The sequence below is a fragment of the Danio aesculapii genome, chromosome 15 (genome assembly GCF_903798145.1).
Source record: "Danio aesculapii chromosome 15, fDanAes4.1, whole genome shotgun sequence".
In the NCBI taxonomy this organism is placed as follows: Eukaryota; Metazoa; Chordata; class Actinopteri; order Cypriniformes; family Danionidae; genus Danio; species Danio aesculapii.
The window spans coordinates 33,076,242-33,220,420 of NC_079449.1; the positions used below are offsets into that span (position 1 = coordinate 33,076,242).

The 144,179-nt window shown below is 36.4% G+C and overlaps 6 protein-coding genes across 7 annotated transcripts; 2 read left to right on the forward strand and 4 right to left on the reverse strand.

The window, feature by feature from the left end:
* Window positions 1-871: 871 nt before the first annotated feature.
* Window positions 872-94,619, reverse strand: nectin3a (nectin cell adhesion molecule 3a). Its single transcript, XM_056473825.1, has 6 exons — window positions 94,214-94,619; window positions 34,456-34,803; window positions 22,375-22,674; window positions 12,671-12,788; window positions 9,668-9,819; window positions 872-1,720 (listed from the first exon to the last, which is right to left on the reverse strand). The coding sequence occupies exons 1-6, from the start codon at window positions 94,302-94,304 to the stop codon at window positions 1,077-1,079; spliced, it is 1,653 nt and encodes a 550-aa protein (XP_056329800.1). The 5' UTR covers window positions 94,305-94,619; the 3' UTR covers window positions 872-1,076.
* Window positions 94,620-98,187: 3,568 nt separating this feature from the next.
* diabloa (diablo, IAP-binding mitochondrial protein a) lies at window positions 98,188-101,167 on the reverse strand. 2 transcript variants are annotated; one of them, XM_056473576.1, is made up of 6 exons: window positions 100,939-101,167; window positions 100,719-100,851; window positions 99,632-99,754; window positions 99,431-99,541; window positions 99,169-99,265; window positions 98,188-98,763 (listed from the first exon to the last, which is right to left on the reverse strand). In XM_056473576.1, exons 1-6 carry the CDS (start codon window positions 101,064-101,066, stop codon window positions 98,558-98,560), a joined length of 798 nt encoding a protein of 265 aa, XP_056329551.1. In that variant the 5' UTR covers window positions 101,067-101,167; the 3' UTR covers window positions 98,188-98,557. The 2 variants fall into 2 exon arrangements, with proteins under 2 accessions (XP_056329551.1, XP_056329550.1); XM_056473575.1 differs by having other exon boundaries at window positions 98,192-98,763; window positions 99,632-99,757.
* Window positions 101,168-104,380: 3,213 nt separating this feature from the next.
* Window positions 104,381-105,328, reverse strand: LOC130241300 (odorant receptor 131-2). The gene has a single exon (XM_056472998.1). The coding sequence runs from the start codon at window positions 105,326-105,328 to the stop codon at window positions 104,381-104,383; it is 948 nt and encodes a 315-aa protein (XP_056328973.1).
* A 4,334-nt stretch (window positions 105,329-109,662) lies between these two features.
* Window positions 109,663-112,135, forward strand: LOC130242166 (piggyBac transposable element-derived protein 3-like). The gene is made up of 3 exons (XM_056474186.1): window positions 109,663-109,837; window positions 110,126-110,239; window positions 110,433-112,135. Exons 1-3 carry the CDS (start codon window positions 109,810-109,812, stop codon window positions 112,133-112,135), a joined length of 1,845 nt encoding a protein of 614 aa, XP_056330161.1. The 5' UTR covers window positions 109,663-109,809.
* Window positions 112,136-118,320: 6,185 nt separating this feature from the next.
* or94a1 (odorant receptor, family 94, subfamily A, member 1) lies at window positions 118,321-119,293 on the reverse strand. Its single transcript, XM_056474473.1, has one exon. It carries the CDS (start codon window positions 119,291-119,293, stop codon window positions 118,337-118,339), a length of 957 nt encoding a protein of 318 aa, XP_056330448.1. The 3' UTR covers window positions 118,321-118,336.
* A 19,267-nt stretch (window positions 119,294-138,560) lies between these two features.
* or95a1 (odorant receptor, family 95, subfamily A, member 1) lies at window positions 138,561-139,508 on the forward strand. The gene has a single exon (XM_056473234.1). The coding sequence runs from the start codon at window positions 138,561-138,563 to the stop codon at window positions 139,506-139,508; it is 948 nt and encodes a 315-aa protein (XP_056329209.1).
* The last annotated feature ends 4,671 nt before the right edge of the window (window positions 139,509-144,179 follow it).

Sequence of the window (144,179 nt, forward strand, 5' to 3'; positions counted from 1 at the left end):
ATTTTAAAGATATGTATAGAATTTATTTGATTACAGAGTAAACATCTTATAATGTTATAATTTTTCTTCTAGAAAATGAGACCAAAATACTGATGAGAAAAAAAAAATCAATACTTTCAAACTACAGCATGTTTTGCTCCGAGCCTGGAGAACTATATATATAAATATCCATATACTTAATAATAAAAAAGTAGTGAGAGAGGAAAAAAAACAAGACTGTGCTGCACCTGGTTTGAAAGCTAACAGTCATGTGTGGTGTGGCAACTGCTACGGGTTACGCACACAGTGCAGCTTAATTTTAGCAGCCTTGTTTTCTTTGTGTATATCCACCCTGTGATCATAAACCATGTAAACCTCTCCCTTTACATCCCCAAGAACAGATCTGCAGCGAATTACAGCCATTTTGCTAGGCATAAAACGTAAACGGAGCTCTGAGAGTACATAAAATACATACAACTAGTGCTGTCAAATGATTAATCGTGATTAGTTGCATTAATCAAAACAAAACATTTTATTTATTTAATACGTGTGCAAATTGTGTATACTTATTATGTATATAAACACACACATACATAAATTGCGTAAACAAAAATATTTACATTATATATATATATATATATATATATATATATATATATATATATATATATATATATATATATATATATATATATATATATATATATATATATATATATATATATATATACAGGAATTAGTTATCGCACTAAAGTATGAATATTCTTGTCTTGATGTTTTATTTAACATTGGTCAGGAAATAGACACAAACATTTATGCTTTAAAGACTTTGAGCTGAAACATTTGTGTCTCTTTACTGATGAATGTAAAATAAAACATCAAAACAAGAATATTCAACATATGAGTGCGGATCACTACTTCCTGTATTAGCAATTTAACTGATCAATGCACCAAGTGAAAGAAATCGCGATTAATTGTTTGACTGCACTACTCACCACTCATACAACACACACACCGTCTCGCCTGTCCACCCAATTTAAATAACATTTTCTCCACTGTACTTAAATTACTGTTCGGCTGTTTAATAAAAGTCCTTCTCAAACGTACCATTCTCTGCGCGAAATCACGGAACCGTCGACGTGCGACACGTAATCGCTGTCTGTGGCGTTATCGAAGCACTCGTCCCGCAGGTAGGGGGAGCCGTTGTGCAGCGGCGGTCCGCTGGGGTTCACATTATGATGATTGTGGTGGTCAGAATAATAACTGGCTTCCCTCTGAAGGCTGAGATTGTCGCTCCAGCCCTCCATGTCTTTGTGGTCGTTGGGATAGTCAGGATAAATGATGTCTCCTTCAGGCTTGGGTTTCAAATCCTGGCTGCCGTTGCCTGAATCGTCTCCGTAAACGTCCTGAAGCTCGTGCGGCTCAAGTACATCCAGTTGCGACTCTTTCTGCATGTCCGATGGGCCGATGTACTGTTTGGTGTAATAGTCCCCTCTGAATGTCCGACGCCGTCGCATGTAGAAAGCCCCAGCTAGAGCCAACAGCAGCACCAGGATGAGGATCCCACCGACGACGCCACCTATGAGAGTTGACAAATCGGCGTCCCGCGGAGGGGAACGGGTCGGGGAGCTAAAGTGGGCCCGCTGGTTGATTGGAGCCGTGATGGTCAAACTGGTGTCGGGATGGAGGGACTTGGAGGAGGTGGTGGTGGTGGTAGGGGCTGCAGTGGTGGGTGGAGGATCTGTGAGGGAAATATTATAACAGAGACAAAGAAATACAGGATTAGAGATGACTGTCTGGTTTTCAATATTACAGTTTGGTGTAGAAATTCTTTGTAAAACCCTAACTAAGAGGTAAAATTACCATAACACTGGGGCGTAGATTTAGGGTGGATGGAGGGGACGCATCCCCATCAATATCCTCCAACAATTAAAATGTCCCCTCCAATAATTTAATTCACTTTAAAAAAAAATGTGTTGTCAATATTAAACTAGACATGCAGTAAGGGTTAAATCACTCCTCGGGTCACACCGCCCCCCAAACACATATGATCATTGTTTGATCACTAATTATCATAGTAGAACATTTTCTCAAGCAGTTTGTGATGCGTTTTGGACTCAACAGTGTCCAAACACTTTGAGGCCTTTAAAAGGTATAAAAAGGTATCATTTAATATTTAGAAATTGCGTAACGAATTAAATCAGTGACAAAAGTTTAGCACTGTCGCCTCATAGCAAGAAGGTTGCTGGTTCGAGTCCCGGCTAGGCCAGTTGGCGGTTTCCTCCACAGTCCAAAGACATGTGCTATAGGTGATTTGAATAAGCTAAATTGGCCATGGTGTATGTGTGTGAATGTGAGAGTGTTTAGGTGTTTCCCAGTACTGGGTTGCAGCTGGAAAGGCATCCGCTGTGTAAAACATATGCTGGATAAGTTGGGGGTTCATTCCCCTGTGGCAACCCCTGATAGATAAAGGACTTAGCTGAAAGAAAATGAATGCATTTTTTGTTTGTTTTTTAACACTAGAACTATGAGAACTAGTAATTCTATAACTACATGAACTACAATACAAATTTTAAAAATTAATAATGACTTAATAACATGACTTTAAAATGCTCCGGTTTTATTGAAAAAAAAATCATGAGCAACCTCCACTGGAATCAAAACCCATACTTAAATGGTTCTGTTATGTAATGGATATGCAATAAAAATATAAATCAGGATACAAAATTTAAATTGTATTAGTTCACAAATGACCACCGAGCCTGCGATTATAATTAATTACAGGATCAAATATAAATATACTGTTTGTTTCTTTGATTAATAAAAGCTAATCATAGAAGATAAAAACGAACAAAATCACCAATATGCATTTCAATGCACGATAAAAACATTTATGAACACTTATGACAAAAAGTAGCCTACGCTGAAATAATATGCCATTTATAATGTATATGGTCAATTTGACCATTATGGCCACTTGAGTTATTTTGATAAATAGCAATGTAAGTATCATTATACACATATTTAAGAAGAATATCGGTAATAAAGATATATGAGTTTGGTTCTCACAAAATTATTCCATTACAAAATTTAAAAACCTCCTTGGTAGTTCTAGTTTAATCTTTTACAGCACCAAATATGGCCTAATATTTATTAAACAGGGTGTCCGCGGGGTTGTAAATGGTAGTAAAGTGTAGTAAATGAAATTAGCCAAAATTAAGGGCATTAAAAAAGTGTTAAAAAGAAATAACGTCATCTGACAAGGTATTACATTTTCAAGCGCAATTATTTTATATAAATTTTCAATTTGTGGTAAGTGCAGGCCTTTATTCTAAAGTTTGTGTGGATGAATTTATATATTGAGAGTAGGACCTGAGCGATATCATGTGAGGTGGTGTTTGTTCGCGCGTCCTGTAAAAAACTGGGTACCTGTTTATAGGCGAGCTCGCTTTCGTTCATTAATTAAATTAAAACATGAGGAAATGCAAGTTTTCGGACCAGTGGCTGAAGGACTCAAGATTTAAAGACTGGCTTAGGGCTGTAGTTGGCAACAGACGTGAGGCTTATTGCCACGTCTTCAAGAAGAAAATTAATATAACCTCGCTTGCATGCGCATCACACAACGGCTGCAGTTAAACTCACAGCGATTTATTATGACACTTTTATCGATCATTTTTTTCCCACAATTGACAGAATTGAAAGAATTTAAAATGCCAAATGGGACAAATTTATATCCCATTTCGAAAGTAAAATATACTCTATTAGGTAGTGCAGTGTGTGGGTGAGAGGGGGGCAGTGTTTCGATGTGATCCGGTTATGTTGTGGCTCTGTGACTGCTAGTGTTGGTTTCTGTAAGGTTAACAATTATGACAGTTAAAGTAACTAGGTTAATTTGGATTTAAATACATTTTAATTAAATTAAATATTAATCTATTATTTTGGGTGTTTTTTGTGCCTTTGGGTGGGTTTTGGACAGCTTTTGGGCTAGAAAAAGTTTGCTATATCAGGCAACACTGGTGGTAGCTTGGCAACAGAGATGCAACGTCAACACTATCAGCACAGTTCAGCACTGTTGTCTAACCGTGCCGAAAATTCTGGGCCCAGAGCGGTTTGTAATTGAGCTGTGCCGTTCCATGCTCAGTGGAGAAACAACTGTAACCGTATCAAACTGTTCTTCGGGGAGCGGTGACATTTATTAAAAACTATGGATAAAGACCCATTGTGACATCTTGATTACAGTTTTTCTCAGTCACTTTGGTGCATTTCTCACAACACTATTTACATTTGCACAACAGTTAATGCATTTCTCAAAACAATTAGTACAAACTGCAAAACCTAGTTGATAACCTGCAAAAGCGTGTCACTTGCTCAAAATGGATAGCTCGTTCCTCAAAAGCAAGTATTCATGGCAATGAAAGTGTCAGTGTCATCAAGATGAAAAGTCCTGACACCATTGTTAATGAACAAGATAGTCAGATGGCTTGTTCATAAACAACTGCCATAATGAAAACATGACAAAGATAGTCAAATGGCTTTGTCATGTTTTAATCAAGACAGTTTACTCTGTTAATTTTTTCCAATGCAAAAAAAGTCCGGTTTTGGTGACACTTCCTGAAAATGCTCAATACAACACTATATACTATTTGCACAGCCATTTGAAAACTACGGTAAAGTTAAATATCACTGCATTTAGTGAGGTATCTGAGTACAAGACACTGAATATGTACAGTATGTTTCACATTTTTACTGCATTTGCTCTTTGCATTTCTAATTCATTCACAGCATTGTGCAAAAGACTAAACACACTCCTATTCACAACAAACATAAACTTCCTTTGGGTAGAGCTGTGCTCAACTGTAAACAATATTGCAGTACATATTGGAACTGAACCAACATACACAGGTCTGTAAATCATTGATGAAATTGTCAAATTAGAAGACATTTTCAGGAAAAAAAAAGGGTAACACTTTATAATATCTACACACTATAAATCATTAATAAGCATTAGCATCTAGTGAATTCATTATCTGTCAAGCATTAACTCTACATTAATAAACGTTAGTAAGCAGTTTATAACTGCAGCTACAAATGCTGTATTCTTGACTTATAACCACATTTATAATGTGCTTAATAATTGTAACTTCATACTTTGTGACTGGTTGAGTTTTCATTATTAAATATAGTATTGCATTATTTACTAAACATTTGTATTTAAGAGTAGTTGGCGGTTTTTAAAATCGTTCTAAATGAGTTAGTAAAGGATTAATAAACTATTGAAATTAACGTTTATATATCTTATTATTCAGGCATATAGTAATGGTTACTTTGTATGTTTATAAATGCTTTATTAACTCAACTTCATTCAGTTTTGTGACCTAATCTAAAGTGAGGACTATTTATGCTTTATAAATCCCTTTATGCTTTATAAAAATTACAATTAAAGGCTTGGTATCATATGAACAATTATCTTTACAATCTTATCTAAAAAGTAAAATTACTGTAAAGTTTAACCATTGCTGAATAACAGGAGTGTCAAAATACAGCATAAAATTGGATCAAACAACAACAATGTAATAATTTAACAATATAATAAGATGCAATATTTAAACTGTAAAGTAATCTTATTTTAGTTAAGGTTGCAAGAGTAGAGCATTTGTATCTGCAGTTATAAACTGCTTACTAACATTTATCAATGTAGAGTTAATGCTTAACAAATAATGAATTCACTATTTACTAATGCTTAATAAATAGTTCATAAAGTGTAGTTATTATAAAGTGTTACCCTTTTTTTCCTGAAAATGTCAAATAAAATTAGCTTGACAGAATTTGACAACTAGTTTAACATTTTTGTATGTAATGACTCAAGTAATGAAATAAGGACTATTAGTTTTATATGGAATGACTATTCAGCATTCACACGTTTAGTTAATTTTGACTGGCATGACACAAGCAAATGATAATGTTATAAAACAGCAGAGAGTTGTATGAAAGCAATTGATACATGTCCAAAAATCATTGGCAATTTGTTGAAAGGAATGTGAAACTGCTACTATGATGAGCACAAATGACTAATTGTTTTGAGAATTAACTGTTGTGCAAATGTAAATAGTGTCGTAAGTAAAACACCAAACGACTGGGAAAAACTGTAATCCCTCTGCTTTACTTGAATGTATATGTTATCTGTAATATGTTCTTCCATTTGGAAAGATAATTAATTTACGCCACTACAGTTGCAGCTCTACGTCTTGCTGGTATAAATTTTTTTTTAAGGTATTAAAAAAGTTAGTAAAAGGTATTAAATTCAACTTAAGAAGTTCTTTATATACCCTGTTAAAGTTTGCATGTTTCTTTAGATGTTATAGTTGTTCAGATTTCACACACATATTAAAGGAAAAATGCATTTAGCTGATAGGTAAAAATGACCTTTAAAACTTATTTTATTTGAGCAAGATTAGTGAGATGCTAATGGTCTAATCCGATTAAATGATCTATGCTAAGCTAAGCTAAAAGTGTTCCTGCCAGACCCAGATTTCGGCGGAATGGATTAAAAAATGTTAAAACTCAACTTTTTTACTCTAGGGGAGTTGTAAAAATGAGTTTTAAAAATGTCAACAAAGAAAAGTGGAGTGTTCTTTTAAGAATTCATCTAGTATTCTATCATATTGTAAGACTTTGTAAAACCCAAAGGTAAATCAATAATGACAAACATATACAAATAGGGAAATAAAAGGAAAACAAAACTCTAATAACCCTGACAATATTTATTCAACAATTTTTGTGCATCCCAAAACCTATATGTAGACCTTCAGGAAAGTTTTTCCAAAGCAGATTCTGTGAGAGCAAAGGAAAAGTGCTGTTTGGAGTAAAGGTGTATCTCTCAAGATAAAAGGACAGGACTGATAATGACAAAGAGGAAAACAGAATCTTGCTGATGTAACAGCAGCTTCAGGCTCCAAAGGGCACAATTATATAAATGCAGAGGTTTGTGAAGACTGTAAGAAAGGAGAAGATCTTCTCATGGGACAAAAGACAAGATGTTAAAACTATTGCTCTTTTGGTTAGTATAAATGTGGAACTATTTGGTGCATCCATTTCCTTAAAAAGGACTTTCATTTTAAGAAAGTCACTCTAAACTTTTCCATAGACCAAGAAGCCAGCTCCTGATTTTTTCTATGTCCTACGCTATTTGTGTTCTTCTAAAATGCAAAAAATGCTGCAATATCCTTGTGTTTTTCTGCCTGAGGAAAGCCAGATATGTGGTAAAAATCACACAGTGGCAAAGACTTGATTGAATTTAAACTACTACAAGTTTGATCCAACTATATTTACGTCACTGTATAAACCACACAGGTCAAGTGTGAAGCGTTTGGCATGTTCAACATTTAGAAAAAAAAGTTTCTGTTAACGGTATTTTCAACAAGACATTCAGGAATTGACATATTTAGTAACAGGAAATACTCTCAATACACATTATAACAACAACACAATGTCAAAACATCCTGCGAGTTTTGTCAGGTTTTCCCAGGCTGTTCTAAACTTAACCCGAATGGACAACAGGTTTTGTAATCTAAAAATGTATTTAAAAAAACAACAACATGTAAAATTAGCATCATTCTTGTCCATTCAACAAAACCTCGTACAATTTTTTTTTCCTTTTCCACTATGATTATTGTAGGAATTTACTGGAAAATAATATAGTAAAACTGCAAAATAAAATTAGTAACCAACAAAATTGATGATTCTTATATATATATATATATATATATATATATATATATATATATATATATATATATATATATATATATATTCTTACATATTACTCTTTTGTTTTATTTTGTAGTGTTCTGTGAGGTCCACTTATAATGTTATTATGACTTACAATAAAAAGGCATCTTAATTTAAATGTTCTGTCCTGATTTATACTCTCCTCATCTGAACAAACAGTTTGAATAGGTGTGGCACACTATAAATAAGATGTAAACACCTACTGTTATGTTTGGCTAAGACTTTTGTTTATTTAAAAATGTTTTTGCCCACTGTTTGTAAACTTCTGCATGTATTTTTGACAGTCTAAATCCTTCATAGACTGTCTGTTGTGATTTAGGTTAAAAAATGCGTAAATACTCATATGAAATATCAAATTATCTCTAATTATTTGAAAAAGTAATAGTTAAAATGTAATAAAAGACTCACTTTGCTATGACGTTACTGTCAGATCCAATATAGTCTGTTATAGTCAATAAAGTTTCTGTGTTGAATTGTGCCTTGTTTGTAAATTGCGGGTTTTATCATGAAAAAAATGACACCCCTGTCAAATTTAACATCTCTTCTTTGAAATCGCTGCCTAATCCAAGTCAGTTCTCAAATAATAACCCTACCGCACAATAATGCACATAATAATCCTTAATCCTATCAGAGATGCTTTTTTTTGGCAGTGCACAAGATTTCTAGCATGACCGTCACTTAACAAACTAAATGTGGGACAATGCTAAGTATGTGTGGGACAGCATTACCAACAATAAAACATAACCTGAAACTGCAACTAACTGAGCAAAAACATTTGTATTCTGCCTGTTAGATCCTATATGTTCTTTGGACCCTTCCAGAAAACACATTGCAGCATAATGTCTTTATTTTACATGTCATTTACATTCAGAGAATCACCTGCTCCACATTTAGACATATGTTTGTCAGATAGGTGACACAAAATATAATAAAGAATAAAAAGAATACTAGAATAAAGAGCACACATAAAAGGCAAAAGAAGGCATGCTTATTTGACAGTTTATAAACTAAATATAATTAAGATATATAACTAAATATAAATATGTAACTATATCATTTTTAAACTTATTAGAGGTGAAAAATGTTTAATATTCAATACTAAATCAAGCAAAAATAAATTGTAGTTAAGATAAATCTTGAATGCAGGTCTTCTTGCATTCATTCCAATGGGTTGTTTTCCCTATTTGCATAAATGGAATAACCAAGTAAATTACGTAATAAAGTAGCACATCCCTTTGGACAGTTTTTAGTTTTAGACTAACCAGTTTTTAGACAAACCAATTTTTAGACTAACCAGATAGTTCTGAGCTTTTACAAGATTTTTTTAAGTAAAATGACCTTTAATATGTCTAAAGATCAAGGAAATTTTCCATTTATCAGTTCATGACCTCCTTAAAAATGACACAAAGTATTACTGACGTGTTTTGTGTAATAGAATAAAACTTGAAAATACCTTGAGCATTTGTTTTTTACGCAACCCAATAACACCATAACTGCCTTTTTAAACTTTTTCCATAGTTTATTAGAAAAAAGAAAATTATTAAAATATAATGCAAGTTAAAGGGATAAAAAACACACTGACTTTGGTCAGTGATGAACCCTAAAAATGCTAAATGCTTGATTCTAAATATCTGAGCATTCTAAAATTCAATTAAAAAAATAAAGGCTTTATTTTTAGTATGTCTGATTCCATTATTACTTCACTGCGCTTTGGTATCTAACTCCTCATCTTATTCATGCCTCAGTGCCTCACTTGAGTAACTATGAATGCGTATATTTCAACAGGGTGTCATGAGATAATCTATCAAACCTAAACCCCCCACTAACCTGAACTAAACACACTGGACTAAACATCATCAGCGGTATGTGTGGACATAAAAGGTTACAGGAAACTTCTCACCTAGTACCAAGAAGCGCACGTCATGAAAGTTCTGGCCAACATCGTTCTGAACTTCACACCTGTATTGTCCAGAGTCGCTCGCCTCTAAAGGACGAGTAAACACTAGACTGCCATTATGTGTGTCCACACCTGCAGGCATTAGTGCGTCCAGCCTGAAGGGTGACAAAAGACAGGATTATCAGTTTAGAGCCAGTTTTTCAGGAGGAAGCCACCCTGAAGAAAGCTTGAATTCATCTTATACAGCAAGGCCGTAACCACATCTTGAACTCTGTATCTTAGTCTGTCTGTCTGATTGTGTGTGTGTTTGTGTGTGTGTGTGTGTACTGGCTTTGGTGGTTTAAGAGGACACCAGTTTGTATAATTACTTTGGTATGATCCAGGTATTACAATTTTAGTATTAAAAACAATGAATTATGAGGACATGTCTTGTGTCCTCATAATTCAAAAGTGTTTTCACGTTCAAAATGTGCTACAGGTTCCCTATCAGGGTTGGGTTTAGGTGTAGTGATTTATTGCCATTTATTACACCCCTGTCTGGAATACTTGATTCTGATTGGTCAGTCACAACATTAAAAAGTATGTTATTCTGAGATAACAACCGCCGAATAACGCAGGTTGATCCGGGTATTTTGAGTCATTTTGACTGTCAGTGAATACATTTACATCCATTTATATTCTCGTCTGTCTCTTCCTATGTTTTGTTTTTTGTTTGGTGCCATTTTGTCGTTAAATAATGCATAGATTATTGTATGCTCCATCAGCTCTGTTCAGCTGTTTTAGTTTTTTTTTTTACCTTTTTTTTTTAAGAATTAATAAAATATTACGGCTTAGAACAATGTTTTGTGTCTACTATTGTGGAAAGTGGCCTTGTAAAAAGTGAGACAAAATACACCCAGGTGTTTTTTTTTTGCAGATTTAAGACCTTCAGCCACATACAACAGCCTTCCAAGGTTGTCGCCATCTTGTGACTAAATAATACAAAAGTTAGTGTGAACTCCATTCAGCCAATTACGCTTTTGTTAGCTCGGAAGAATAAATAAACGATTACAGCTTAGAACAAATGTTTTGTATCCAATTTTTACGTTTTGAGGCAAGTAGCCATGTATTAAGCGGCATAACGTAAATCCAGATGGTTGGTTTTGTTTTTTATATGGTTACATATTTGTGCTCTGTTTGTGTTTTTTTTTCTTTCTCTCTCTCTCTCTTGCTCTGTTCTCCCGTATCAGCTTTCATTATTCTCATGTTCCGTTCATTGGTTTATTCAGCTGTCCATCATTTTCTTACCCGGTTTCGTCATTCATACGTCACATCCAATAATCAAAGACCACCCGTCATAAAAGCGCGCGCCAGACCACTCACCGGCCCCTTCTCTTTTCTTTTTCCTCTTGTTTGTGTTTATTGCGTTGCGTTACGAAAGAACCCTGTCTAACTGTGTATTTTGTTCTTGCTCGTTTCTGTGTGCACGTTATCCGTCTGTTATTTGTATATGATTGCATTTCTCAGTTCACGTTGTTTATGAGGCTTGGACAAAGCGGACAGGTAAGAAGGTCACATGACATACATTTTGCAACACATAGGACTACTCTTCTGTATAGTACATTACGTTAGGGGCGAGCGCCACCCCTTGTACTTTTTACATAGATAGGACTCGGAAGACTCCTCGCGTGTTAATTATTTTGTTTTCACATAGTTAGTTAGTTGTATATATATATATATATATATATATATATATATATATATATATATATATATATATATATATATATATATATATATATATATATATATTATTACTCATTTATGAATAGAAATTTTTTTTTTTATATAGACTTTTTTTATGATTCAAATTTTCTGCATAGGAAGATGATCGGAACTCCACACAATTTACGAACTACTCTCCATTGGAAATGAATGATTTCCAGTCTGTCGCTTGTCATTTGTCGCGTGCAGTGGAAAGGGTTGGAAAATCTGAACTTCAGTGGACTTTCGCGGCGTGTTAATCAGGAACTTGCTCTTGTAGGGGCGTGATTATGACGTAGTGCCTGTTGTTGGTGTCCTGAGCAGAAATCCTCTTGCCGACACCGGACAACAGCTCATCAAACTGAGCTCGGCTCTGTCGGAAGCAACGCTGAAAGCTTCCATCATCCAGGTATAGTTTCTGGAAGAGTTGATGAACTCACAGAGCTGGTTGCACCTCTGAAATTAGGATCTAGTTGACACGGTGCTGAACAAATCTAAGCAGTTTTTCAGCCTTCCTAAAGCACATAAAGCACAGCTACTCTCTCAATAAAATCCATGTTAGCCATTTAGCAATGAAGCTACAGTCACCGGGCAAACAAAAGAATCTGCGTCTATTGTGAAGTGAATTTGACGCGCGAATGACGCGAATTTGATGTGCAAATGAAGCGAGTAAACTCAAAATGTTCACGCATCTATTTACAATATAATAGCATATATCTATAATAGCATGATTTATTCATGTGCCACGGTGTGAACACAGTATAGCGCTTCACGTCAAGCTGCAGAAAAACCTGTTTGGCTTTATTCTGCTATAACAACCTCATGGATATACTTTATCTCTAATGTAAAGCTTTTTTCAATGTGTTAGATACATTACACCTATTCCACCACATAAACCACCAACATGTGTGTGAATGTGTGTGTGTGTACTGTTTTTGGTGGTTTACAAGGACAGTAATTTCTACAATGACATGGGTGTGACATAGGTATTACAACACTGATGTGACATGTCCTTGTAATTCAAAATGCTTAAAAATCATACTTAACACAGTCTTTTGACATTCAAAATGATCCACATGTTTCTTGTGAGGGTTAGGACCATATAATAAGCATGTTTTTACAGTATAAAATACATTACACCTATTAACAGTCCTTGTAAACCACCAGTACCAACACATGCGTGTGTCTATCTGTGTGTCTACAGTGATTATACCATTGAACTGACATGTCTAATAAAGATAGCAAATGTTAGTGTAAACAGACCTGGTCCAGAGGTAAAACAGGGCTGGTGGATTCGCATTGGCTTTACAGTCCAGATGGACGTTTTTTTGTCCCACGTACCACACATTCTTCTCGCCTATCACCACAACATCAGGAACAACTGTAACATAATTCAAATCATTGTTGCATGAAATTAAAAGCCAGAACATGAGCATCACCTTGCTATAAAATTATATAGTGCAGAGCAAAACTAAAACCCATTTTCTTTCTTCCAGTGAACACAACAGAGGATATTTTGTAGGGTTTAATGCATAGTGTACTTCACAAATCAATGGGGTTTTTAGTTTATACTGTAAATCACAAAACAACACAATTTTGATTACATTTATTCATTTATCCAAGTAGAAATAAAAGCAATGAAACCAAAAACAACAATTTGTCACAGCTCTATATACATTCTTGACAGATTCATCCCAACCTACAACAAATAAGACAACACTAACAACTTAAGCAAACATATAACGGATTTGTAAAATGTAAATATTCAACAAAATCTTTCTCTCTAAATATGTAATGTTTAATATTTCTCTCTAAAGATCTCTAAACTGTCAAGCTGTGGACATTGAATGACATTCTGAGGTCAATCTAATGTTCCAGGAGTTTACAAGCTGTTTTGCTGATGTCTTTTTGTGCTTAAACAATGACTGCATTACACAGGACACGATACATTTCAGTAAGTTTACTGTTGGACTCTTTCAGGATGATCTTCATTCATTTTTATTTCGAGCTATAACTAGTGTTCACAAGGAAAGATGAGTTGTTCATGTGCTATTTGAACAGAGGCTACCACAGCAGTGAGGCATGCCACATTTTAGAGCATCAAAATTACTCTCACTGTTCAATAAAACTGGCAGAATAGAAAGCTGAGACTTTGTTTTATATCAATATTAACAAAGCATAAAGTAAAACAAAGAGAGAAAAGTAGAAAAGTATGGGTGTATTTACCGTATATTGTAAAATGTTTAACTTTCTTGGAAAACTGTCAGTTTAATGTCAATTTCTTTTTCTGAGCAATTAAAAGTCAAGTCAATTAAATGAGACATTCAAGCTGAGCATGACACCATTCTCACACTCTAGATGCGAGAGATCTGATTGGCTAACTCAATTACACACAAACCTCAGGATACTGAAGCTTATGGGGCTGAGAAAATAAACGGCTGTGTGAAATGGAGAGCAGACTCAGGACTGAAACAGAGAGCCTTGAGATTCAACCCCAGCAGTTGATATGAAAACAACAACACGATCATATTCGTATCAGCATGGAGAGTGTTCTGCTCTCTTACTCAACAATGCAAACCACAACTGCTCATTATTGAGGGTTACATTAAAGTGACACTTCACCCCAAAAATGAAAAAGTACTCCTCCTCCAATTGTTACGCTGTAAAACGTTTCACTTGGTTAAACTTACAAAATCAAGTTTACCAGCTTGAGTTGATTCATCTTGAAAATGTGAGTCAACTCAACTAAGAGAGATTCTTTGTTTCAATTTAAGATGTTGAGTTTTAGTTATATATTTTGAAACTAAACATCTAAAGTTGAAACAAAGAATCTCTCTCAGTTGAGTTGACTTACATTTTCAAGGCAGCTGGTGAACTTAAGCTTTTAAGTTTAACCAATGTGAAACATTTACAGTGCACATATCTGTTTGAGATTCTTTCTAGCTATAAAAACACAAAAGAAGATGTTTTGAAGAAAGCTGGAACCCAGTAACTACTGAGATCCATAGTATTTTAAAATATTTTATTTTACTTTTTTTCATAGTATTTTCAACTATGTATGTCAATGGCTACCAATTTCCAGCATTCTTCAAACTATATTCTTTTGTATTCACCCATACACCCATACACACTCACCCATGCACCCATAGACACTCATTCACACAGACACTCATACAGTACGCACAATTTAGTTTATCAATTCACCTATAGCGCATGTCTTTGGACTGTGGGGGAAACCAGAGCACCTCTAGGAAACCACGTGAACATGTGCTAACCACTAAACCACCGTGCCACCCTGTTTTATGTTCCATCAAAGTCAATGTTTACACTGAAATCTATTAAATATATTTATATAAAAATGTAGAATTTAATTCCCTTTATTTCACATTAGTTTCTAATTCATTGATACCATTTGACATGTTCACATTAACCACATATAAACAAAAATTTTACATTAAATGTATGATTGGGCACTATGACAATGATTTCACTAAATAAATAATTTCATATCTGTAATTATATAGAATTTCTGTAAATTCAGTGTATTAATAGTTTATAAATGTTTGGCCACACTAAAAAAACATTTCTTTTCTTTACATTTTAAAGTACATACTCAGAAATGTACAAGTTTGTATGAGATCACATTTCAGGAAAAATATGTGTTTATACATTTAACAAATTAATATATTTAAAACAAATATAAAATAAATATTAATAACAAATAAAAAACTTTTTCAAAAAATAATAATTACAGATCCAACGTAAAAAAAAAAAAAAAAAAAAAAAAAAAAAAATATATATATATATATATATATATATATATATATATATATATATATATATATATATATATATATATATAAATTCTGCATTTTATTTAGCTATATATATATATATATATATATACTGTATATATATATATATATATATATATATATATATATATATATATATATATATATATATATATATATATATATATATATATATATATATATATAGCTAAATAAAATGCAGAATTTAAACATTGTACTTTCAAAAGTGACTAACCACTAAGCTGCCGTTACTGTAATTTTTTTACAGCTAACTTTTTTGGTATAATTTAACTTACTTAAAATTCAAATGACTTCTCAAATGACAGTTTTGACTTGGTTGAAACACAACATTTTAATGTAATCAGAATATTTATTATACCCAAAGGAAAAAAAAACTACATTTACTCAAAGGTATAATATTGTTTTTAACTATGAATGGTGACACTTTATTTTGATGGTCCATTTGAGTATGAGTAGACTGCTTAATATTAATTGAATAAGTTTAGTTCAACTTAAATATTTATTTAGGGGAAAATGCTTTTGCTATTGAGGTAAACTGCTGGTGCTGTCAGTATGGCTATAAATGTCATGCAAAAAGGTCATCAAATGCACATTATAAATATTATAAAAAATTTAATATAAATAAAAAATATTTCATAAATAGTCGGATAACATGAAAACTGCTAGTAAAAATATTACTTTGAGAAAAACGAATGCTTTTCATTTTTCCTATGGGGTTAGTTTTTTCCTTTAGGGCAAATTGAATACATTAATTCACTCATTCATTAATTTTCCTTCCACTTAGTCCCTTTTTTATCAGGAGTCGCCACAACGGAATGAACCGCCAACTATTCCAGCATATGTTTTATGCAGCGGATACCCTTCAGCTGCAACCCTGTACACCCATACACTCTAGCATTCACACACACTTATACACTGTGGCCAATTTAGTTAATCAAATTCACCTATACTGCATGTCTTTGTACTGTGGGGGAAACCAGAGCACCCGGAGGAAACCCACACAAACAATTTGTTTCCCAATTGAATAAAACAGGTTATTAAAAACTGAAACCATAATTTTTCAGCTTTTTTTCAGTGTAAGCTTTCCCTTTAAGAAAATGCCTCATAAATTTTATGTAATATTATCTAAAAACTTTCCTTCAAGTAAATACATTCTGTTTTTAAGACGTTTAGATATTTTCTTACTGGAACTCATGACAGATATACTGCTTATTGAAGCGTTTGCATGGTCGGCTGCACGGTCTATGATTAAACCATTAGTATTTATACCCGCTCAAAATTGCTTTTCTCACTTTTACACACTTAATCTGTGATTTATTGAGTACCAAAGCCTCCCTTTGTCAGCTTGAACTCTCCCACTTGTATTTCCGCTCCTGTTGCTGCCCTCGCTGTGCTCAGATCAATATTTCATAAAGCATCTCCATTAAGCAGCACAGCATTCAAACAGACGGCTCAAGATGTCAAAGGAAAGCACATCACGTTAAAATTACTCCTAAATTGACATATTGTCGGTATCTATCTTTTTTTTCCCTACACTTCACGATGCTTTTCGAGAATTATGGAAGTAAATTGTGTACAATCAGTGAAGTGTTTTAACAAACTGGGCTCAATGAGGTATCAGTGTTGCAACCCAGGGTCATTGCGGATATGTACCTACCCAGGTCTATCTTTTGGAACAGGAATCTGCTCGCTGAGGGTGCTGTGTACGCTTTTTGATGATATCAAATTTCTCTCGCACATCCTCTTCTCACATAAATCCACCAGAGGATGCAATATACGCTTCAGCCGACCAGGCCAGCTTGATGTTGACTGACTGAGACTGACCGACTGGTTTTACCTGGTTTCTGGAAAAGTTCTTTGAAAGACTCGAACCCTGCCACCACTGTCAACTTCCCTCTGATTCCAAGTCCACTGATGTACATGGCGAGCCACTGGGTAAACACCAGAAAATTCATCCACATGGAGGTAAGTGGTGGGCGGCAGCGTGAAAAGGAACAAAAGCCGTCGGCGGCATCATACAAGCCCCATAGCGTTTATTTTAAAGACGAAATGCAGCCAGAAGTCCCTCTGGTGACATAATTCATGCTTTCCAGAAATGTAGACAGGGGTAAGTATTCACAATGAGCCTGTGTTGCATTATTCTCCTCACAGTTCATCAATCCAATATTAAAAGACAACTTATTAGATTTAACAAATTACTTTCAGCAGACATTTTGAATTTTACTCTACTGGAGGGAATATACAGTACATCCTGAAAGTATTCATAGCGCTTCACTTTTTCCACAATATTTTATGTTACAGCCCTGTTCCAAAATGGATTAAATTCAGTTATTTCCTCAAAATTCTACACACAATACCCCATAATGACAATGTGAAAAAAGATTTTTGGAAATTGTTGCCAATTTATTAAAATCAGAAAACCTGAAAAATTACATGTTCAGAAGTATTCACAGCCTTTGCCGTGAAGCTCTAAATTGAGCTCAGGTACATTCTGTTTCCACTGATCATTCTTGAGATGTTTAAGCAGCTTAACTGGACTTCACCTGTGATAAATTCAGTTGATTGGACATGATTTGAAAAGGCATATACCTGTCTATATAAGGTCCCAGGGTTGACAGTGCATGTCAAAGCACAAACCAAGCATAAAGACAAAGGAACTGTCTGTATACCTCAGAGACAGGATTGTCTCAAGGCACAAGGCTGGGGAAGGGCCTTAGTCAGGGAGGTGATCAATAACCTGATGGACACTCTGTCTAAGCTCCAGTGTTCTTTTGTGGAGAGAGGAGAATCTTACAGAAGGACAACCATCTGTGCAGCAATCCACCAATCAGGTCTGTATGGTAGAGTGACCAGATGGAAGCCACTCCCCGCCTGGAATTTGCCAAAAGGCATCTGAAGGACTCTCAGACCATAAGAACAAAATTCCCTGGTCTGATGAAACTAAAATTAAACTCTGGAGTGAATGCCAGGCGTTACGTTTGGAGAAAACCAGGCAGCGCTCATCACCAGGCTAATACCATCTCTACAGTAAAGCATGGTGTTGGCAGCATCATGCTGTAGGGATGTTTTTCAGCAGCAGGAACTGGAAGAGTAATTAGGATAGAGGGAAAGATGAATGCAGCAATGTACAGAGACATCCTGAATGAAAATCTGCTTCAGAGTGCTCTTCAACCTCAAATTGGGGCAACGGTTCATCTTCCACCAGCACAATGACCCAACGCACACCGCCAAAATATCAATGGTGTGGTTTCACCACAACTTGGTGAATGTCCTTGAGTGGCCCAGCCAGAGCCCAGACCTAAATCCTATTGAACATCTCTGGAGAGATCTGAAAATGGCTGTACACCGTCCCATCCAACCTGATAGAGCTTGAGAGGTACTGCAAAGAGGAATGGGCAAAACTTCCCAAAGACAGGTGTGCCAAGCTTGTGGCATCATATTCAAAAAGACTTGAGGCTGTAATTTCTGCCAAAAGTACATCAACAAAGTATTGAGCAAAGGCTGTGAATACTTATGTACATGTGATTTTTCAGGTTTTTTATTTTTTTATAAATTTGCAACTATTTCAATAGATATTCTTTCACGTTGTCATTATGGAGTATTGTGTTTAGAATTTTTAGGAAATAAATGAATTTAATATATTTTGGAATAAGACTGTAGCATTAAAAAATACATTCAAAAAGTGAAGCGTTATGAATACCGATTATTTGTATATTGATTATTTTTTTCAGTTGTTTTGAAATTATGTTCTCCAAACTGGAAGTGCAACCCATCATTTAAAATGCAATTTCATTCATGTGAAAAAAGTCAAATGAAATCAGCTTTTAACTATAATATTTAATGCAAAACAAGGTTCAATGTGTTCCATAGTTAAAATTAGGGCTGCTCAATACTATTTATTGTTTCAGCATTGATATCGCAATATGCGCATCTGCAATAGTCACATCGCAGCATGTGCAATGCTGAGTTGGAATTATAGTTAACCAGAACCACATTCCAGAACACATGAGATTTGTGGAATCACTGCAGAGTTCAAGAGCAGTGTGAAAGTTTGTCGTTTACATGTGTTTTTAAGGCCTGTGGTAGTGTGTGAGTTTCAAGAGAGTTTAAAGGGGTGGTGCACAGTGTATTTTTAAGGCTTGATTGTGTTTATAAGATGCAAAGCAATGTGTGCTCATGCTTCAGTTGTAGAAAATCACGTTATTTTTTCATATATCTTACTTTGATTATATGCTGCTATACTCGGCTAACATGAAAACGATTTCCTAGTTTCTTTGAAAGGCTCGCCCTCAAAGGGCTCTGATTGGTCAGCTAACATAATGTGCTGTGATTCATGGATTGGCTGCACGTAAACCATGTCACACCCCTATAAGTATGAGCTTTTGCACTGTGTAACAGCCGTATCAGTTTGCCTGAATCAGACAGAAAAATGAAGAGCACACAGCTGAACCTCACGCCTGCTTTCTAAAATAACATCTGACAAGCTTTTCACATTTATTCGGAATAAGCATGTGTAAGTAGATGATGTATAATGCAAGGAAAGAAGCTGCATAGAGAGACACTAAAAGTCACTGCATAGAGAGTAGAAATGCGTGGATGTCAGTTATATCCATGGGCAATGCGGATAATCTGCGGGTAATAAAAAATACATTATGATTAATTGCCGGTGGATGTAGCAGGACATGGCAGTGGACCAGTGAAAAAGCAGAGAGTGGGCTTTGCAGAATGGGAAGATGAGACGCCCAAAATAATGGATGAAGTGCAAGAGTACTGTTCAAACTTTCAGTTGGAGAAGTCATCAGAGGAAAATCTGCTATCGTTCTGAGAGAAACAAGATCGCTTATTTCCGTGACTGCATAGCCTTGCGAGGAGAATCTTGTTCATTCCTACAACAAGCGATGAACGCGAACGCTTATTCAGTGCGGATGGCCGCGTTTTGGAAGCGAGGCAAAATTGCCCGAATTTAGGCACAATAAATGCTATTCTGTTTTTGCACAGTACAAATGTTGTCCAAAGACATGTCCAAAGTATTCATTTAAAAACATTTACGATTAACTAAGTATTATTTTACTATCACAGATGCACAGATTAGCTTACTGAATTTGCTGTTTAATAGCCTAAAGCAAAGAATTAGAATTATTAAAGTGACGATAGGGTGCGGGTCGGGTGTGGATATATATATATATATATATATATATATATATATATATATATATATATATATATATATATATATATATATATATATATATATATATATATATATATATATATCAGATAAAAGTATATGTGCGGGCGGGTGGATGATTAGTATGAAGCTGCGGATCTGGGTTTCATTTCAGCTGATCTGCGCATCTCTAATAGAGAGACACTGCATGTGCTGTTAAAGATTGAGGATGTTTACAGCGGTTTGACAGATAAATATAAATTTGAAGCTAAATTGTTAGCGGTGCTAAACAGCATTTCTCATTGTTTACATCCTTGTTTATGTCCTCTCTACAACATACCGTTAATGCTAGAAACTGTGCAAAGAAGCTGTCCTTTGTTAAATGCTAGCTATATATTTTTTTTGAATTCTGTGAACATAATTATAAAATTATAAACTCTGAACATAACAAAATTAAACTGTAAGCACTTCCGTCTTTGTGTCCGTTGGAAGCCCAAATACAGAAACAGAATACGCTGTGTGGAAATAGCAGCGTTTGGACGGCATTTTAGCTTTCTCTGCTATAACATTACAGTGAAACATTATATATATATATATATATATATATATATATATATATATATATATATATATATATATATATATATATATATATATATATATATATATATATATATATATATATATATATATTTTTATATATATATATATATATATATATATATATATATATATATATATATATATATATATATATATATATATATATATATATATATATATATTCAAGAGCTACTCAAGTCATCTGGTAAAGTTTTATTCATCTCGCCAGGGATGGGCAAAAATACATTGAAATGTATTTTAAAATATAATACAAAAATACCTCAAATTTATGTGTATCAAAATAAGCTACAAAATACAGCAGCCACAAATGTGTCCAAATAAAATACTGTATTTTGTATTTTGAAAATACTGCAAAATACTTTTACAAGGGAGCGTGACATTTCTTCACAAACCTTCTATTAACAGGCTTATTTGATCAATCCTTTTACTATTAAACTGACTTAGTGAAGAAAACAATATTTGACAGCAACAGCATTTCTCAGAGCAGGTTTAAGTCAGCTTTTCTGCCACCTCATTCACCTCTATTGTACATGAATTGGTATTCATAAAACTTTGTTTTTCTCTGACTTTAGTATAAATTTTGTACAAATTTCATACATAAAGTCCTGTCTTGAAGATGATCTCCGGATGAACAGTAAAAAAAAAATCACTGTAAAAACCATCTAATGCAGATAATGAGTTGGAACATAGTACTATATCTCTTCATTGTGTTTTCATCCATTGCGTGGCCAGTAAAATTGACATCATCTCTTAACAGTCTTATATTTTAAAAGGGTGATATATGATGAGGCTATTTTTAATTTTGATTCATTTTTTTGGCTTAGTCCCTTATTTATGAGGGGTTGCCACAGCAGAATTAACTATCAGAATTAACTAATCCCTGCATATCACAATATACAGTTGAAGTCAGAATTATTAGCCCTCCTGAATTATTAGCCCCCTATTTATTTTTTCCACAATTTCTGTTTAACGGAAAGAAGATTTTTTGGACACATTTCTAAACATAATAGTTTTAATAACTCATTTATAATAACCGATTTCTTTTTATTTTTGCCATGATGACAGTAAATAATACTTCACTAATAAGACTTTCTCCAAAAGAAAAAATATTATAAGAAACACTGCGAAAAATTTCTTGCTCTGTTAAACATCATTTGGGAAAGATTTGAAAAAGAAAAAAGGAGCAGGGCTAATAATTTTGACTTCAACTGAACTGTATACAGAAAAAAAAAATGTATATGTATATATATACATATATGCACTAGATATAGATATATATAGATATATGCACCATATCAGATATGCATGCTAAGTTAAAATACTGATGAATGCACACTTACAAAACACATTGAGGCGGTAGGGGATTCGGAAGTCTCTGGAAAGGGCCGGGTGACGAACAACACAGCTGAGGGAGCGGCCATGTGAGGCTCGTGTAGGGGCCAAAACGTAATGCACTAGAGTAGTGGTGGTCCCCTCTGGCTCCGGCTGTGTGACGACTGCTGTTTGACCCGGCAGATCTGATTCCCAAAACACCTCGGCCGCGGGACGGCCCCGTTCAGCTGTACATGTCGCCACCAGAGTTTCACCATCATCCGCCGTCAGAGACAAGGAGCCCGGAGACACATAGACCTTTGGCTCCACTAAAAAGAGAGAGAGAGAAAAAATGAGAAATGAGAGATGAAACAAAATTGATGACACTTTAGTTTATCTATCAATTCTCATTGTTATTATCTAGTGGCTTATTACCTGCCTATTATTAGGATAATGGCTGTTTATTAGTACTTTTAAAGCACAAATTCTGCATGATTTTATTCTACATCTCTAATCCTATTCAATATTTAAACCCAACTGCTACATAATAAAATCTATTATTAAACAGAAAATGAGGAGTTTATTGAGTCAAACTTTACAGTTAATGGTTTATTAATAGCAAGAAATGTAATTTCAAATATAATGTGACCTCAAATATATACAAATATATATATAGAATTTCTCAAATATATATAATTCCACCAAATAGAATCCTTTAATAAGATGCTTTTCAGATTTGTTTATTTATTTATTGTGGATTGTACTGGTGAAGGAATTTGTGACTAAAAAAAACTTTTGGTAGTTTTTCTGGGTTTAAGATTTATATAGATTTTTTTAAAAATGTATACATCTATTTTGTTATACTGTAAAATTAAATTAAATTAAATTAAATTAAATTAAATTAAATTAAATTAAATTAAATTAAATTAAATTAAATTAAATTAAATTAAATTAAATTAAATTAAATTAAATTAAATTAAAGCATATGTTTTATTCAGCAGATGCCCTTTCAGCTGCAACCCAGTACTGGGAAATTTGAACTTTATTTGAAATTTGAAATTTAATTTAATTTAATTTAATTTAATTTAATTTAATTTAATTTAATTTAATTTAATTTAATTTAATTTAATTTAATTTAATTTAATTTAATCATTTTCTTTTCGGCTTTGTCCCTTTATTAATCAGGGGTTGCCACAGCGGAGGAAATCCATGCGAATACGGGGAGAGCGAGCAAACTTGACACAACAATTCAAACTGACCTAACTGGTGCTCGAACCAGCGACCTTCTTGCTGTGAGGCGATCGTGCTAGCCATTGTGCCACCGTGATGCCTTATTTAATCATTCATTCATTTTCTTTTCCGCTTAGTCCCTTTATTAATCGGGGGTCGCCACAGCGGAATGAACCGCCAAATTATCCAGCACATGTTTTACGCAGCGGATGCCCTTCCAGCCCATCCCTGGGAAACATTCATGCGCACTCACTCATACACTACAGACAATTTAGCCTTCCCAATTCACCTTTAGGGCATGTCTTTGGACTGTGGGGGAAACCAGAGCACCCGGAGGAAACCCACGCGAACACAGGGAGAACATGCAAACTCCACACAGAAACGCCAAGGCTCGAACCTGCCGAGGCTCGAACCAGTGACCTTATTTATTTATTTATTTATTTTATATTATTTAATTTGATTACATTTAATTCTACTGCATAAAAAACCCATAAAACAGACTGTTGATATTCATTTTTAGACAACAAAATATCAAAGTTTCAGAACAGTTTTATCTTTGCTTTTCAATCACAACAAAACATTTGTTATTGTTATAAATGACAATATTTTTATTGAAAATTAGAAAGAAATGTTATCTGACCATTAAAGAATAACTTCTTATTACATTTTACTCAAACCCAAACCTAATAAATACAGATGAAATGCATTTAAATGTTTGGGTAGGATAAAATTTTTCTAAAAATAAATTAATACTTTTATTTATAGATGCAATACATTAGTTAAAAGTTTTCTTTGCAAGTTTGCATAAGAAGAAATCACAAGAATAAATCACATTTTAAAATGTATTAAAAATACATTAATAAAAACAGCTTTATTTAATAGTAATAACAGTTCACTATTTGTAGAGTATTTTTGATTAAATAAAAAATATTTGTAAAAAAATAATATAAGATGTAATAATTTAAAATACAAGAGTTACATAAAAAAAATCTAATGAAATCAGCGTTTAACTACAATATAAAATGTAAAACAAGGTTCAACGTGTTCCATAGTTAAAATTAGGGCTACACAATATATCGTTTCAGCATCGATATCGCAATATGCGTATCTGCAATACAAGATTATACAAAATGTGCCTCCCAAAAAAAAAATAAATGAATATGGAAGAGTCTGGAAGAACTCTTTGAAATGAGTTATTGATATTGGACCTACAGGATGATATGCAACAAGATGAATAAATAAGCAATGTAAAGAGTGGAAGCTGTACTCTCAGAATTGATTGATCGCCACGACCCAACAAATTCCCATTAAAAATGGATGATGTCAAATTACTGAGTGCTGAGGCAGGAATACAACAACATTCCTGAGTGCGTCTGAGTGACCGTCTGCAAAGAAAAGTGCCATATTAGTGTCTTAATATCATAGAGAGTCCATACAGATGAAGAGAACAAGAGGAAAGTCACAGCTCCATTACAGATAAATTAATCATTCTGAGATGTTTTGCCGCCCTAGGCACAAACCACTGACTGAATTTCAACTGTTGCTTTTATTTGTGAAACAGCAATAACTCAGAGAAAACACACATCAAGGGTCACATTCACACTACGAGCAACACTGAAAATATTCTCCCTGTCTTAATTTTTTTAGTGAAATCAAATGAACTTTTCTAGTCAGCTCAACTTGAATCAGTCAAACTGACTAAAATATCTTGTTAATCTTTGCACAGATCTAAAAAAAAAATTGTTGAAACCTGATTATCTGATTAAAGTAAGTTAAAGTAACATAAAAAATCTGTTGTCTTGACTTTTCGAAATGCATTTTTTTACAGTGCAGTTTACAGTATTTTTGTGAGTATATTTACTTGACATTAATAATGTGGCCCACATCACTGGTTTTGTTTACATGCAGAATGCTGGACTCTCATGTGCTCGTCATATTATAAAATAAATAACATATGTTTGATATCATATTTTAATATATGATCTGATTTTAATGAGTATATTACAACAATTAAAATGATTAGAATATTTTGCTACTATAGTTTCTACTTCATTCTACTAGTACAACACTGACTAATAAAATTACTACTACTACTTTGCTACTAGCACTACAATAACTTACTACAACTACTACTACCCAATCTTTTGCTTCTTGTAATACTACTACTACTACTACTTCTACTACTACTACTACTACAACTACTATTACTAAAACAACTAAAATGACTTCCACTACTAATACTATTACTAGTAATATTATAGCCTCTACCTCTACTACTACAACTGTTACTTTAGCTCCTAACTCTAGTACTACTACTACTACTACTACTACTACTACTGTTACTATAGCTTCTACCTCTTTTACTACTACAACTACTACTACTGTTACTGAAGCTTCTACATCTTATACTACTACTACAGCTTCTACCTCTTTTACTACTACTATTGTTACTAAAGCATGTACATCTACTACTACTACTACTACTACTACTACTACTACTACTACTACTACTGTTACTACAGCTTCTACCTCTTTTACTACTACAACAACAACTACTACTACTGTTACTAAAGCTTCTGTATCTTATACTACTACTACTATTACTACTGTTACTAAAGCTTCTACATCATCTACTACTACTACTCCAACTTCTATTTTTATAATTAATACTTCTACTATGACTTCTACTACTAATACTGCTAGTAATATGACAATGTCTTCTTCAACTACTACTACCACTAGAACTACTACTACTAGTAGTAATACTACATTCTACATTCGAGCTTCTACCTGTATTACCATTTTAACTTCTATCTCTACAATTGCTACTACCTCTACTACTACTATTACTACTGTAGTACTAGTACTACCACCACCACCACCACTACCACTACCATTACAAAAGCTTCTAACTTTACTCATATTACTAAAACTTCTATCCCTACAATTACTATTTATACCATGACTTCTAATATCACTACTACTACTACACGTATTAATACTACTACTGCTACTACTACAATACTATAGTTTCTACCTGTGTTACTGTTATAAATTATCTCTACAATTACTATTGCTATGACTACAACTTCTACTTCTACTATTAAGACTAAAACTTCTACCTCTACAAATATCTTCTTCTACTACCACCAGTACTACTACTACTATTATCATTACTAATTCTTCTACCTTTACTACTACAACAGCTTCTATCTCTCCAATTACTATTTATAGCATGACTTCTAGAACAACTACTAGTCAAATTACTATTCAATTCAATTCAATTCAATTCACCTTTATTTGTATAGCGCTTTTACAATGTAGATTGTGTCAAAGCAGCTTCACATAAAAGGTCATAGTAAATTGGAACAGTGTAGTTCAGTTTTTAGTGTTTAAGTTCGGTTCAGTATAGCTCAGTTCAGTGTGGTTTAATAATCACTAGTAAGAGTCCAAACACTGAAGAGCAAATCCAACGATGCATAGCTCTACAGATCCCGAACCATACAAGCCAGTGGCGACAGCGGAGAGGGAAAAAAACTTCACTAATTGGCGAAAGTGAAGAAAAAAAACCTTGAGAGAAACCAGACTCAGCTGGGCACGGCCATTTTAACTTCTCCGCTGGCCAAACGTCTTGTGCAGAGCTGCAGTCTCAGCGGCAGAGGCTGAAAGCTGGCCTCAGCGAAGATTCGTCTGTCCCTGGAGCGTCACAGGAATCAAACTACTACCTCTTCTACTTTTATTACCATACAACTTCTCTGTTACTCTGTCATTCTACTACTACTGTCAAAACTACTACATCTGCTGCTTTTATTTCTACAACTTCTACTTCTACTGGTATTACTACTACTAATCTTACTATAGCTTCTACCTCTCCTTCTACTACTGCAACTTCTATCTCTACAATTACTAGTGTTGTGAAAAAGGAATTTATTTTTGATCACTTTTGTTTCTTTTACTTTTAATGAAACATTTGTATTACCACTACCACTACTACTACAAGTATTAATACTACTACTGCATTATTAAAGCTTCTACCTGTATTACTACTATAAGTTCTATCTCTAAAATTACTACTTCTAATATGACTTCTACAACTATTACTGCTACTACTACAACTTATACTTTTCCTATTAATACTACAATTTTTCTACAAGTATGACTTCTACTGCAACTATTATCACCATACTACTTCTCTATCACTACTACTACTACTGACACTACTACTACTTCTTCTGCTATTACTTCTACTTTTACCTTTACTTCTACTGTTGCTACTACTACTACTACTACTACTACTACTACTACAATGACTTCAACTACATTTTGTTATTACTACCAGTGTTTAACACAGCTGTCTTTATAGAAACCATGATACAGTACATCTTTACAGGGTTTTCAATGAACAGAAAAACATTATTAAAATAATAAAGTGGCCTTTAATCAATTTAATACATCCTTGCTGGATTAAAGTATTAATTTGTAGTGAAATACCTAAAGTCCTGAAGTCTTTGAATCAGTAAAAAGTCAAAATTGATTATATCCCTAATGTGAGATTTGCAGATCACGCTGAAATTCAATACAGAGATCTAAGATTGAAACCATACATGGCCTGACGCAACCATAATCCGACCTATCAATGGTACTTTCATATGTCCTTTCCCCTCTTTCGTTTCTCCATCCCTCTCTCTAGAGAGTCGCAGCAGCTGCGCTCTGAAGAAACAGTTTTGCCATGTGCGCCAGGAACTCAAACTTAATCCTCAACGCGAGGCCGTCTGCTCCACACACCTGTTCGACTCCGTTTACACGCCCCGTCCTGTAAAACCAGAAATCGAAATAACCCCACGGGACCCCTAATGCTAAAAATAGCCCTGCGGCACCTGAACGCAGGGGAACCACAGTGCATCACTGAGCGCTGACATCCGAAAGCCAAGACCAGAGTCCCACCCTGCATTCATCTGAACCCTGCGTGTGCCATCTGCATCCCGCTGCAGATCTGCTGACTCAGCGCCCGCTGGAGCTTCTTGGCAACTCATTCACACTCCAGCCTCCTGATAAAAGTGCTAAAGGAGAGCCAGCTAATCTGTCGGCATGGGCAGGTTGCGGGTGGGCGAATGCCCTGGAGAGGGTCATGGTATTGATTTAGCATCAGACGGGGCAGGATTTGGGTCTGGGTCACAGTCGCCCACACACACCCAGACCTAATACATTACTGCTCCATTCCTTCCTTCTCGCTTCTGTTCTTATAATGGAGTTGAAATGAAAGCAGAGTCATTTGCTGGTACAAATTATATAGCACTATATAACACTATAAAAACTGAGATATCTGATCCATATTTCATGATTCACAGGGTTTTCATCAAGTGACTTTTATTCACATTTTAGTAGTTTGAACTCATATATTGTATAAGAAAAAGAAGAACAAAAATGATCTGTGTGCTAGCAGTTTATTAACAGGTTTTTGTACTCTAATTACACCCAATACAGGAAATATATCACTTCAAACTATTAAAATAAAAGTCATGTAAATAAAAGTCACTTTTTTAATATCAAATGTTGTTGGAGGAAAAATCAAGGTGTCATAATGCAATTCAAAAGCAAAAATGAATGAATAAATAAAAATAAAAACTCAAGAATTACAAAATATGTAAAACAGTGTAGCTTTGTGTCATGATCACCAACAATCTAGCTCTTACAGATCGCTGGAGAACCCTTCCTGTCATTCACCCAAACTACACATCTGCCATTGTACTGAACTACATATCCCATCATGCACTGCACTCACACACCAGTTCCAGATCACCCCTTGATTATACACACACATAGCACTAACTCGTGAAGGCTGATTACTTGGACTATATACATACCACACACACACACACACACGCACAAAAATGCATGTTATGGGCATGCCAAACCACCAGATGGCGATAATGACTCTTTTTTCCTGAGTTTACATCAAACAGGGAATTAAGTATATTTCGTGAGTAAATTGCATTCTAGTCAATGCAAACATGAGTACAGAAGCGCATTACCGTCCTGCGGTTGAACAATGCGGAATACGTAATTCATTTGCTGCGAATGTGCAGAATTTGCCTCATTTGGGCAATTAGAGAGGAGAAAACAGCGTGTACGCTAACAGCATGAGGCTAAAACTCTGGTTTTAGCATCCACACCACCACACTGTACCCTGAGTTTTGGAAAACTTCACCCTGCCCATAATTTTCAGAAAGTTGCAGTTTCAGTCACCTGACACTGCGTTTTCATGTGGAAAAACAGCCAAACCTTGTAGAAAAAAGTGCAGTTTTGAAAATACCCCTGTTCGTGTGGACAGGGCTTGTCATCTGTAGTGATATTTCAGAAGCATTTTCCCTGTTGTTCCTAGCCCTATTTTTGACCCTGGTTTGTTTGTTTTGCTGTTTATGTTATTTTTGCTGCCTGCCTCGACCTTTTGCCTGTTACACTGACCACTCTTTTGGATTATCTGCATGCTACAGTCTGTGTCTGTTTGAACCTTGTCTGCCAGACGACATACATGTTCAGGAAAAGTCTGGGGAAAGAAGCATATTCATATTGCTATGATTATTTGTTACATTCAAATATAAAATGACTTATGTCTATATTCATTTACAAATGAGTTATTTAAAAATAAATAAGAATTTTAGTGTTTTCGATTTCATGCTCAAAGTGAAAATGAGAAATGTAAGAAACAGCTACAGCACCACCTTTATATATACAGTAAACTTGGTTTGACCCAGATGCAGCTGTGAAACAAGGTTGCTAAGTCTGCGTAACAATACCCCACCCAACTGCTGATCAATATTTAGATAATCATTCACTTAATGATGATTACCACTGGTCAAACCACTGCATAATATCGACCAATCAGAAAGCACTGGGCCAGCTGGCAAATTAGAGCATTCTGGGCTTTTCAGAAGGGGGGAAATCAATCAGAACATTTCATACAGACTGAGAACAGAGGTACTGCAAATATTAATATTTTTTACATTAATATTATTAACCTAGGGTGACACAGTGGCTCAGAGGTAAGCACTGTCACCTCACAGCAAAAAGGTTGTTGGTTTGATTCCCATTTTTTGTGGAGTTTGCATGTTCTCCCCGTGTTCGCGTGGGTTTCCTCCAGGTGCTGCGGTTTACAAAGTCCAAAGACATGTGGAATAGGTGGATTGGGTAAACTAAATTGTCTGTAGTGTATGAGAGTGAATGAGTGTGAATGGATGTTTCCCAGTGATGGGTTGCAGCTGGAAGGGCATCCGCTCTATAAAACATATGCTAGATAAGTTGGTGATTTATTCTGCTGTGGCGACCCCAGATTAATAAAGCGACTAAGCTGAAAAGAAAATGAATGAATTAATGAATTAATGAATTAATAACCAATTCAAGTGCACCCCAAAAAACTAAATTGTGACCTTTAAAATAACATGAAATATCCTCTTTAAAGAGAAGATTACTTATCTGCATCGTACTATGGAAAAATACTATGGAAATTATTGGCAGAAACGATCAGTTTCCGACATTCTTTAAAATATCTCTTTTTCACAAAACACTGGTTGTTTAGCCCAACATTGGGCAAAATAAGGTTAAATCCAATTAGGTTAAAAAGTGTCATTTTAATGTAATTTAATTGCATTTTAAAGTGTTAAAATCTAATCAAAACTGCCAAACACATTTAACATCATATTTTCTGTCATTTAATACACAGATCTGCTCTGGGTTGCAGAACAGGGCTGTCACCAAAACCGCTGTTCCTCAAACAATTTCTGTATTCATAATAGACTTCAAGTGAGAGCAAAGTAATTACATTTAAAAATGAAGAGAATGAACTGTGGGTACAAATTATACCGCTTAGCTTGCGTGCCGCATCTGATGTATTTTATTGTAAAAATTCACACGGCCATTGAGAATTTCCGCAATGATTCATCACTGTTAAATTTACAGGAATAGGGATTTTGGCTTTGAGTTTGCATGAAAAAAAAACAACTCTCAAATTTAAAGCAGCAGACCGGCCACTGACTTTTATAGTTTTAGGGGGTTTAGCAACTTTCTCACTTATTTTCTGAAAAATAGTGCTTGTGCTTTAACGTTTGAATCAATTGTAATAAGAAAAAAGATTACTAGTAAGATTATGGCTGTGAAAAAACACAGGAAATAAACAAGGGGGAAAAATGGCGCCCCGCAAAACAAAATAGCAGAAGGAATGTACTATCATGCCAGTGTGTGACAGATATTTTTGTCATTTCTTTTTTTTCTAAAGCATTTGACAACTCTTCATTTGTCTCCAGCAGAAAAAAGGGGCTGTGAGAAGGGTGTTTCCATCCCTTTCTATAATTACAATCCTCTAAAATAAGCCTTTCCAACACAAGTTTCTCAATCGCGACTTCCCTATAATTCCAGTCTTGTTGTCAACAGAACATTTTTGGAATGTTATCAAATCATTTTTATGCATCTTGCGTAAATAAATGCATAAACACGTGCATTAATACTATATATAATGATTTATACAAAATATAATGCATTAATATAGCTAGTTATAGTATTAAAAAGTTAATAAACAAAGAAATAAACAGGAAGCTAAATAGACAGAGGAGGATAAATAGATAAAACAGACAGAAAGATATAAAGTTAATGCATTCATCCAGTTTTCTTCAGCTTAGTCCCTTTATTTATCAGTGTTCGCCACAGCATAATGAACCGCCAACTTATCCAGCATATGTTTTATGCAGCGGATGCCCTTCCAGATGCAACCCAGCACTGAGAAACATCCATACACATAAACTACGGACAATTAAGCTTATTCAATTCACCTATAGCACATGTCTTTGGACTGTGGGGGAAACCGGAGCACCCAGCCCAGCCGGGGCTCAAACCAGCAACCTTCTTGCTGTGAGACAACAGTGTGAACCACTGAGCCACCCTGCCGCTCACAATTACAGTCACTTTGGTGCATTTCTCACATCACTATTTACATTTGCACAACAGTTAATGCATTTTTCAAAACAATTAGTACAAACTGCAAAAAGTAGTTGATAACCTGCAAAAGTGTGTCACTTGCTCAAAATGGATAGCTCATTCCTCAGAAGCAAGTATTCATGTCAATGAAAGTGTCAGTGTCATCAAGATGAAAAGTCCTGACACCATTGTTTATGAACAAGATTTGTCTTGTTTTAATCATGACAGTTTATTTTTTCCAATGCAAAAAAAGTCCGGTTTTGGTGACACTTCCTGAAAATGCTCAATACAGCACTATATACTATTTGCACAGCCATTTGAAAACAGTAAAGTTAGACATCGCTGCATTTAGTGAGGTATCTGAGTACAAGACACTGAATATGTACAGTATGTTTCACATTTTTACTGCATTTGCTCTTTGCAATTCAAATTTATTCACAGCATTGTGCAAAAGAATAAACACACTCCTATTTACAACAAACATAAACTTCCTTTGGGTAGAGCTGTGCTCAACTGTAAACAATATTGCAGTACATATTGGAACTGAACCAACATACACAGGTCTGTAAATCATTCATGAAATTGTTCAATTAGAAGACAATTTCAGGAATTTTTATTTATTTTTGACATTTTTTATCAAATTTGCTTGACAGATTTTGACAGCTAGTTTAACATTTTTGTGTGTAATGACTCAAGTAATGAAATAAGGACTATTCGTTTTATATGCAATGACTTTTCAGCATTCCCAAGTTTAGTTAATTTTGACTGACATGACATAAGCAAATGAAATTGTTATAAACAGCAGAGTTGTATGAAAGCAATTGATACATGTCCAAAAACATTGGCAATTTTTAGGAAGGAATGAGAAATTGCTACTATGAGCTGCACAAATGACTAATTGTTTTGAGAAATGCATTAACTGTTGTGCAAATGTAAATTGTGTTGTGAGAAAAACACCAAAGCCTCTGAGAAAAACTGCAAATGCATACTTATATAAATGCATAAAATGCATAAATAAATTAATAAAAACACAAATAGACAAAAAAAACTGTGAAATAAAGAAACCTGTTTATCTATTTTTGATGTTATCACAATAAAACAGGGAACAACAAATAAATGCATACATTAATGCATTAATGAATGAAATGCATAGATGCATATATAGATGAAGGAATGATTAAAATCAACAAATAGAGAGACAGGAAGACAGATATACAAACAGATAGATAGATGATAATTAAAAAAAATTACAAATGAAAAAATATAAATAAATGAATAAAACAAATGCAGTGTTTAGAAAAGTTTAGAAAACTGTGAAAAATAAATGAGTACATAAACGCATAGTATAGATGAATACTGTCTAGGCAACAAGATAGATTTTTCAAATGCCTTTTTCAGAAATATTTAATAGGCATTTTTGGCTTAGTTTCAGTGGCTGTCATTTCCCTAAAACACACTGACCATGCATAATCTTTCTTATCTCTCTTTTTTATGTAAGCATATACATCCATCTTGGATGGATGGATGGATGAAAAAAGTGTGTGGGAAGATAGATAGATAAAGGCTCCAAAATCCCTTTTGACCCCAGAGGGTTAAATGATAGATAGATAGACGGATAGACAGATAGACGGATAGACGGATAGACGGATAAACAGATAGACAGATAGATAGATAGATAGATAGATAGATAGATAGATAGATAGATAGATAGATAGATAGATAGATAGATAGATAGATAGATAGATAGATAGATAGATAGATAGATAGATAGATAGATAGATAGACAGACAGACCGACAATTCAGTTCAAAAGAGCATCGACTGCTACATCACAATCCTACCCAGACAGACACAGACAGACAGACAATTCAGTTCATTGGTGCACCGACTGTTACATCACAATCCTGTACTCACCCATAACGTCAACATTTGTAGACGCCTGCATGTTTCCGAGTTCAAAGGTGACCATTTTACAGGTGTACATCCCAATGTCAGCAAAGCCCACTCCCCGCAGGACAATGGACACATCGTGTACCGAGGGCTTGAGGAAGTGCACCCGTCTGCTGTACTCATCAGCAACAGATGTCCCATACACAGGGTTGAAGACGGCCAGAGTGACGATGCCGGAGGGCAAGTGACGCTCCCAGGAGCTTTGGGTCAGGCTGAGGTTCGAGCTCACCTCCATCCGGCAGCTCAGAGTCACGTTCTTCCCCAAAACTGCAGTGACCTGTGCCGGAACCACCACCTGGTTTGACCACACACCTGCACAGATACACATCCACACAACAATTCACATACAGAACTCATATCTCAGATCAGACAAGCTTAAGATCAAAATGTGTGGTTCCTGCAAATGATAATTATAGGATGCATTTAGACACAGCCTTTTTACAGCTGAACTTTAGTGCAAACATGCTATTTTTAGACTTGTCTGGAAACATTTATGATTTAAAAAAAGATCTTTTATGCTCATGCTACATGACAGAATCACACATGCACCACTGTCCATATGTTGCTTTTAGTATTAAAAAATGCATTAAAATTAAGTTGACTGTTTACAAAGAGAATAAAAACACCTTCTTGAATGGGAAACTTGTGCAAATGTGAATGTCTTTTGACTAAAAACTGATTTTTGTTCACTTTTTGGGTGTTCATTAACAAAAATAAAACATAGTTTTTTGGGGGGTCTGGAAATGCAGACATTTAAAAATAGGTTTATAACAGTCCAAGTTGCATTGCCATTATTTACTCATCATTTATGTGTTCCAAACGTCTTTGGGTTAAAAACAAACATAAAAAGGAATAATGATGGAGAAAAAAATAGTCAATGACCTCCATGTTATCATAGGTGGAGCATGTGTAAGGCTGGGGAAGGCTTAGGGGAAGGCTACCTGCACCACGGCGTCACCAATATAAATGTAATTTAATGTTAATGATTAACAGAACACTTTAGTTATTGTAAGTTTGTCAATCAAATTAAAAGTCCCCCTCGGCACAAAAATGGAACTGTCCAACTTTGCACTGATGAGCGCTGTTTTTGACTGTTCGCAGCTGCTCTGAAAACAAAACAGAGAGTGCTGGCCAGCAGACTTTTCTGATTTGCTTGTCAAGGACGTAAGAAATAAAATGACAAATGAGTATTACGGGAGAGGTATAATAACATATTATTCTGGTTTAACTTGTTTTCAGTAGTAAATGAAATGCCAAAAATATTTTGGTTGTTTCATTGTAACGTAGTAACCTAGTGTAGTAATCTTGTTTTGCATTTTAATTCTGCTGTGTTTTCTACAGGGGTGATGGGAAGTCAAGATTTTAAATTATGTTTAAATTTGTATTTTGAATAATATGAATCTAGTTTAAACAAACAATTACTCACGCTAGCTAATGGCTACTGGATCACCTTTACTCTGCAATGGTTGCCTCTAATTTATTAGAACCTATAAGTTTACCACAGCCCGTGATAATGTGAATAAACAGTTAGTTTATGTTGTCATATTTTCATTGTCTTTTTTTGTTGTTTCTAGCTTAATAAAGAAAAATAAGTTCTTTATCATAATCACAGTTTAAAATGCTTATTTTTATATATTTATTGCTGAATTACAAGTTCAGTTTTCGATTGCCCTCGTGGCAAAGTGAATGATTTCGGATTCTTGACACATTTTGCAATTTATTTATTTTTGCAAAAGGGATGGATATTCAAAAATGCCACTTGTTAAATCAATTAGTATATTACCAGAGATCATAAATATAAGAAACGTCCTGGTTACGTACGTAACCCACGTTCCCCGAATAGGGAACGGAGACGTGTGTCTGTTATTAAACAGACTTTTGGGAGTGCTTTAGACGACCAATCACATCTGAAGATAAGAAAACGGGCCAATGAAATGCCAATTGAATTGGCGGAGCTTAGCTCCACAGCTGAAACTGATGAGCCAATTAGGGCTATATCAGTCAGCTGCTGGAGCCAGCTCATCAGAATTTGCCTGCTGAAGAGCCGATCGCTCAGCTCCCAGCTGGAGACTCAGGTGCTGTGGCAGTGGAGACACACGTCTCCGTTCCCTATTCGGGGAACGTGGGTTACGTACGTAACCAGGACGTTCCCCTTCATATGGGAACTTCAACGTGTGTCTGTTATTAAACAGACTTTTGGGAGACTGTATGGAAAGCGCCACAGCAGCTAAGCCTGTCGCGTCTCTGATGTGTAGTTTGCCAAGCCAAAGCGTGAGCGCACTGACATCACCAAGAGCGCAACCTTCCAACGTCCCCTAGGCCCAACATATTACCATTACATGGGAATAAAAGTTTTAAATCAGGGGTCGTAAGTGTGCTTTTACCTAGCTAATATAGACTAGGGATTTTGGAAATACGACAGTACGTTGGGAAAGCGTGCCAGTCCCCGAAGGGGGAGGACGCAGCGGAGACCACCTGCTACCCTAAAGGGGAGACCTGATGGTAAGGAGACATATGGACTAGCCCTAATGAGGGGGAGTGCTACATATGATAAGCTGGTTAGCGGTTTAGGGAAGACACGGGACCGCCTAATAAGGGGGAACACACCGTGGTAATAATGCATATGACATCACCAAATGGGGATGCACATAGCTGGCACCGATCCTCAATATGCGTGTAGACCTAATGGGCATACCAACCGCACATTGAGCCATGCACTCGACTCCTCCGCTGAGTCGATGCTGGGGGCCTCGGAGGAATTCTCTAGGGTTCGCCTGGGAAGGGAAACTTACTAGTAGAATAGGAAAAGCGCACGCATCTCCGGTTTAGGGAGCCTGGCGCAGCAGCGTTTGTGACACCGAGCTTAATTCTCCCCCGATTGATTGGGATTTCCCAATAACCGGGAGAAAACTGCTCCCTCGGAGGTTATAAACCTCGCAAATGTGTTAGGTGTCGCCCAACCCGCAGCTCTGCAGATATCTGTGAGAGAGGCGCCGCGTGCTAACGCCAATGAGGAAGCGACAACCTCTAGTGGAGTGCGCTCATCCACGTTAGGGAGGGCGCGGCTCGCCCTGGCATTGATAAGCGAGGGCGATGGCATCAACTAACCAGTGGGCCAACCTCTGTTTTGACACGGCACTTCCCTTCTGCCGGCCACCATAACAGATAAAGAGCTGTTCACATGATCTACATTTTGCGTTTGTTCCACGTAAAGGCGCAAGGCGCGAACGGGACAAAGCAGTGAGTTTGGGCTGAGCCTGCCTCCTCCGCAGGCAGCGCTTGCAGGTTCACCACCTGATCTATAAATGGGGTGGTAGGAACCTTGGGCACATAGCCAGGTCGGGGTCTCAGGACAACGTGAGAGTAACCCGGCCCGAATTCAAGGCACGATTCGCTGACCGAAAATGCCTCCAGATCCCCAACTCTCTTGAATGGCGCCAATGCGATCAGCAGAGCTGTCATAATGACAGAATACAGAATCGAGTGGCTAAAACAGATCTCTCTGCAGCCACCAGGACTATTGAGAGATCCAAGAGGGCATGAGAGGGGGGCGGGATGATTTAATCGCCGCGCGCCTCTGAGGAATCGGATGATTAGATCATGCTTCCCGAGCGTGTTGCCATCCACCGCGTCATGATGAGCGGAGATGCAGCCACGTAAACCTTCAGTGTGGAGGGTGACAGCCTACGCTCCAGCTTATCCTGAAGGAAGGATAACACAATGCTAATCCGGCAAGTTCGGGGGTCTTCTCGGGGAGAAGCGCACCACTCAGAGAATAGACTCCACTTCAGGGCGTAGGCATGCCTCGTAGAGGGTGCTCTAGCCTGAGTGATGGTGTTAAGTACCGCGGGCGGTAAGTCACCAAAGTCCTCCGCGCTCCGTCTATGGACCACACGTGGAGGTTCCAGAGATCTGGGCGTGGGTGCCAGATGGTGCCCCGTCCCTGAGAGAGGAGGTCCTCCCTTAGGGGAATGCGCCAAGGAGGGGCCCGCCGCGAGGAGTGTGAGCTCCGAAACCCAGGTCCGGTTGGGCCAGAGGGGCGCAACAAACAAGACCTGCTCCTCGTCCTCCCTGACTTTGCACAAAGTTTTGTGCGATTAGGCTCACTGGGGGAAACGCATATTTGCGCGTGCCCGATGGCCAGCTGTGAGCCAGTGCATCCGTGCCGAGGGGGGCCTCGGTCAGGGAATAAAACAGCTGGCAATGTGCGTTCTCGGTGGAAGCAACAGATCGATCTGGGGCTTCCCAAAGCGCGCCCATATCAGCTGGACCGAATCGGGGTGGAGTCTCCACTCTCCTCGGGACACTAGCTGCCGTGAGAGCGCATCGGCTGCACGGTTGAGCTCGCCCGGGATGTGAATGGCACACAGTGATTTCAGCCGCGTGTGACTCCAAAGGAGCAGACGGCGAGCGAGCTGAGGCATGCGGCGAGAGCGCATACCCTCCATATGGTTGATATAAGCCACCGCCGCCATGCTGTCCGTCCTGACCAGCATGTGTTTCTGCTCCAACACCGGAAAAAAGCGGCGGAGAGCCAGATACACTGCCAACAGCTCCAGGCAGTTGATATGCCAATGCAGGCGGGGTCCGGACCACGAACCCGCGGCTGCATGCTCGTTGCACACGGCCCCCCAGCCCGTGCTGGAGGCATGTGTCATTACGACAACATGCCTGGATACTAGCCCTAGGGGCACTCCGGCCCGTAGAAAAGCCAGATCCGTCCAGGGGCTGAGGGTGCGGAGATACAGCAGAGTGATGTTCACCCGGTGCGTACCCGCGCGCCATGCCCGTCTGGGGACTCGATCGCGAAGCCAATGCTGAAGTGGTCTCATATGAAGCAAACCGAGCGGCGAGACCGCGGCTGCGGATGCCATATGCCCCAGGAGCCTCTGAAAACATTTCAGTGGGACCACTATTTTCCTGTGGAGCTCGTTACACAGGAAAGCATTAGCCTGGCGCGCTCCTCGGAGAGGCGCGCAACCATAGCAACCGAATCCAGCTCCAGCCCGAGGTAAGAGATCCTCTGCACAGGGCAAAGTTTGCTCTTCTCTCGGTTGACCTGAAACCCCAACTGGTCGAGGTGCCGAAGCACTTTGACTCTGTGCATAATCAACTGATCGCGAGAGGAGGCTAAAATGAGCCAGTCATCGAGATAGTTGAGTGTGCGGATGCCCGCAAGCCGCAGTGGCGCAGAGCACCCTCCGCGAGCTTGGTGAAAACCCGCGGAGACAGAGAGAGCCCGAAGGGGAGGACTTTGTACTGCCACGCTCGTCCTTCGAACGCAAACCGGAGAAAAGGGCGGTGGCGTGGAAGAATAGAGACATGAAAATACGCGTCCTTCAGGTCTATGGCTGCAGACCAATCCTGAGGACGGACGCTCTGAAGCAAGCGTTTCTGCGTGAGCATTCTGAAAGCATTTAGTGTAAATGACAGTTCAGTCTGCGCAGATCTAGGATTGGTCTTAACCCCCCGCTCTTTTTTGGGCACGATGAAATACGGGCTGTAGAACCCGGACTCCATCTCGGCTGGAGGGACCTGCTCGATTGCGTCCTTCGCCAGGAGGACCGCAATCTCCTCTCGCAAGACAGGGGCGCTCACGGGGATCACCCTCGTGAAAAGGACACCCGTGAACTTGGGAGGGCGAATAGCGAACTGAATCGCATAGCCGAGTCTGACCGTCCGTATGAGCCCACCGCGATGCGCTGGGCAGCGCTAACCAGGCTGGCAGAGCGCGCGCTAATGGCACCATCGGAGCGATCACTGACGTGCCAGCGGAGGGGCAGCTCGGGATGGGAGTGCTCATCCCGGGAAGCGGTGCGTCCCGGGGAAGAGCTGAAAATAAGAGAATTTCTCTTACCTTCCTCCCTGGATCCCGCGGTGAGGCCAGAGTGAGAGAAAGGAGTCCGTCCTGCTGCACTCTGAGGGCCTGAGGCGAAGGGTCCCGGTGCTGCGAGCTGAAAGGCGGAGCGTCCCAGACTGGCAGTACTCGGGCTCGCGCATCCGGAGAGAGAGGAAACTGCTCTTTTGGAAATTTGGTTGCCGCCAGCCCAGGGGCCGGCAGCGAGGAGTTTAAAGTCGTTGTGGACTGATTTAATAATCCTCGGCCCCCCACCGAGGAAAGAGCAGGTCCCCTCTTTTCCGAATGGCCCGTCCCAGGAACGCTTCGCGGTCCGTTTACTGGACTTAGCGGCGCCCTGGGGCGGGGGGCGTTGCAGTCCCGCGGGAGGCTCGGCATTGCCGCCTGGCCGGAGCGGGCAGCGAAAGCGGAGCAGATGAAGCCGCGGGTGGACGCCCTCGGCGAAGAGCAACCGCAGCGGAAGGGGCAGCGGGAGGAGCAGTTTTTGAGCCCGCTGATAGATGACCTCACCCCTCGCCTTGGACTGCTTTTCACCGCGGAGAATTCCTGGGTGAACTCCCCGACGGTGTCGCCGAAAAGGCCAGCCTGGGATACGGGAGCGTTAAGAAAGCAAGCTTTGTCAACGTCTCTCATATAGCCAAGCTCAGCCAGGGGTGGCATTCCTGGACCACTAATGTGGCCATCGTCTTCCCCAGGGCACGAGCAGCCGATTTAATAGTCATGAGAGCATAATCGGTTGCCGTGCGGAGCTCATGCAGCAAGCCTGGGGGAGAACCGCCCTCCTGCATCTTGGCCAGCTTCTCGGCTTGGTAGCGTTGATAGGTGGCCATAGCGTGCAGAGCGGAGGTGCCTGGCCCGCAGCAGTGCAGGCTCTGGCCGTGAGAGACTCAGATAACCTGCACGCTTTGGAAGGGGAGTGAGGGCGGACCTCTCCGAGTGGAGCAGCTCTGCGGACAGAGCACGCTCCGCCTGGGGAATCGCCTCATAACCCCTGGCCGCTCCGTCATCGAGGGAGGTGAGAGCGGGAGCGCACGAGGACCGGGCAGAAAAAGGTGCCCTCCATGCCTGCGTGAGCTCTCTGTGTACCTCCGGGAAGAAGGGGACGGGGGGTCTAAAAGGCTTCGCCTTCTTCACCCCCACGTAACACCCATCTAAGCGGTCCGGCCGCGGTTCTGGGGGACAAGCCATCTCCAGTCCCACGGCCGAAGCAGCCCGGAATAACACGGCTAACATGTCCGACTCCAGATCCGAAACCTCACTGATAACCCCGGAGGGTGGCAGGGGGGTCCGGATCTTCATCAGAGCATGTCAGCCCGCCCTCCGATGCAGCGATGGACATCACGTCCCCCGGTGTCATCTAATGAGAGCGCGGCCAACCCAGAGGATGGACCAGCGCTAACACTCGAAGCAGAAACAGAGCGCACTGACGAGGAGCGAGGGGTCCGCGGGCCCGAAGGCGACGGAATTAGCCCCCACTGTAACCCTCAGGCCTGCCCGAGTGCTAACCGCTTGGCGGGGAGCAGCAGGGGTGACTTGCCCTAATAAAGAGCTCGCCGCGACCTCAGTTGCGCAACAGTCAAGCCATCGCAATGCGGGCAAGAACTGTCCGCGAGCACCGCATCAACATGTTGGACCCCCAAGCATGTGACGCAGTACTCGTGCCTGTCATCCGGGGAGAGGAAACCACCGCATCCAGAAACGCACGGTCGAAACGACATCTTTAAAAAGACGCGCTGCACGACCGTGTGCTCTCTTAGGGAATTCTGCTCTTTTAACAAACTGCTCTTTCAGGTCACCAGCGAAACGCCAAGGGGACGGGAAACCCAGCTCGACCGCCGCTAGAACGTCTTCCCTCGCACTGGTGAGAATAATGCTTTCTTCAATGTTGGAAGTCAGCTCAGCAGAAGGGTTCTTCAGTCTCAGATCGGGTCTGAAGCAACAATTCTGATGAGCTGGCTCCAGCAGCTGACTGATATAGCCCTAATTGGCTCATCAGTTTCAGCTGTGGAGCTAAGCTCCGCCAATTCAATTGGCATTTCATTGGCCCGTTTTCTTATCTTCAGATGTGATTGGTCGTCTAAAGCACTCCCAAAAGTCTGTTTAATAACAGACACACGTTGAAGTTCCCATATGAAGGGGAACAAGCTATTATACACTTAGTTTAAGAATTCACCCTATTTAGGTCCACTCATTTTAAAACTTTTGGCCCCTGGCTGCATATCGAAAGTGACTATAATAATTAAATGAATCTAATAAAATAATTTAATGTGCGTGTTGAATTTAAGACGCTTGTTGATAGGCGGTGCTTTTGTGAAAATCTCTTCTTGGTCGGTCGTAAATCTTTTTAAATGCATTAAAGGGCAGCGCATATCTTAGCCTTACCCTGGAGTTTGTTCACCCTCCGACTATGCATGTTATATATATTGTACTGTTCTGTGCTCAACAGTAAAAGTTTAAAACCACTTGAGAGCATGTAAATGAGAATATTTTTATTTCTGAGTGAACTATCCCTTTAATTAAGCATGTATCTTTAACTAAGCCCAGGCAAGAACATTAGTTCACCTCAGATATTTTTTTGTTCCAGCATTTTACTTTTGTTTCCACTATAAACTAAAAACAGTGCCACCATTTTAGTTTTTATGCAAAAAAGATGCTATTTAAAAGGATAAAATCCCCAACATCAATAATTTTGTAAGCTAGCAAAAGGACTTATATGGACGTTTGCATGCAAATCCTGTGTGTAACTTTTGAATTCAGCATTAAATTTTTCTAATTTTTTGCTCTGCAAATGCAAATACAAACAATACCAAGGCAAAAACATAGTACTGGTGCTTCATTTGTGAATGAATCAGTGTTTTGACTGAATAAATTGAATTCCTCCTAAAAGTCAATAGCTTACTTGCCACCTACAAGCATAAGAACACAACACACACTAATGTAAATGCAAAACCAATGCAAAGACTAGTAGTATATCAACACTCAACAGCCAAAACGACATCAATTGGCTACATAAATAATGCAAAACATTCAAGTGCAACCTCTCAAACAAGACTCTCTGCACTAAACCATTTCCATCTGTCTGATCTTGCTGACATCATCACCTCCATCAGGAGCACCACTGAAGGCTCCTAACAGAAGTGCAGTAGTGGGAGATCCAGTAAGGCAGATAATGAGGACTCGTGTTTTCCCCAGCCTTCATTACGGCTCATGCGGGAGGCCTTCCTCTTCATCTGCGCCACACATTCATAATGAGCCCCATACAGACCCCTGCATCACACTGCGGGACGTCCCACTGTCCTCTCCCTTCACCCGTCTGAGCACCTTGTCTAGTAAATGCCGCTGGAACAAGATGAAAAACACCAACAGCCAATTTGGGAGATTTTCTTACTGTTTAATAGGCCTCTATAAACGCCGTCTGTGCCCTTTGCATGTTTATTCGTTCGAGCACAATGGAGTTATTTGCTGATACATCTAAACATATTCTGGTGATCTGGTGGTAAAAGATATAATGGAAAAGTTAACCTTTTTAAAATAGCAGTTTTCTAATCGAGGGTATTTTAAAATGTACTTCCTTCATATGATTCACAGCTGTATTTTCAGCATCATGAGACTCCAGTCTCTACATAATCCTTCAGGAATCACTGTAATACACATGTTTTTCTGCTGAGGAAACTAATGATAGTTTTCGAAACATATAAAATGCTGTCATATTCTTATAGTGTCCATTTTAAGCAGAAAAATCATCTACTCATTGATATTACATTAAGTACCACAGAGGGTTATAAAAAGTTGTGCTGTTTATTATTTTTTTGGAAAACTGTGATTTGTTTTCTAAAACATTTACAGGCAATTTTATTTAAGAGACTTTTTTGGTTCCAATATTAAGGTTTTTATTTTCAGTCATTTAATGTGTCTGTGCTGAATAATGTTATTTTATTTATCTATTACTTGTTTTTTGAAAGGTAGTGTACACATACTACTACTACTATTACTACTACTACTACTACTAATAATAATAATAATTTTAAAAGTTTGAGCACGACAGCCTTATTAATGTATTAAATATGACACAGATGCACACACTATTAATTTTTAGTAGAACATTATTATTTCAGATTTACAGGGTTGAAAAACACAGTAGCATAATGTAAACTAATTTTTACCTGACTTGCCAATTTTCATGACAGAGCACTTCTGAACAAATGTTCTGGTAATAGAAATATAACTTAAACTCTGTTGACCACAGAGAATAACTCTGACTCATCACTGAGTTTGCAAAAGGAAAAGGAAATGGAAAATGCTTCAATTGTAATGAAACTGACTGTGACTGAGTTAACTGGAGGTTATAATTGATGCTGTTAAGCCATTAAAATTAATTGTTTGTTAAAAAGTCATAGCTTTAATTATAAATGACTTGGGTAAACTTCTGGTTCACCATTTTACTTTTATTGAATGCATTAAAACAGATACACAAGTAAAGGGTGACAAGTAAAAACAGACTTTCAAAAATTGTTCTTTTATCTCAAAAGATTATGAGCACAAATCTTAATAGTATTGGATATGTGTATGAGGCGAGAATCATAAAGAGGGCTATGCCCATTTTAGCAGAGAAGAACCACCTACTTTATTCAAAGTTTTGCCTCCTGCCATCAGGCAGAAGGTATACTTATTCTAGTCGGGCAAGGTCCAACAGATATTTGTATTTAATTGTTCCAACTGCAGTTGGGTTACTTAACAAGTCAAGTTAAGTTTTTTTTTTTTTATTAATTAATTATGATTTATTTGATTGTCTACTGTTACTTTTATGTGTCGAGTGTGACCTGTTGCTGTTAACTGTCGGCTACTGCTGTAATCCTAATTGCCCTTCAGGGACAATATAGACATTCCGATTCCAATTCCAAAGCAAATGCTCTACCCTGATATCATAAATATCACAAAACAGGATATTTTGTAGAATGTTTTACCAATAGAATGAAAACAAAAAAAAAATATTTTTTGTGCTACTTTCATAGTTAAAGTAAGGGTCAGTAAATTAAGATACACTGCAAAAAATCTGTACAATTTATGGTAAAAAACAAAACAACAAAATACAATATGAGGTTGCCAGAATTTTTTTGTTAAATATACAGTACAAACCATAAAAAAGATCATCCAATTTTTTACAGTAAACAACCGTATTTCATTGATTTATAGTGTTTATACTAAGTTCTAACATCTACACATTATATACTTTGTTACAAGGACAAAAACAAAAGCATAAGGATATTGTGATGAAAAAGTCATATGATCTCAACCAATGCTCCTTACAAATAACTTTTCCCACAAGCAGAGGAACATACTAATATATAGAAGGAGCTGACTGCTAAACACCCTTATGGTAATGCACATAACATTTAAGTAATGCAATAAACATTATTTTATCAACATTAGATATATACTGTAAAGAATGTTGGGTTTCATGCAATCGATTTGGGTTGAGACAACATGAAGGAATTAAGTTAGCTTATTCGTTTTTATAAATTTAAGTAGACTGAATTTAAAATAATTCAGTTCTTCCTAAAAATTCTCAAACATTTTATTGTTTCAGCTCATTTTACATAAGTAGTTTGAACAAACAGCAAATGTAATGTTTTCAGTGTACATAAAACTCTAATGTACAAAACCTAAAAAGAAACTAGTTATGTCAACAAAAAGCATTAAACTGAAGTGTCATGCAGTAATTTTGGGAAAGTCAATTTATGATTATTCACCGAAAAGTGTATATTAAGGAAACTTACTGTTAACCAGGTTACAGATTTTTCCTGTAGTGTTTTTACATTTATTTATTTTTTTGCCCAGTGAAAACCCTACCTTTTTTACAGTGCAGAATAAGCAAGCTATCCCTTTAAATATGGAGCCAGATCAGTCTCAAAATTAATATATTTACAAAATAAAAGTCATACATGAACAGCACAATTTACATTTCCAAATTCCAATTTGTAAATTAAAACACAATTCATAAATACAACACACAATTCATGAATTCACAAGTAAAAATCATAAATATTGATGCCAGATGAATTGGGTTGGTTTATTTATGAATCGTGTTTTGAATTAGCAAATTGGATAAGTGTATTATGAATCGGGTTTTGAATTGGCGAATTGGATTAGTGTATTATGAATCGGGTTTTGAATTTGTGAATTGGATTTGTGCATTTATAAATTGAGTTTTAAACTTACGAATTGGATTTGTGTATTAATGAAATGTGTTTTGACCTTACGAATTGGATTTGGGTATTTATGACTCGTGTTTTGAACTTACAAATTGAATTTGTGTATTTTTTAATAATTTTTTGAACTTACGAATTGGATTTGTTTTGAATTTACCAATTGCATTTGTGTATTTATAAATCATGTTTTGAACTTACAAAATAGATTTGTGTATTTATGAATCGTGTTTTGGACTTACAAAATAGATTTGTGTATTTATGAATCGTGTTTTGGACTTACAAAATAGATTTGTGTATTTATGAATCGTGTTTTGAACTTACAAAATAGATTTGTATATTAATGAATCTTTTTGAATTTACGAACTGGATTTGTGTATTTATGAATAGCGTTTTGAACTTACAAAATAGATTTGTGTATTTATGAATCTTTTTGAATTCACAAATTTGATTTGTGTATTTATGAATCGTGTTTTGAACTTACAAAATAGATTTGTGTATTTATCAATCGTGTTTTGAACTTACAAAATAGATTTGTATATTAATGAATCTTTTTGAATTTACGAACTGGATTTGTGTATTTATGAATAGTGTTTTGAACTTACAAAATAGATTTGTATATTTATGAATCTTTTTGAATTTACGAACTGGATTTGTGTATTTATGAATAGTGTTTTGAACTTACAAAATAGATTTGTATATTTATGAATCTTTTTGAATTTAGGAATTGGATTTGTGTATTTATGAATCGTGTTTTGAACTTACAAAATAGATTTGTGTATTTATCAATCGTGTTTTGAACTTACAAAATAGATTTGTATATTAATGAATCTTTTTGAATTTACGAACTGGATTTGTGTATTTATGAATAGTGTTTTGAACTTACAAAATAGATTTGTATATTTATGAATCTTTTTGAATTTACGAACTGGATTTGTGTATTTATGAATAGTGTTTTGAACTTACAAAATAGATTTGTATATTTATGAATCTTTTTGAATTTACGAACTGGATTTGTACATTTATGAATAGTGTTTTGAACTTACAAAATAGATTTGTGTATTTATGAATCTTGTTGAATTTACGAATTGGATTTGTGCATTTATGAATCGTGTTTTGAACTTATGAATTGAATTTGTGTATTTATGAATCGTGGTCTGAACTTACAAAATAGATTTAGTATTTATGAATCTTGTTGAATTTACGAATTGGATTTGTGCATTTATGAATCGTGTTTTGAACTTATGAATTGAATTTGTGTATTTATGAATCGTGGTCTGAACTTACAAAATAGATTTGTGTATTTATGAATCTTTTTGAATTTAGGAATTGGATTTGTGTATTTATGAATCGTGTTTTGAACTTACGAATTAGATTTGTGTATTTTTGAATAGTGTTTGAATTTACGAATGGGATTTGTGTATTTTTGAACAGTGTTTTGAATTTACGAATGGGATGTGTGTATTTTTGAACAGTGTTTTGAACTTACGAATTGGATTTGTGTATTAATAAATTGTGTTTTGTATTTAGGATTTAGACTTGTGTATTTACGAATTGTGTTTTGAATTTATGAAGTGTATTTGTGTATTTACCAATCGCGTTCTGACCTTTTGAACTGGATTTTGTAAATGTGAATTGCGTTGTGGATATATGAATTATATTTTGTAAATGTATTATTTTTGTGACTGATCTGGCTCCATATTTAAAAGTCAAGTTTAGTTAGTGAATACCAGCAAAATCATCTCAGCGTAACGCAAGAAATCACAGTGCTCTGAAAGCAAAACATGAGAACACGTTTCCATGAAGATCACTGGAAAACACTGAAAAAATTACAGGCTACAGAACGAGAGTGGTGCAAAAAAAAAACATATTCCGAGAGAAACAGCGCAGTGAAAATAAAAATCTCCTCAGTCATTAAAGCCCACAAATTACCGCATTTCGTATGGAAAAACCGTTAATCGAGACACTAAGCTTTCCTCACTTTAAAAAGACGTCAGTTCAAGCTGCGTGTACAAATGACTCCGCTAACAACTATTCATACCATCAAAACACGCACAAGGTAAAAGCCGTGCTATTTAAAATACATAGACTGCTTATACGAGACCATATCATAAAAAGTGGGTCTATGGAGGGACTAAATAGTGGCTGATATTTTGAAACCTTGGCAGCTGCATACTAGTGGTAAACCTCTGCTATTATATCTTGCCTGTATGGGTGCAGGCTCTCCCTCTGCCTGTTCCCCTGCCCACCCTGTAATTGCAGGAATACCACCACACACACACATATGCACGACAGAGAGAGAGGGAGGGAGGGTGCGTGTGTGTCTTTGAGAAATACACTGCAGTCTGGCTGACTGCTTGAATCCCAAATTTGCTGAGAGCAGAGGATCCCCCATTTCAATTCACACCAAGATCGTTAAAAAGTCATTAACGTCAATCAGCACAACGGAGTGTTGGGTGGAGCAGTTCACCTGTGAGAGTCATCCGTTAAAGGAATTGTTTACCCAGAAATGAGTAATCTGTCTTCGTTTGCTCATTAATGAAAATAAATTTTAAACTAATGCCAATGAGATGCAAAGATGTTTTGGATTGGACCACTGTGACTTTTATTATGCAGTTAAAAGTGTTCTGTAAATTAGATTTTTGTGTTTTTGAAAGGTCACACAGGTTTTGGGATGAAATGGAGAGAGATTTAACAAAGACACTTTTCTATATTTATAGACATCCAAGTAAGACGAAAGTCACAAAATCGACATGTGTATAATGGTGAAAAAATCTGTCTGCGGAACCATGCAAGATGTCACAACAAGATGTTGTTGGCAAGATGGCGGAAATTCTTACTAGAGAATGTTTTCATCAAATGTTTCCATGAGTTTTCTTCAAATTTATCAACAACCTCATTATTTGCTACATTATTATATTAATTCATTTAGCAACTCCACTAGCTGACTTCTTCGTCTGTTTTGTCATGACAGTTAGCTTCCTTGGCATTGCACCCTGTGGTTGCAAATAACAGTACAATGGCGAGCATGTCAAGTATGAAAGCCTCCGCAACTAGTGGCTGTACGTTAATAACCGTCAAGGTTGGGTTAAGGTTGGAGAATGTATAGACGTTAATAAATGTAATGGTTGGGTTAAGGGTTGGGGTAGGTGTAGATGTTAATAACTATGATGGCTGGGTTAAGAGTTGGGGTAGGTGTAAACGTTAATAACTGTGATCGTTGGATTAAGGGTTGGGGTAGGGATACACATTAATAACTGTGATGGTCGGTATTAGGGATGGAGAAGGTATAGACGTTAATAATAACTGTGATGGTTGGGTTTAGGTTTGGGGAAGGCGTAGACCAGGGGTGCTCAACCCTGTTCCTGAAGATCTACCTTCCTGCAGATTGCAGTTGCAAAGCTCACCAAACACACCTGCCAGTAATTATCAAGTGCTGTTCAGTTGTAATTGATTGGTTCAGGTGTGTTTGATGAGGGTTGGAGCTGAACTCTGTAGGAAGGTAGATCTCTAAGAACAGGGTTGAGCACCCCTGGCGTAGACGTTAATAACTGTGATGGTTGGGTTTAGGTTTAGGGAAGGTGTAGACGTTAATAACTGCGATGGTTGGGTTTACGTTTGGGGAAGGTGTAGACGTTAATAACTGTGATGGTTGGGATTATGTTTGGGGAAGGTGTAGATGTTAATAACTGTGATGGTTGGGATTATGTTTGGGGAAGGTGTAGATGTTAATAACTGTGATGGTTGGGTTTAGGTTTGGGGAAGGTGTAGATGTTAATAACTGTGATGGTTAGGATTATGTTTGGGGAAGGTGTAGATGTTAATAACTGTGATGGTTGGGTTTAGGTTTGGGGAAGGTGTAGACGTTAATAACTGTGATGGTTGGGATTATGTTTGGGGTAGGTGTAGATGTTAATAACTGTGATGGTTGGGTTTAGGTTTGGGGAAGGTGTAGATGTTAATAACTGTGATGGTTAGGATTATGTTTGGGGAAGGTGTAGATGTTAATAACTGTGATGGTTGGGTTTAGGTTTGGGGAAGGTGTAGACGTTAATAACTGTGATGGTTGGGATTATGTTTGGGGTAGGTGTAGATGTTAATAACTGTGATGGTTGGGTTTAGGGTTGTGGTGGGTATAGACATTAATAACTATGATGGTTTGGTTTAGGGTTGTGGTGGCTGTAGACATTAATAACTGTGATGGTTGGGTTTAGGTGTGGAGTAGGTGTAGATGTTAATAACTGTGATGGTTGGGTTTAGGTGTGGAATAGGTGTAGACATTAGTACCTGTCATGGTTGGGTTTAGGTGTGGAGTAGGTGTAGACGTTAATAATGATGATGCAAAGTTCAAGCTTGGTGAACTCTGGCCTGTGAAATCACATCATGTGACTGCGTGAGACCAATCAAAGATCAAAACATGAGCTCTTGGACAGAAATGTAAAATATGGACCAATCGCTAACTTTTAAAAATATCTAATCATATTTCATATAATTGTTTAATCCCGCCCCTTTTCGATGCACCATTCATTCATTTATTTTCTTTTCGGCTTAGTCCCTTTATTAATCTGGCGTCGCCACAGCGGATTGAACCGCCAACTTATCCAGCATATGTTTTACACAGCGGATGCCCTTCCAGCCGCAACCCATCACTGGGAAACCCATACACACTCATTCGCACACATACATACACTATGGACAATTTAGCCAACCCAATTCACATGTACTGCATGTCTTTGGACTGTGAGGGGAAACCGGAGCACCCAGAGGAAACCTACGCAAACGCAGGGAGAACATGCAAACTCCACACAGAAACACCAACTGACCTAGCCAAGGCTCGAATCAGCAACCTTCTTGCTGTGAGGCGACAGCACTACCTACTGCGCCACTGCGTTCTTTTCAATGCACTGTACAGCAGAATTTCGTAACCTCAAACTCTAGAGTGAACACGACAATAGTTTGCTTCTGTGGTTAGTCAATGATTCAGCTGATTACGTTCACCTATGCCTGGTTTAGTTGGGTAGAGTTAGTTGCTCAAACTCTAGTCTGACCGTGACAATAGTTTGCTTCTGTGGTTTTTCAATGATTCAGCTGATTGCGTTCACCTGTGCCTGGTTTAGCTACCCATCCTTTTGTGTTTATATGCCTTGTCTAGTGTTTATATAGTTCATTGTCCAGTATTGTCAGTATTAGGAATATTTTTGTAAATAGTTGCAACTGTTTCCAATTTAACCTATCGACTTTAACTATATAAAAATTATCAAACTCTAATCTAAACTTAAAATATATTGTAACTTCTGAAAACACATACATTTAAGGGTTAGTTCACCCAAAATTGACATTTGTGTCAATGTTTACTCTTCCCGCTCTTGTCACAAAGGAGATATTTTGAAAATGTTCTAAAGCAGCAGCGACTGACTTTCATACTATGCATGTCTGTGGTTACTGGTTTTGAGCATTCCTCAAAATATCTTATTTTGTGTTAAACAGAGAAAATAAACTCAACCACTAAACACAATCACTTGAGGGTAAATAATAAGTAAATTTTTAATTGTGAGTGAACTATCCCTTTAAGCATACACTGAATTCTCATAGTTTTGTTAAATGTTGTTAACATTTTAATACAAAGTTAAAATTTTCACATAATTACAGGAGATCTTTGAGCTCAAATGTTTTCGACCTACTGAAGTATAGTCTGTATAGCTATATATACTTACTTCTATTTTTTTTTTTTAAATATATTTATTATCTGTTTTTTGCCCTGTCTCTGTAATCCTGTTGCACTGTAGAAGCTCTGTCACGAAAACAAATTCCTAGTATGTGTGAACATACCTGGCAATAAAGCTCTTTCTGATTCTGATTTCTGATTCTGATTCTATAATATAAAAAACTATAATGTTCAATGATAAGAAAGCTGAAATCAGAAAAAAACTATGTTTCTAGCTATTTAAGGGCCAAACGCTTTCTACATATTAAGAAATATACGTGAACAGACAAAGTGAGTTTCTCCTGAATCGGAGGCGGTTCATTAAGGAACTGTTTAACCCAGAGTTATAATGAGCAGTTATGATGAATGGAGCTTAAAACTGTGCTCAACTGTCAACAAAACTTAAGATCAGGTGAACTTCAGATGTGGTCTGATGTTTGATGTCGGGCTGCCACATCAAAACGCAGGTGAACGCAAGGGGATTTGGAGTTCTCAGGAAGCAAGGCAACATAATTCTAACGCTTGGTCCCCATTTAACTTCAATAGCTATGTTTCCATCCTAAGATGCAAATGTAACTTGGGTGTTGAATAAATAGTTTGCAAATTAAGTTAAGTTTCCATTTATTATTTTCAAGAGAGCAAATTCATCACTCTATGGTAACTAGTACAAGTGGTCAATAATAAAAATGGAAGAAATTGATGATTGTGTTCCCTCGTGCTCTGCTGGCTTCTATATAGCTAAGCTATACATTTACTTTTTCAATGTCCTGGTAAAATAAACCGTATCTAAAGATGTGATATGTGTTAATACATGTGCTTCCAGCAAAGTTTATTTGCATGTGATTTGAACAATTGTCTTATGAGTCTTGGATGGGTCGATCAGTTAAGTAGATTAGAGTTTGTGTTACATCTATTGCTAGTAAATAATGTTTATTTCCTTCTTCTACATATTAATACGGTTATTTTTATTAATAACAGTATTTAAATTCAAATTTTATTTGTCACATACAGAGTCATACATGATATGCAGTGAAATGCTTACACAACCACTCGTGACATTAAAAACAATAACAAAAAATAATAATTATGACAATAAGAATCTAAATTTGGAGAAATAGAAGTTAAGTAATATAAAATAAAAGCAAATGTAAACTATTTACAGACTTATGATATAGAGTATGTGGCTGTAGAAAAAAGTACAAGGGGTAAAATGACAAAAGAGCTATCTGTACAAACAGAAACATAGAACTGTTCCTAACAAAGTGCCTGGTGCATACGAGAGGAAGGAGTGTATCCTATAGGTGGTTGTGAAATGTAATTTAAGACTTTCTCATCACTGTCTACTTTTGGTGCTTGTCTATGTATTACAAATGTAAGATTTAGAAGTTATTACTTCAAAACATTGGTTTATTTACATTGTATAAGTTAATGGAATACAGTAGTTTACCGTAGATTTAGAAATATATCTGTATTAAAAACTGTATTTTACCTGTACAGTTCTGGCAATCACAGCTGCCAGTTTTCACTATAAATTATTATTATTTTATTTATAGTGCAAACATTGACAGCAGTAAACTACACACTTCACGAATGCGTTCAATCAGATGATTATGATTTCAACTATTACCTTAGGAAAACCTAGGTCAAGCGGAATATCATATACAAATGTCTTTGCTGTTGTTGTATTTTCCCAGTATGTTTGTATTGATATTTTTACTGAAAAACATAACAAATTTTACATACATAATAGCATCCATCACTCATATCTTGCCCCACTCACACAAATAAAAAATTAAGCAAAAATAAATTAAATCAAAATACTAAATAGTGTAATTATTAAATACTAAAGTAGATTTTATATTTTTTTACAGGCAGACAGATCAACTTTTAGCTTTTAGAAAGCTTTTAGCAACTTTTAGAAGGTTTGTTCTTCAAAACTGTGGAGAAAGCCTCAATACAGGCTATATGTATCCATTGATTTAAACTATGGGCTCCTTCATTAATCCAACTTACAAGAAAACATTGATGCATGCATATTAAGCAAAGCTAAAATATGGCAACAATTAAGGGCTGCTTGATTTGGAGAATAAAATCTAATAGTGATTTGTCTGATCAAAATTGTGATTTAAAATGTGATTTACTACCATTTCATAAAAGAGCCAAAGGTCTGATGCGGTGGTTTTAACAGTACCAAAGAAAGACCAAGCATAATCACAAAGTACGCTACACTGTGCTACTGTTTATTTAAAACCTCTTAAACATTGTTGTCATTTTTTCAACATAGGCTTATTCTGAAAACATAGCCCTATATACATTTCTGGAGATCATAAATTATGTAGCCAGAAATATGCATGGCTGCATTTCATTTTTTAAATGAACGTTACGGGGAGGTTTGACGCCATTCCTTTTCTCGCTTACTAGCTAGTGGACGGCTTTCCCGCTGTTACCAGTTTGTCCAGTTAGCTCACCATGTATATTGATGGACTTGAGACGCAGAGAAAAAACGGTTCCAGAAGCAGGTAAGACAAAAACAGAAGCCAAAAAATAAAACAAGTAAACAAGTAAATAACAGAGTGAGAATGTGGGAAAAATCAGACGAGGGATTTTCTTTTTCTGAATTGCTTTTTAAATTTGTCGGTGCTTTTTAAAATACTATTGGTGGGTTTAGGGAAGGAGGTGGGTGGGTCAGTCAGTCATCCAGTCAGTCATCCAGTCAGTCGACAGCGGCCTCTGGTGGATTTACGAGAGAACAGCAGGTGCGAATGACACTCGCGAGAGAAATTTGATAACCGAAAAAGCGTACACAGCAACTTCTGGTGGATTGGCAAAAACAAAAACTGCAAAAAAACTGCATTCTCGTTTTCAGAATGAGCCTGGGTTGCATTTTTTCCAATAAAGTCATCAGTTGTCATGACAAATTAAGACAATAAGTACACTATTTTACATTTTATGAAATTAATTATATATAAAATATTATATATAAAGATATATAAAACCTTTACATTTAGATTGTGTTACATTTTTCACATTGTTCAGGATAATGTGCTTACGAACTACCAGAACTTCAAAAAACTATATGCTTGTTGCAACCCAGGCTCATTCTGAAAACGTACCCTTATATACACTTCTGGAGTGGCAAATACATCCCAAGAGGCAGTTTTTGTTTTTGCGAATCCACCAGAGGCTGCTGTCAACTGACTGACTGACCGACCGATCGACTAACTGACACTCCTTTCCTAAACCCAACCAATACTGTTTTCAAAAGCACAGATTGACCTGATCACCCACTTCCCTTAACACAAACAAGAAAAAGAAAGACCCTGATTTTTACCATGTTTTCAGATTTTACCACATTCTCACCTTGTTATTCAGTTGTTTATTTAATTTTTTAGCTTTTGTTTTTGTCTTAACTGCTTTCTGGAACCGTTCTTCATTGGACTCGAACCCCATCATTGTGGTCAACTCCACTCCATGTCACAAGTCCACCGACATACGCGGTGCCATTGGAAAAACTGGTAACAGCAGAAAAGCCGTCCATACAGAGGTAAGCAGTCAGCTGGTAACCGAGAAAAGGAACGCCTTCATTCCGCCCCATAGGGTTAGTTAGTTTTAAAGATGAAATGCAGCCATATGTACCTCTAGCTACATAATTCGCGATCTCCAGAAATGTATATAGGGGTATGAGCCTATGTTGGCTTGTTGTTACCATATTTGATAGCACTTCGAAATAATTGCAGCTTTTCATCATCTAGACTCAGTAAGCAAGTCCCAAGATTTAAGAAGTCACAGAACTGCTGGATAAGAGAGCAACTACAATGATATACAATGATAAAAGTCCCAATGTCAGATTTACATTTGACACACAGCTCAGACAGACCTAGATTCATTTTATGTCCAACCCAAACGGCAACCTCCTGCTTTCCCTCATGATGCAAATATGGGAGTCACTATAACTGCAATTCATTGAAATTCCGCTAATCCTGGCTCCAAAATAGAGCAGATTTCTATTGACCCCACTGTTAAAATGGCCAACTTTACAGCAGAAAAAAAGATGTTTACAGCCTGGTACAAAGAACGATTTTGGTTCATATAGCTAATATTACCCTTCATGACAACTGTGAGGGGGTGGATTTTTTTTATAACTCATCCATTTCGTTTATATTAAGCTATATTAAGTCTGCATAATTAAGGGAATGGCCACTTGAGTGACAGCTAGGTCTCGCTGGTCGCCGTCACTGCACCTCAGGTGATTCTGACTGATTAGCCACTGAACTCGGCATATACATCGTATTTTTGTTTTGTTTTATGTAACTTTACACAGTCAATTGCCTTTTGGAATTATTTCCTACAATTATCAGATAATATGGCATGCTTATATACTTATACCATATCTATAAATGTATTTATTTTATTTAAGATTATTTATCATTTATATTTTTCTTTAGAACTTGAATACACTGCAGAATCTGACAGATTGATTAGCTGTAGGCTCTAGAACAGTCATCTAAAATGTTGTCATACAATTTTATGCCTGGATTTCATCAATAGCTTTGCATTTACTAGCACAGACTATATTTAAAGTATTTGCAAGTAATTCACGTTTTCCTCCTGTAGAAAACATCATAAGAACAATGTTTAGTGGCTCAATGTTTTACAACAGTGTTTTTAAAAGTCTAAACACTTAATATGGTATACAACCAAGCACATGTGGTCAAAACACAAACGCAGGCAGTGACGTATTAAGCATTTCTCCCAAAGAAAAATTTGTCAAAGCAAAATGCTAGCAGACATCTGTAGCTCCGCTCAAGCTCCACCTCTTTGCCCTTGTTTGGTATCCCCCGGTTGGTGCGATGACGCACGAACAAAATGGCGATGGTGCCTACTTTTAGCTTCTTTTGCGCTCTTCAGAAACCTATGGGTGATGTCACGGATACTACGTCCATATCTTTTACAGCTTGCGGTCTAACCTCAAGAGTAATGAAAAAAATATTTGTTGAATTTTAAATTGTCTCTACCTAACAAAATTTTAGGTTAAAACACCAAGGGGCATGCTACATAACTCCAACCAGGTTTCAATTCCAATGACAGTACACTGCTCACATCATGAGCTTAACTTTTACACTTAAAAATATCCAGGTTATCAGTTTTAAGATCACAAAGTATGTTATAGACACAAATTGTCTGCTTGTCAATAGCCAGTAGAGATAGTAAATTGTGCTGTTGTTTGTGCTGGATGTTTACGGTTGCCCTGTGCGTGTTTGTTGTGTTTAGGGCAGGACAACACACCGTCTGTGCTGTCTCCACTTCTCTGCGGTGTGAGCTGTACGAGCAGCTGTCACCTGTCCACCGCTGACCTCGCCACCCCGTCACGCACACACACACATACATCCCACAAACACATCCAACCGTGCTCGTCAGGGAGGATGACCAACACACACTGACAAAAATATCAGCCCGCGGTCGCCTGTGAAAACAAGTCCAAAACCCTACACGCACCACCGTGATGAAATACGTGGTATGCTACACAGTTTGGACATTTGCAAATGGCAAGTGATCCGTCTCGGTCTGTCTAGAATCTCAGGCAACGTTTACAGCTGGTATCAAGATTCATTTTTTGCTAATCCGATCTCAAGTGGCTGATGCTAAATACAGGTGTAAAATGTTTTGAGCCTGTCCACTTTTGACCATTTCCAGTGGTAGCTACCTAAAGACTAGTTAGTAGAATAAAGAGGTAGTCAGGCAAAATTTGATTTGATTGATTTGGTAGTGTAAACACTCATGTGGTCGAATAAGACCATCTCACGTCAATTCATAACTATTTGATTCAGAGGCTGATTCATATGAATTTGTATGATCTCATTTGTACTGTTTAATATGATTTGCTTATTAGCAATGACAGTTGGGTTTAGGGGTGGGTTTGGTGAGCCACTGGGTGTTATCAGTGGATATCAGCTGATAGATATGGGCCAGTAAGGGCATTCTAGTAGTTATAGATCACATACGGCTGTGGTAGATAGTTAACACGAATTATTTATATTATTTATTAAATTTCCCATTTATAGTATTTTTTTATTAACGTCTACCCAAACTCTAAACCCAAGTGTCACAGTAATGTAAAAACAGATCTGAATTTGAAGTCTTCTCAATTAGCATAGCTAATTAACCATGTGGATGGAGTTGGCACCAATAGCTTAGTGGTTAGTGCATCAACACATAGCACCCAGGTGCTCATGGCGACCTGAGTTCGATTCCCGGGTCGAGGTCATTTAATATGATTTGCTCATCCCCCAATGACAATTGGTGGGTTTTGGTGCAAAATTATACATTTTTGTATGACTGAACTTGTAAGAATTCATACGAATTAAGCCACTAAACTGACAAAGCGTAAAATAGTTATGTTTCCTTGTGAGATCAGGCTGGGTCCAATACATAGTGGATGCGTATGAGTGAGCGGCTGTGGCTAGAAATGAGTATTATTTGTATTAATTATTAAATCTATACAACACTTTTAGAGCAATGAAGGAATAAAGGGGACTTCATGTTGTTTAGCTATATCACATTGATCCTCCCGAGTGAATGGGTTGAAACAACACTTTATTTGTTTGCTTGGTTCACATTTTTAAATCTTTTTTTCGCTTATTCTTCCAAACTGAAGCTATGAAGAACTAATATTATTATGAAAAATTTACTCACTATTTACATTCAGGGTATCTTCCATCCATTCCATATCCATTTTCAAACAAAAAAAAAGAAAACCAAGTAAACAAGATTTGGCTTGATTTTTGTTTTTTAGTTTAGGGTAGGTAAATAGATAAACAACTTTAAAATTCATTATACACATGTAGGTGGTTAATATATAATTAAAACAGACTAAAAAACTATAAAAAGACTATAAAAAAACACTAATTAAACAATATAAATTTTTATTATTAGCCTATTATTATTATTATTATTATTATTATTATTATTATTATTATTATTATTAGCTACAGTAGCTCTGAAACAATCATGCAAAGCAGATTCTGCACGGAAATGGCTCTCTTTGCTCAGCATCAGGTGCACAGCAGCAAGACGTTTTTCAGCAAACTATGACCTTATTTTAATGACAAATAATACTGTTAATTTAGGTTTTTATTTAATTTAAGAATACGCAATGAATGTAAGCCTGCTAACTGATCAAATGATAGAATATGTAAACTTACTTTCTATATATATATGTAAACTTACTTTCTATATATATATATATATATATATATATAATATATATATATATATATATATATATATATATATATATATATATATATATATATTTAATTAAGTAATAATAATTAAAAACCTGGCCGCTGATTCGCAGAGGACTTTTATTTGAGGGCGATGTCACAAGCTCAGATTTGGTTGACCAATCAGAAGAAAAAGGTTGTTTCAGCATCACTTACATATATACAATGAATTTTAAAGTCGTTTTTCCGTTTTCTAGTTTAAACCAAAAAATGAAAATCGAGCCAAAATCTCAGATTTCTGTTTTTTTGTGAGCAAAAGAAAAACCGAAAAAGACTTGTTTTCTTAGTTTTCCTTTTTTTGTTTGAAAATGGATATGGAATGGACAGAAGATACCCTGATTATTTACTTATCCTGAAGTGGTTTCAAACCTTTGTGAGTTTCTTTTTTCTGTTGAACACAAAAGAAGATATTTTAAGAATGTTGGAAAGTGGTAGCCATTGACAACCATAGTTGGAAAAAACAAATTTGGAAATCAACGTGTAACTGGTTTTCCAACATTTCTCTAAATACCTTCTTTTTTCTCTTTAATTGAAGAAAAAACACTCAAACAAGTTTAGGACAAATGGAAATGAGTAAATGATGACAGAACTCATCCATTCATTTTGCTCTGGCTTAGTCCCTTATTTATTAGGGGTCACCACAGCGAAATGAACCACCAACTATTTCGGCATATGTTTTACGCAGCGGATGCCCCTCCAGCCACAACCCAGTACTGGGAAATTGCGGTGAACTATCACTTTAATTCTGAATATTCCTTCATGAGAAGGTCTTTAAGCGCAGACTTGGGTTCAGCAACAGTACAGCTATAGGAGTCCTGCTTGTTCAGTAGAGATGAACAGATGGCCTCAGCCTCAGATACCTGAATCCAGGCCAGACAGATTTCCCTTCATTGCATTTGTTGTAAACATGTAAAATGACAGAAATAATGAAAACAGCCTTTGATCTCAAACTGAAGTTATTGAAAGGAAGTATTACAATTTAATGGCTACAATTACCATCGTCCCTTTACAAACACACAAACTTTGCTCAAGGATATCATCATAATCTGAAGAGCTCAATCATTACATCAATCCAGACCTGGCCTACCAATACATAAAACATAAATGCAGGCCCTCGATGAGATTTTAAAGACTCGAAGTAGGAAATGAGAGGTATTGTGTGACTGCATCACAGAAAAAAAAAAAAAACTGGCGAAGGCAACGAGGAACAAATTGAAAGGTCACCCAACGGAAAGGCGAGGATGAGTGAGAACATGAAGGAAATGAGGGGAAACAAATCAGAAATGAATTAATGAAAGGGATATGCTGGTCTTTGAAGCGCTGGCCCATGTTTGTTTTTCTCTCTCCTGACATCACTAACTGCTACAAGCTGTTCGAGGGGTCTAACTGTATATTCGAGCCTTCACTATGCATTCCAGTCCTCGTCTCTCGCGCCAAGTGCCCCAGCGTGAACCGAGAACCGAACCTGACCTCACCCTGGCTTGTGAAACATCTTAACTTGATTTCGGTGTGGGGTTCTTGTCCCAAAGCCCCTGGTCTTTCTGTCAGGTCACTGGGAGGGGAAAACCGGCTGATGCGTCCTATGCGTTCTGATTCTGCTCAGCACCCCCCCAAAAAAAGCAGGAAACATATCAAACCAAACTCCTCTCTTGCACGCAAACAGCTCATTCTGGGATTAGAGTTGTTTTTAAAGACTAGAGGGATGTGGCAGGACAAGACCGACGAGAGGATTTTAAATGAATGCTTTGTTAGCGTCATAATAGTAGTGGAGAGGTGAAGAACGTCAGCAGAAGTGCACTGTAAAAGATATAAGGAGCTTTATGAGAAATCAACCTGAGCCACGGGAGTGATTTGATGAAAATGTCGAAGTTTTGCTTAAAATGACCTCCTTATAATAGTTCAGTGACAAAATTAAAAGTTTGACATTTGTTATTTCTTTTCAAAACTGTATGACTTATTGTCTGTGAGAAACTATACAAAAACACTGATATAAATATAGAACAAATAATAACTTGACTTCTTTTTGATCATTTGGTATCAAAAGTGGCTTATATGAAAGGCAAGGGCCTCTAGATTACGACTTATTATTAAAGTGATCTGGAATAGCAAAGAAAGCATTCTTGCAGGACTTACATTCTTGCAGGAGTTCAAGATTCTTTGGATTCATCTTCAATGCCTCCTCCTTCATCTTACCCCAGACATGCTTAATAATGTTTATCTCTGGTGACTGGCCTGGCCAATCCTGGATCACCTTGACCTTCATTGCTTTCAGGAACTTTGATGTGGAGGCTTAAGTAGGACAAGGAGCACTAGAAGGAGCATTCTCCTGCTGAAGAATTTGCCATTTGGGTTCCAATAGGTCTTCTGCATTTGTGATGATTGGGATGCAGTTCAACAGATGATTCATCTGAAAAATCTATCTTCTGCCACTTTTCCAAATGATCAACTTTTCTATCTATCTATCTATCTATCTATCTATCTATCTATCTATCTATCTATCTATCTATCTATCTATCTATCTATCTATCTATCTATCTATCTATATATATATATATATATATATATATATATATATATAATTAAATTATTATTATATTGAAATAATAGATTTATCAAAGTGGACAACAAAATTATTAAAAATAAAAAATAATAATAAATCAGTTTCAAAATATAAATAAAACTTATTTTAAATGAAACACGTTTGAAGGGATAATCCCCCCCAAAATGAAATTTTACTCTCCCTTAAGTTTTTTTACTGTAAACAAACAAAAAGATATTTTGAAGAACGTTGGAAACCGTTAAACATCCATAGTAGGAAAAACAAATACTATGGAAGTCAATGGTTACCGGTTTCCAGCATTCTTCAAAATATCTTCTTTTGTGTTTAACAGAAGAAATTGAAAAAAGTAGATGAGGAATATTTTTTTTCTTCATATAAGCTGAAGTGCTAAACTTACTAAGACTAAAATGGGAATAAAACAACTTACAAATATATTTATATATACAGTAGAAGTCGAAATTATTATCCCCCTGTTTATTTTTTCCCCAATTTCTGTTTAACGGAGAGAAGATTTTTTCAACACATTTCTGAACATAATAGTTTTAATAACTCATTTCTAAAAACAGATTTATTTTATCTTTGCCATGATGACAGTAAATAATATTCTACTAGATATGTTTCAGGACACTTCTATACAGCTTAAAGTGACATTTAAAGGCTTAAATAGGTTAATTGGGTTAGCTAGGCAGCTAACAAAAAATATATAGCTTAAAGGGGCTAATAATTTTGACCTTAAAATGGTTTTTAAAAATGTAAAACTGCTTTTATTCTAGCCGAAATATAACAAATAAGACTTTCTCCAGAAGAAAAAAAATTATCAAACATACTGTGAAAATTTCCTTGTTAAACATCATGTGGGAAATATTTAAAAAAGTTAAAAAGTTAAAAAATTAAAAAATTCAAAAAGGGCTAATAATCCTGACACTTTAACTATATATATATATATATATATATATATATATATATATATATATATATATATATATATATATATATATATATATATATATATATATATATATATATATATATATACACACACACATAAATAAATAAAAGCTAATTCCAAATCTAAACACTACAGCAGTATAAATAATGTTAAAGCATCACTATTACAGATTTTCCACATTTACATTTTTTTTAACTACCCCTTAAAACTCTACTTTGTTCCCTCTCATTATCCAAACAGAAGGGGGAAAATGCTGACGTGACAAGAACCAACAAAATAAAAAATGAAGTCTGACCACTAATGTGCAAGGCAAAACCCCCCAAAGAAGCAGTAGTGGTCAAACAACTCTGATTCCGTGACTGTTGCTAAAGCTGCTAAATACAGATTAACAAAAAGACACACACACATACACACAAACAGTTTGAGTCTTCATGAGGTGTGAGCTTGAGTGAGAGGACAGTGTGACTTCAGCTTTGGTCAATCTGCTAATGAATGTCAGAGGCTAAAGAGACGTGACCTGCAACAGCTGCACTTGACATGCTAATGCTAATTAGCAGAGCTGTTCACTAACCATGTGCAATGCTCATTAAGTTTAGTGGGAGAAACAGTTGTGTTAGAGCCCGACTCCTCATAAACCACCAAAAGAGGGTCAGTTTTCATAGTTCATGACCTCTAAAAGACCCGACTGCAGGACATTACCAGAAATCACACACTCAAGGCTTGTACAAATGTTGAATGCATTAAGGACGATTATAATGGGTTCCAAGAGGAAATCATAAATATTTAAATGTCTTTGTGGGTTAAATCCCCCAAAGAAAACGCTCTGTCCCCAGAATCAATCTGTGAGAGAGTTAAAACCACCGACTAACCGACTGACTGAAGGGCATTCCTGAAAGTGGCTTTGCTCAAGAACGAAATGTTGACATTATGTTAAATAAGAATATGTTTAGTCTACTGAACCTGCAGTTCATTATTGTTTTAGTCTGACATCAACAGAATGTGTGTTTGTAAAATTTTCATTGTGGAAGTATAACTCTGTAGCAATCATAAGATTTATATGCATTTATTGAATCGAATTACTTTTAATTACACTGTAAAACCCAATAAGTTAAGGTAAATCAAACCATTTGAGGAAACCGATTGCAACAAACCATTTAAGTTTAAAAAATGAATCCTAATGAGTACTGTGAACTTAGTCCATTTAAGTAAATGAAGCAATTTGAGCACAGTAAAACCTGATAAATAAGAGAACTCAAACCAACTGAGTACTTTAAAACCCAATAGTTAAGTTAAGGCGACTCAAACTGTTTGAGGAAACCAATTGCTACAAACCATTTGAATTAAAAAACTAATCCATACGAGTTCTGTGAACTTACTCCATTTAAGTTGAAGTAATGAGGTATTTAATTAACTCATTACCTTCAACACTGAGTTCAAAACTCTTTTCAAATGAGTAGAATTAACTTTTAGTATATTTAGAGTTAACTACACTCATTTTATTTGATAAAGTTGACTGTTGGGTTCTACAGTGTAGTGTTGTGTGCAATGTGATGATATACAGTATATCGTATGGACAAAATAAAATACCTCCACTGTAAAAAAATATTACTGCCTTAATTTTTTTAGTTGAATCAAATTAACTTTTGTAATTATCTCAACTTGCATCAATCAAACTGACTAAAAATATAAAGTTAAACTTTGTGTAACTTAAAAAATTGCGCATTGAATTGAAACCTGATTAACTTACAAAAAATAAGTTAAAGCAACATAAAAATATTTGTCATCTTTTTGTCATTAGATTTTTTACAGTGTATAATTTCAGATTATGCTGGGTTGTTTATATTGTGCAGTCAGAAATTTAAATTTTTATGGTTATACATTTTCATCATTTATATGAGCGTAATATTAAGGGTTGTTATTACGGGATGCAGACAGAAATGTGAACAACAGCATTGTGACAATTTTGAAAGTACAATGTTTACATTCTGCATTTTATTTAGCTATATTTTTATTTTTAGGTTATATCTGTAATCGTTAGTTAAAAAAAAACTTTATATATTTTATTACTTTTTACTTTATATTTATTTTAAATATATAATTTTTTTTACATTTTTTAATCTGTTCTGAAGTTTTAAATAAAGTAAGAAATGTGATCTCATACAAATTTGTAAACAATTTCTTTAAAATAAAAAGAAAAGAAATGGTCCTTTAGTGTGGTCCAAATATATAAACTATTCATAAGCTTAGAATTTACAGAAATTCTATACTTTTACGGATATGAAATTACTTTATATTGTGATGTGAGACTTTTGTCATATCATCCAGCCCTGCTTTTAATGTTTTATATTTTACACTTTTAATGTAAAGTATTTGTTTAAATGTGGACAATGTAAACATGTCGAATTGATTTCAATGAATTAGAAACTAATGTGATATAAAGGAAACTAAATTAAATTCTCTATATTTTTATAAATATATTTCATAGATTTCAAAGTGTTAACATTGACTTTAAAATATACACTGTAAACAATGCAGAGTTCCACTTAATTCATTCATGTTGTCCCAACACAGATTGACTAAGTTAAAGATATTTAACAAACTTAAGTTAAGTTGTGCCAAAAAAATCTCAAGAATGCTGTTATTTTCAAAAATCCATTTTTGAGTGTACACTGTACACAATGTAGGGTTTCACATAATTGATTTGTGTTGAGACAACATAAAGAAATTAAGTAAACTTATTAGTTTTTACAAATTTAAGTGGACTGAACATAAAATTGATTGCATGTTCTCCCTGCGTTCGCGTGGGTTTCCTCAGGGTGCTCCGATTTCCCCCACAGTCCAAAGACATGCGGTACAGGTGAAATGGGAAGGCTAAATTGTCTGTAGTGTATGAGTGTGAGAGTGTGTATGGATGTTTCCCAGAGATGGGTTGCGGCTGGAAGGGCATCCGCTGCATAAAACATGTGCTGGATAAGTTGGCGGTTCATTCCGCTGTGGCGACCCCAGATTAATAAAGGGACTAAGCCGAAAAGAAAATGAATGAATGAATGAATGAACATAAAACCAGTCAACATTTGCATCAAATCAAATCAAATCCAGTCAACATTTGCATCTTAACACCATACATAAACAGGGTATAAGTTTGTAATTATTATTTTGGTAACACTTTAGGTATCAATTCTCAGTATTAAATAGTTATATTATTAAAGCACATATTTTGTATGATCTTATTCTACATTGCTAATACCTAAACCCAACTACTACCATAATAATAATAACTATTAATAAACAGCAAATTAGGAGTTGATTAAGGTTAAAGTCAATATAGTCGTAGTGAATGGTTTATTAATAATAATAATTGTACCTTAAAATAAAGTGTGACCATTATTTTGAACCAATAGTACTAAAGTACCTTAGGCTCAAAGGAAGACCTGAAGACTCAATTTTAATCTAGGCAATTTAACAATTGAGATTAATGAACCAAGTTGATGTATATAATTATAATTGAACAAATCAATATTTCAAGGCCATTTGACCATTCATTTATTCATTTTCCTTCGGCTTCCATTTGACTATTGTTATACGGTAATAATCATAATGTTATTATTCATCAAACAGACAGCAGACAGCTGTACTTGCTTGGAAACAATGAAGCGATTCTCAGGGTGCCAAGAAAGCCTCCAAATCATTTAAAGAAAACACAAACACACCTTCCTCGGACAGACTCCCGAACCTTTCCTTCTTCCTGAGACCAATGCTTCCTCTTACTCTCTATTGCCAGTATTTTTTTCTATCTAATTAAAGACCAGCGCTTAAAGCAAAAAAGAAATCAATAATGTTAGAGTTAAAGGTGTGTGGTGAACAAGATAATTCTGGGGTGTTTCTGTTTTATAAGGGGGCCTGACCCTGACTACGCTGGTGGAGAAGGGTTTGCCGTATTTCATTTGGACCATGGTGGGCTAAAACAAACAAATGTACAACATCATCAGATAAGACTGTTGAGACAACTGCCAGACACCTCTTAAAGGGCTACAAGAAGATCCCAGTACCAAGCACTGGAATGGACAGAACTTCTGCCAAAATACATCACTCTGCCATTGACTTTTAACCACTTGCACTTTGTTCCTTTATCTTTAGTGGTATTACTTTAGTTGTCGATTGATTGTGATCTTTTGGTTAATAAAGTTGTATTTATTACTTCTTTATTACTTTGCTGTGATGGTAAATATGCTACACTGTTAACCATTTCCTGTAGAATCTACAGTAATTTACTGGCAGCAGTTCACTAGTGACACTGTAAATCAATTACAGCAAAAATACTGTATTTACAGTTACAGGACCATTTAGTTTGCTCTCTCTCTCTCTCTCTCTCTCTCTCTCTCTCTCTCTCTCTCTCTCTCTCTCTCTCTCTCTCTCTCTATATATATATATATATATATATATATATATATATATATATATATATATATATATATATATATTTAGAGTATTGTAAATGTCACAATGTAATTTTAAAATACAGTAGCATACTGCATAACTGCCCTATATTAAAATTCTGTGCATGTTACAGTTAAATACTATAATTTACAAAAATCGTTAACAGTTTAAGGTTAAACTCAAGGCACCAATCTACACTGTCAAAATGCTGGGCTCCATAAAATTACTTGATGTTGTCACAAGACAAATCCATTAAGTTACATTGAATTGTTTTGACAAATTTAAGTAAATTAAACATAAAACAATGAAGTTGTCCCTAAAGAAACTTTAAGAATTGTGTTGTTTCAACTTATTTTAAATAAGTAGTTTAAACAAGCAGCAAAAGTCTTTTTTTGAGTGTACTCACAACAAAGGAATTTTCCTTTCTTCAAATTTTCTTCGTTTATGATCATTTTCACTTTGATTTTAACCTTTAAGCTGTATGTTTGTGAATTGTTAATTGTTTTGTTTTTCACAACAAATATGTTCTGGTCACTTGAGGTGGTTTCTGGACTGTGCAAAACATAGTGAGGTACCGAACGCGCTTTTATGCTTCAAAAATGCAAGGCGCACCACACTGCCTTTTTTGTTGACAAGAAAAAAAGGCTATGGCTATGACTGAATCCAACACAGGCTCAGTCTGAAAACGTAACTCTATATACATTTCTGGAGATCGCGAATAGCCAGAACTACATATGTCAACATTTCATCTTTAAAACGATCACTACGGGGCGATATGACACCGTTCCTTTTCACGCTTACCAGCTGACCGATTACCTCTGTATGGACGGCTTTTCTGCTGTTACCAGTTTGTCCAGTAGCTTGACATGTACGTCAGCGGACTTGAGATGCTGAACGCGTCAACAGCAGGGTTCAAGTCTGGTGTAGAACAGTTCCAGAAAGCAGGTAAGACAAAAACAAAAGCTAAAAAATAAAATAAACAAGTAAATAACAGAGTGATAATGTGCTAAAATCTGAAAACATGGTAAAAATCAAGACGAGGGCTTTTCTCTTTCTGAATTGCATTCTAAAACACTGTGGTTGAGTATAGGGAAGGGGGTGGGCGGGTCAATCTGTGCTTTTTAAAACACTATTGGTTGGGTTTAGGGAAGGGGGAGGGTGGGTCAGTCAGTCATTCAGTCAGTAGACAGACGGATGGATAGTATCTAGACAAGTCAGTCGACAGGTCAGTCATTCAGTTGGTAGACAGTCAATCGACAGCAGCCTCTGAGGATTTACGTGAGAACAGGCGAATGGCACTGGTGAGAGAAATTTGAGATGTAAAAAAGTGTACACAGCGGCCTCAGCGTAGCTCCTGGGACATATTTTGCTCTCTCCAGAAATGTATATAGAGGTACATTATCAGAATGAGCCTAGGATGACTGAATCAGCTGTGTATTGTGCAAGAGTGTTGCTGTTGATATTGTTATAATTATTTATTATTAATATTGTGGGCGCGACGCAGTGGTGCAGTAGGTAGTGCTGTCGCCTCACAGCAAGAAGGTCGCTGGTTCGAGCCTCGGCTGGGTCAGTTGGCGTTTCTGTGTGGAGTTTGCATGTTCTCCCTGCGTGGGTTTCCTCTGGGTGCTCCAGTTTCCCCCACAGTCCAAAGACATGTGGTACAGGTGAATTGGGTAGGCTAAATTGTCCGTAGTGTATGTGTGTGAATGAGTGTGTATGGATGTTTCCCAGAGATGGGTTGCAGCTGGAAGGGCATCCGCTGCATAAAATATGTTCTGGATAAGTTGGCGGTTCATTCCGCTGTGGCGACCCCGGGTTAATAAAGGGACTAAGCCAAAAAAAGAAAATGAATGAATGATTATTAATATCGTTATTGTCAAGATTTGTAAAGTCATACAACTCTGAATAACTTGAAACAGTGACCACTAGTCTCTCCTCTATCTTTAAAAGTGTCCGTAGTCGTCTTACTAACACAAACACTGCTGACAACTCAACGGAAATCCCGCCTCTGCTTTCATTTAATTGGATTCGCGAAAACAAAAACTGCAAAAAAAACCTAGCTCTTTGGAAGTTTTTGGCGCTCTCCAGAAATGTATATAGAGGTACGTTTTCAGAATGAGCCTGGGTTGTTTTATTTTGAAGTAAGAATGTATTTAGCAGGTTCCCTAATAAAACACCTGACCCTCTCAAACTCAGCATAGTTCACCCAAAAGTCATTTACTCATCCTTCACTGCTTTTAAACCCGTTTGAGTTTCTTTCTTCTGATGTACACAAAACAAGATAATTAAAATTTTCTTTATAAGTTCAATTTTTCAAAAACAGCCATTTATTTCCATAATATTTTTTGTTCATACTACGCTGTTCCAACATTCTTCAGAATATCTTGTTTTGTGTTCAACAGAAGAAAGAAATTCATAAAATCTTAGAGCTCAGTGTAGAAAATGTTCATTTTTGGATGAACTATACCTTTAAAAGGCATGTGACCAAAACCCCTCCAACCCATAAAGATGTTGTGAAAGCATTGCCTCACTTTCACACTAAAGTCTCTTTACTGAGACTCATTTGTCAACAAAAAGCACAAGCAAACCACTTGTCATCTTGACTTTTTGACATTTTTTTTTAAAACCAAACAAAGGATGCTTTCCACGAGACGTCATGAACATTATTAGAGGGGGTCAAAGGCAAACAATGTAAGTCTGAACTGCTTATTAGTGGTGGAAAATTCCTCCGTGCTTGTGTTATTCATCCTTCTGTGTGAATGAACAGTGAGTAATTTAAGAGCTGGGTAACAGAGGTTAGAAAAAGGGCCCCTGCTCTGCTCCACTGGACCAAAAGACTGCTTCTATGTTGTGTGCCGGTGACTCCATTTAGTTAGCAAGTGTCACTTTCAATTTATGCATATGGAGAAACATGCTTCTGTGTGTATATATATTTATGTGCACAGACAAGTGTCCCATTCAGCATTCACTTGGCTGCTGAAATGGTTGTAGCTGAGACAGTGAGTTAGAGTTAATTATTAGCAACTGCTAAGACTGTTTTTGGTAAGACTTTATTTTGATGGTGCCTATTGCACATTTTGTTGACTAAAAGTTGCATTGCAACAACATGTCAATAGGCGATATACACACAGACTTTTAATTTTTAGCCAGGCAGCCCAAGGGCTTCTGGTGAACTGTCTTTCCATTACAAAACTGTCATGTTTAAGATCTGATGTCTTTAAAAATCAGTGATCTTCATTGCCTGTTAGATATACGACATGAAGTGGGTCTCAGATTGGACAAGAAACACTGCATTAAAGTCCATTTCCTCTCACCATGTCTTTAAAATATGATTGTTTATTTTACCCCAGTATTTTCAAAGGAATTTCTGTGCTAGCCTGCTAGTACTGATGGCGCTAGTGGTTACAACGGTCTTTCATCTCGTTTTACGCTTGAACAACGAACTGAATGCTTAAGTCTATTTAACTGAATGTATTGTAACTACATTACAACATCGACGCTGTAAAACATCATTGTGAAACTGAAAATAGTCACATTAAGCTTTTACCGGAAGTTTATCGTTGGCTACTTCTACTTAAACTAAACTTATACTACTTCTCATTTGAGTATTAGTAGACTATCTGTTTAATATCTGCTGATACTGCACCTTCAACAGACATTTAGCTGACTATAAGAAACTTTGCAAGTACATGTCAACTTACACTAACCCTAACCCTTACCCCAACCTAACAGTCTACTTATAATCTATTGAGAAGTAGTTGGCATGTAGATGCAATGTAACTTAAATTCAAACAAAAAGTGTTAAAGGGACTCTCAAGTTATACCCTATTTTTTATATCAAGTTTTATTGATGTGACAAAATGGATATAGGTGTGAACCTGGACCACAAATCTAGAATGACCTTTGCTGTTTGTTCAAACTGCTTTTTTAAAATGAGCTGAAACAACACATTTATAGAGGGGGTTTTTTTGCGACAACTTAATTGTTTTGTGTTAAATCCACTTAAATTAATAAAAACATATGAGTCAACTTAATTCCTTCATGTTGTTTTAACACAAATCCATTGTGTGGAACCCAGCATTTTTTACAATGTACAGTAAAATTATCACAATGTAATTATTGATGAGTAATCTGCACTGCTAAAAACTTAACTTGAAAAACTTTAATCTTTTATCTAGATGTTTTTGAAACCTCAAATTCCAGATATTCAAATGGTTATTTATTTATTCTGCTTTCAGATGATGTATAAATCTAAATGTGAATGTATATCAATCTTTTCAATAGGGATTTTTGCATTTTTTTAGCAAAACTTTACATTAATGAAGACTTTTTTCAACCAATCAGGTCCATTAATACCATAATTGAGCTGTCTATAATAATTAAAATTAGGGGCGTAATGGATCACAACCCACAGTTCGGAACGCATGTGACCCGCCGATTAATAACTTTTTTGAACTTATAGGTTAAGCAGTCAGCTGGTAAGCACGAAAAGGAATGGCATCACACCACCCTGTAGCGTTCATTTTAAAGATGAAATGCAGCCATACATACTTCTGGCTACATAATTTGTGAGCTCCAGAAATGTATATAGGGGTACATTTTCACAATGAGCCTATGTTGCGATCTGAATAATAGATTATTTTGTAATTTCGTTCCAAAACTGTATTTTGTTTCATTTTATTTAGCTTTACTTTTGTTCAATTTAACCCATCATTGCTTTAAAGAAATAATCTTTTTAACACTAAGGTAATAGCACACTTTGTTTTACTTCTAGGTGACAGTGAGCAAAATTAACACAGCAAGCAAAAATGAACTTGGGTACAATTTTCCACTTCTAATTTAGCACCTTCCTGACCCAAGAGACTTTCTTTTCCCAAGAGGTGCTACTCTATTCCTTTGAGTCGACAATTTCCTTAAAAAATGTTGTTCAGAAAAGCTCCTAATGTGAAATCCAAGTTGAAATCCCATTTTAAATGCACTACATTCAAACCTAGCCTGATTAAAATGTAAGTTTCCAAACAAGGTGACTAAGGTATGGAATGTGAGTCGTTAATGAAGCTTCACAGAACAGCACGCTATCTGAACACACAAGGGCTGAAGGGCTGGGCTTTTGACTTCCTTCCCAAAATCATGGAGAACTGTTTTCCTTCCCTTCTGAGTCTCAGTGTTCAGGCATACACAAACAGGAAGCAGAGCTCAATTGATAGGGCTATTCAAACAAAATCAGTGTGATAATCTGCGCGCATTCTATGGATCAAGACACACAATGACGCATGCAAAAAACACTACTAGAAATGATCTATTACAATGGAGATCAAAATAAGTCAATTATTTCTAAATATTATTGTATTTTTCTCTAAATAACCAAGGCACTTTAACTAAAATCCAAAAGAAACTGTCATTAAAATTACTTTATAACTTTAAAAGGGATTCATCATTACTTTTTTAAAGGATTCAACTACTGTTACTCAAAACACCACCAAACCATGACTTCTGCACACACTTCAAATTCAGTCTTTCCACAATCTGAAGATGAACATACTGTTTACCACCAGATCCAAGTAGATTAAACTTGCTTTCATCACTAAAGTGGACTTTGGAGCAGTTCTCTGTCCACACAACCTGCTCCTCAAAGGTTTGTCTGGGCTTTTGATTACTCCTGCTGATGAAGGTTTGGTTTCTGCAAGGCTTTTCAGTCCAAATTCTCTCATCTTCAGCACACACTGTTTGATAAAACAGATCTTAGATCTAAACTTGTGATCAAGTCTGCTGATCCTCGGGATTCTGTACATTATCCTTTCTTCCTAACTTTTGTGGACGGCTTAAATGATTTAAAGACATTGTACAGGGCAGATTCCATTGTCCTACTTGTCCATTGTTTTACTAAACACACTTGATGGACGTGCGTGACTGTTAAAGGTCCACTGAATGTGCATTTTTGACGTAATCTCAGCCAAAACATAAAGAGAGGGTGGGACATAGTGTAGTCCTTTCCTTTAAAAAAGCTTCATCCCAGCTGTTCCAGTGAGAGTGATTGAGCTCAAACGCATCTAATGTAAAGCAAATGAGGAGTATCTTGAATTTATGAATAAAGTGTGTGTAATATAATGTTCTCAGTGCCACTATGCTCAACAAGACACTATGCCCAAAGGACATATTGTGGCGACATTAAGGCTAGTAACGTTAATGAGATGACTAGAACATAAAACATGCTTTCGTTTTTTTTCCTCAGCTGAAAACACCAGCGCTCTTACAAAAACACTCGGGTTTCTGCAGCTGCATTTATCTAAAGACTATAGAATACACATGTCACTCGTATAGCTTTGGATGGGGAAAAGTGTAACGGTCAATATGGTGAATGAAGCCTCGCCTTCTAGTACAGAAGCCAATAATCAATCGCTATAAACTGAAAATTCTCCGGGAAAGTGGCTCATACAAAACGGGAGTTTTTCTTTTGTGTGATTCGAGCATTTAGAAATTAAACTTAAAGAGACAGTTGTGGTTTAATTTTATTTTATTGATGATTCCTAATATAAAATTTAATCGCAGTTTTAGAGAATATGATGTTTCCCTGTTCACACAGAATGCCCGAGCATACTGCCCAAGAGACATTTCAAAGATGGCTGCTGAGTGATATGACTTGCCTTTGGTTTAGAGGTCTGCAGGACCCGACCAGATTTCTTGCTGCGCGGGAATGCATTTCAGAATAAAACGCGGTAGAGGTCAGTCACTTTGGTGTAATTTGAATGGGAGCAGGCAGTCTAACAATAAAGCGTTCCCAAGTGGCAATGTTAATTTCAGAACAGCATTTCTGTGATTTTCTCATTCTTATTGAGCACCGGTACAGCCAGTGCTCACGACTGTTACACATGCTGAACGCATGACCAGTGCTTTCTGCATGTGTTTTTCTTCGCACAGTCTGTGCACGCATCATCTGCATAACGCGTCGTCAGAGCAGGCTTTACCAATATTGCAAAGCAAAGTGAAGATGTGCTGTCCTTCAGCTTGCATTGGTAAACAGTCAGTTTACTGTTAGGAAACCCACATCAGACAAGTTTGATGTATGGTAGTCTTTTTCATGCATCATAAATGCAAAAATTACCCTTCGCGTGATGTGATAATACTTCAAAGTTTAACCCTTTATCAGTCACAAGACTGCAACCTCAGGTTTAAGGCGGCACTCATGTCTCATCACAAACAGGCAAACAAAACTGACATTTAGCCTACAATCCTAGCACATCCTACAGTTTTATCTGTTATCTCTCTCTTTTGGTTATACCCAATTTAAACATGAGATTCTGGAAACCAAAACTAAACTTAGTAGGAACGATCGGGTCGGTAGAAAATTATTCTAAGCGGGCAGTGGGTGAACAAAGGCTCAATATACAGCGGGAGCAATCAGGTGTGGAATAAAACATCACGGGCGAGAGCTGGACAAAAAAAGTCAGTCCCACGCAGACTTATACTTTAGTTTAACTCATTCTCCAACTGTCTGTGCATTTTTTAAAAATGCTAAGTAGTGAAACAGATGCTCAGCAGCTCATCATTCTAAAAAATGATAAAAAAATATGCTTACTAAGTAATTAAGAAAGGGAAAAGGTTTCAGTCACAGCTAAAATGATTAGGCAGAAAGTTAAAAAAAAAAAAAACATCATGCTTTATGATATAAGTTTTACTAAATTACTACACTACTCTCCTGCCTACTTGAATTGCTGGGAAGTTCCAACATTTTTAAATACCTCTAATTTCTTTGACTTCTATCTTTTTCTTTTTTTGTTCTTCATCTATATAAAGCTGCTTTGACACAATCTGCATTGTAAAAAGCACAATAGAAATAAAGATTAATTAAAATGTATTAAATTTCATAAACTAAAAAAATGGGCAATGGAACCATAAAATTTGTGAACAGATACACTCCTAACTGTACATAATTCGTGAAATAAAAAATGTCTTTTACTCTGGTTAGATTCACGTAAAACAGGGCCAGGCAGTGACCTTGACATTTGGGAAAAAAAAATATTCTTCTCTAATTTTGTCCTCTAAAACATGCCCTGCAAAGAGGTGCCAAAATCCAAAGATGAGATGTTGTTCCTCAAGGCTTTCAGGGGGTTGAAATGTTGCCAACAAAGACACAGGACACTCCAAATGTCACAAAGGGAAGGACACACAAACAAGACTGAATTAGAGAGCAGTTCGGTCAACACGAAACACAATAGGCCTAGTTTACTTTCTCGGCACACTCCCCTTTTCTTCTTCACCCCGTCCACAAAATGGCACACTAAAACACTAATCAGTATTGATAAGCAATACCACCCACCTTCAGCGTTTTGTCCTTAGGTTTGTTTGGGTGTCAAATTCCTTCGATTTTATACCATCTCTAACATTAGCTATAGTATAAAGTCAACACGAAACATTAGCACAGGTGGGAAATGTTTAGTGGCATTGTAGTGTCACTTAACATAAACAATCAATTGCTTAAGTTATGTTTGATATAGAAGATGAAGCTTCAAAACCAAAACACTCCAATTAAATGGAGATATTATGTAGTATTTTGTATATTCATCAGAACTGGAGATCAATGATCTAATGATTGTTTACCATCTATTCATTTAGAAAATACATTCATTCATTCATTCATTCATTCATTCATTCATTCATTCATTCATTCATCCATTTTCCTTCAGCTTAGTCTCTTATTTGTGAGGGGTCACCACTGTGGAATGAATTGCCAACTATTCTGTCATATGTTTTACACAGCGGATGGCCATCCACCCACAACCTATTACTGGGAAACATCCATACATTTTCACATTCACACACACTTATACAGTTCAGGTCAATGTAGTTCATCCAAGTCACTTGTAGCGCATGTCTGGACTTTGAGGGAAACTGGAGCACCCAGAGGAAACCTACGTAAAAATGGGGAGAACATGCAAACTATACACAGAAATGCTAAGTGGCCCAGACAGGACTCAAACCAGTGACCTTCTTGCAGTGAGGTGACAGTGCTAACCACTGAGCCACCGTGCCACCCTGTGTAAAACATACTTCAATAATCTTTTTATTAATACATATTATACCTTTGAAAAATCATTTAAGTGACTTCTTTAGTGATAAGCATATTTTTATTTTCTGGATTAATATTAATGTTGGTATTTTTTAAAGTATAAAGTAATAAAGATATATTGTTGCCATAAAGAAGAAAAAAGCAAAAGGGTACCAAAAGGCGGAGCCAGACGCGCAGCTGAACGCTATTGGTTTACAGAGAAGCGCGTGAACACAAGCAGAAGAATGAAAACAAAGAAACCGCCATTTTTAAAAACACAGCCAAGACATTACATCGTAATGCTAAATACATATAATAACAAGCCATGGTTGACCCGAGCTCAAACAAACCTTGTCGTTGTCTTGATGTACAGTCACAAAGCCAAGAAGAACCAAATCTGCCGTGTCCTGTTTTTGTTTTACGAGGCCGTCTAAAAGTGCGAGCAGTTTCACTTTCTCCAGGGAGCTCACGATCGCTCGCGTGAACGTCTATATTTAAAATAACAAACTTCTTGAGATGATGATAATTAAGTGCACGTGATTATTAAAGTGCTTCTGCCATTCTATCCTTTCAGAAACAGACAAACGCGAGTTAAGCGCGAAAAAACAAATGAGAAGCTGGAAACAACAAAGGAGTAAATGATTTTTTCACCAACCTGAACCATGAACAAACGGCATGTTTATCATCACCTTTTGAACTATTATGCGAGCAACCGAGAATGACGTCGACTTAAACTTTCTGTCGTACACCATGCCCACCAAAAGGGTACCAAGGGTAGGCAGTGGAAACACAAGCCTGATAAAGGTGACCCGTACTGACCTGTACCGTACCATACTGTCCCAGTCAGTGGAAACGGGCCAATATATCCTCATAAATGTGCGTGTAGGTCGTTAGATAAAAAAAAGAATGTTGTATTAAAATTACTTCATTAAAATGCTCATTTATTCATTCTCATGTCATTAGAAATCTTGTAAGACATTAGTTCATCTTGAAACAACAAATCAAATCTCTCCTTCCCTCCATTGAAATTCTTTTCACCCAAACACTGTGAAATTTATTGGCTCTCACGCATCAACATTCTTGAGCTTCTGTGACCAATCTGATCAGAGGAAATACAGGACTCATAATTCCTGACTCAAGTCTCGAAAGGTTTACCCACCAAATCTTGTCCCCTTCAAAATGTCAACACAGTTCAACAAGACATCCTTATAATGCTGCTGAACAATCATTACAAGCTCTATAGCAGGGGTTCTCAAACTCGGTCCTGGAGGTCCGTTGTCCTGCAGATTTTAGCTCCAACCCCAATCAGACACACCTGGCCTAGCTAAGCAAGCTCTTACTAGGCTTTCTAGAAACATCTTTGCTGGTGTGTTGAGGCAAATTGGAGCTAAAATCTGCAGGACACCGGCCCTCCAGGACCAACTGTATTTTTCCATAGGGCAGTTATGCTACTGTATTTTAAAGTTACATTGTGAAATTATTTTTCAGTAAACATATACATACAATACTGTAAATGCATATACAGCAAGATAAATGGTGCTTTAACTATAAATACAGTATTTTTGCTGTAATTTACTTACAGTAAGTTACTGTAGATTCTGCAGAAAATTGTACAATAACAGTGTACAATACAAACTGCCCTGTCATGCAAAACCATACACTGGTGCTCTCATGAGGTATCGTGTGTTTATATTTAAATTACAATAGAAATATAATGTAGCAAAAAGCAGCTTCCTGTAGCTGCAGGACCATAAGGACCCCACAGTCTCCACGTCCCAGTGATTACAGTCTCATAGATCAGCAGCTAAAGAGAGCACATCAACATCACAGCCCATGCGCTGTGCTTCTGCTGGGTAGCCCTCGTTAAAAACTTCCACAGCGACTAACAATTACAAAGACAGCATGGAAGATCATTGCACATAAAATGCTCTCTTTGTTCCAGTGCCCAGACAGAGAAGGCTCTCTCTCAGTGCAGGGAGAACAGATGGATTTGGTTCTGTGAGGAAACTAGAGGACGTTCAGGACCGGTCACATAAAAGAAGGAAGGGAAGGCATCGGAGATCTTCAGAATATGGTCAATGCGTGTATGCAAAAACTCTGAAAACTGGACAGATACAGTTTCTATTTACTAGAACTTCTATGTTAAGCTGCTTTGACACAATCTACATTGTAAAAGCGCTATAGAAATTAACATGAATTGAATTGAATTTAATTAAAAACTTGAGACCAGGTAAATGGCAATCCCAAGTCTCCTTTTCTGATTGACAATCTTCATGTGTATAAAACTGTTATTTAAGAATAAATAATTTAAATCAATAAAAAATAAAAACATGCAACATACTGAAGTATTTGTATATGAACTAAGGTTGTAATATGTAGTTTAATCATTAACACTAAAACTACCAGAATTCTATAACTACTAGAATTACCATATGGTCATTCTGCTAGTTCTCATATAAGACGTCATATTGTCACGTCACATATACATTCAAAGCTTCTTTAGAGATATTAAAATTAAGCTTTGAATGTCTGTCGTCATATTTAATTAGGTCATCAACCTAAAATTTGATCTTTTTGGTAAATACAGCATAAATGTATAGTTAGGTTACTGGATCACCAGCGAATGTCCACGCATCACTTTCATTTTCACTTTCACAAGCAGAGGAGAAGCTTTTTCACAGCACTAAATATGCTGTTTTGAAAGACATATATGAAGTAAAGTTATGTTTTTGCTGACAGAAAGTTATGTTTTTGTTAGCAGGAAGTTGCTAGGCAACAGAGGCATGCATATTTAAAGTCACAGGAAAAGTAGCATTTAGGTGCATCCCAAAACGCATACTTATACTATTTATGCTACAAAGTGGCGTAGAATAGTGCATACGTAGTGCATTCATACTGAAATATTCTTTTTATTCTAAAAAAAAAAACAAGTGTACTTTAAATACACGGAGGATGCACTTACTTAACCACTGACAAAAGAAATGTGGAATGTTGGACACTTTACGCACTCAATGGCCAGTTTTGCTCAAGTAGCAGAAGGGCGGAGCCTATAGGGCACTGAAATATACTTTATTTATTTTTGGATTGTAAAAGCAAAAGTCTCCTACTTGTAGTACATAGTGCATAAGTGCATAGGGTATAGTGTGCCATTTGGGATGCAGCTATTGAAATGCATGCGGTCATTTTGACCACTATGGTAATTCTAGGTAGAAATACTCAGCTCTTTTGTGTTTTGTAATTTTAATAAAATAACTATTCATTCATTCATTCATATTCTTTTCGGCTTAGTCCCTTTATTAATCCAGGGTCGCCACAGCGGAATGAACCGCCAACTTACCCAGCATTTGTTTTACGCTGTGGATGCCCTTCCAGCTGCAACCCATCTCTGGGAAACTTCCATACACACTTATTGACACTCATACACTACGGACAATTTAGCCTATTCAATTCACCTGTACCACATGCCTTGGACTTGTGGGGGAAACTGGAGCACCCGGAGGAAAGCCACGCCAACACGGGGAGAACATGCAAACTCCACACAGAAACGCCAACTGACTCAGCAGAGGCTTGAACCAGCGACCTTCTTGCTGTGAGGTGACAGCACTACCTACTGCGCCACCGCGTCGCCTAAAATATCTATGTTAGAAAGAAATATACACATATTTATGAAAAGTCAAGATATAAATAAATGAATTAATAAAATAAAGAAAACAAAGAAATGTAAAATTTCTAAAGTCTGCATGTAATGTAAGTTGCTGAGACTTTTATTCTTTTATTTAGTGTTGATATTGACCTTAATCCTCAATGCGGAAGTGCGCTCTTTTTGCGATTGTTTTAGAACTTCCGATTCAGCTGCCTATGGGAGAAATGACTAGGGATAATAAACCGCAGAAAACAGTCAAACTGCTAGCTCTACGATGAAGTGTTTGCGTGATTATACAAACAAAGCAGAATCATATAATAATATAATGTCAGTTTGCAACATCAACCAGCATGACGAGCCGTTTTTAACATCTAAAAATAAATGGAAGTGAATAAGACTTAAGTCTTGAGCCAAAAAGATTCAATTGGCTGCGCTTGCTCATACCCAAAGAATATGGTGAATACTTCCAGCTGAAACAGAATATTGAGAAGGGACCGGGGCTGTCTTTTTGTGCATCATTTGCTCATAGCAAACTAACAATATGAAGGGCGTGGTTAAACATATTGTTCCTGAGACTTCAAACTGATGTCAACAGAGAAGAACCACCACTCCAAACGTTAAAGCTAATGGTCAGACTTTGACTAAAGATTACTTAAACAATTTATTTTTTGCAGTGGATTAACTTGCATGGATTATTTGTTCACCTAAAGAATCACAATGTGCTCTAGCAAAATAAACTCACACAGACTTAAGAAATAAAAATGTTATTCTAAAAATATATTTAAAAATAAAACTTCACTAAAAATGATATATTTATTATTAATTCATAAATTAAAAATAAAAAGATTATTTGCCAAAACATATAACTATTATTTTTATGCTGCATATTGAAGAGTGCTATTACAAAAAAACATTATTTATGGAAATGACTAGAAACTGAGTTGTCTGTTATTGTTTTGTTTGTTTGTTTCAACTCATATTTGTGCCAACTAGTGTTGTCACAATACTGGAATTCAGTACCAATGGACACTGAAATTTAAAAAACGTCCATTTCCTGCTAACAGGAAATGGACATTGAGACATTGAGTTCACATGTTCAAAAGAAATGATTGGCCGTGTGGGTCATTACCGAACTCCCAGTTGTTTATTGAGTGTAACCACAGATACAGGGACACTGGAGTTTTTTAAAGCTTTTTAAAGTCACGATTCATCAGCGGATCGGTCGTATGTCAGCTTCTAGACAAACCAGTTGATCGACGTGACTTTAAAATCCTCCAGTGTCTCTTGTATCTGTGGTTACACTCAGTAAACAACTGGGAGTTCGGTGAAATGATGACCTTCAAGACCAATCACAGTCATTTCTGTTGAGCATGTGAACACAATGCACTGTTATCAAATGGTACTGAATTCCAGTAACGTGATAACCCTAGTGCCAACATTAAGCCAACTCCAACCATATGGTTAAAAATGTATTGAAACTAGCTGAAAAAAATGACCAAACAGTAGGGTTTAAACACATTGAACCACATTTTAGGCTGAAATTTCCAAAGGTGTAGAATTTGGCATGGATGGAGGGCACATGTCCCCACCAATATCCACCAACTACTGAAATGTCCCTACCAATAATATAATTGACTTCAAAATAAAATAGTGCTCCGTCAACCTACAGTAACCTACACGTGCACAAAGTCAAGTTCGAGTTCACTGTGATACTATTAACCAAGGCTGTGCAATTAATCAAAATTTGGTTTAGATTTTGGCCTCCATGATTAAGAAAAACAATAATCAAGATAAAACTGCTAAATTGCGTCACACACCTCTCTAAATTTCTCAAAATTCTTACCTCCTCAAAGCCCGACTGCAGTAAAATCATGTAACTTGACTTTTGCAGCAGGGGACAGTATTGCTATTTGTATTATGAAGTGTTTATTTTATATTATAAATACTTTATTCATGTTTTTCAAAGCATGTAACAGAATTTGTGCTGTTCAATGCATGTGCTCTAGGGATGTATGTACCCACCAACGTCAAGAGTGAATCTACGTCCTTGGAAATATCTCACAATATTTAGAGTGCATTTCTGGAAAATAAGTATGAGGTCAAAGACCAAAATAATAACAAATGCTATAATTTCAGCTGGTTAACCAACGGATGTGAGCTAGTCAAGAAACCAGACACAAAGACCAGAATCCAAACACAACATACGCTGGTTTTCAGCCATCTTGGATCCTCCAACAAAGCAAATACCCTCATAACAAGGAACAGCACTTTTCCCAGGGCTGAAGGTTACTGCATTACATTGTTTAATGGAGAGCAGCCCAGTTACAGAGCCTCTGATTATCACATCCTCCAGGACTGAAGTAAAGCGCTTCTCTGAGCTCATCCATGCTGCCTCAGCTCACGGTAAAGCCTAATAGTCATTTCCTGATGGAGCTCCTTCAAAAGAATCTTTTAATGTGATTGTCAGATTTCAGCCTGCAGTTGTAGCTTAGGCTAAGTGAGATTAAAACGAAGCACAAAGACGCGCCGGATGATGCGCCGCACATGATAAATAAATTGGCCTGTGGAAGGAAAGCCGGCTTTCTGGATCACTATTGACAAACATTGGTCATTTCTATTCTCTATGCAAAGCAGACAACCTTGAAGAGCCCCTATTATGCTTTTTTGCATATTACCTATTTGGTAGTGTGCATTATGTAAAGCGGTGGCCAAAATGATTAGAATACTTAGCATATTTAAGAGGTTTCAGTTGTTTTTGGGGAACAGTTCATTACAATATCCATAAAGCAAATATTTACAAAAATATTATATGCTTTGTAAATAGGGATGTTCCTTTTCCCCTTCTTGATATCAAGTCTGACACCTGAGCTCAGAGAATCAGCCGATACAGAGTACTGAACCGATATCTGTAGAAATAGTTGTGTATACTACTAGCCCTGTTTAATTTAACAGAATTAATTTACGGTGTAATAAATAATTAACAAAATGGGTGACGCAGTGGGTAGCGCTGTCACCTCACAGCAAGAAGGTCACTGGTTCGAGCCTCGGCTGGGTCAGTTGGCATTTCTGTGTGGAGTTTGCATGTTCACCCTGTGTTCGCATAGGTTTTCCTCGGGTGCCCCCACAAGTCCAAAGACATGTGCTATAGGTGAATTGGGTAAGCTAAATTGTCCGTAGTGTGTGTGTGTGTGTGTGTGTGTGTGTGTGTGTGTGTGTGTGTGTGCGTGTGTGCGTGTGTGTGTGTGTGTGTGTGTGTGTGTGTGTGTGTGTGTGTGTGTGTGTGTGTGTGTGTGTGTGTGTGTGTGCGTGTGCGTGTGTGTGTGAATAAATGTGTATGGATGTTTCCCAGTGATGGGTTGCAACTGGAAGGGCATCCGCTGTGTAAAACAAATGCTGGATAATTTGACGGTTTATTCCGCTGTGGCGACCCCAGATTAATAAAGGGACTAAGCTAAAAAGAAAATGAATTAGTTAATAAAACATGAACAAAATACATGCAGTGAACTAGAGGCATGTAAAACATCTCTAACACCCCTGGAATCATTATTCAAGAGAGCACTAAAAATCCATGATAAAAAAACTCGACTGTACCATCACTGTAATATCTTAAAAATAATAAGATAGCCTTTTAAGTTTTGATAATATGATTAAATATTCCAACATTTGTTTTGTTTTTAAAATTCTTCAAAATATTGCTGCTGCTACGTTAAAAAAATGTATAACTCTTACATCAGAGAAAACATCTCGAACGATACGCTCCATGGTAAGAGGAGAGTGTATTGTCCCTAGACATAAAACCTCTTTTGGCCAATTGTCTTTTTCTTATAGAGCCACAAGTCTATGGAATACTCCTCTAACAGAATAAATCACATGCACAAACTACAAGATGTTTACACGCCTGACCAAGAGGTGGTTTTTGTCAAACCAAATTTGTACACACTGAGTGTTGTGTTTGATTTTGGGTTTAGTCTGTATGCGATTGAGCCTGTATGTTTTAAATTGGCATTTTCATTTTATTATTATTCTTTCTTTTCTTTGATTGTTTCTAAGATTTACCTGTCTAGGGAGTGCAGGTGGAAAATAGCAATCATGCTAAAATCTGGCACAACGCATCTTTCCTTTTCGAGATTAATGTATTTTTGTGCATGTCCCTGTTAAATAATTGAAATAAATTCAAAATTCAAATTCAGAGTATTTTATTATCAGACATTCAAAAGTAATTTTAATCACTGTACTTTACTGAAGCAAGTTCAGCCATAAATCAAAACATGTAAACTGAAAAAAAGTTTTACAGTATTACTGCATAAAAATCTGTGCACAAAATAAAGGAATGTAATATATATATATATATATATATATATATATATATATATATATATATATATATATATATATATATATGTATATATATATATATATATATATATATATATATATATTCTTATATATATATATATATATATATATATATATATATATATATATATATATATATATATATATATATATATATATATATATATTTATTTATTTATATATATATATATATATATATATATTCTTTTTTAATAACTTCTTTGAAACTTAAAATAAAAAAACAAAAAAAAAAAATGTGTGTGTGTGTTACCCTCTTAAAATAGTCTTTAAACCACATAAAAAAATAAAAATGAATAAGTTTATATACCTTAGGAATGGAAAATGTTTGTGGTTTTAAAACCTTAACGCAAGGTAAATGGTAAACCAACCAGTTATCATCCCATGCCTAGATGTAAGCGACCACATTTTTCTACTAGCGTTCAGAAATTTGGGTTGTCTCTGGGACAAAAGCAGCCACATGAATACAAGAAGTTTGGAATAAATATGAACCATCACCAAAAAAAAAAATCAAATACAAGCTCAGCCGTTTAGAGGTCATTTCTGGTTAATATTGTCAAAATTTGCCAATGTAATATCACAGCAACTTTTTTTTATTTAGTGGCTAACCATATTAATTTGTATGACTTGTGCATTTTTAATACAATCTGCTCATCACCCAATAAGGGGTAGGGTTAGGGGTGTACATTTTCCATGAAATCCTACAAATTGGTTTGAATTAGCCCCTTTTATGACACTACATAAAATAGTTACGTTTCCTCGTTAGATGGGGCTGGAATTTACTTTTTTTTTTTGGAATGGATGGGTGAATTTTCTGGAAAAAATAAACAACTTTTTAATTTACTGGAAAAAGCTTTCTGGTCATTTTAGATATTTACCAGAATTACTGTGTTATAGAGGCTAATGTCACACAATAAGTTCCTTCACAGAAGAAACCCAAAATTACTTGTTTTATAAATTATGTAACATTAGAGAAATGTGATGCTGTAATTGCTGCAAAAGGTGGACATACATCACCAAATATTAAAGTAAAAAATGGATAAAAACAGCATATACAATATGACCTGTGCCTATATAATACCCTGTGTGCCTATATAATACTCTGTGTGCCTATATAATACTCTGATGCTGCTTAATGCTGAATATTCCTTTTGTTAATTGCGCTGATTATTATATTGTAAAATGATAAAGAATTAATATAAAAAAGAAAACAGTATGACTCACTTTATCTGATACAAGTAGTGAGGAAGAGCTGAAATTTAGTTAAAGAGCCCCAATTATGGGTTTTTGAAAATGGCCTATGCAGTTTGTAACACAGCACTAAGAGAATGAAAACATCCAGCTGAGGTTTAAATCTGAAAGTGCTGAGAGTCGAACAAATGAATCGTGTTGGGTTTGGATCTTTTACTTGAACGCGTCACATCACCAAATATGAAGTGCCGGTTCTGGTCAAACGTGACCACACCTTTCCCTGCAGACACTAGCGGAGCGAGGGGGATCATGGGGCTGATCATGACACGAAAATGGCAATCACTGACAGATGAAGATTTGGTTGTGGGGAAAGAAGAGTTTATTTTCACAATAATTTCACAGTATGGCCAACCTAGTGCTGTATTTGGTCCTGTCATTTTTCAGATTTTTAAACAATAACCTATGCTGCTTTTTTTCCGGCCGTTTGCTATTAGAGGATGGAGCAGCAGAGACTATTATGTATGGGACTTTTTCAGACTTTGACAAGGACTTTGTCAGTTACGGGTTCATATGGACCAGTTTCTTCATCCTTCAGATCATAACATGTAAGTGTACTCAAAATTGTTGAATCTTTTTCTGTAGTTTGCAAAATATGTTTAATTGTGTTGTAACTTGTAATTGCTTAACACGGCTTGTAATCACATATCTTTCATAGATCAGTGCTTGTACTGTATATCTCAGGTTAAATCTTTATGGGCTATTCACATATTGCATCCAAAACCACATTAAAAACACAATGTTTGCTTCTTCCTTTAGCGATTTAAATGCGTTTCTGAACTCGCAATCCTCTGCTATGTTTAATTTTGCTATGGCCACCATCAGCTGTTACTCACACATACGGCGCGGTCAATTTTCAAAATAGTTCAACTTTTGCCACTGTGTGGATTAATACTGAATGTGTGTCATTGTTATTACTTGGAGTTAGGGTTAAGAGTAGAGCAATGTGCTGGTGTTTAACTGCATTGCTTGAATGCATTCCTGCATTGGGCTCTTACATATACTCTGTGCTCTGAGGGTTTTTTCTCTGTCTCTTGCTGAACCCAGTCAACCAATCACAACAGACTGGGTCATCGGACCAATCAGCACAGATTAGCTTCGTGCTAAGGATGGGTTTGGGAACCAATTAATTGCTAGACGAATCATTTGGGAGTTGTTGGGATAATTAGGTAAAAATAAATGCATATTATAAGACAACGAAAGTGTTTTTTGACCATGCATGCTTATCAGCCTGTTGTTTGAGACCCTCCAAACCAAAATATGACCTTTTATGATGCAAAATATGGGCTCTTTATGGTAAAGAGCATTTTTTTGGCTTCTCTGACATGCTGTAAGCGGTAGGCCAGTCACAACAGACTATTTCAATCATTTGACCAATCAATCAGAGCAGAGCAGTCTCTCAGAGAGGCGGGGTTTAGACTTTTAAACCGAACTCTTAAACCAACCATTTCACACACTATAAGAAAAGAGCTGACACTGCAGTGTATATAAGGAGAAAATGAAAGTGTTTTTTGACCTTGGATGGGTGTAAACCAATTGTAGGAAACCTCCAAAGCAAAATTAGGAACTTTTAAATAGCCTAATGGGGCACTTTAAGTAAAAGCCAACAAAAGACAGCCTAATCCACGTTCTGGCTTGTCCATTTAGCATGCAGCAATGAACCTCCACCACAGGCTAACCTATATTTTGGTGATGCATTACCTGCGTGATGAAGGAGCTGAGCCTGCATTGCTTTCACCTTGGTCTAATTTGCCCGGGCGGACGGGGTGACACTTGCTGACTGAATTTCCATAACATAGATCTGAGTCGATGTACAGCAGCGAGTCTATCATAGACACCCATGCGTGTGTGTTTGTATGTCTTCTGTCCTTACATGACCCTGGATTAGCCTGCATGTCATCTGCCGATAGCGACCGCAAGAGAACGGCCTGTCTGCTAAATGTATACTTGAAATGACCCTGTGCAATCACTCTGCACAATACAGAAAAACACATGAGGTCAACTGCTGATTTGGCGAAGCCTCAAATCTCATTCTCTCTTCAAATTACATGCACGTCAGATTTACGATATATGCATGAAAAGACATTATGCGGCTAAAAGGATTCATATACCTCAGACTGCAATGCAGATGTATGATTAATACAATTTGATGGCAAATAATATTCAATTATATACAGTTGAAAGCAGTTAAAATTATTAGTCCCCCTTTGAATTTTTTTCTTTTTTAAATATTTCCCAAATGATGTTGAACAGAGAAAGGAAATTTTCACAGTATGTCTGATAATATGTTTTCTTCTGGAGAAAGTCTTATTTGTATTATTGTATTATTTTGGCTAGAATAAAAGCAGTTTTTTAATTGTTTTAAAACCATTTTAAGGTCAAAATTATTAGCTCCTTTAAGCTATATTTCTTTCAATAGTCTACAGAACAAACCATTGTTATACAATAACTTGCCTAATTACCCTAACCTGCCTAGTTAACCTAATTAACCTATTTAAGCCTGTAAATGTCCCTTTAAGCTGTATAGAAGTGTCTTGAAAAATATCTAGTAAAATATTTACTGTCATGGCAAAGTTAAAAAAATCGGTTATTAGAAATGAGTTATTAAAACTATTATGTTTATAAATGAGCTGAAAAAAATCTTCTCTCTGTTAAACAAAAATTGGGGGAAAAAATAAACAGAGGTGTTAATAATTCAGGGGGCTAATAATTCTGACTAATGCTTCTAATTATTATTGATATATTTTAAATCATAAAATACAAGAATTATAATAATAATAATGATTATTATTTTATAGTATTATAGTAGGGTTATGAAACTATAGGATTATAGTATATTAGACTTACATATTATACTTGTTTAATTTGATTTAAATTGTAAATTATTATTATATAAATTATATTTACAGTGCTCAGTACACACCATTTTGGTCCATTTGAACAAAACATTTATTAATCATATGTTTATTAAAATAATATTTAAGTCACCAAACATCTTTGGAAAATGGAAAGAGAATACATTTAAATTATCGAAATATTGCAAAAAACAATTACACACTACAAAATGTCAACAAAATGTTTTTTTTTTTTTTTTTTTTTTTTCTTGATTTTTCCTCTTTTTAATTTTTTTATTTAACATTTTTCCCTAACATACAAATTCATTCATTCATTTTCTTTTTTGCTTAGTCCCTTTATTAATCTGGGGTCGCCATAGTGGAATGAACCACCATCTTATCCAGCATATGTTTTACACAGCAGATTCTAACATACAAATTTGAACTACTAGTTTTTGGACTGTTTTCGTAAATTAATTTGTTAGATTAGCTCCAGATTTGGTAGGACTGACTAATCTAATGTACATTCTTGTAAAGCATCCTAAAGAAAATATTAATTTAAAAGAGATTTGTGAGGGGTTTATTGAAAGAATACCTTTTGTAACATTATTTAACGAAAGATTACCAACAAATAATTTTTAATGCGAAAATCAGTTTCATAAGGGTGTGCGGCAACATTGTATGAATATAACCAGCTTCTAATGGTAAAAATTTATTCATTTTATTTTTATATTCACACACTTAATAAAAACAGTCAGCAGAAACACTTTGATTGACATTCTCCCTTTGTACATATCATCAGGGCGAAAGCCCCGCAGATTAGTGACGATCTCTCCCTCATTAGTATAAAGAGCCAGTAATACCGTTCCTAAGGTATGTGTAAGATTTTTTTCATTCGTTTTTTAGGATAACAGTATCTCCGGCAGAAAATATAACCAAATATTCCGCTTTAAATGGTAAAGAAATCAGTGTTTTTGAAATTAATGAAGACAGCAGAAGCCAATGATTCATTTGAACTATTTAGCCTGACATGTTTACTGCTCCAAAATATTTTAAATCTTTCAAAAAAATTCAATATATTTTTTTCAAAGGGGAAAAATTTTACCCAGACATTTAAAAAGAATGTATTTTAGAGCAGTAATCATCTGTGATACCGTGAAAACATGATATATATATACAGCTTTATCATACTATCAGAATCTTATACCGGTCCATGCCTACTGCTAAGATGACGTACGTAAATAATAAGTTATATAATATCATCTGTGCAATATTAGACATCGCCCGTGAGAACAGCCAAGTTCGTTATCTCAGTTTATCTCATTCATGCCAAGCAGTGCGTGTTTGTTAGTTTTGATTAGTGTTGATTTTAAATGCAATAAATTGATTACTATAAAACTTGTAGTAACTGTGCTCATAATTTTTGGTGGGTGCGCCTAAATTTTGGCTAGTGCACCAACATGTTTAAAGTTAGGAGCACCAGTGCTACCAAACAAAAAGGTTAATTTCGAGCCCTGTTTGATAAATAATCTGATGAGCTGAAACTTTTCAAAAAGACACAAAAGACTTTTCTTTAATCTTGAAAAAGGGGTAAAATAGGTAACCTTTACATTCCACTGATTTACACTTTTTAAATATACACAACTTTTAAATATACAAGTACAATTACTATAATAAATCTTTATTTTAAAACTGAACCAAAATTGTCCAAATATCATCCAGCCTATAAACTGCTCTTTCGCTATTAAGACACACACAAATATGTTCAGAATCCCTTGAAATCATCAACACAACACGCGTCATGCATAAATAATTATAAATCATTTTAATCCAGCCATTTAGTCTGCCACCAAGTCTGGTTAAAGTCTCCGCACAGTCTGTTTAGGGCAACATCCAGTTACGTTCCTCATGACTTTAGTCAGCACTTCTCCTGTCTGACCTGCAGAAAGCCAACATTAAGCAGCAGCTCTGTCGAACGTGAAGCACGGTGACCCATGACCTAACCCTACCATTTGCAAAAAGCTTTATTTATGCTTAAAGTTGCTTGCTGCATCCATTTCTCCACCCTTCCCATCGCTCTACAAACTACATGATTATAGTCATTGCGTTTAACATACCACTTCCTCTTGCAGTGTTTTTCTAAGCGGAAGGTGGAGGACTTTCTCCTATTTTAACCTAATATTTAAGGCAACAAAAGTGGAAGGTGCTGCTGGCAAAGAGCCCAATAGCAGGTCAATACTTCCAGACTCTGCGGCTTCAGTCCTCTTCCTCTCCGGCACTGAATAACACCCTCCACCCCCTTCCCAAACAAACCAGCCCTTTCACTTGTTCATTTACACAAACACTTTACAACTATTCCTTTCTGGTTCATCACTCAACATAACTTACACGCAGTATCCCAAATGACCTATACAATGTACGGTTGTTAAATTAATTTGTTGTAGTATTGAAGTCTTAACTACCCTACATGGGCTGCAAGAAGCGTTTAATCGGGCTGGGCGATTTGGCCTAAAATCAAAGTCTTGGTTAATTGAACATTTTAACTCGATTACGAAAAATGAACAATTATTTTATTTATGTATTTAATTTTTTGCCCTAATAGTTCACTTACAAGTTTTGTACAGTAAATATGTTCACATACTACCTACCAGTGAGAGATTTGTGAATGAAGGGTGCATTAATTGATTTTAAAATAATTGATTAGAAACACACACTAGATGATTATTTATTGAACATCAACGCTGAACAACTGAAATTAATCCACGCTGCCCACGCTCATCACTGATATCAAATGGACTAATCAGAAAGCCTGCGCTATGCGTTGTTGCAACTTGTAGTCACAAGACTGTCCCACACCATACGCGTGCACTCGACGCAGAAGTCGAGAAAAGACTTAAAGTCTTAAAAGAGCGGGGTCACATGACTCCACACGCGGTAGGGAAAGTAATTGAATAAATCGACCTGGAAAATTTGGATTGATTATAGGTTATGAATGTCAATTACGATTAATTTTCGATTAATTGCCCAGCCCCAGCTTTAATATTGAACATTTTAGTTGAATAAGTACATTACCCTAGTATGCTAAGTGATTTTTTATTATTATTATTTTGGATGTTCATACTGTGCTTGAAGTGGCCGACTTGAACTATTTATACAAAAGATTGGCATAGGAGAGGGCATTAAAAATAAACTACGGTACACAAATATAGTCCAAATTTACACTAATTGTAATAGATGCCCAACCACTTTTTCCTAAAAATTGTATATTATATGACGGGTACTGATTTTATAACTTCACGCTTGCGCTTTTTTCGCTGTATGTTTAATTTCGGTAACAGCCGCAAAGCCTTAAGGCTGATTTATACTTCTGCGTCAAGTGCACAGCCCTCACCATGGCCGTCGCCAACGCTGACTGAGAGCCGCGTGAACCAGTTGGAGTGAGTGTTTACAAGTGTCGAGTCCTGTGAAAGCTGTTACCTTATGATTAAAGTTGCTGCATGTCCACTGGTTCCCATCTCAAAATGAGCGAGTTTGAGCTACTTCTACATTAAAGGCCCGTTCATACCGGGACGCTTTTTGCGTGCATTTTCTGTCGACGTTTATTGCCTTGTGACTAAATAAAGGACGCCAATGTGATCGTGCACACCAACGTGCAAAACAGCAGGCATGAAAGCGACATTTTTAAAGAAACGCCTCATGCTCGTTTTTTTGTTTTGATGCACCGCGTCAAAACCTTTTCCACCAGTCAGATTGCCACTTTTGTTCACGTGCACGGAGCTGCTGAAGTAACAGTAAACAGCACTTGGAGGAACTCAAGCGCAAAACTGTCAATGCGCTCACACTGTGAATAAGATGCCCAAAGGCGATATGAACATGGAGCTGCTTATTGCACTGATGAACAATAATCATTTCTCCATCGCTAGAGCTGCTACTTGAACCATCCATGCTTGTTCAAATCGCCAGTAACTTTAACAACAAGCGTGTCAACTTTTTCTCTTCTTCTTCTGTGTCACAAGTGGGTGTCAGAAGCTGTGTAGTGCCACCCTGTGCACCAGGGTCTTTCTGTTTTTCATTAAGCACCATCTAACATCAAGGAGGGATTTTGCATACTTTTCTGCTTGATGCCAGTGAAAAACGTTTGGGTTCGAAAAACATCTCGAAAAACGCTGACGATAAATGCAAATGAAAAGCATCCCAGTGTGTACGAGTCTTAAAGTAGCGTTCAGTAAAACGAAACACCAGTGAAGATACAGAGACTGTATGGAGAATCGTTTTGAGTCACCCCCCCCCCCCCCCCCTTTAATGTGGACTTTGGCAAATATCATAATTATGGTCAAATAATTAAGTTCTACAGAAAATGGCATTACGACTTAAAAGTGTGCACTATGAGGAAAACTTCAATAAAAAACTACGAATATTTGGGGCTTTATACTGACACCTACAGGCCTGGATGCATTTTCATTCATTCATTCATTCATTCATTCATTTTCTTTTCGGCTTAGTCCATTTATTAATCAGGGGTCGCCAGAGTGGAATGAACCGCCAACTTATCCAGCATATGTTTTACGCAGCGGATGCCCTTCCAGCTGCAACCCAGCACTGGGAAACACCCATACACTCTTGCATTCACACCCAAACATACACTACGGCCAATTTAGCTTATTCAATTCACCCGGAGGAAATCCACGCAAAAACGGGGAGAACATGCAAACTCCTCACAGAAATGCCAACTGACCCAGCCAGATCTCAAACCAGCGACCTTCTTGCTGTGAGGCAACAACGTTACCCACTGCGCCACCATGTCGCCACTCAATAAAATGCTACCACTTATTTTGTGCTTTATACTGACACCTACTGGCCTGGATGCATTCCATTTTTGTTCTTTGACTGCAGCCACTTGCTACCATTTTATGATATTTATATTATGGCACATTTTTGTTTTAATGCTGTTCTTTTAGCATTTTGCAATCAGATGCTATCAATTAAAAGGCTATTAATGCATAGATGTTACATTTAGTCATATCTCTTTTGAAGTATTTGCAATAGAAATGTATTAAAACTATATTTCTCTATCTATCTATCTATCTATCACTAACTGTTTTATTATAGGATTCTACTAAACATATTAGGCTATAGTATTTTTACTCTTGGAAACATGTCACTTTCTACCCTTTGTTGAATGAAGAACACAAAAACAAATATTATTGTTTTTTAAAGTATTATTAATATAAATATTAAATATTGTCAAATATTATTTCCTTTTATAACAGTAAATATTTTCTGTGTGAATCATAATGTTTCCAAGCTTATATTTCAATAGTGTATGCAATGCACGTGTAATAAACTTAGCCTACTAATATGTTTCGCTTCAATAACCCGACCATCTTAGCGTAAAAAAGTCCCATAGCTCATAATGTAAGTTCATTTAAACTTTAACAGCTAACGGTGCACTTTTACACACAGACATGCCATCACAGACGTGCCATCCCGCAAACTTCTAGACAAACTCGCATGTTAACTTCAAGGTAAATCCAGTTCAAGACGGCTCGTTATCATCCTGAAAAAGATGAAGTATACCCACCATCACAGGCGCTGAACAGAAGCCCGAGTAGAGGTAGAAGCCGACGGAAAAGCGTGATATTCCCAAAGAGGTGTCTTACTTCCTCTGCCATGGTTTCTGACTGCAGAATTCAGCTCGTCCTGGCTGAATCAACTCGGGGTTTGAGGATCCACAGCAGCAGCAGCTGAGCCCGACCGCGTGTGGGCGGAACCTCCTGTCCGGCAGCGGTTTCGGACTAAAAATAAACCGTCAACAATGCGGTGTCGCGATGCGGTCCGCGTTTACTCCCGGCGTTCAGACACGACGGAGCTTTTCGTGAATTAAGAAAACGAGGCTGCACACCGAGTCAAAAACCAAAAGACTCGCAGGATATTTGTAAGGGAGTTGAAGCTCTTTAATATTCACTCGTCTCACGGACTGCGGGTTAATCTCGTCAGCCATAGGCTATATGTTTCTTCAACTTTATTTGGTCGTGCTGGAAATGACCAGGCTGTAACATAACAAAACTAGATATATTGGGATGGCTTTGACTCGATGGGGTGCTGGGAGATGTCGCCAGGTTCAGTCAGATTAAAGAGTGAGCCATGCTGGGCACGCTTTCCATGATCCTAGTGTTTTATTTATGTCTTCCAAGAGTTATAAATCCCCAGCTGAGTGGTGCCATTTACACCGATCAATCATGTTTATTGGTCCTTTTCTGAATGTATGAAACTCTTTTCTGGAACTTGATGCACAGCACACACACAAATATTTATATGGAGAGGAGAAAGTTTTCTTAATTCTACTAGTTCCTAATGGCATCTGATAACTTCATTCATTTCTTTTCGGCTCTTTTTTAATCTGGGGTCGTCCCAGCAGAATGAACCGACAATTTATCCAGCACATGTTTTACGAAGCAGATGCCCTTCCAGCTGCAAATCTGATAACTTGTTAAAATAATTTATCCTATTCCTGCATAATTTATGTTCTTGGTAGTAATTCAAAGAAAATCATTGCTTTTCTTCATTTTGGCAACTCACCTGTAAAGTTTTAGAAACTCTTTGAATTGTTTGGTATTTGTTTGACACAATCGGTGTTAGCACCCGGACATCCCTTTCAGACAGCTTACTATATGTTTGTAAACATTCAGAATGCGCACGCAGCAAGGTTGCAGAAAAAACCCGGGAGCACTAGCATTTACAGCGAGGGAATGACATTCGATGCGGTACAGAGTTTGTTGTTATCTTAGAAATAAGTTATATATATTATATTTATTATTTACGTAATGCTCTCAGCGTATTATAACAGCTTTTCACCCAATGATAAGCACAGTTATTTGGCAAAATTAACGTTAACATGAGCGGTGTTCATCGGACAGGTCCATCTGCGATAGCACCGTCCCAATGGATATTGGATAAGACGAAATGGCCAAGCATCCAGCCCGAAATACATCTCTCATCCATGAAACTCCAAGTGATTATACAAGAGAGAGTCCTACAAGTCTTTAGATGCCAACAATTTTGTTCTGTGTGGTCATGTGCAAGAAATAATGTTCAAGATTACCAGAGTCAAAACTTTGTACAGTGCTAAAAACCGAGGTTATCCCTAGACAAAGAAAAAAGCAACCGAGAACCCTTGTGACGTCATGTGTGCTGTAGGTTGGTAATTCGTCTATTGCGTCCATAGTTACTCCTGTTGGATGTGGTTCTTCTTCTTGGTGGTTTGCTGACATTACTGTGGATACCGTGGCTCTTCATACATTACGAAGAATTGCTGTCTTAGTCACAGATGTGCCAGCGAGACGCACACCAACAGTTTATCCTCTTTTTAGCTCTGATATGTCAGCATATGACATAATGTTGTGTGCATTGCAATATTTTAAGCAAAATTGTGCTATTACTCTGCTAATTAAACCTTCACCCTCTGTTATTACTGGTGGAATGTGCGATCAATGAAAACTGGCCACCAGCTGCTCAAATTTAGCCATGAAACCTCCAACACTAAGTTGGCCAGTGTTTCAGTGTCATTGTCCAACCCCTGCACTTTCGCAGTCCTTATCAATTGTGTTTTAAATCTCATTTCCACCACATGCTGTCTTTTCCACCACAGGGGGCAGTGATGTGGAAATGACATTTCTACAGTTTATTGTGAAAACATTAAAGATAGCTTCACTGATTAGCTTTGAATTGATACTAGTATTTCATGTATATAAAATACTCTTATTTACCTTAATTTTGTTTGGTTTTTAAAAACACCTTTGAAGGTACAGCATGTTTAGAAATGACGTAGAATATATGTATTACTTTATCAAGCAATATTTACCAAGATTTCTCTTAATGTGCTGTTGATGAAAATTTAAATTCTCTCCATCTTGAACATGTGGTCTGATGTCACTATTAATTTTCTTAGAAAGCACCTAAACAATCTTTCACACAAACTTTTTAAAGCGAAATTAGTGTTGTGGTGGAAATGACACTGATACTGTGCGACAGCTATATTTTGTATAAAAATTTATATTGATAATAGTCTCACATTAATACCTATAAAATGTTTAAATTATTTTACTTGTGCTTATTTTACTTTACTTGTGCTGTAATTAAGATGCATTAATAGTTACCAGATAAATAATATTTTAAAATGTTATTTTCATTGTTGAAGTTTAAAACTCTGGGTGTCTGACAAGGTGAAAACAGTGATTTTGACACCTTAAAGGAGGTTGAATAATATGAAAAAATATATATAATAGAAATGTAGTACATTTTTAAAAGTAAGTTTTATTATTAGTTTGACAAAGAAATGGGAATTTGAAAAAAATATATATTTTTGGATAAATAGGCCACCCATAAATAGGCAACCTTAAGCCTCAATGAACAATGAATACATTGGACAGCATCTGCTGGAATGTAATAAGTATTGCTGCATATAGTTTTATTTTACCTTTAGTTTATTAAATATAATTTATAACAAATACATATTTTCAACTTTCATCTGTTTAATCTGTGTGCAAAAGTACACATTAAGCAAAAAGACAGATGTAGTTATCATTGATTTTATAGTAAAAAGTTCAGCAATAGTACTGTAATTGGTGACTGAGGCTTGTTATAAAATAATTTTAAAAAGCCAGTTTCAAATAACTAAGGGTTAGATATAGAAATTATGCGTATGCATTGTACTTTGTGGAAAAATGCACTTATTTTAGTCGAAACCGTATCATGCTTCCAAATTGTTTTCCTTAGAAGGCATGACATTGCCCTCTGTTGGTGAAAACACTAAACTTTTACATAAAGGTTTTCAACCGTGAGCAGCTTTAAATGGAGTTTATGAATATTTTGTAAATAAAAATCATGCAATTTAATCTTTAATTAAAAATATGCATGAATGAAAACTTTTATAATGCACAAGAAAAAGATTTTACACTGCAAATATTTAATATATCAATAATAAATACATAACTGAAAAGCATTAATATATAAATCAGTTAGGGCTGCATGGTGGCACAGTGGGTAGCACGTTCACCTCACAGAAAGAACGTCGCTGGTTTGAGCCTTGACTGGGTCAGTTGGCATTTCTGTGTGGAGTTTGTATGTTCGCTCCATGTTCGCGTGGGTTTCCTCCGGGTGCTCCAGTTTCCCCCACAAGTCCAAAGACATGTGGTATAGTTGAGTTGGGTAGGCTAAACGGTCTGTAGCGTATGCGTGTGAATGAGTGTGTATGGATGTTTCCCAGTAATGGGTTGCAGCTGGAAAGGCATCCGCTACAAAAAACATATGTTGGATAAGTTGGCAGTTCATTCCGCTGTGGCAACCCCAAATTAATAAAGGGACTAAGCCGAAAAGAAAATGAATAAATCAGTTCGATATCAAACAGCCCAGGCATCATAATTCATGCATCCGTTAATTTTCCTTTAGCTTAGTCTCTTATTTTTCAGGGGTCGCCACAGAGGAATGAACCACCAACTATTCCAGCATGTAATTACTTTACACACTTTGCAAAAACGTCTTAATAAAATTGCATTTATTAACATAATAAATAACAGTCTTTTACAAATATAAAACAGATTGATTGCATCTTTGTGAAAGTACACTGCAATATCACGACAGCCGGTGATATTTAATAGACATTAAAATATATATATACATATATACAAATATACATCAATATTATTTCCAAAGCAACTTACAGGCAGCATTAAATCACTGAATACAAGTTATTTCAAATAAATTACTTAGTTGTTCTATGTCATGAACACTTTTTCCATTACTTTTCATAATCTATACTGATGGTAAATTCAAGTCAAGGTGCATTCTGGATTCATTGAAACTCATTGCTGATTCGCTGCTCACTACAGAAATGGCAAACTAAAGAAAGTCTGTGCATTTCGTTTTTCTAGTCTTCACGGAGGTAGGCCTCTGGAACGTCTTCCAGATCGTGGATGTCAATGCTGGAGGCGTACTCGGCCATTCTCTGGATTTCTTCAGCTTTTGTTTCTGCCAGTTTTTTCTCTGCTTCTTTTGAGATCTTCCTAATCTCTTCCACTTTAGATTGAGCCACTTGCAGATTAGTCTTCGTTGCAGTGCATGCATGCTCGGCTCCTGTACAAAAAAGATTAGGATTGAATCAATTAACAGACCACATCACAATCATATGTACAGTTTATTTGTTTATTAAAGGAATTGTTCACCCATAAATTAACATTTCCTAATCCTCAAGTGGTTCTAAACTTATGAATTTATTTATTCTCTTGATCACAAAACAGGACATTTCGAAGAAAGCTGGAAAAAGTAGTCATTGACATCAATAGTAGGGAGTAATAATACTAATAAGTCAATGGTTGTTTGTTTTTCCAGCATTCTTCAATATATCTTAATTTGTTTTCAATATAAAAAGCTCAAACTAGTTTGGAACAAGTGGAGGATAAACAAATGATTTTCATTTTTGGGTGAACTATCCCTTTAAAAGATATACGTTTATCAATTAAGCGTAATTCATCAACATACCTGAATTGTAGGCTGCTTCTGCTGACAACTCGCAGATGTTGATGGCGTTCATCCAGTTTGACTCGAAGCGTTTACATTCTTCCAATCGATCGCTAACCTGGAAAGAGAGAGACGGACACTGTCAATGCTGTGAACTTAGATAACAAGTACGAAATCAACAAGGTCTGTTAATCAGTCCAACTAATCAAGATCAATCTGGTTGCATTAGGTCAACAGCACTTAGAACCTTGTTCTATAAAAAGTAAATAAACAGAGCACTTACCTCCACCCGCTGGCCAATGATGACCTGCCAAATGCTGTCCTCTTCAGCAGGGCTCAGTTTCCCTATTGAGGTGATGTATCGCTTCTGAAGGCTGATGAGTGTATGTAGTGCCTATGGGGGAAGAGCAGTTAGTAAAGTCAGTTAATTTGATAATTCACTCATAAATCGTCATGATCAATAAATAATGTTTATAAGTGTTACCTTGGCGTACTGTGTGAGGGCGTCCACAAGGGCTAGTGTTGTCTGAGAGAGATAAGTGTTGGCGCTGTCTGTGACCAGACATGATGCTCGACGTATCAGGGATTCATGCGAGAGGTTTTCAACCTGCTGGAGAAAGAAAAAAAGAAAATTTTTATTGTAGACGTCAAAATAGTGATATGTAATATTATATAGTGATTGATTCGAAAAAGAATGATGTAATGAGCTGATTCATTTTTGTGAATTAACACTGTGTTCAGACTTGTAGTTTGATTTAATTGCTTTTTGTTCACTCTGAACCAATAGAAAACAATGGATTTATTTTTAAGATGGAAGGATACGAAATGGCAACAACAACAACAACAAAAAAAGGCATTTATGGTGTACATTTTGCTAATTTGAAAAAAGATTATAATAAAAATGCTGTGTGCCACGCTAAATGTGGTGATTATGGTAATTTTTATCACTTTAGAACCTGTGTAAATAAGTCAAAACAGTGCCAGAAATTCTTCTGTGATACACAAACAAAAATGTATGCATCAAGTATTAAAGGTTTGTTGTAAAAAGTGGATTTTGTAGCAAAGAAGTAAATATGTACGCATAAAATACAGTAACCTTTACCCTTATGAAAAGTAACTATGGTTTTTGATATACTACACTGATTCACATACATCTAAAAGGGGGGAAAATGATGTATAACCATTTTTACAACAAATACAAATGTTAAACTATGATTAGCGTAGCAAAACAATGGATAATTTGAGGTTTCCATGGGTTAACTACAAAACCTTTTTTTATTTTGTGGTAAAGTTATAAATAATTTCCCTCAGGAAAACTATTTAAAACGTCCCTTATAATTTTCCTAGAATTATTGCTGATTTGTTTCATGTTTCTATCTCAGTAGACCTGTCACTTTGCTGAAGTACTAAAAGAATCGAATCGCTAATGCGAACCGAGTCAGAATCATCTTTGTTCAAATAAACAAACGCGTATATCATCGCGGTCGCCGTCTTAAGTCTCCGTTGCTGCATTTTACAAATTATTTTACAAGTTTAAAAATAATAATAATTTTAAAAATTAAGGTTATTACTTGTGTGAAAGGCACCGCGCAGAGCCCACTGCCGACACTGAACGGGATTGCATTGGATCGAGCAACCTTTGGCAGGCACTGGAGGATGAGTCGCTGATGAACAGAGCTGTTGCACAGAACGCTGGTCTTATCCCTTTAATATAAGAAACACACATTAGACACTGCATAGATTTACTTATAAAACCACTTCTCAACATGCATATCTACTATCCAGTCTTACTTGAGAAGCTGAACGCATGCGGCGCTCATCCGCAGCACAGCCATATTTCTCCGGGCGAGCAGGAAGTCGGTCCGGCCTTTAAGAAAACTCCCACTAGCGCACAAACCGCAGTTTTTAACAGCCTGCATATTGCTTAATAGTTTAATACAAACTATAAAGAATTATTATATGTATCCCTAAAGCCTGTTTTTATTTCTGCGTGAAGCTCTTGAATTTTTAAAACTGACAGCACTGCCCACCTGTATTTATACTTTGCTAATGGGACTCTGCCCCTTTATGCAGGCTATATTGATCCGTTTATTCGGACCCCTAATCTTGATTTTACTGGTTTAAGTTCAAGGAAAGATAGGGTTTGACGCATGTGTACACTACGTCAGCACAAAGGACTGTGGTAAACATTAGTTAGCTGTAAGCACATGGTGACCCTCTGCTCTGTCATAACAGTGTGTGTGTGTGTGTTGAGAACATAACAGACACTGAGTATGCGTGTGCATGTTCGTCTCAGAGGTGTGTCAGAAAAACAATCCCACTTGATAAGGAAACCTTAGTAGACAAAAATATCTCTGTCAAGACAACATGGGGAGCAATAGCTACTGTGTTTACAGTGCTTTCGTGGCCTTGATAGCCCAATTCAATCGACCTCAACTAATAGCTTATCTTTCAGCTTTGAAAAGGCACGGTGAATTGGTTTGAGCAGTTTCTCAACTGTTGTGTATCAGCATGCTGGGAGACAATTAGTCAGGACTATTTGTACAGTTCATTCTTGTCATGCCTTAAATGTAACGCAGAAAAAGAGCTCTTGATGAGTTTTTAAATTATAATTGAAAGTATATATTTTTTAGAAAGATTTTTAGTAAGACAAACAGAAAAAACATAGGCTATCTTATAATTTGGTCACACTTTACCATAAGTTTTCGTTAGTTATTTACAAGCATAAAAATGAACATTACTTGTATAGTATTTATTGATAATAGTTTGTTTACTTATGCATTATTAAAATAAAAATGCATGCTTGTTAACATTAGTTTATGCACAATGAGTTAACATAGACTAACTATGCATAACTATTTCCGTAAGTAACATGAACAAAAGATGATGCTGTTTAAAGATGAAATAGTACTGTAATAAATGTATTGTTAGTAAATACTGGTCATGAACTAACAAAACTAATACAACCTTATTATAAAGTGTTACTCATAATTCTCAATATAGGAATCCCCAAAGCATGTAGAACAGTCCCATTTTTAGCAAGATGTTTTAAAACATTTAACCTGTCATATTCATAATAATAATTACAATTTATTTATTTATTTATTTTTTTTTTTTAATCGTTCATTATTAATTCTTAACTGTGCATATATCTGTTGGCCAATATTGTTGCTATTTAATTTAAAATCAGCTGCACCAAACTGAACATTCATGGTAAATGTTTAATGGTGGAGAAAAAACATGTTATATAAAGCACTTTTAAACATTCGTGCAAAGAAAAAAGTACACAACAATAGTGATGAAACCCCTCAAGTGCTTATCTTAGGCAGCAGTATAAGAATGTACATGTAAACAAAGGGTTTATAGAGCTCAGGGTCCAAATCACAGGAATACACAGAAATCATGCACAGTAAAGGCTGTTTTGAAGCCATGATTGCATCATGTCAGAGTGGAATGCAAAGGCCACACATGCAGCAGACATTATGGCATTTGATTGATGACGTTCCTTTAATATTATTTACATAACTGTACTTGTTTAATGATGAGACTGACTGTGCCTACATACTACATGTTTAGGATGCTTTAATAGCTTTGTAATGTTAAAAAAAACTATGATTTTATCTTGTGTAAACATTTATGTTTTAAACTTTGAGGTGATTTTTGCAGAGTACTGCATGACATAAACTGGATTTGACAATGCAGTGTGTAATCTTTAATAATATTTCATGTCATGCGATACTTATCAATAAATCCTTTTTTACAAATCATGCAAGTTAATATAATGTAAGGAAAAGTCTTTATTCCACTAATAATGCTCAATCCGACCAAGAGAGGTCGCTATTAAACAATATACTGATAGTGAGAGGCACCTTCCAAAGCACTTACTGGCCGGTGTTCTGTCGATTTGTCCTAGCTTGTCAGATTGTCCTACCTCTCATTCAAAAAGGAGGTAGCACATTTTGATAATGCAATATCCTACCCATCAGATTTTGCCACCAGTGTAAATTTTAATGTGAAGTAATGTGATGAAGCTGTAATATTACCCTAACCTACCTAATCCCTACCGCAGAACCATTCAAATACAGTGTTGGTAGCATCTGATGGGTAGGATAAAATATCAGGACATGCCAGACAAATACAAACTCTGGATATTATGGAGTGTTATGAAGAATCATAATGGAGCAATTATCAATTACTTTTAATAAAAACAAAACAAGAAAGAAAAAAACACTGCAAAAAACATGTCATGTAAATAGTATTCTGTATTTTGTGATTCATGTTTTTCCCCCATGTATTTATAATTGCATTGATTTGTGCCCTATTTCTTTCTTCCAACAACTTTTAACTTTGAAAAAAAGACTTTAATTAACATTTTTAATCGTTTAAAGTGATATATTGTGTGGATTGCTGTTGTATATTATGATGCAAAAATATTTCAATAAACTAGTACATGTTCTGCTATTTTCAGACTTCTCTCTGAATTATTTCTTATACACTGTAAAAATAAATCCTGGTTGCTTAAAATTTTTAAGCTGATTTAATGAATCCATTGAACTTTTGAAATATTATGTTAAACTGACTTAAAACTGCTTGCATAACTTATAAAATTAAGTTAGAACATGATTGACTTAGTTTAATAAGTTACAATGACCTAAAACATATGCTGTCAGGACTAATTGATCATATACAGTGTATATAATAATATTTAAAAGTACTAAAATATCAATAAAAGTCACTTTGCTAAATTGTAAAGTCGAATTTTTAACATCAAAAGTCGATTAGTTTCTGGTCTTAGCTGGTCAGGCCAAAAAAAAAAAAACAGCTAAATCCAGACTGACCAGCCTGGTTTAAGCTAGACATAGCTGGTTTTGGTTGGGCTCCCAGCCTGGCTTGACTGGTCAAGCTGGTTTTTGGTCATCTCCCAGCCTGACCAGCTAAGACCAGGCTGGAAATGGCTGGAAACCAGCCTGGATGTGGTCCAAACCCCTCTAAAACCAGGTTGACCAGCTAAAACCAGCCAACCAGCATAGGCTGGTTTAAGCTGTTTTTTTTTTTTTTTTTTTTCAGAAGCAGAGATCAACCTCCCAAATGCAATTCTCAACCATAAATAAACAGAAAAACAATTGGTAATCACAAAATACTCACAAGAAACTGCTTAACATGTTTTAGTGTGCCTCGAATATATGAAACAAAAATGTCATAGAAATGTAAAGATGTGATCCATCTTTTTGAGTTATTCATGTAATTGTGAGATTGTGTTGTTTTTGCATCTGATAAAGTAAACCATCGCTGCATAGAATTTCTCATCTCTAAAGCCATACACAAGAGGGCTGACCGCTCTAGAAGTGATGCTGAATGCCAGGAAGTTTATAAATCGTACGGTCAGATATGACTGAATATCATACTGCATGACCACAGACTCAATGTAAGGGCACATCACCTCCGCAGTGCATAAAAACAGCTGAAGGATGTGCAGAGAAATAGTGCGCTGCCCTTTCGACGCAGATTTCTTATTGTCGCCAGATGCGGCACGAGCAGCAAGATAAATCATTACATAGCAAAAAATCTCAATTATTAAAATAACCACGAGCCCCACAATATACAACAAACCCCTGGCGAACACGCGGATCTTTTCGGGGATCATAATCTCATAGTGGCAGTGTGTGAGCTGAGTCAAGTATTCATGCGAGGCCGTGCTGACGAGAATGAACATGTCAATAAACGGGTTTATGGAGCTCACGATCCAAATTAATAAAATCACCATGAAGGCTCTTCTGGAGGTGGAGATGGCATGGTGTCTTAGAGGCAGGCAAATGGCCACATAACGCTCCACACACATGGCTATGATGGTCAGTGGAGCACATGCTGTGACGGCCTCCATAAGCATGCAGATGGGAATACAGAACTGCAGTGGTAATAAAACTAGGTTGTATGATAAAAGCACAACAAAGTCTGTCAGGCAAATAAATATCAGGTCGACCAACAAAGAGTGTCCAAACAGTATATAGCGAGTCTCAGTTGTGAAAGTCTCCTTTTTGGAGAATATAAGGAGCATGAGGAAGATGAGATAGATGAAGGGCCACACGATGACCTGCGTCAGCGCCAGTGAGATGTTCCTCCGGACGGGGTCCACCTGAATCAGCTGCATCTGCTCATCGCCACTGCTGTTATGAATGGACATTCTGCACAACACATCTGACAGAAAAGAAAGATGAAACACTGACATAATTTACATCCCTCATTATCACCAAAGCCTATAGCTACATCCAAGTTCTGTATTAAATAATCTGTTGTCAATAAATAGACTATTACATAAATAACCTACAAATAATAAAGTAGGATATACAGTTTTCATGATTCAAGCTCACATAAGGTTATATGTGAAAATATCACATATAATCTTCCCTACAAACCCACAACTTACTGGCAGTGACACTCTACTTTGACCATCGAGTAACCTATATTAAATGATGAAGCGCACTGAACATAGAGTTTATATAGAGTTTGACAGTAAACTCCTGTGGACGAGCTCTGCATAGCTGATGACTTATAGAGCCAAATTTAGATGCACTTGTGTTTAGGGGATTGACAGGGTGCATTGAGACACAATCATGCTTTTTTTATTTGATAGCTGGTACAAGTCAATACTTACATTGTAGTTCATATGCTAGAATAAAAATGATTAAAATAGGACAATCAACTGGAATGGCAGTAGGCAAGATTGTGTTTCTTAGTTTTTTTTGAGTCATTTAGTTACACTTTCTTTCATTTTCTGCCTTTCTCTATCATGGATGTGACATTCCACATACAGAATCTACTGTGTGTATAACTTATATATGTGTATATGTATCTGTTAAATGTGATTGGACCACAAAACCAGTCTTATGTTTTTCCAGTCACTAGCTAACATCCATACACACTCATTCACACACATACACTACAGACAATTTAGCCTACCCAATTCACTTATACCACATGTTTTTGGACTTGTGGGGGAAACCAGAGCACCCGGAGGAAACCCACACCAACACAGAGAACATGCATACTCCACACAGAAATGCTAACTGACCCAGCCTGGGCTCGAAGGTGTGAGGCGATTGTGCTACCCACTGCACCACCGTGCTGCCGATATTTGGTAAATTTCTACTATAGATATATCAAAAGATCAAAACTCATTTTTTTATTAGTAATATGCATTGCTGAGAACATAATTTGGACAACTTTATTGGCAATTGTCTCAGTATTTAGATTGTTTTGATCATTTAGATTCCAGATTTTCTCATTTTCAAATCATGAAAAAGTATGAATGGAAAACATTTAATCCAGTTTCAGGTGATCAATTTGCCAACTTCAGTTGACACTTATGATGTTTTGTGGTCCAGGATCACAAATGTGCATGCAGTAATTTGCAGCCTTAAAGATAAAACTGTTACTATTTAGCTTCTTTCTGTAAGCTAATTTTAATTGATGTGTTATTCCATTTATAATCACATTCTTGCAATGCTGTCCTACAGCAAACTCGGACACTTATCACCTTAAACTGCTCTACACACAGTAGAATCTTAAGTTCTCTGATAATTTATCTAGGACTGTTTAGTTAGTGAAAATTTAAGTGGTTTAAGGCAATTAGTTTCTTCACAATTTCTTTAGAAAAGTCAACTATTTGGGTTAAGAGTGCACCACTTATTAGGTACATCTGTTCAACTGATCATTAATGAAAATATTGTATTAGCAGACCCACACTGAATCGGTGTGCTCAGAAACCAGCAGATTTTTTAGCCCATTATTTATTTACTGTGTGTAAAAAATATTTATATTATATTATATTTATATTAATTTCAGTAATATCATTGATTAATATGCAAATGTTTATACAATTTATTTACAATTCAGTTTTAGTAGATATATTATATAACAATAATAATATAAAATAATAATTCCTTACATTTATACAGCACTTTTCTGGACACTCAAAGCCCTTTACACATTGGGGGGAATCTCCTCATCCACCACCAGTGTGCAGAATCCACCTGGATGATGCAACGCCATACACCAAGGGATTGATGGATAGGAGACAGAGTGATGAAGCCAATTATGATATGGGTATGGTTAGGAGGCCATGATGGAAAGAGGCCAGTGGGCAACTTTGGCCAGGATGCAGGGGTTAAACCCCTACTCATTTTTAATGACCAGAGAAAGTCAGGACCTCATTTTAACATCTCATCCAAAAGACGGCGTTCACTGAGTAGTATAGAGTCCCCTTCACAATACTGGGGCGTTAGGACCAACACAGACCATAGGTTGATCGCCCTCACTAACACCACTTTCGACAGCAACCTAGCTTTCCCATGTGGTCTGCCATCCAGGTACTGACCAGGCACAGCCCTGCTTAGCTTCAGTGGGCAACCATGTGAGAGTTGCAGAGAGCTAGTTGCCAGTATATGAGATGCTTGTTTTGTTTACCAAATAAGAAGATCTAATTGAATTAGCATTGTACCTTAAATAAAAGTATTTTTTTTATTTCTTGTTTTAGGTTTTTAGATACTGCACTCCTAAAAACATTCTGCGTACATCCACAGATTTTTAAAAAAAACTAACAAAAAAAAAAATTCTGCAGAGAAATATCAAAACATTTCTTAAGGTTCTGTCTGGCCATGCTTATTAGTAGGCCCACACGGAATCTGCGCACGCAGAAATCTGCAGATTTTTAGCCCATCACTTAGTCTATTTATTTATATGTGTAAATGTGTGTAAATGTATATTTATTCATTTTTTTTATTAATTTCAGTAATAGTATTGACTAGTATGAAAATATCCATATGATTAATTTTCAATACAGTTTGTAAAATAGTATGTTCTGTCCTTTAGTAGATATATTAAATAAGAGACTTGCTTTGTTTACCAAGTAAGTGGATCTAATAGGATTTGCATTGTAAACATTAAATAAAAGTAAAAAAAATTTTATATATATATATATATATATATATATATATATATATATATATATATATATATATATATATATATATATATATATATATATATATATTAGTTATACTATTTTTAAGATTTCTTACAATATTCTGCACAGAAATAGCAAAAAATGTCCTCAGATTCTGTCTGGCCCTACTTATTGGTCAAGCAATCATGTGGCAGTAACATGGTCACATCAGTCTGCTGAAGTGTAAACTGAGCATCAGAATGAGCAAGACAAGTAATTGAAGTAGTTTCTGGTGCCAGACAGGCTGGTCTTAGACTGTCATGCGCAATCATCTCTAGTGTTTACAGATAATAGTCCGAAAGAGAGAAAATATCCGGTGAACTGTAGTTCTGTGGGTGAAAATGCCTCGTTGATGTCAGAGGTCAGAGGAGAATGACCAGACTGATTCAACTGATAGAAGGCAACTGTAACTCAAATAAACACTCAATATATCCAAGGTCTGCAGAAACATACAACGCATCAAACCATGAAGCACATGAGCTACAGAAGAGCACGGTTGTGACACTACTGTCAGCAGTCTGAGGCTATAATTCATACAGGTTTACCAACCCTGCTGAAAATTCCAGCTTAAACCAGCCTTGGCTGGTTGGCTGGTTTCAGCGGGTTGACCAGCCTGGTTTTAGAGGGGTTTTGGCCATTTCCAGGCTGGTTTCTAGCCATTTCCAGACTGGCCTTAGCTGGTCAGGCTGGAAAATGACCAGCTAAATCATTGGTTTTGGCTGGGCTCCCAGCCTGGCTAGGCTGGTCAAGCTGGTTTTAGCTGGTTGTTTTCCAGCCTGACCAGCTAAGACCAGGCTGAAAATGGCGGGAAACCAGCCTGGAAATGGCCAAAACCCCTCTAAAACCAGCCAACCAACCTAGGCTGGTTTAAGCTGTTTTTTTTTTTCAGTACGGAAAACTAGACAAAATAAGGATAAAGGTTGACCGAGTCTCAATTTCTGCAGCAACATTCAGATGGTCAGGTCAGAAATTGACATAAACAACTTGATTCATCGTGCATTGTATTTTCATGACAAACATTGGCAACATTACACACCAACACATGTCCATCCTTTAATGAACACAGCGAACATGAAAATGAGTTTACTTCTCAGGCAGCCTCCACAATCATCAGATTTCAATCCAGTAGAGGGCTGCTGGGATGTGCTGAAATAGGAAATTCACATCATGGATTTGCACCTGACAAATCTGCAGCAAATGTCCCAGTAGGCACATTGATGTCAAAACGACATCAAATTGACATCAAGCATGAAGTAAAAAAAAAAAAAAAAACATGTTAAAAATAAAAACGGATTTCATGTCAAAACCTTGCGTTTATTTGACATCCATGAGCGGATGCCATTTTGACCACCAAAATAACGACACAACAAGTATTATAAGAAAAGTTATCTGAAAAATATCTGTTAAAAATATTATCTATCTGAAAGCTTCAATTGCAAATGTACACTGGATTTTATATTGCTATAATGCATTTAACCCCTTCAGACCCTGCGTCCATTACAATGGACATCACATGACATCCCATGTTTTTTTCACTTCCGGAGCATTTCACCAAATTTTAAGCCTACAGTCCATGAAAGTGGACATTTTTCATCCAATCAAATGGCAGTAAGGCTCTGCATGATGTAATTTGAAAAAAATCCACTGAACTAAAAAGCAGCATGGCAGCACTTCATTCCAAACACAGAAGTAAGCCACATTTACATGGTTTTATTCAGATGTATTGATATGTTTGCAGATATTTCATAGATTGTATGTAAAAAAGAGGGATTTAACTTACTAATTAAAGTTACAAATCGATTGTAGAATTGCAAGCTTTAGATCAGGATTTTTTCAAATATGTTTGTCCATTACGATGGACAGTGGGTTCAAAGGTCTGTTATTAAAATTAAATCTCCAGCAATGCTGATCGAGCTTTTTTATATTCAAAATGTATATCAATGCACTAATTTTTTGTTGAAACTATTTCATATGCAGAGTACACAGTTCTTGAAGTCCTTGAATGTATAGCAGATGGAAATGTCTCAGATGTGGACAATATGTTGAGTGATGAGGAAGATGGAGATACAGTTGATAGATCTCCAACAGTTGGTACGTGTAGGATTAGGGATAGTTAGTTAATTAATTAGTTAAGGCTTTTATTACAATGAAATGCTCCTCAATTAATTGAATTCTGCTATACCATTTATCTGCATATATGGTTTTATAATATTGTATCAATATGAATTAGAATATAAAACATTTATGTTGTTTTGTAAGGGGCAGTTTCTGCTAACAATTTCAGGGCAAGACAGAGATGAGCCACTGTTACCAGAGGTAGGGGGAGAAATTGAGGTTGAGGCAGAGGAAAGTCAGGATCAAGAAGACAGAGAAGATCATGATGCAGATGTAGAACCATTACTTTGTAATGTCACAAAGAAAAGTGATATTCATTGGCGTCAGACCCCCTTTACCCCAGTACAGACTACATGGGAAAGTCCTTCCACTGACCCTCCTGAGCCACTAACACCATATGGCTATTTCAAGCAGTATGTTCCAAGTGAGATGTTTGAACTGATGAGCACAATGACCAATATATATGCGGAACAAAAGGCAGTCAAGGGTTACAAACATGCTTCAGCTTCTGAGATTGAAGTCCTTGTTGGCCTACATATGGCGATGGGCGTGCTTGGTATTCCCAGAGTGAGAATGTACTGGTCCTCCAGAATCAATAATGGAATTTTCAAGGATACCATGTCTCGAGATCGTTTTTTTCAGCTCCGCTCCAACCTGCATGTTGTGAACAACTATGAGAGGCCTCCGGAAGACACTGATGTGTTCTTTAAGGTCAGGCCACTCTATGAGTCCATAAGGAAACGCTGTCTGCAGCTACAACTGGAGGAAGAGCTTTGTGTTGATGAGCAGATTGTGCCTTTCAGGGGAAAACTCTCTGTGCTCCAGTATGTCAAAGGGAAACCTACACCATGGGGAGTGAAGTTGTATTTCCTTTGTGGCAAAAGTGGGCTTGCTTATGATTTCCTCATCTACCAAGGTGCCACAACAGAGCTTTCTGAGCAAAGCAAAAAGGTTTTAGGCCATGGCGCTTCTGTTGTCACGCACTTGTGCCAGAGAATCAAGGCTCCCAACCATAAGATCTATTTTGACAATTACTTCACCACTTACAATGTTCTTGAAGTTCTTGCAGAAAAGAAAATCCATGCTGCTGGAACAGCAAGGATTTGTCGTTTTGCAAATCCTCCACTAAAGACAGACAAGGAAATGTCAAAGAAAGAGCGGGGAAACCATGATCAAGTTCGAAGTAGAGATGGAAAGATTGTTCTGGTGAAGTGGTTTGATAATCGCTCTGTTGTGCTGGCTTCCAACTTTGTTGGTGTTGGAGAAGAAGATGAAGTTCAGAGGTGGGATCAAAAAGAGAAGCAGTATCTGAAGGTCAAGCGTCCAGAGGTTGTGAAGAAATACAACAAGGCCATGGGAGGGGTGGACAAGCTTGATCAACTAATCAGCCTTTACAGGATTGATATCAGATCTCGCAAATGGCCACTGCGCATGATTTTTCATGCCTTTGATTTTGCTGTGGTGAACAGTTGGCTTGAGTATCGCAGAGACCATGAAAGCAAGGGAACTCAGCCACAGAAAATCATGGATCTTCTTGATTTCAAAATGAATGTGGCTGAAGTGCTTGTGTGTGCTGGGAAGCCGCATGTTTCAAGAAAACGAGGAAGACCAAGCAATTCTGACACCACCAGTACCGACCCTACTCCCCATAATGCAACTAGAGAAAAAAGAGGTGCAATGGAACGTGGGCCAGTTCCTGAAGTCCAAAAAGATATGGTGGACCACATGCCAAATTATGATGGGAAAAAAGAAGCAACAAGATGCAAACTGCCAGGTTGTTCTGGAAAAACACATGTCTTCTGTGATAAGTGCAAGGTGCACTATTGCTTTGTGTCACAGAGAAATTGTTTCAAAGAGGCACACCGAAAATGACTCTAACATGACCACTTGATTTAATCGCAGATGTTCAGTTCGTAAACAAATGTGCAATTTAGGAAGTAAAAACCCTAAAATTGAAGTTGAAATGTTATACTGTTTAGTTTGTGACATAAAAAGAGAAAATGGGTGCATGTCTAACATGACTGAATTGATTGATTCTAAAGATGTTTAGTTTGTTATAAACAATGTGCAATCTAAAAATAAAAACCAAGAAATTAAAGTGAAAATGTTACATTGTTGATGTTTGTGACCTTGAAAATAAACTTCAAGTGTATACTAACTTTTTTGTGTGGTTTTTTTTTTATTTTATGATGGTATAATGTTAGGGAAGTACAACTGTTTGGACCTGATGTCCACTACAATGGACAAAAAAAAAATACCCCTAAAGAGTGATGAATTAAAAAAATAATAATTTGATCTCATTAATGGGAGCCTCAAGAACTTTGAAAATATACTTTTATATTTTTCTGAAATTTGGAACATAATTCAGGTCTGAAGGGGTTAAACTACCTTGGTTTCAAAACAACATCAAATTAACATTAACCAGCATCAAAAATCAATTACAGGACTTCTTTGACGACAATTTTAGCTTAACGCACTGTAACTTAAGAAAACACATGCAAACAGATAAAAAACACCAACAAATATCTTAGCTGATGATTGATTATAAAGCTTGTTTGGCATGCTGTCCCGGGAGAGAGCCCTGGGCTCCTAAGATCCTTGAGCCTGGGGCTTCCTCCCATTTGCAAGGCAAGTCCGAAGTTAGAGCTCAGGTAGATCTCGAGAACTCCCCTGCTATAGTAGTTAATGAACAGATAGTGATTGCTCTTAAGAGATAACTACTTACTAGGTGCATGTCTATGGTGCCATTTGAATTAGTCAATTAACTTATGTTGCATGTTTTTGGACAGTGGGAGGAAACCGGAGAACCCAGAGGAAACCCACGTGAGCACAGGGAGAACGTGTAAACTCCGCACAGAAACGTCAGCTGGCTTGGTAATGACCAGAACCAGTGACGTTCTTGCTGTGAGGCAACAGTGCAAACCACTGGGCCACTGTGTCACCCATCTAGAAAAGGAGGAGAAGTAGATGTGGAAGCAGGAATTCTTCAAACCGAAGATGGCTGTGATATGGAACTTAGGGTATTGATAGTGGCTAGGGAATCGTCTGATTGGTGAATCATAAATTGGATAATGCAGGACCAGCCGCAAGCAATCATAAACATGTGATCCTTTCGAAATTAGTTTATAAATAAACTTCACATTGTGAGTGCATTTTCAATTTGTGTTGCATTGTGAGGATTTGCATGTTTTCTTAAGTTGCAGCATGTTGAGCTCTCTCAGCCCCCGTACACACTACCTGACAAAAGTGTTGTTGTCGATCCCAGTTGTAAGAGCATCAGATAATAACTTGACTTCTAGTTGATCATTTGGAAAAGTGGCAGAAGATAGATTTTTCTGATGAATCACCTGTTGAACTGCGTCCCAATCTTCACAAATACTGCAGAAGACCTATTGAAACCAGCATGGACCCAAGATTCTCACAGAAATCAGTCAAGTTTGGTGAAGGAAAAATCATTGTTTGGGGTCACATTCAGTATGGGGGTGTGTGAGAGATCTACAGAGTGGATGTCAACATTAACAGCCTGAGATATCTAGACATTTGTGCTGCCAATTACATTACAAACCACAGGAGAGGGCAAATTCTTTAGCAGGATAGCGCTCCTTCTCATACTTCAGCCTCCACAGCAAAGATCCTGCAAGCAAAGAAGGTCAAAGAGCTCCAGGATTGGCCAGCCCAGTCAGCAGACATGAAGATTATTAAGCATGTCTGGGGTAAGATGAAGGAGGAGGCACTGAAGATGAATCCGAATAATCTTGGTGAACTCTGGGAGTCCTGCAAGAACGCTTCCTTTGCCATTCCAGATGACTTTATTAATAAGTTATTTGAGTCATTGCAGAGATGTATGGATGCAGTCCTCCAAGCTCATGGGAGTCATGCACAATATACTTTCTTTTTCTACTGCACCATCAGTCAGACCTAATATTGTCCTAATTAAATAATTCAAAATCAAGGGATGATCAGATTTTATTTTAGTAAAATAAGCGTAATCTAGAGGTTTTCACCTTTCATATAATCCACTTCTGATGCCAAACGATCAACTAGAAGTCAATTTATTAACTGTTGTTCCTAAAACTTGAATAGGTAACAAGACTTTTGTCATGTAGTGTAGATGTCAATTTGTTGTAGTTTTGACATCAGGTAGAAAGAACTGAATTGATTTTTTTTTTTGTTTATTGTACAGTGCTAGTGCGCTTCAAAACAATCAAAACATTCACCTTTGAGGTTAAAAACATTCAAAACACATGTCTTTTACTTACCTCAGTGTGGATCAAAGGTTTTGTTGATATCACTCTGCATTTCAGCTGCTCGTCAGATATTCTGTCCAATCAAATGCTCTCTAGATTCTGAAATGCCCTCCCCCTATACACTATAAATAGACACTCAAGCTGCAGTTGAAACTGGCCACTTGTTCAAACAATAATTATCATCTATGTTGAATAGCACATAAAGCCCAAACAAATATAGGGGATAAACAGACTGTACTTACTGTTGGGGTGAATGAATTCTGGTTTTATGTTTGTGTCACACAGAATGCTGTAGTGCATACAGCTTGCTACAATCCAAAGATAACAAGGACGAAGTTGATCAGATATGGATGATTTTAGAATGGTAGGTACAATTTGTGTCTCCAGATAAAGGTCTAATCCTTTAGTAGCAAAGATGGGCAGAGGATCGCCAGTTTGCCAACAAAATATGTGAGAAAATGATTTGAAAACAATGTTCTGTCAAAGAACAATAGGAAACATTTTAATATTTCAACTTCAACAGTGCTTAACATCATTAAAAGATTCAAGGAAATCAATGCCAGTTAAAACTGTACTGTGCCAAAAGGAAGCCCTATGTTAACAGTGTCCAGAAGTGCCATTAGCTTCCCTGGGCTCGGAGACATCTGGGATGGACCATTACACAGTGCAAACATGTACTGTGGTCAGATGAATAAGTGTTTCTGATATTTTTTTTAGGAGAAATGGATGCTGTGTGTGCCGGACCAAAAAAGGAAAGGATCATCCAGACTGTTACCAGCAACAAGTACAAAAGCCTGGGTCTGTCATGGTATGGGGTTGTGTCAGTGCCCTTGGCAAAGGTAACTTGCACTTCTGTGATGGCACCATTAATGCTGAAAAGTACATAGAGATTTTGGAGCACAATATGTTGCCTCTTTTTCTAAGGACACCCATGCATATTTCAACAAGACAATGCAAAACTACCTTCTGCACACACTACAGAGTCCTGGCTGTAGAGGAAGAGTATACAGGTCTTTGACTGGCCTGCCCGCAGTCCTGATCTGTCTTCAATAGAGAATGTGTGGCACATTTTGGAGTGCAAAATGCAACAATGAAGACCCTGTACTATTGCCCACCTTAAGACTTGTTTGCAGGAAGAATGGGACAAAATTACACCTGAAACATTTCATCACTGGGTGTCTTCAGTCCTAAAACGTCTTTTAAATGTTGTGAAAAGGATGGCAACATTACATGTTTTAATGTTCCAACTTTTTTCGAAACTTGTTGCAAGAACAAAAATTGGTTTCTAGTGTTTACAGAGAATAGTCCAAAAGAGAGAAAATATCTGGTGAACGGCTGTTCTGTGGGTAAAAATCACTGATTCAGCTGATAGAAAGGCAACTGTAATGCAAATAAACACTCAGTACATCCAAAAGTGAAAGTAAATTTAGAAATCCCTTGTTTTTTTATTTGAATTTTGCACATCGTCCAAACTTTTCTGATTTAGGGTTGTAAAAAATACATTTATATGTGTTTAGGGACATTCTGTTTTGAAAATATTAACTTAAAGGCTGATGTTAAAAAATGTGTAATTTTCTCCAAGTAATGTAACTTTCTCTGGCGGGAAATTCTGGAAGGCACTAAGTCATGTCATTTATTCTTCTTTTATTGATTTGTCCAAAATGTTTAGGATATAGATACACCACCTTTTGTCAACTACTAGAATAATACTAGAATATGATGAAAATGCATACAATTCTGTTTTAGATATGCCATGTTTTGAGGTTAGCAGCACAAAATGGTGGAAAATGTCAACTCAGTTCATTTTACTGTAATTATACATTTGTTTTACTGTTTACCATTCCAGTTCAAGGAAAATTAATAGAAACCCTCAAAATGTCCCTTCAATTCTTGAATGAGTCATGTGAATGTAAGTGCAGGCCACCAAACATATCGAACCTGCTAATATGTAATGCTAATAGACATATTTTAAAGTCACATGGAGAAGATTAGAAGGAAACAGACTCAGCATTGCTATTCGCTCAGTGGCTTGTCATAAGCTGTCAAAAGTAGTTAAAAGAGTTAAGCTGAGTTTTAAAGAAATGCTATTGGCTATTTTTAAAAAAGGCAGGAGCTGATCAAAATGCCCTGGCCTTTCTTTATGTTTCAGTTCAAATTAAGTAAACACTGAACGATGGTGTCTGTTTCAAGGCACAGCAAAATATTTTAAACCCTTAAATTTGCTGAAAATCTTTTAGTAACAAAGTAAATGTCAGCACTAGTGCTTTAGTGGCACTAGAAAATGTAACGTTATGAATATAATGTTATGATTTTCAGTAATGGAAATTTCAAGAGTTCACACTTAGCTGATAATCAATAAAGCATATTTGGCATGGTGTCCCGGGAGAGAGCACTGAGCTCGTAATTTCCTCGAGCCCGGGGCTTCCTCCCATTAGAAGGGTGAGAGGAGAGTTCGAGCTCAGGTAGGTCTCGAGAACTCCTGCTTGTCGTCGTGTGAGAAGTGTAAACTAAGGTTGTCTTAGGTGATAATTTGCTTTAGTCAATTGGCTATGGTTTATGTTTTTGGACGGTGGGAGGAAACCGGGGAACCCCACGCGAACACGGGTGAACATGTAAACTTCGCACAGAAACACCAACCACCCCGATAGGAAGTTGGACCAGCAGTGTTCTTGCTGTGAGGCAACAGTGCTAGCCACTGGGCCACCGTGTCGCCCTATCGGAAAAGGGGGAGGAAGTAGGGGTGGAAGGGGGGGAAGCTTCAAGACAAAGATAACCGGAGTGAAAAACTCTGGTTATTTATAATGCTTCCCTATTCATCTAATGGGGCAGATTACGGAGCTAATAAGGACCCAGCCGTGTTGATCATAAGCACGTGATCCTCTCGAAATTAGTTTATAAATAAACTACACTTAAAATACATTAAATATACATTCTACGTGAGATGAAAAAGGGAGTGCTTGGTTTGTTTTGAGTTGATTTGGTCATGTCTGCTGTTAAAGGAAACGTTATGGTACTTAAAGTATGTAAAAAAATTGAGGGAAAGACTCAACTGAGAACTGAAAAGGACTCATCAGACACATTCTTTGATTAAGTGTGTTTAAATGATGAAATATGATCCAGTTTATGCTCAATAAATATCAAATAAAATGTTTTGAGCGTGACACTTGGTTGTTTGTATTGCATTTGGTATTATTACCAACATATTGTTAAAAGAGATGAATATGTTATTATATGTTGCATAAACTTATCTGTTAATCTGACTTATTTCCCAGTGTAAACATTTAAAAATGAACATCAATCTAATAATTATATAAGCCCATTAAAATCTGCAACTATAAATAAATGGTTAAATATAAGTTAATCTACTTACTGTATCTGACAATTTTACATATGAAGAGATCTCTAAATGTCACCTGAAATTTTCTTCAAAAATGAAAATTTTTCTCAACTTCCTACATGTATGTTTATGTGAAGTTATTTCACTTCATGGGCAATGAAAAATACCCTATTCATTGAAATAAAATTGAAATTACATACCCACAAGTGCCTGAGAAAAATGCTCATTTTAAAAGAAAGTTTTAGATAGTATTTACAGGTTTTTGCATAACTCTTCGAATATATTTCAGTAATGCAGTTAAGTACATATGCACAATCGAATAAGTACAACTTAGTAAAGCAAGTCATTCAAAAATACGCATCAAAAGGCTTATGTAATGCTCTCAATAAAAATTATCTCATTTTTTTTAATTACGTACAAATTTTCAGTCACATTTAGTAAACTCAACAGATGTTTTAGCATATATTTACCTTTTACAAACATGTACCTTCATGTTTGCTTATCAATGTCAGATGTAATCGTGTTGTTTTTGCATCTGATAAAGTAAACCATCGCTGCATAGAATTTCTCATCTCTAAAGCCATACACAAGAGGGCTGACCGCTCTAGAAGTGATGCTGAATGCCAGGAAGTTTATAAATCGTACGGTCAGATATGACTGAATATCATACTGCATGACCACAGACTCAATGTAAGGGCACATCACCTCCGCAGTGCATAAAAACAGCTGAAGGATGTGCAGAGAAATAGTGCGCTGCCCTTTCGACGCAGATTTCTTATTGTCGCCAGATGCGGCACGAGCAGCAAGATAAATCATTACATAGCAAAAAATCTCAATTATTAAAATAACCACGAGCCCCACAATATACAACAAACCCCTGGCGAACACGCGGATCTTTTCGGGGATCATAATCTCATAGTGGCAGTGCGTGAGCTGAGTCAAGTATTCATGCGAGGCCGTGCTGACGAGAATGAACATGTCAATAAACGGGTTTATGGAGCTCACGATCCAAATCAATAAAATCACCATGAAGGCTCTTCTGGAGGTGGAGATGGCATGGTGTCTTAGAGGCAGACAAATGGCCACATAACGTTCCACACACATAGCGCCGACGGTCAGAGGTGCACTTACTGCAACCGTTTCCATGAGCATGCAAACGGGGATACAGAACTGCAGTGGTAATAAAACTAGGTTGTATGATAAAAGCACCACAAAGTCTGTCAAAAGAAGAAACGTTAAATCTACCAACAAAGAGTGTCCGAACAGTATATAGCGAGTCTCAGTTGTGAAAGTCTCCTTTTTGGAGAATATAAGGAGCATGAGGAAGATGAGATAGATGAAGGGCCACACGATGACCTGCGTCAGCGCCAGTGAGATGTTCCTCCGGACGGGGTCCACCTGAATCAGCTGCATCTGCTCATCGCCACTGCTGTTATGAATGGACATTCTGCACAACACATCTGACAATAAAAAAACAACGAGCAGCAATGACATAAATACAAATAATACTTGGAATAATATATACAATGATTAGGTACATTATCAATATGTTTCAAATGCAAAGAATTGACTTTGAAAGATATGATAGATATGTTACATAATCTTGCTGGAATCTTACTGATTCAGTCCTGTTCATAACTTTACCTGCATGAGCCACATGATGAAGTATGCTTTATAACAGACATTTATATAGAGTTTGACAGAGATGAGTGACGCTAGTGTAGCTGATGACATCTAGAGCTAAGTTTAGATTTGCCTGTGTGTTGGGAATTGGTGTGAAGCTCTGAGGCATGGTCATATTGAATACAATCGAGTAAAATACAAAATGTAATATATGTAATATTTTTTGCGTAAGAAAGGGTTTTATATGAGAAGCCTTTTTAATTTCCCAAAGAAAAAATTTAATGAAAAGTTTTTCAAAGATTGAAGAACATTTGAACAATCAAAAGAAACTTTAAAAAACTGTTGTGAAATATATAAGTTTCATGAATATTATACACTACCTGACAAAAATCTTGTCGCCGATCCCAGTTGTAAGAGCAACAAATTCTAGTTGATCATTTGGAAAAGTGGCAGAAGTTAAGATTTTTCTGATGATACATGTGTTCAACTGCATCTCAATCTTCACAAATACTGCAGAAGACATATTGGAACCAGATAATAATCCAGATAATTGTGATGAACTCTGGGTGTCCTGCTATAACGCTTTCTTTGCCATTCCAGATGACTTTAAGTTATTGGATTCAATGCAGAGATGTGTGGATGCAGTCCACCAAGGTCATCAGAGTCATACACAAAATTAACTCTTTATTCACTGATCCATGACCTTATATTCTATACTGTACATTACTTCTGTTAAGTGATGAAACTTTTGTCTAAGCAAAGTCAGACTTTACTGTCCTAATTAAATAATAAAAAATCAAGACATGATCGTATCTTATTTTGGTAAAATAAGCGTAATCTAGAGGCCTTTGCCTTTCATATAAGCCACTTCTGATGTCAAATGATCTGCGTGTACCGAAAGTTATTAGTTATTTTTTCAGCATGCTGATGTACTTAAATGAAATGTTGATCTAAGTAGGTGGCGGAGCTTTTTTTGTACATCATTGGATGTAAAAAAAAAAAAAAAAAAAAAGGCCACTCCATGCATGAAAGCAAATGGTCAGATTTTGATTAAAGATTATCAAAACAAAAAAATTTTTCAGTGGATTAACTTGCACAGATTAATTGTTGATAAAATAATAACAATGTGCGCTAGCAAACTAACCATTGTACATTTTGATTTCTTACAGACATTAAAGGTTCTTCATGGAACCATCAATGGCAATAAAGAACCTTTAGGTGAAAGCGGACACAGACTCATCCCTGTCGGAGAGGTGGTTGAAAGTGGTCAAAAGTGGACAAAAGAGAGACACATTTAATTTTCCACTTGTGGTCAGATTAAAAAAAAAAACTTATCTTAATACCAGGTGCAATCAGGGCTTTAGTGTGGTTTTAGAGTTGCACTGTTATCTCTGTGACTGATACAAAGTACATCAATCAGATGGTTAATAATTTTCTTCTGCTTTTAATTTTTAAATCTAACTCAATCAATGCTATTTATTTATTTATTTATTTAGTCATTAGAGGCCAAGCTTAATCTGTGAGTATAAACCCCAAACCTTGTTAGGGGCCCGTGCATGGTACCTAATCACCTATTATATGTTAGATTACATGCGAAAGTTATGAAGTTTGGCACAGAGAAGACAGTCGCTTTCTTAAACACAGCAAGTTTTGAGTCTCTGATTCAAACCCTCATAGGTGAAACGTCCCAAAATTTGCACTCATGTTTATGATAATAATCTTTGATGCATTCTTCAAAGCCATTGTCCTTTCAGACAAGGAAATAAGTACGTTTTGGATCAGTCTTACTTAATGGTAAAAAGTTATAATTAATTACTAATATTAGCCTCTTACAGTTTTCGTGAATATTTGTAAAATCTTTTTTTCCAACAGTTAAGCATTTTAATTTTGATCTTCAATAAAGTGCACACAGAACATCATCTGATCATGGTGGTAAGTATAAGTAAATAAATATAACATATTAAAAGCTTATTTTAAAAAATGTCCAACTGTTTAACTTGTCATCAAGATACTTAGCATGATGCCAGAATAGACATCATTCTGTGTGTGTGCGTGTGTGTGTGTGTGTGTGTGTGTGCGTGCGTGTGTGCGTGTCATTGTCACCCCACACTTATCACACCACTTCAATTTGCGCATTACCTTGTCAAAAGTAATATTATGTAAAGGAAAATAATGTGGTTGTTCTCACACAATAAAAACTATGTATAAATAAAATATATAATAAAACCCAGCAATAAAGAATCAAATCTAATAAAGGCTTATCAAATAAAGGCTGAGAGATTTATCGGCAACTCGGCACGAAGATGAGAACTGTTGTATAAAACTGAAAGGCTATATTCTACAAAAACAACAACAACATGAGTGTACATTATCCCACTTAATACACAATTACTTGTCACAAAAGTAAACAAGACACAACACATTGATCTGAGCTCTTTATTTAAATGTAAAACTTGCAGAAAGAAAAATGGCTGAATGCAGCCCACATTAATCTACGTATTATTCAGTAACAAAATGGCGGTAAACAGTCAAAAACAGTGCTGTGACAGATAAGCAAATAAAATTGTGTAAGAATATATTTACTCCATAAAAGTTCAAAATTTTCCACTTTAAAATTTTGTCAAGTTTTCATAAAATTGATTTAGATTATTTTCAGAACATGCTAACGTAAATGTATGTCATTCAAGTTTATTAATCTAACTTTTGGATGAACACAGGCTCTTTCTGAAAACTATATACAGTTGGTCAGTCAGTCAGTCAACAACGGCCTCTTGTGGATTTACGTGCAGCAGGTGAACAGCAGGCATGATGACACTCTCGACGGAAATTTGAGATCTCAAAAAGCATACACAGTGGCCTCTGGTGGATTTGCAAAAATTGCAAAAAACATAGCTCCTGGAACGTATTTGCCACTCTCCAGAAGTGTATAGAGCGGTACGTTTTCAGAATGAGCCTGGGTTGTTTTGGATATACAAATTTGAGCAACAAACACCACACCACAATAATTGTTACTATATACTATCACCCACAGAACTGGTCGTCAGAAATATTGACATTTTTTGTTATACTTCTGAACATTTTGACCAAAAGTCACCAGAATAGTCTCTTTAGATTTGGCCAGTCTTTAATTAAAGGTGCTCTTGCTATAATGTAACTTTTCTTTTAACTACTAAGTCCTAATGATACATTTCATGTATTTACTATGGTTAGTGGTTAAATTCAGGTTAGTAGCATGTAATTTATGTATAACTAATTGTAATTACCATAGCATGTACACTGAGCATGTGTAACAAGGACACCTTAAAATAAAGTATCTTAGATCCACTCAAACTGAGTCAACTATTATCACTGAATTTTTGTCAGCATTTTATGAACCACTTTTTGTATTATTATGAAAGTTGCTATAGGTGAATTACCGGTTTGTAAACATTCAGGATGTGCAGAAACATCAAGGTTGCAGAAAAAAATGGGAGCGCTAGCATTTACAGCGACTGTTAGTTATAGTGATTACATATTATATATATTATTTACATAATGCTTTCAGCCTATTATAACAGCTTGTCACCCAGTGATAAGCACAGTTATTTGGCAAAATTAACGTTAAAGTGAGCAGCGTTCATCTGACAGGTCCATTTGCGATAGCACCCTCCCAATCGATATTGGATAAGAGGAAATGGCTAAACATCCAGCCTGTAATATAAAACTATCTCAATGAATCTCCAACTGATTTACAAGAGAGAAGTTAAAGGCCTACAAGTCTTTGGATGCCAACAATTGTGTTCTGTGTGGTCATGTGCAAGCAATAATGTTCCATATTACCAAATTCAAAACTTTGTAGTGCTAAAAACCGAGGTTCTGCCTAGCCAAAGACCAGGAAAGAAGACAGAGTGGTACAAGGCCTGGGTGATCATCAACAAGGAAAACAACTGCATCCTGACAGCGAACTGCACCTGTATGGCAGGGTATGTGAAAGTAAATGTTTACATTTCATTCTAAGCATGTAGTGTCTGCAGTTTAGTTAACCATTTTAACTGTTTTTGCTGAAATCATTGCTGCAATCAAAAACAAGTAATGTGTATGATTCAGCATGGCGTGAACTTACCTGATATGAAATGAGAACTGCAGAGTCCAGCATTTTTAATTAGGTTCTCACTCCATTTAGCTCTTCTGATTGCTGTTAGCCAAAGACGTCTGTGGTTGGCATTGAAAGCAGTGTGGTGTACGGTAAAATTGAAGTTTTCTATTTTTGGATTTTCGAATTTGGCATCCTACCGCACAACACAACATGTTTGTTATTGCAACCGTTTTTTTTTTTTGCAACCAGTCTGCGCGGTTGAACCCGTGTGACGTCATGTTTGACGTAGGTTGGTAATTTCCCTATACAAACTATATTATATTGGCAGCAGTACACTGGAGAAATGTTGTTTGATTAGTTTGGGCTGTTGTTATCTTGAAATATAGTTAGACTTCTTTAAACTCATACAAAACCACTGGTCTCATTCATCATATCATCTTCCAAGCAATAAAAATAGTACAAATGTGTAGGTTTTGTGTTAAATTAAACTGTTTAGGTTTACTACTAAATAAATGAATTTAAAGGCCTAATGATTATCTAATATGAAGGACAGTTGCATTACTTTAATATCTAAATCTTGTAGTGAAATATGCACTTTGAATGGGTTTTGCGAAAATGTGTTTGTTTGAATGTATAAATATATGTTGCCATGTTGATTAAATGGGCCACAATGGTCCTTGTGTATTTGTAATAATCGACCTGTCAAATTATAAGATTTATTTATTTACACATTTTAGTAGAGTGTGATGTATAAGGTAATAAGCGCTCACCTTTCATCATAACAATAATTAAGATCATTTTGCAACTATTATTAATATTTAAACATGTCTCATTAGAAAACCTGTGTCATCTCCTGAGTATTGTTGTTTTTATTGCAATTTAACCAAAACATTTTCACCATAATGACATGAGGACCTCTGGGACCTAATCAGTGCTCAAAGCAGTAATTACTGTACAACACACAGCTTTGGATTACAAACAAACTTGATGGCATATTTACTGTCAGTAATGGTGTCTGCACCTCCTGACCCATATTCTACGTAATACCACAGACTACATTGTAGATTATAGATTATACTACACTTTTGCCATCCTTATATATATATATATTTTTTTTTTGGCATAGATTGAACAAGGGGCTGGAAACAGGTCTTAGAGTTTTATTCAATATTGACACAATAACCTCACACAGATGTTGTGGATTTACCAGCTCCATATCCATGATGCAAATCTTCCATGTTACCACATCCAAAATGCATCTATTAGCGGTTGTTATTAGCAACTTGCAACTATTTTTACCCTGTCACTTTCTTTAGCATTGAAAACTAGACATTAAAAACCCGTAAAGGGGACCTATTATGCCTCTCTTACAAGATGTAACATAAGTCTCTGATGTCCCTAAAGTGTGGATGTAAAATCTCACCTTAAAATGTCTCACAAATAATGTTTTATAACTCTGAAACCCTTTTAGGTATTGGTCCTAATTGTGCCATTTTGATGACTGTTGCTTTAAATTAAAATAAGATTATGCTCTTTTCAAAAGAAGGTGTGGCTACAAATGCCTATGTGTCTGCATAGTGGCAGATCCAAAAACAAGACTAACTTCCTATGCTAATGAGGGAGAGATCCTGACTAATGGGCAGGGCTTTCTCCTTGTGATGACACATACAAAGGGAGAATGTCAGTCAAAGTGTTACTGTTTTTATGAAGCGTCATTATAAACATAAAATTAATAAATTTTTATGTTTAGAAGCTGGCAATATTCACAGACTGTTGGAAAACAACTGTGTTTAAACCCCTTATAAAATTGTTTTGTGCATAGCAGGTCCCCTTTAAAAGTGCCAAATATGCATTTGGCATTAGCATCCATTTTAAGTTTATTTTTAACAGCTGTGATGACGGAGGGCTATTTAATATCAAGTAAAGACTGTGAATTTCAGACACTTTGCAGAATAGTTTAAGAGAAAAATAAATCAACAATCTGAAGTTTAGGATGAAAAGGTAGAACTGCCATCATGCAGCGTGAAAAACTAGCTAGATAATACCAGTCAACTCATGAATCTAAATTCGTTTGCCAATAATCATAATAATGTATAAATTATTGTAGCCTAATATACTTCTGGTCCTTATTTACACTTAAAATAGCTTATGTGGAAATAGTTTATGAATTGTTGTCAGGTTAGACCACTGTAAAATGTTGTTTTTCTGTCAGTTGCCATTAAACCCGATTAACATTTGATGGTCCAAAAATGAGTAACTATATGTGTAAAAAATAAAGATATATATTTAAAAGAAATAAAAATAAACTAAAGAATAATAGGTAACACTTTATTTTGATGGTCCATTTGAGTATTAGTAGACTGTCTGCTTAATATCTGCTTATACTGCTCCTTCAACAGACATTTAACTGACTATAGGAAACTTGTCATCTTACACTAACCCTAACCCCAACCTAACAGTCTACTTATAATCTAATGAGAATTAGTTGGCATGTAGATGCAATGTTATTTAAATTCAACAAACGGACCAGACAAGAATGTCAGGTCACCTTGTCAGGGCCACTGCATCCTGTCCATTGTCTGCTGTGTTTTGACAAATAGCAGTGACATATGGAAATTCTAATAAGAAGAAACGTAAAAAACACTTTTTTTGAAGCTTCTGTGTAAAACACACACACACAAGGTGGCTCAATTTGTTATCAGAGTGAAGTCTTTAATACTTTCTATTTTTTAGCACCTCCTCTGATCTATTAAATCCCCTCACACCACTAACCACCCACCTTTTGCAAACTGATGCATTCTCAATGGATAATTTTAAGTCATATACGGCTTTTAAATGCATGCTTTCGACCAATGACTTTCTAATACTAAAATCTAATTAAATCTGAATTTGTCCTTAAATTGTGAAAGTTAATATGTACTCAACAGTTAACACAGATGTTTGCCTAAGCAGACAACGTACATATCATACTTGATTAAAAAGCCCAATGTGTTGCTCATGTGTTTACAGTTGCAGTATTAGTAATTAAGTATTAGTAAAGTTTCTTCTCATATATGGCAGCACGGTGGGGCAGTGGGTAGCACGTTTGCCTCACAGCAAGGCTGGGTCAGTTGGCGTTTCTGTGTGCATGTTCTCCCCGTGTTTCCTCTGGGTGCTCTGGTTTCCCCTACAAGTCCAAAGACGTGGTACAGGTGAATTGTGTAGGCTAAATTGTCCGTAGTGTATGTGTGTGAATGAGTGTGTATGGATGTTTCCCAGAGATGGGTTGCAGCTGGAAGGGCATCTGCTGTGTAAAACATACAGTGCTTCCGGAAAGTGTTCATAGCGCTTCACTTTGTTCCACTTTTTTTAATGTTACAGCCTGATTCCAAAAAGGATTAAATTGATCTATTTCCTCAAAATTCTACACACAATACCCCATAATGACAATGAGAAAACAAGATTTTTTTAAAATTGTTGTAAATTTATTAAAAATAAAAAACCTAAAAAAAATCACATGTACATAATTATTCACAGCCTTTGCCGTGAAGCTCTAAATTTAGCTCAGGTACATTCTGTTTCCACTGATCATTCTTGAGAGGTTTCAGCAGCTTAATTGGAGTTCACCTGTGGTAAATTCAGTTGATTGGACATGATTTGAAAAGGCATACACCTGTCTATATAAGGTCCCAGGGTTGACAGTGCATGTCAAAGCACAAACCAAGCATGAAGACAAAGGAACTGTCTACTGCTCTGAAAGTTCCAATGAGTATAGTGGCCTCCATCATCTATAAGTGGAAGATATTTGGAACCACCAGGACTCTTCCTATAGCTGGCCGACCATTTAAGCTGAGTGATTGGGAAGAAGGGCCTTAGTCAGAGAGGTGATCAATAACCCGATGGTCACTCTGTCTGAGCGTTCTTCTGTGGAGAGAGGAGAACCTTACAGAAGGACAACCATCTGTGCAGCAATCCACCAATTAGGCCTGTATGGTAGATTGGCCAGACAGAAGCCACTCCCTGCCTGGAATTTGCCAAAAGGCATCTGAAGGACTCTCAGATCATAAGAAACAAAATTGTCTGGTCTGATGAGACTAATATTGAACTCTTCGGAGTGAATTCCAGGCGTTACGTTCGGAGAAAACCAGGCAGCGCTCATCACCAGGCTAATACCATCCCTACAGTGAGGCATGGTGGTGGCAGCATCATGCTGTGAGGATGTTTTTCAGCAGCAGGAACTGGAAGACTTGTCAGGATAGAGGGAAAGACGAATGCAGCAATGTACAGAGACATTCTGAATGAAAACCTGCTTCAGAGGGCTCTTGACCTCAGACTGGAGTGACGGTTCATCTTCCTGCAGGACAATGACCCAAAGCACACCACCAAAATATCAATGGAGTTGCTTCACAACAACTTATGAATGTCCTTGAGTGGCCCAGCCAAAGCCCAGACCCAAATCCTATTGAACATCTTTGGAGAGATCTAAAAATGTCTGTACACTGTCGCTTCCCATCCAACCTGATTGAGAGGTATTACAAAGAGGAATGAGCAAAAATTCCCAAAGACAGGTTTGCCAAGCTTGTAGCATCATATTCAAAAAGACTTGAGGCTGTAATTGCTGCCAAAGGTGCATCAACAAAGTATTGAACTAAGGCTATGAATACTTATATACATGTGATTTTACAGTTTTTTTATTTTAATAAATTTGCAACAATTTAAAAAACATCTTTTTTCACATTGTCATTATGGGGTATTGTGTATAGAATTTTGAGGAAATAAATGAATTTAATCCATTTTGGAAAAAGGCTGTACCATAAAAAAATGTGGAAAAAGTGAAGTGCTTTTTAATACTTTCCGGATGCACTTCTGGATAAGTTGGCGATTTATTCTGCTATGGCGACCCCAGATTAATAAAGGGACTAAGCCAGACAAAATTAAATAAATGAATATATATACATGTACAGTATATATATAGTATAACAATGGTATAACAATGGCAAGCCATAGTGTAACAATGGTTTGTTCTGTAGACTGTTGAAAAAATAAATGACTTTAAAAGGGTTTTTAAAAAAATCTAACTGCTTTTAGTCTGGCCAAAATGAAACTATTACATAACTTTTTCCAGAGGCAAAAAATATAAGAAATACTGTGAAAAAGTTCTGCTCTGTTATGCATCATTTGGGAAATATTTGAAAGAAAATAAACAGGAAGGCAAATATTTTTAACTTTAATTTAAGCTGTCTTTTTAAACTGATATTCTGATGTCATTATAGTGGCTAGACAGCAACATCATTACATAACTCCTGCTATCATTACATAACCTCTGCTAAAATGTGCTTGTTCAATAAAACTTATAAATAACGTCGCATAACTTTACTTCTTGTACAGAAAGTTTAACAAAAAAAAAAGTAGAAAAAAAAGGTCCCAGAAGAGGGCTTGGTTCTCTGTGGGCTAGTGTTTATTAAACATATTTACCTCATTAGAGAGCACCTCTGTATGGTGCAGATATCGCTCAGGGGATTAATCAGAGATACAGATCATTAAATAAACATTTGCTTTGTGGCGTGGTTCGGTTCAACCCACAAAGGTATCGAGTAACTCTGCCTCGTGTTGCATCATTGCCAAACAATTAGAAAGCACACAAATTACACTGATATGCAAAGTTGAGGTTTACCACTGATGGCTCTTCTAATCGCATAATTAGTCACTTGGGATTGACCCAGTTTTGGTCAACACAACAGTTTTCCATGATGCACATCTGATACTCAGGGATTTTCAACAAGGGAAGACGTCACATTATTAAACAATTCGACTCACATCTATAATAATTACTTAATTTAATGGGACCTTTGATTTTTATAATGACATGAAATTTGCTACTACACTCAAAACAAATGACTACTGCTGCTGGTTTAAACAACCTATTTAAAATGAGCTAAAACAACACACTTCTTGTAATTTCTTTGGCCAATTTATTTGTTTTATGTTAAGTCCACTTACATTTGTAAACCATTAAGTTCAATTAAGTGTTTTGTGTTGGGACAAGATGAAGGAATTGAGTGGGTCCAACTACCTGGTTAGGGGCCTGTTTCCACTAAGTCATACAGTACGGTATGGTTCGGTTTGGTACGCTTTTATAGCTGTTTCCACTGTCAAAAGGAACCTAAAAGCGAACCGTACCGTACCACTTTTTGGGTACCCTTTGCAAAGGGTACCTAGCACAGCAAAAGGGTACCAAAAGGCAGAGCAAGACGTGCAGCTGAACGCTATTGGTTTTCAGAGATAGGTAACTTGCTCGTGTAACAAGCCAGAAGGAAAACATAGGAACCGCCATGTTTAAAATACACAGCCAAGACATTACACTGTAATAATATATACATATAATAACGAGCCATGGTCGACCCAAGCTCAAACAAGCCTTGTCGTCATTTTGATGAACAACCACAAAGCCAAGAAGAAGAGCAGATTCTATCCTGTGCCCCGTAGTTTTTTAAAATGCTGTCTAAAGCTCGAGCGGTTTCGCTTTCTTGCTTGCACTTGTGTGCGCATCTATATTTGAAATAATACTGCTTCTGACATCCAATCCTTTCAGAAACTAACAAACGCGAAAGTGACACACAAAAAAACTAAGGAGAAGCCAGAAAAACAAAGGAGCAAATGATTCTTTCTGCAAACATGAACAAACTGCCATGTTTAACTATTGAACTACTGAAGTACTCTTTAACAGAGGTTACATGTGCTGATTAAAGATACAGAATAAAGATTAAAGATACAGATGAGAGGTTTGCACTGACTATAGGCTATATGTTGTGAGTTGTTTTTGAACCAAATAAGGACTTAATGTATGCTCTGTGTAGTTTTTCTGTGATTGGTAACATATCGGAGACTCTAAGGGTCTGTATGTGTTCATATATGCTGCATTTATTGATTTATTTTATGCAATCGTAGACGTTACTGTATGCTATTTCGCATCATTGATCTGCAGTTAAAATCAAATCCTGTTCATAGAAAGGTTAGTGATGAACATTTATACACAAGTAATTATGTGTATATAGCCATTTGATATATGAACAACCCGTACAGCTTTACTTTGACATTTTCTCAAACGAGAATGGCGTTGACTGAAACTTTCTGCCGTTGATACCCTTTTAACAATGGAAACGCAAGCCTGATTAAGGTGACCCGTACTGACCCAAAACGTACTGTAGGAATGGTTTTAAACCACAGCGGTTCGAATTGCAGTTCTGCCGAATGACTAAAAAGTTATCAGTATTGATGGTAAAAAACTGTACATTCTAGTCAAACCATCCTTATGCAATCTTATACCAAAAACGAACATAACAGCAGTGTTAATAGCTATAAATGTGGGAGAGCGTTGATATTGTATTGTATTGCAATATGGAGCAATTAAGAGTTAATATTAAATCAAAAGTAATTCACAAATACTTAAAAATGAAATGATTTAATGACAATAATTCTCTATAGTTACAACTGAATTAATTACAAACTAACTGTATAAAATGAAAAAATATGAAATGATAAAACATATGATATCAATTGTACCCAGCTTAAGTGTTAAATTAAAGTTACCAGAGGTAGAAGGAGAGACACAGGAGGAGGGAGCAGGCCCAGAAGTTAGCCTGATTGCAGTAGAGTCAGAGAAGATAGACTCCAGAGGAGAGGAGCAGAGCAGGAAAACGCAGAGACAGAAAACACATGCCAGGAAAAGAGCCAGAGCAGCGTTTTACCACTTATTTTGTACCTTTCTTGACCATGTGACTAAAGCCCAAATGCTGAGACATTCAAATTGACCAATCAACATGTGACCATATTGTAAAACCCCCAAAGTCCACACACCAGGCCCTGATCTTATCAGTATCTGCCTTTGGAGTCAGTATGGACCTTCTTTGGTGAAAGACATGTTTTTCCATATAAACAAATGCATATGATAATTTTCATTCCTACAGTACTGTACTGTAAAAGCACCCATGCTTTGGGTGTTGGCAGCTTAATTAGCAAAAATGCAGTTTGTTGCTTTGCTCAGTGAGCAATAACCATCCTAAAATTAGTTCTGAGATCAGTCTCAATAAACTGTATATGTAACTTATGAAATACGAGTAAAAAAACGCATGCTTAAAATGGCTCTTTTAATTCATGTAGGATAAATTCAAGTAAAACTATGAGTCTTCAAAATGCACAACCCATAATAGACATATGTGATATTATCAGACCTTTCAGCTTAAGTTAAATAAAAATACAAATGTACTTAAACTTTTTTTTTATAAAATAACCAATAAAAATTGAGTGGGACCAACTAAATTGCATTTAATAGTGTTTTAGTTTTTAGTTGGTGCTAAACAAATTTATTGGATAAATCCTACCCTCAATTAAACTGAGTTCATCCAATGAGTTATTTTTAAGTGTACTTTACACTGAATAAAATGATTCATTGGATTTATTCATTTTTTTAAGGTTAGATTTTGAAAACAATTGATATGGGCTGAATTTAAACCAACAAATTAAGTTGAACATTACTACATTTCATTTGGTTGTATTAATTCAGCCCAAATCAATTGTTTGCAACCACTTACCTTAAATAATGTAGTAAATCTAATGAATATTGTTTTTTTCAGTGCATATCAAATACTAGCCTTAAGAGTGTCCATATTGGGTTCACATTAAGTGGAACGGAACCAGATTTTCTTTTCACCATTTTGCTTTTCACACATGTGGTTCAGTGTCATTTTGTATCTACCAGGGATCACCAAACTTGTTCCTGGAGGTCCGGTGTCCTGCAGATTTTATCTCCAACCCTAATCAAACCCACCTGAACAAGCTAAATCAAGGTCTTACTAGGTATACTTGAAACACCCAGGTAGGTGTGTTGAGGCAAGTTGGAGCTAAAACCCTGCAGGGCACCGGACCTCCAGGAATGAGATTGGTGACCCCTGGTTTATACCAAGGGCAACTCATGACTCTTTGTAGCTTTCACATCCCTGACTCGTTCCTGCTGCTCCGTTTAACATTCCCCTTCACCATCACGTTCTTTTAGCACCAATCATCGCTCCCCATCTCCTGCCACCTCCCATCACGCCCGAGCATCTTCACCTGAGTTCTAATAAGACACACCTGCAACCATAATCAGGACTCCCCACATAAAGCTACAGTCACACCGGGCTTTGTGTGTGCGAAATTTTGTCGTGTGGCGCTGCGAAAATGGGTGGGATTAAACAAGATGATTAGACATTTAAAAAAGCGGGCGATCGCTCCATGTTTTAAATTTCTGTCCAGAGAGGTCCTGTTTTGACCCTCGATTGGTCTCACGCAGTTAAGTGATGCGATTTCGCAGGTCAGAGTTCACCAAGCTTGAACTTTGCACAACAGCAACCTGCGAAACTTGACGCATGACCTTGCATATGAATGGAAGTCTATGGGAAGAAAAGTCAAGTGTGACCGCAGCTTAACCCCATCGATTCCAGTCAGTCAGGGGCTGGAATCGATGTCAGATGGTTTACCTTACCTTCTCCCTGGCTCGCCTTCTTCCATGGATGTTTCCCTTCTCCCAAGGACGTTTCCTCAAAACCTGTGGATGTTTCCCTTCTCCCAAAGATGTTTCCCAATAACCTGTGGATGCACAGTCTGTGATTCAGGGAAGTGACTTTATACTCTGGTGCTTGCACAAAGACCCTTGTTCACTTTGTTAACTGGCTACACGTCTGTATTCCTACCAAGAATATCACCGGCCTGCTTATCCTACTGCACTTTCCACATTGATGTGAATAAATTGATGAAAAGAGATAATCACCTTTGTCTTCTTTGTGTGACCATGACAGGAGCATTTTCAGCAGCTCTAGTTCACCTAAAAAAATAAAAAAATAAATAAATAAATAATATATATATATATATATATATATATATATATATATATATATATATATATATATATATATATATATATATATATAAGTTATACATATATCAATATAAGTTATGGAGTCAATGTTTTAATAATTGTTCCCCTTTTAGTGCATTGGTATTATCTACATCTAAAAATAAAGAAACAATAAAATTACTGCTACAAAGTTCTATCATATTTTCCAAAGCCTACATAACAGTGCAGCAATGTCTGTAGTTGTTGAGCTATAAATCATGCAGATTTTGTTTCTGTATGATAAAGCTTGTTGTTTTTCTCACTCCGCTCAACACTTCAGGTCAGTGCACTTGAGAAAAGAAGCTCTAGTGGGCTACGTGTTTCACGGGCTTCCTGAATAACGCATCTGACGCTGTAGATCGAGATGTGGATGTACTTTCGTCGGTCAGCACAGCTGAGTCTGCCACACTGCAGAACAAACAGTATGGAGAGAAGAGTTCACTGTCAATCATTGATGGATCTGTTAATGACTAGCCATCAGAAACATATAAACAGTCTGAGTAGTGAATATTTGACAACTTATATAACAGATTAGTAAAAAATAAAGAGAGAGAGAATTAAATTAAAGTTAATTAAAATTTGGGAATATTTTTTGATTTGTTAATACTGGTTAATAAGAGTACATTACCTGACAAAAGTCTTGTCGTTGTTCCCAGTGGTAAGAGCAACACATAATAACTTGACTTCTAGTTGATCATTTGGAAAAGTGGCAGAAGGTAGTTACTGCAAATACTGCAGATGTCCTATTGTAACCCGCATGGACCCATGGTTCTCAGAGAAATGAGTCAAGTTTGGTGTATTAAGACATTTATGCTGCCAATTACATTACAAACCACAGGAGAGGGCAAATTCTTCACCAGGATAGCGCTCCTTCTCATACTTCAGCCTCCACATCAAAGTTCCTGCAAGTAAAGAAGGTCAAAGTGCTCCAGAATTGGCCAGCCCAGTCCCCAGACATGAACATTATTAAGCATTTCTAGGGTAAGATGAAGGAAGCATTGAAGATGAATATAAATAATCTTGATGAACTCTGGGAGTCCTGCAAGAATGCTTTTTTTGCCATTCCAGATGACTTTATTAATAAGTTATTTGAGTCATTGCAGAGATGTATGGATGCAGTCCTCCAAGCTCATGGGAGTCATACACAATAGTCATTATTTTTCCACTCCACCATAACTTTATATTATATACTGTACATTATTTCTGATAAGTGACAAGACTTTTGTCTCAGCAAAGTCAGACCTTACTGTCCTAATTAAATAATTAAATCAAGGCACGATCATATTTTATTTTGGCAAAATAAGCATAATCTAGAGGCCTTTGCCTTTCATATAAGCCACTTCTGATGCCAAATGATCTACTAGAAGTGAAGTTATTATTTGGTGTTCCTAAAACTTGGATAGGAACTCTTGGAACTCTTCTTGTCTGATTTTTTTTAGTTGAATCAAATGAACTTTTCTAGTCATCTCAACTTAAATCAGTCAAACTGACTAATAATATTACGTTAAACTTTGTATAACTAAAATCTAATTTACTTAACGTAAGTTAAATAAGTAAAGTAACAGCATTTGTTGTCATGACTTTTTGTCATATAATTTTTTTTCAGTCTAGTTAAAGTAATTAACACTTTTAAAGCGTTCATTAATAAAGGGATAGTTCACAGAAAATATATTAATATATATACACACATATATATATATATATATATATATATATATATATATATATATATATATATATATATATATATATATATATATATATGAAAACATGCACCTTAAGTTCTATGTAGTATATAGCATCAGTAATTGCGTATAAAAACACTATGGCCATCCAGTCACAAATTAGCAATCCAAATCTTCAGTTTACTGTCAGCTTGTTTTGTTTTTGTTGAATGGTTTGGTTGCTAATTGCTGTAATGATGCTTTTTGTGCATATAGCGTGAAATAGTTCATTCTTAAGGGGAAAACAAATCCCTTTTCTTTGTCATAAAGCAGATCTTCAGCAATATATAAATGAGCTACCGCATTTTAACCATCTTTTAATTTCTCTTCCAGCAGAGGCTGTGCTGCTGGTAAGTCAATTAGCAAATTTATTTTGTGAAAATAAATTAGATAAAAATTATGCAATTTGAAATTATTGAAATTATTTCTACCTGACTTAGTTTCGTTGTATGAATTGTTGAATGTTTTGGTGATGTTTAATGATATTTTTGACTGTTTTTGAACAGAGTGCTGCAGCTGAGGCGCCAAAAGCTTCAAGGATAAGGGTACGTTTAGGCCAAAGCATTGTACTCAAAATGGTAAAAAAATTTTTATGATTTCAAATATTTAATTTACAGATGACAACATTGTTTATTGTTTATCTCCATTCATGCAAATCTGTAAAAAATGTTTAAAAATAATGTATTATGCATGCAGGCCTGTAGGTGGTATTGTCAATTTGTAAAGAAATTGTAAAGCGACTACCTATGCACGCATATCCACTCCTGTAATCCATTCATTGTTCTTTTGGGTGTCAAGCACTTGCATGTGAGTTTAGACTAAGATGTAATATAATACTGATATATGTCACTTTTTATTCAAATTCAAGTATTGTAGATCTCACAAAGATGACAGTGGTGTTTATTTCTAAACCTGTTCTGAAGTTTGAATTTTCAGGCTGTCAAAATGTTGTGTAAATGAACGAGCCAAATCATTTCCATTTTTAGTTGAAAACAGCGTTGTGTACAATAAATGTGCTAATGGTTCTTTCAAGATTTTCCTGTGGGTATTTTATAATTTCCGATTAGTAAGAAAAGTAAGGTCTTTACGATAAAAATGTGCTAATATTTAGCAATTTCACTGTTTCCAGTCATTGCTTTTGTTGTAAGGTGTAATGAATTCCAAATGTAAAAGATCTGCTGCATTTCTATCAAGTTATTAGAGCAGTTGACTATAGTATTGGTAACCTAGCAACCAAGAATAAACAAGACAAGCATAATGGAGTCATGGGGGTGTAATGTTCACTACATCAGTGTATACTCGGCAAATGCCTTTCCATCTCTCATTATTTACATTAGGTCTCTTTTTTACTTTGCATTAAGTCCAAAATCACCTCCAGCTAGGTGAGGTAAAACATTTTTCTTAAGGGATTTTTATTATATATTTGCCATTTCCATCTCTTGTTTTTCATGTGATGATTCAAAATGCACATTTACAGTACACAGAGTGATGGAAACCCAGCTATTGACTGTTAAATGATTGTGGTCTCTGTGTTCAGATTGCTTCTGTATTGTTTGTATGTTATCCTATGTATCACAGGTGTCAAACTCAGTTCCTGGAAGGATGAAGCTCTGCACAGTTTAATTCCAACCCTAATTAAACACAGCTGATCAAACTAATTGTGCTTTAGGCTTTATTAATACCTTCAAATAGGTGTGTTGAAGCAGGGCTGGAACTGAACTGCGCAGGGCTGCAGCCTTCCAGGAATTGAGTTTGACATGCCTGCTATAGATGATAACTTTGCTTTAAGCAGATGGTCATTACTTTTTGCTTTTGTTTTTAGTTAAAGCAAAAAATCTAAAAGCATGGCTTTATTATTTGCTATTTTGTTCAAAATATTTACAATCTATTTGCTTGAATCAGAGTAGTGGAGCTCATGGCACAAAATAACGAGGGTAAAATGTAACAGAGTTTTAAGGTATTTACTCAGGGTTAAACATGGCATGCTTCCGAGGTTTTCACCACAGTGTCGACAGACGTCTTCCTATTTTTGTATTTTTTTTAATCTCTGATAGTATGTACGTAAAATCTTATATTGTTGTGATCACCATCTTCTAGGCTATAAGACACAGTGACTGCTAGCCAGTTTTGAGAAAAACACGACACAGCAGGGTTAGTTGTAACAGGGTATTAAAAATAAGCCACACATTGTTGGACACCAATTAAACAAATTAAATAATTGTTGAATTTTGAGTCTAATGTTGACGACTTTTTATATTAAAAATGATTTTTACTGTATTTTTAATAGAAAAAATCTATTTTATTGCTAATAATGCAAGTAAATGCATTGTATAATAATGGATAATAATGCAAATAAATCCAAATGTGTTTATCCAATAGATAAATACATAAACATGCTGTGCTTTGTAGAATAAAAAATATTGAGTTAAGAAATTTACTATTTAATTTAAACTGAATTTAAATGAATTGTATAAAATCTGCCCTTTTAAGCGCGTTACAACTAACCCTCAGTCTGTTACATCTTGCCCTGCATGTGGAGTAAATAGTATAATTTTTACTCCTGGAACTCTTGGCAATACTGCACAGAAACCATAGGTCCAGCGATCAAACTTTCAGCGCTCATTTGTAGGAGAAGCTTGTGTGTTGTTGGTTAGAAAATATGGTTTGTCTAACCCCATTACTTTTTTCATTATTTGGCCAAAACCAAAAAGTGTTACTTTGCGCCCCGCTTTCCCCTATTGCAAACTAAATTCCATAAAAATACAAATAAACAAAGTTAACTTTACATAACTTAATTAAAGGGATGGTTCCCTCAAAAATGATACTCGACTCACTATTTATTCTGCCTTAAGTGATTCTAAACCTTTATCAATTTATTTGTTCTGAGGAAGATAGTTTGAAGAATGCTGTGACCATTGACTTTCACAGAAGGAAAAACAAACACAATGGAAGTTGATGGTTACAGGTCTCCAGCATTTTTCAAAATATCTTCTTTTGTGTTTAATAGAAGAAAGAAACTCAAAGAAGGTTTGAAACAAGTGAAGGTTGATAATTCTCAATCTTGGGTCATTTTAACTATCCCTTTAACCAAACTTGACCTACTTGCATACTTTTTATAAGTATTTAACAGAATTATTTTTGCAAAACTTGTAAAATTGGAGTAAACTTGACTTATTTAATTACAGTAAATACAACCAAGGTTGCTTCAAAATGTGTTTTCAGTATAGATGTATGTGTTTTCAACAAAATTTGTTGTATTTAAGACTTATTTTGCTAAATTTTTTTGAGTGAGTCACAATAAAAAACATGAAATAGCACCAATTCCTTTGTCTTTTTCAACCTTTCAAACTAACTAAACCCTCTTCCGCCTCTTTGTAGACCATGCAGAACCTGACCGACCTCCCAGTCAACACCACGACGTCCAACAGCAACCTCTCGGTCATCGTGAAGGTGTGTGTGGTGATGCCGATCTTCATAGCGTTCCTGTTCTTCATCCTCCTGACGCTCTACACCTTTGCATCTCACAGGCAGTTCTTTGACAGCTCGCGTTACATGCTCTTCACTTACATGCTGATCAACGACACCCTTCTGCTTTTCTCCTCCGTCGCCCTCTTCCTGCTGGCCATGGCTGAGGTTCAGTTCGCCATCATCTACTGTGCTCCGCTTTTATTCTTCTCCACCGCCACCTTCCTAAACACACCGCTCATCCTCTCCACCATGTCCCTGGAGCGATACGTGGCCATCTTCTACCCGCTCCACCGTCCCGCCATGTGGAGATCTGAATGGATCTGGACCATCATTGTGAGTCTGTGGATCATCAGCTGCATCTTGCCCACCGTTGACTTCATCCTGATGCGCCTCAAGCCTAATGTGAACATCCTGTCCACCCCAGTCCTCTGCAAGACCACAATACTCAACGCTTCTCCCATTCAGGCTTTATTCAAAGTAAGCCTCAATGGGATCTTCTTCGCTGTGGTGACCGTGGTCATCCTCTTCACCTATATTCGGATCCTGATGGAGACCCGGCGGATGCGACAAGATAGGGCATCCGTAAGAAAGGCTCTACACACTGTGATACTCCACGGTCTCCAGCTGCTCCTCAGCATGATGGCCTTTTCTCAACCCATCGCAGAACTCTTGCTTGTCCAGCGAGTGAGCTTGTCTCAGGCAGATATGTCTTTTGTATACTATGTCTGCTTTAATTTGTTCCCTCGGTTTCTGAGCCCGCTCATTTACGGAATCCGAGACGAAAAGCTTAAAAGTTACATGAGGAAAGTCCTGCCTTGTTATGGGGCACGTGTTGACCCGCATAAACTAGAAACTAAATGAGAGTGGGTTTGTTTGGTACTGTTTTTTTTGGAAGCTGAACTTTTATAATCAATGTACATGCACCTAATGGAATGTTTATTCAATGATGAACGCTTATAATTGTGCTAAGCATGCTCTTAAACTCCATTTGAACTGATATGTTACACTCTAAAAGTGTTACATATAAGTTGTTGGTGTTTTAACTGTTCTGTTCCACTATATGCTGATGATACCATCATTTATACTACTAGTTCTTCACTGACTACAGCACTTTCTTTACTGCAAGCCAGTTTTTAAGTATCCAGTGCACTTTTACCAATCTTCATTTAGTTTTAAATACTAATAAAACAAAATAGAAATTTACCACATGTTGAGTTTCTTCCTAAAATGTCTACATTGGACGGTTCTGAGATTAATTATGTTGACTGCTACAAATATCTTGGTATCTGGTTAGATGGTAAACTGTCATCTGAAACTCACATAAACTAATTGCTCAAAAAGGTTTAAGCCCGTACTGGTTTTCTTTCCAGAAACAAATCTTCCTTTACGCACTTTCAACGCAGCCTTTGGTCAAATTAACAGTATTACTAATTTTGGATTATGGGGATTTATTTACAGATCAGCTTAAAAATATTTTCACAAACTGGATGTTATTTATCATGCAGCAATATGTTACTGGTGCGCCATTTAATACTCATCACTGTCAACTGTATTCCTTACTGAATTGGCCTTCTCTTCAATCACTTCTTTAAAATCATTGGTTTCTGGTCATATACTCTTATTTGGAAAACTCCACTATATTTACAGTCATTTCTTTATGAGGCGCTATGAGGCGCCGTGTAGGATTTAAATCAAACTTTGCTTATCAACACACACATAAACACGTGCATATACACCTATAAATTACTCGCATATACACCTATACTTTTAGATGTTCAAAACAACATATATGAAACTTGTGTATATACATATAAACTTGACGCTCGCATACACCCACACACACGCGCACATACATATATACTCCATCCATGCAAACACACCGACACACGCGCACATACATATATACTCCATCCATGCAAACACACCCACACACACGCGCACATACATATAAACTGCATCTATGCAAACACACCCACACACACGCGCACATACATATAAACTGCATCTATGCAAACACACCCATGTATATTTAATGACTTGTGTATATACATATATGCAAGTGATTTCATATGTAAGTGCGCATGAATTTTTCACTTTAAACGGAAGGTATTTCAGTATAACAGGAAGTTATCTCAGTTCATAAAAAAGAAGTCATTTTAGTGTAAAAGTCACAGCCAAAACGAAATATATCATTATTTATAATTATAAGCCTGTATCAGGTAATTTTAATTAGCTGTGTTGTAGTGCAATCTATCCTATCTTCAAGTTTATAAAATATAAATAATGTGATTAATTGAGGTATTAGGTCTTTTGATTATTGAAAACATGACATGACTGCCCCAGCAAAATGTTTATTAAAAATCCTCAAATAAATGAAAGCAGTAGGTTTAATCAATACACGGTCACATATGAAGTATATAATATTATTTATTATTAGAATAAATACATTGTTGTCTAATATGATTTTCTGTATCGTGTCGCAATCCTTAATGGGTTATTTTGGGTCCACACTTCAGTCCAGAAGGTGGCAGGAATGCACATTGTTGGTTTGCCAGCTGCCATTAATCAGAAAATAAGACGAAGTAAGCTATTTTGCCACGTTTCTCCATTTGAATGACCATGATGAACAGTGATAGCGTTACGTTACAGACATAATTAACTTTTTGCGAAATGTTCTTGCTTCGCCGACTATAATAAGATCCATATCTAATTCAGTGGAGTCAAATGTGTCCCCTTCAGCTGAACTGCAAACAGAATCTGAATTGCGCAATTTGTTTCGCCATCAAGGCCCGCAGTTCAAGACTGCGGTCACGCCATCTGCTGTTCAGAGAGAGACGGTCACGCTATCTGTGCTTTAAATTGTAGTGCGCGTCTACTCTGTGTTTTGCGGTAGATTAAAGACGCGTGTGTTTAATGCGCTGCAGTTTTATAATCTTGTTTCACTTTTATTCGCCTGACTATAACATCCTCGTTGCAATTAGCACAAGTAAATAAAGCACCGAAAAACGTCACGGCTATCAAGATCACTCTGAAATTCATGTTGATTTGCATGAGAAAAAAAATTAATTAATGCCTTCCGTTTGAACGGATATGCCTTCCGTTCACACTGAAAAGTTACCGCACATCCACATATAAATCACCTGCATATATGCACAACTTTGTATACGTTTGTGTATCTTGTTTTGGATGTTTGCTCGACTGTTTAAGGGGTGTTTATGCATGCTGGGAGTTGTATGTGCGTGTGTGTGTGTGTGGGTGGGTGTTTATGCAAGGAAGTTTATGTATGTGCGTGTGTGTGCTCGCACAAGGACCGAGTTTATATGTATGTGCGTGTGTTAATGTGTGTGTGTATGCATAGATGGAGTTTATATGTATGCGTATGTTAATGTGTGTGTGTATACATGGATGGAGTTTATATGTATGTGCGTGTGTAATGTGGGTGTGTATGCGTGGATGGAGTATATATGTATGTGCGTGTGTTAATATGGGTGTGTTTGCATGGATGGAGTATATATGTATGTGCGTGTGTAATGTGGGTGTGTATGCGTGGATGGAGTATATATGTATGTGCGTGTGTTAATATGGGTGTGTTTGCATGGATGGAGTATATATGTATGTGCGCGTGTGTCGGTGTGTTTGCATAGATGGAGTTTATATGTATGTGCGTGTGTGTGTGGGTGTATGCGTGCGTCAAGTTTATATGTATATACACAAGTTTCATATATTTTGTTTTGAACATCTAAAAGTATAGGTGTATATGCGAGTAATTTATAGGTGTATATGCACGTGTTTATGTGTGTGTTGATAAGCAAAGTTTGATTTAAATCCTACACGGCGCCTCATAGCGATTAGCGGCTTTTGCCAACAAACTGTTATTTCTGAATGCACTGATGCTGGGATTTGGATGATTAGAAGCAAATCTATTTGTTGCCTAAAGCATTCACTCATTGTCATTATCTCATTTTTGGCGGAAGTGATGTTTAGTGGCTTTTGCATCCGAACTCTTCAAATATAATGAATGCTCGACAATGACAATCGAGCAAAAATGTTTGAATATTGGGTTAAGGTGAGCTTGTTGAGATCAAAATACAGTATGTTACAATACTATTGTGAAATATGTTATGGCAAATTAAAACAGTTGTTTCCTCTTGTTATAGATTAAAAATTGTATTCATTTTTCAGCTGTGAAAATCACAAGAATATATTAGTGAACTCTAATATGCCAATTTGTTACTCAAGAAGAATGAATTATAAATGTTTTAAATAATTATGCTGATTATTATTTTGTGGAAACTGACTTTTTTTTCCGGTGTTGTCTAATGAATAGAAAGATCAAAATAAAGGTATTTATTTACAATAAAATGAATTGTATCCCATTAAATGGCCCGGTTTTGACTTTTGTCACTTTTACTGCCAATTTAACTGCTCCTTGATAAATAAAAGTATTAAATTCTTAATAAATGTAAATAGGTTCAATACTGACTTCAATAGAATTCCAATAAAATAAATTAAATAAAAAAATAGAATGCTTATAGTACATCCCATGCATGCTTTAGAGCCGCGTGTTAAGCATAATGCTCTGTTGATAGATGTATTTTTACCAAAAACATTTAAAATGCACAGAATCCCAAACTGATTACATGTCTATTATGATAAAGTATACATACAAATAAAACATAGTGAAAATAATGCAGGGGTAAACCATGAGTAAACTGAAACTAAAAAACTAAAAAAATGAACAAATAAATTTTTATTGCATTTCTAAAATGTTTTATAATGTAAAATACTATTTATTTATTTTAGATCATTTATTTGCCTATACTGTACATAACATTAAAAATGTTATGACACTTATATCGCCACCCTTGGGTCTAATTAGGGCACAGAGTGGTGAAACAAACATGTTCCATCCTGTTTTTAGTTCATTGACAAAGGTAACAAGCTACAAATGAGCAGCATTCTCAAGTTGCAGCAGTCCTTTGTGACTTTTCTGGACCAGAACTCTGCAGAGCATAATTAGCTTCAGTAGGTGAACTTTGTTTATTAGATATAATGATAATTATATTTAATAGCAAGCCATTTGACTTTTTTATTACAACAATCCTAAGTCATTTATGTCTTATTATATCAAAGCATGACTGTGGTGATTCACTGAAGTGTCAAACCAAAAACACTGCCACTCAACCTGGAGCTCTAATAGAAATATAGGTTATATTAGGATTTAGTATATGACCTACAAATACATTGTATGCTGTAATATGAGGCTACATTATTTTTAATGATGAACCTGACCTATTTGACAGACCAAATGGCCACAATATTTGCAGTCAGCCCTTGACTTTTGCATCATGGCATTTCATAATATCAAAGATAAGCATTTCTCTTCTGCTCATCAACTTCCTATCTCGGTTTATGTCAATGTTGATTTTATCTTATCTTAATTCAGACTTTTGATGGTTTTCAAAAACTGGACAATCAAAACTTTTAGTAGGAGTTCAAAAATCTACATTCAACCAGTTCAAGGGCTTCAGA

What these genes read in the sequence shown, in the direction of transcription:
- nectin3a (XM_056473825.1), bottom strand. Translation starts at nt 94,304, where the DNA reads ATGGCAGAGGAAGTAAGACACCTCTTTGGGAATATCACGCTTTTCCGT. An exon ending in TACAAATGTTGACGTTATGG is followed by an intron (nt 22,675 to 34,455) that starts GTGAGTACAGGA and finishes CTCTCTTTTTAG; the next exon opens with TGGAGCCAAAGGTCTATGTG. An exon ending in CTACCGCCTCAATGTGTTTT is followed by an intron (nt 12,789 to 22,374) that starts GTAAGTGTGCAT and finishes ATTATGTTACAG; the next exon opens with TTGTTCCTGATGTTGTGGTG.
- diabloa (XM_056473575.1), bottom strand. Translation starts at nt 101,066, where the DNA reads ATGCAGGCTGTTAAAAACTGCGGTTTGTGCGCTAGTGGGAGTTTTCTT. An exon ending in GCATGCGTTCAGCTTCTCAA is followed by an intron (nt 100,852 to 100,938) that starts GTAAGACTGGAT and finishes CTTATATTAAAG; the next exon opens with GGATAAGACCAGCGTTCTGT. An exon ending in TCATTGGCCAGCGGGTGGAG is followed by an intron (nt 99,266 to 99,430) that starts GTAAGTGCTCTG and finishes CTCTCTTTCCAG; the next exon opens with GTTAGCGATCGATTGGAAGA.
- LOC130241300 (XM_056472998.1), bottom strand. Translation starts at nt 105,328, where the DNA reads ATGTCCATTCATAACAGCAGTGGCGATGAGCAGATGCAGCTGATTCAG.
- LOC130242166 (XM_056474186.1), top strand. Translation starts at nt 109,810, where the DNA reads ATGGCAGCACTTCATTCCAAACACAGAA. An exon ending in ACTTCATTCCAAACACAGAA is followed by an intron (nt 109,838 to 110,125) that starts GTAAGCCACATT and finishes TTTCATATGCAG; the next exon opens with AGTACACAGTTCTTGAAGTC. An exon ending in TGATAGATCTCCAACAGTTG is followed by an intron (nt 110,240 to 110,432) that starts GTACGTGTAGGA and finishes TAACAATTTCAG; the next exon opens with GGCAAGACAGAGATGAGCCA.
- or94a1 (XM_056474473.1), bottom strand. Translation starts at nt 119,293, where the DNA reads ATGTCCATTCATAACAGCAGTGGCGATGAGCAGATGCAGCTGATTCAG.
- or95a1 (XM_056473234.1), top strand. Translation starts at nt 138,561, where the DNA reads ATGCAGAACCTGACCGACCTCCCAGTCAACACCACGACGTCCAACAGC.